The following is a 144,179-nucleotide window of genomic DNA, read 5'->3' as shown; positions in this document are numbered from 1 at the left end:
ACGTGAGTGTGTGTGTACGTGAGTGTGTGTACGCGAGTGTGTGTACGCGAGTGTGTGTACGTGAGTGTGTGTACGTGAGTGTGTGTGTACGTGAGTGTGTGTGTACGTGAGTGTGTGTGTACGTGAGTGTGTGTGTACGTGAGTGTGTGTGTACGTGAGTGTGTGTGTACGTGAGTGTGTGTGTACGTGAGTGTGTGTGTACGTGAGTGTGTGTGTGTACGTGAGTGTGTGTGTGTACGTGAGTGTGTGTGTGTACGTGAGTGTGTGTGTGTACGTGAGTGTGTGTACGTGAGTGTGTGTGTACGTGAGTGTGTGTACGTGAGTGTGTGTACGTGAGTGTGTGTACGTGAGTGTGTGTACGTGAGTGTGTGTACGTGAGTGTGTGTACGTGAGTGTGTGTACGTGAGTGTGTGTACGTGAGTGTGTGTACGTGAGTGTGTGTACGTGAGTGTGTGTACGTGAGTGTGTGTACGTGAGTGTGTGTACGTGAGTGTGTGTACGTGAGTGTGTGTACGTGAGTGTGTGTGTACGTGAGTGTGTGTACGTGAGTGTGTGTACGTGAGTGTGTGTACGTGAGTGTGTGTACGTGAGTGTGTGTACGTGAGTGTGTGTACGTGAGTGTGTGTACGTGAGTGTGTGTACGTGAGTGTGTGTACGTGTGTGTGTGTGTACGTGTGTACGTGTGTGTGTGTGTACGTGTGTGTGTACGTGTGTGTGTGTACGTGTGTGTGTGTACGTGTGTGTGTGTACGTGTGTGTGTGTACGTGTGTGTGTGTACGTGTGTGTGTGTACGTGTGTGTGTACGTGTACGTGTGTATGTGTGTGTACGTGTGTACGTGTGTGTACATGTGTACGTGTGTGTACGTGTGTACGTGTGTGTGTACGTGTGAGTGTGTACGTGAGTGTGAGTGAGTGAGTGTGAGTGAGTGAGTGTGTACGTGAGTGTGAGTGAGTGTGTACGTGAGTGTGAGTGAGTGTGAGTGAGTGTGTGTGAGTGAGTGTGAGTGAGTGTGTACGTGAGTGTGAGTGTGTGTACGTGTGTGTACGTGTGTGTACGTACGTGTGTGTACGTGTGTGTGCGTGTGTGCGTGTGTGTGTGTACGTGTGTGTACGTGTGTGTACGTGTGTGTACGTGTGTGTACGTGTGTGTGTACGTGTGTGAGTGTGTACGTGTGTGTGTACGTGTGTGAGTGTGTACGTGTGTGAGTGTGTACGTGTGTGAGTGTGTACGTGTGTGAGTGTGTACGTGTGTGTGTACGTGTGTGAGCGTGTACGTGTGTGAGCGTGTACGTGAGTGTGTACGTGTGTGAGTGTGTACGTGTGTGAGTGTGTACGTGTGTGAGTGTGAACGTGTGTACGTGTGTGAGTGTGTACGTGTGTGAGTGTGTACGTGTGTGAGTGTGTACGTGTGTGAGTGTGTACGTGTGTGAGTGTGTACGTGTGTGAGTGTGTACGTGTGTACGTGTGTGTACGTGTGTACGTGAGTGTGTGAGTGTGTGTACGTGTGTGTACGTGCGTGTGTGCATGTGTGCGCGTGTACGTGTGTGTACGTGTGTGAGTGTGTACATGTGTGTACATGTGTGAGTGTGTGTGAGTGTGTGTGAGTGTGTACGTGTGTGAGTGTGTACGTGTGTGAGTGTGTACGTGTGTGAGTGTGTACGTGTGTGAGTGTGTACGTGTGTGAGTGTGTACGTGTGTGAGTGTGTACGTGTGTGAGTGTGTACGTGTGTGAGTGTGTACGTGTGTGAGTGTGTACGTGTGTGAGTGTGTACGTGTGTGAGTGTACGTGTGTACGTGTGTGTACGTGTGTACGTGTGTGTACGTGTGTACGTGAGTACGTGAGTGTGTGTACGTGTGTGAGTGTACGTGTGTGAGTGTACGTGTGTGAGTGTACGTGTGTGAGTGTACGTGTGTGAGTGTACGTGTGTGAGTGTACGTGTGTGAGTGTACGTGTGTGAGTGTGTACGTGTATGAGTGTACGTGTGTGAGTGTGTACGTGTGTGTGTACGTGTGTGTGTACGTGTGTACGTGTGTGAGTGTGAGTGTGTACGTGTGTGAGTGTGTACGTGTGTGAGTGTGTACGTGTGTGAGTGTGTACGTGTGTGAGTGTGTACGTGTGTGAGTGTGTACGTGTGTGAGTGTGTACGTGTGTGTGTACGTGTGTGAGTGTGTACGTGTGTGAGTGTGTACGTGTGTGAGTGTGTATGTGTGTGAGTGTGTACGTGTGAGTGTGTACGTGTGTGTGTGTACGTGTGTGTGTGTACGTGTGTGTGTGTACGTGTACGTGTGTGAGTGTGTACGTGTGTGAGTGTGTACGTGTGTGAGTGTGTACGTGTGTGAGTGTGTACGTGTGTGAGTGTGTACGTGTGTGAGTGTGTACGTGTGTGAGTGTGTACGTGTGTGAGTGTGTACGTGTGTGAGTGTGTACGTGTGTGAGTGTGTACGTGAGTGTGTGTGTACGTGTGTGTACGTGTGTGTGTACGTGTGTGTACGTGTGTGTGTACGTGTGTGTACGTGTGGGAGTGTGTGAGTGTGTACATGTGTGTACGTGTGTACGTGTGTGAGTGTGTACGTGTGTGAGTGTGTACGTGTGTGAGTGTGTACGTGTGCGAGTGTGTACGTGTGTGAGTGTGTACGTGTGTGAGTGTGTACGTGTGTGAGTGTGTACGTGTGTGTACGTGTGTGTACGTGTGCACGTGTGTGTGTACGTGTGTACATGTGTGTGTGTACATGTGTGTGTGTGTACGTGTGTACGTGTGTGTACGTGTGTGTGTACGTGTGTGTGTGTGTGTGTACGTGTGTGTGTACGTGTGTGTACGTGTGTGTGTGTACGTGTGTGTGTACGTGTGTGTGTACGTGTGTGTGTGTACGTGTGTGTGTGTGTACGTGTGTGTGTGTGTGTACGTGTGTGTGTGTGTACGTGTGTGTGTACGTGTGTGTATACGTGTGTGTACGTGTGTGTACGTGTGTGTACGTGTGTGTACGTGTGTGTACGTGTGTGTGTACGTGTGTGTGTGTGTGTGTGTGTGTACGTGTGTGTGTGTACGTGTGTGTGTGTACGTGTGTGTGTACATGTGTGTGTACGTGTGTGTGTACGTGTACGTGTGTGTGTGTACGTGTGTGTACATGTGTGTACGTACGTGTGTGTGTACGTACGTGTGTGTGTGTGTACGTACGTGTGTGTACGTGTGTACGTGCGTGTACGTGCGTGTGTGTACGTGCGCGTGTGTGTATGTGCGCGTGTATGTGCGCGTGTGAGTGTGTACGTGTGAGTGTGTGTATGTGCGCGCGTGTGTATGTGCGCGCGTGTGTATGTGCGCGCGTGTGTGTATGTGCGCGTGTGTGTATGTATGTGCGCGCGTGTGTGTATGCGCGCGTGTGTGTATGTGCGCGTGTGTGTATGTGCGCGTGTGTGTATGTGCGCGTGTGTGTATGTGTGCGTGTGTGTATGTGCACGTGTGTGTATGTGCGTGTGTGTGTGTGTACGTGTGAGTGTGCGTGTGTGCTCGTGTGCGTACGTGTGCGTACGTGTGTGTACGTGTGTGTACACGTGTGTGTACGTGTGTGTGTACGTGTGTGTATGTGTGTGTACGTGTGTGTACGTGTGTGTACGTGTGTGTTTGTACGTGTGTGTACACGTGTGTGTACACGTGTGTACGTGTGTGTGTACGTGTGTGTGTACGTGTGTGTGTACGTGTGTGTGTACGTGTGTGTACGTGTGTACATGTGTGTGTACATGTGTGTGTACGTGTGTGTACGTGTGTGTGTACGTGTGTGTGTACGTGTGTGTGTACGTGTGTGCGTGTACGTGTGTGTGTACGTGTGTGTGTACGTGTGTGTGTACGTGTGTGTGTGTGTACGTGTGTGTGTGCGCATGTGTGTGTGTGCGCATGTGTGTGTGTGCGCATGTGTGTGTGTGTACGTGTGTGTGCGCATGTGTGTGTGTGTGTACGTGTGTGTGCGCATGTGTGTGTGCGCATGTGTGTGGGTGCATGTGTGTGTGCGTGTGTGCGCACACACACCTATGTCAGCCCACATACATTTCCTCATAGTGATGTTTAAGGGAAGGCTGGGGGTTAAGTTATGGGGCAAAAGTGTGTGGGCATGGTGTCAGGCTCATTGTCTTCCTATCGTCCATAAACTCCAGCAGGAAAAAGTGTCTGTCAATTTGTGCTATTCTGGCATGACCAGAACCTTTCAGCCAGTCGTGGGGCATGGGTGAAACTGAGGGTGTATACCAAATGCTGATAAGTAGTTCAATGACATTATTGGAAATGGCGGTCACCTACCACAAAGAGCAGAATATTTGGAGGACGCTGTATAAAGAAGGACGTGGCTTGCATGAGAAGCTCAGATGTGCTCTGATCATATTGCTATGAACTGGATGCTATGGCTCTGTATGCGAAGGACGAGAGATAGAATTTCACATATGCCTACCTTCTTCCCGGCTGCTTGAACAGAATAAAACAGTGTGACCATTGCCATGACAGATAACGAATAGTTTCTTACCTGTCGGTGTAGTTTTGCAGCTTGAAGATCTTTCTGGATTCACTATGCTGTGCATATTCCGCAATCTGGTGGTTGGGTCCGGAATCGTAGTGTTTTTTCTCTTTTTTTTTTGTCGTAGCCCAGGTGGGCATCGACGTCCCACCATTTGGTGTACCTTCGGTGACATCGGCATGCTTCCGGCGGAAGCTACCACCCTTGGGCGCCATCTTCGGATTCTTTTTTCTGTCTCTTTTTCCTTTTGTCTTTGTAGTGAATCCATGGCTATGTTTGTTAACCGTTTTTCAACGATAGTATTTCCTCGTATCATGTAATTGTTCCAACTTGCTTTCTTTTCCATCTGTTTCCACCCTCTTTTCCAGCCTCATCTTTCTGGCGGAGGCGGGTGGGTTCGCTAGTGAATCCAGAAATATCTTCAAGCTGCAAAACTACACCGACAGGTAAGAAACTATTCGTTTTGCAGCGTGAATCTTTCTGGATTCACTATGCTGTGCATAGATTTTGTAGCGGTTTTCGTTACTTTTGTGGCGGTTGGGTGGAAGATGAGCGTTGGTTGTTGAAAATATGTTGAAGCACTTTTTGCCCTACTTGTGCTTCTTTGTTCATCTGTACATCCACGCAATAGTGCTTAGTGAAAGTGTGCACTGAAGCCCATGTTGCTGCCAGGCATATGTCCTGAATTGGTGTGTTGGCCAGAAAGGCAATTGTTGCTCCTTTCTTCCTGGTGGAGTGGGCCTGTGCCCCTCCTGTTAGCTCCTGGCCAGCTTGTTTGTGGCAGAATTGAATGGTCTGTGCGATCCATCTAGCTATGGTGTTTTTAGTTACTGGTTTGCCCATGTAACTGTTTGCGAAGGACACGAAGAACTGTTTAGTCTTCCTGTGCTCCTTCGTTCTTTCAATGTAGTGCATCACAGCCCTTCTTGCGTCTAGGGTGTGGAGCGACCTCTCAGCGCTTGTGGTGGGGTTTTGGAAGAAGCTAGGGATCTGAATACTCTGATTCATGTGGAACCTTGACACCACCTTTGGCATGAAGTGAGGGTCAGTTCTCATCACGACCCTGTCACTGTGTATCTGGATGTAGGGTTCCTGCAGTGTGAGAACCTGCAGCTCACTCACCCTTCGTAGCAAGGTGATTGCTACCAGAAAAGCCGTCTTCATTGTCAACATTTGCAGTGATGCTTTATGGATGGGTTCGAAAGGTGCTTTCATGAGCTCCGTCAGTACCACATTTAAGTTCCAGGCCGGTGGCGGCATTCTTTTAGGCAGCGCTATTCTTTTAGCTCCTTCCAGGAATCTTTTTACGACTTGGGATGTGAAGAATCTTCTCCCTGTTTCTCCTCTTGTGTATGCCACAATCGCTGCCAGGTGCACCCTCAGCGAGGATGAGCTTAGTTTAGCTTTAATTAGGTGCGTGAGGTACCTTAGCACCGTGGATTCCTTGGTCAGTTTCCTTTGGAGCTGTTTCTTGCAACACCATTGAGTGAAACTTTTCCATTTTTCCCCATAGCACTTGCGTGTGCTGGGCCTTCTTGCCTCTCGCAGCACCCGCAGGGTGCTCTCTGGTAGTTTTAGGTGTGCGAATTCTAAGTCCTCAGGAGCCAGGCTGAGAGGTTGAGGCTCTCTGGCTCTGGGTGTAGAACTTCTCCGTTTTCCATGGAGAGTAGGTCTCTTCTTTTTGAGAACTTGTGGGGTGACCCCTGCACAATCTCCATTTTTTGAGAGAACCAGGTCTGTCTGGGCCATTGTGGTGCCACAAGGATGAGCGTCATGTTGCTCTTCATGCATTTGTTGCATTTGTTGAGAACCCTGGGGATCAGTGGTATCGGGGGAAAAGCGTAGGCAAATGTTTTTGACCAGCTTATCCATAGGGCATTCCCCTGGGACAGTGCCTCTGGTTGCCTGGATGCAAAGTATTGGCATTTTGCATTCCGGTGTGTTGCAATTAGGTCTATTGTTGGGGTGCCCCATTTCCTGAATAGACTCTCTGTTTCCTGACTGTTGAGTTCCCACTCGTGGGACGCTGAAGTCTGCCTGCTGAGCCAATCCGCTTCTACATTGTCCTTCCCTGGCAGGTGTATGGCTAGCAAGTCTATTTTTAGTGGTATAGCCCATTTCCAGATCTCCTGTGCCAAGTTTGACAGAGGGAACGATTGAGTTCCCCCCCTGTTTGTTTATATAAAACATCGTTGTGGTGTTGTCTGTTTGTATTAGCACCTTCTGGTTGTACAGGTGTCTCTGAAAGGCCTTGAGGACTAGCAGCACAGTTTTCAGTTCCAGGTAGTTGATGTGCCTGACTGCATCTGTAGGGCTCCACAGACCCCTCACTCTGAGCCTGTTCATGTGTGCGCCCCACCCCTTCTGGGATGCGTCTGTGGTGATGGTCACTGTTGGGTCCGGTGGTGTTAGAGGTTTCCTTTCCGTTATTCTCTCCTTGGTCCACCACCTTATCTCTTCCTGCACCCTGTGCGTTACAACCACTAGATCCTCCCAACTTCCTGTAGCTTGTGACCATTGTTGTTGCAGCCACTCTTGGAGTGGTCTCATTTGCAGGCGTACATTGGGGACCAGGTGTATGCATGATGCCATCATCCCCAAGATCTTGCTCACAGTCCTCACTGTCAGAGCTCGCCCCTTCTGGTAGTGACGTTTCTCCCTCAACAGACTGAGCGTTCTCTTCTCGCTCGGTAGGACTCTGCATTGGACGGTGTCAATCTGGGCTCCCAGGAAGATCTTCACCTGCTCTGGTTCCATCGAGCATTTCCCCCAGTGTATGGAGAACCCCAGGTTTGTTAGCGTTCTTGTCACCTGTTCTGCATGCTCTTTGCATGTCCTGTAACAGCTTGCCTTTACCAGCCAGTCGTCGAGGTAGGGGTACACGTGTATCCCCATTCTTCTTAGATGTGCGGCCACTGCTGCGAGGCATTTGATGAACACCCTTGGTGCGGACTTTAGGCCGAACGCCAGGGTCGTGAATTGGTAGTGATCCTGGTTTACTGTGAACCTTAGCATGTGCTTGTGCTGCCTGTTCATGGGGATGCGCAGGTACGCATCTTTGAGGTCTATTGTAGACAGGAAGTCCCCTGCTTTTATTTATGGGATGACCTCTTGTAGGGACGTCATTTTGAATTTTTGAGTTTTGACGTATTTGTTCAGGAACCGTAGGTCCAGGATGGGTCTTAGACTTTCGTCCACTTTTGGCACTAGGAAGTAGTTTGAGTACACTCCCTCGTTCCGTTCTTTGAAAGGGACTCGTTCGATGGCCGCTTTGAGGAGCAGTTCTTGAGCTTCCTCTTGCAGTAGTTGCAGCTCTTTTCCCGAGTGCTGTCTTTTCTTTGGTTTTCTGTTTGGTGGCCTCTTTTCTAATTCTATGCAGTATCCGTACTGTATGATATTGAGTATCCACTTGTCTGTTGTTATTTTGCTCCACTCCTGGAGAAAAAAATCTTAATCTTCCTCCTACCGGTGTTACATGTTCCTTTGTGTGTTGTCCGTGTAGCCCTCTCCTCTTTGTTTTCCCGTGCTCCTCCCCCGGAGGGTTTGGGTGGTGGTGCACCTTCTCTCGTCTGCAGTCACTTAGAGGGTGGTTGTTCACCGCCTCTCCTTCTTTGGCCTCGTCCATGTGTACGTGAGTGTGTGTGTGTGTGTGTGTGTGAGTGTGTGTGTGTGTGTGTGAGTGTGTGTGTGTGTGTACGTGAGTGTGTGTGTGTGTACGTGAGTGTGTGTGTGTACGTGAGTGTGTGTGTGTGTACGTGAGTGTGTGTGTGTACGTGAGTGTGTGTGTGTGTGTACGTGAGTGTGTGTGTGTACGTGAGTGTGTGTGTGTACGTGAGTGTGTGTGTGTACGTGAGTGTGTGTGTGTACGTGAGTGTGTGTGTGTACGTGAGTGTGTGTGTGTGTACGTGAGTGTGTGTGTGTACGTGAGTGTGTGTGTGTACGTGAGTGTGTGTGTGTACGTGAGTGTGTGTGTGTACGTGAGTGTGTGTGTGTACGTGAGTGTGTGTGTGTGTACGTGAGTGTGTGTGTGAGTGTGTGAGTGTGTGTGAGTGTGTGTGAGTGTGTGTGAGTGTGAGTGTGAGTGTGTGTGAGTGTGTGTGAGTGTGTGTGAGTGTGTGTGTGTGAGTGTGAGTGTGTGAGTGTGAGTGTGTGTACGTGAGTGTGTGTACGTGAGTGTGTGTACGTGAGTGTGTGTACGTGAGTGTGTGTACGTGAGTGTGTGTACGTGAGTGTGTGTACGTGAGTGTGTGTACGTGAGTGTGTGTACGTGAGTGTGTGTACGTGAGTGTGTGTACGTGAGTGTGTGTACGTGAGTGTGTGTACGTGAGTGTGTGTACGTGAGTGTGTGTACGTGAGTGTGTGTACGTGAGTGTGTGTACGTGAGTGTGTGTACGTGAGTGTGTGTACGTGAGTGTGTGTACGTGAGTGTGTGTACGTGAGTGTGTGTACGTGAGTGTGTGTACGTGAGTGTGTGTACGTGAGTGTGTGTACGTGAGTGTGTGTACGTGAGTGTGTGTACGTGAGTGTGTGTACGTGAGTGTGTGTACGTGAGTGTGTGTACGTGAGTGTGTGTACGTGAGTGTGTGTACGTGAGTGTGTGTACGTGAGTGTGTGTACGTGAGTGTGTGTACGTGAGTGTGTGTACGTGAGTGTGTGTACGTGAGTGTGTGTACGTGAGTGTGTGTACGTGAGTGTGTGTACGTGAGTGTGTGTACGTGAGTGTGTGTACGTGAGTGTGTGTGTACGTGAGTGTGTGTGTACGTGAGTGTGTGTGTACGTGAGTGTGTGTGTACGTGAGTGTGTGTGTACGTGAGTGTGTGTGTACGTGAGTGTGTGTGTACGTGAGTGTGTGTGTACGTGAGTGTGTGTGTTCGTGAGTGTGTGTGTTCGTGAGTGTGTGTGTTCGTGAGTGTGTGTGTTCGTGAGTGTGTGTGTTCGTGAGTGTGTGTGTTCGTGAGTGTGTGTGTTCGTGAGTGTGTGTGTTCGTGAGTGTGTGTGTTCGTGAGTGTGTGTGTTCGTGAGTGTGTGTGTTCGTGAGTGTGTGTGTTCGTGAGTGTGTGTGTTCGTGAGTGTGTGTGTTCGTGAGTGTGTGTGTTCGTGAGTGTGTGTGTTCGTGAGTGTGTGTGTTCGTGAGTGTGTGTGTTCGTGAGTGTGTGTGTTCGTGAGTGTGTGTGTTCGTGAGTGTGTGTGTTCGTGAGTGTGTGTGTTCGTGAGTGTGTGTGTTCGTGAGTGTGTGTGTTCGTGAGTGTGTGTGTTCGTGAGTGTGTGTGTTCGTGAGTGTGTGTGTTCGTGAGTGTGTGTGTTCGTGAGTGTGTGTGTTCGTGAGTGTGTGTGTTCGTGAGTGTGTGTGTTCGTGAGTGTGTGTGTTCGTGAGTGTGTGTGTTCGTGAGTGTGTGTGTTCGTGAGTGTGTGTGTTCGTGAGTGTGTGTGTTCGTGAGTGTGTGTGTTCGTGAGTGTGTGTGTTCGTGAGTGTGTGTGTTCGTGAGTGTGTGTGTTCGTGAGTGTGTGTGTTCGTGAGTGTGTGTGTTCGTGAGTGTGTGTGTTCGTGAGTGTGTGTGTTCGTGAGTGTGTGTGTTCGTGAGTGTGTGTGTTCGTGAGTGTGTGTGTTCGTGAGTGTGTGTGTTCGTGAGTGTGTGTGTGTTCGTGAGTGTGTGTGTGTTCGTGAGTGTGTGTGTGTTCGTGAGTGTGTGTGTGTTCGTGAGTGTGTGTGTGTTCGTGAGTGTGTGTGTTCGTGAGTGTGTGTGTTCGTGAGTGTGTGTGTTCGTGAGTGTGTGTGTTCGTGAGTGTGTGTGTTCGTGAGTGTGTGTGTTCGTGAGTGTGTGTGTTCGTGAGTGTGTGTGTTCGTGAGTGTGTGTGTTCGTGAGTGTGTGTGTTCGTGAGTGTGTGTGTTCGTGAGTGTGTGTGTTCGTGAGTGTGTGTGTTCGTGAGTGTGTGTGTTCGTGAGTGTGTGTGTTCGTGAGTGTGTGTGTTCGTGAGTGTGTGTGTTCGTGAGTGTGTGTTCGTGAGTGTGTGTTCGTGAGTGTGTGTTCGTGAGTGTGTGTTCGTGAGTGTGTGTTCGTGAGTGTGTGTTCGTGAGTGTGTGTACGTGAGTGTGTGTACGTGAGTGTGTGTACGTGAGTGTGTGTACGTGAGTGTGTGTACGTGAGTGTGTGTACGTGAGTGTGTGTACGTGAGTGTGTGTACGTGAGTGTGTGTACGTGAGTGTGTGTACGTGAGTGTGTGTACGTGAGTGTGTGTACGTGAGTGTGTGTGTGTACGTGTACGTGTGTACGTGTGTGCATGTGTGCGTGTACGTGTGTACGTGTACACGTGTGTACGTGTACGTGTGTGTACGTGTGTGTACGTGTGTGTACGTGTGTACGTGTGTGAGTACGTGTGTGTACGTGTGCGTGTGTGTACGTGTGCGTGTGTGCATGTGTGTACGTGTGTACGTGTACGTGTGTGTACGTGTGTGTACGTGTGTGTACGTGTGTGTACGTGTGTGTACGTGTGTGTACGTGTGTGTACGTGTGTGTACGTGTGTGTACGTGTGTGTACGTGTGTGTACGTGTGTGTACGTGTGTGTACGTGTGTGTACGTGTGTGAGTGTGTGAGTGTGTGAGTGTGTGAGTGTGTACCTTGTGAGTGTGTGAGTGTGTGAGTGTGTGAGTGTGTGAGTGTGTGAGTGTGTGAGTGTGTGAGTGTGTGAGTGTGTGAGTGTGTGAGTGTGTGAGTGTGCGAGTGTGCGAGTGTGCGAGTGTGCGAGTGTGCGAGTGTGTGACTTGTGAGTGTGTGAGTGTGTACGTGTGTACGTGTGTACGTGTGTGAGTGTGTGAGTGTGTGAGTGTGTGAGTGTGTGAGTGTGTACCTTGTGAGTGTGTACGTGTGTGAGTGTGTACGTGTGTGAGTGTGTACGTGTGTGAGTGTGTACGTGTGTGAGTGTGTACGTGTGTGAGTGTGTACGTGTGTGAGTGTACGTGTGTGAGTGTACGTGTGTGAGTGTACGTGTGTGAGTGTACGTGTGTGAGTGTACGTGTGTGAGTGTACGTGTGTGAGTGTACGTGAGTGTGTACGTGTGTGAGTGTGTACGTGTGTGAGTGTGTACGTGTGTGAGTGTGTACGTGTGTGAGTGTGTACGTGTGTACGTGTGTGAGTGTGTGAGTGTGTACCTTGTGAGTGTGTGTGTGTGTGAGTGTGTGAGTGTGTGAGTGTGTACGTGTGTGAGTGTGTACGTGTGTGAGTGTGTACGTGTGTGAGTGTGTACGTGTGTGAGTGTGTACGTGTGTGAGTGTACGTGTGTGAGTGTACGTGTGTGAGTGTACGTGTGTGAGTGTACGTGAGTGTGTACGTGTGTGAGTGTGTACGTGTGTGAGTGTGTACGTGTGTGAGTGTGTACGTGTGTGAGTGTGTACGTGTGTGAGTGTGTACGTGTGTACGTGTGTGAGTGTGTACGTGTGTGAGTGTGTACGTGTGTGAGTGTGTACGTGTGTGAGTGTGTACGTGTGTGAGTGTGTACGTGTGTACGTGTGTGAGTGTGTACGTGTGTACGTGTGTGAGTGTGTACGTGTGTGAGTGTGTACGTGTGTGAGTGTGTACGTGTGTGAGTGTGTACGTGTGTGAGTGTGTACGTGTGTGAGTGTGTACGTGTGTGAGTGTGTACGTGTGTGAGTGTGTACGTGTGTGAGTGTGTACGTGTGTGAGTGTGTACGTGTGTGAGTGTGTACGTGTGTGAGTGTGTACGTGTGTGAGTGTGTACGTGTGTGAGTGTGTACGTGTGTGAGTGTGTACGTGTGTGAGTGTGTACGTGTGTGAGTGTGTACGTGTGTGAGTGTGTACGTGTGTGAGTGTGTACGTGTGTGAGTGTGTACGTGTGTGAGTGTGTACGTGTGTGAGTGTGTACGTGTGTGAGTGTGTACGTGTGTGAGTGTGTACGTGTGTGAGTGTGTACGTGTGTGAGTGTGTACGTGTGTGAGTGTGTACGTGTGTGAGTGTGTACGTGTGTGAGTGTGTACGTGTGTGAGTGTGTACGTGTGTGAGTGTGTACGTGTGTGAGTGTGTACGTGTGTGAGTGTGTGAGTGTGTGAGTGTGTGAGTGTGTGAGTGTGTGAGTGTGTGAGTGTGTGAGTGTGTGAGTGTGTGAGTGTGTGTGTGTGTGTGTGTGTGTGTGTGTGTGTGTGTGTGTGTGTGTGTGTGTACCTTGTGAGTGTGTACGTGTGTGAGTGTGTACGTGTGTGAGTGTGTACGTGTGTGAGTGTGTACGTGTGTGAGTGTGTACGTGTGTGAGTGTGTACGTGTGTGAGTGTACGTGAGTGTGTACGTGTGTGAGTGTGTACGTGTGTGAGTGTGTACGTGTGAGTGTGTACGTGTGTGAGTGTGTACGTGTGTGAGTGTGTACGTGTGTACGTGTGTGAGTGTGTACGTGTGTACGTGTGTGAGTGTGTACGTGTGTGAGTGTGTGAGTGTGTACGTGTGTGAGTGTACGTGTGTGAGTGTGTACGTGTGTGAGTGTGTACGTGTGTGAGTGTGTACGTGTGTGAGTGTGTACGTGTGTGAGTGTGTACGTGTGTGAGTGTGTACGTGTGTGAGTGTGTACGTGTGTGAGTGTGTACGTGTGTGAGTGTGTACGTGTGAATGTACGTGTGAATGTACGTGTGAATGTACGTGTGAGTGTGTACGTGTGAGTGTGTACGTGTGAGTGTGTACGTGTGTACGTGTGTGTACGTGTGTGTACGTGTGTGTACGTGTGTGTACGTGTGTGTACGTGTGTGTACGTGTGTGTACGTGTGTGTACGTGTGTGTGTACGTGTGTGTGTACGTGTGTGTGTGTACGTGTGTGTGTGTACGTGTGTGTGTGTACGTGTGTGTGTACGTGTGTGTGTACGTGTGTGTGTACGTGTGTGTGTACGTGTGTGTGTACGTGTGTGTGTACGCGTGTGTGTGTACGTGTGTGTGTACGTGTGTACGTGTGTGTACGTGTGTACATGTGTACGTGTGTGTACGTGTGTGTACGTGTGTGTACGTGTGTACGTGTGTACGTGTGTGTGAGTGTGTACGTGAGTGAGTGTGTACATGTGTGTACATGTGTGTACGTGCGTGTGTGCGTGTGTGTACGTGCGTGTGTGCGTGTGTGTACGTGTGTGAGTGTGTACGTGTGTGAGTGTGTGTGAGTGTGTACGTGTGTGAGTGTGTACGTGTGTGAGTGTGTACGTGTGTGAGTGTGTACGTGTGTGAGTGTGTACGTGTGTGAGTGTGTACGTGTGTACGTGTGTACGTGTGTACGTGTGTACGTGTGTGAGTGTGTACGTGTGTGAGTGTGTACGTGTGTGAGTACGTGTGTGTGTACGTGTGTGTGTGTACGTGTGTGTGTACGTGTGTGTGTACGTGTGTGTGTACGTGTGTGTGTACGTGTGTGTGTACGTGTGTGTGTACGTGTGTGTGTACGTGTGTGTGTGTGTGTACGTGTGTGTGTACGTGTGTGTGTACGTGTGTGTGTGTACGTGTGTGTGTGTACGTGTGTGTGTGTACGTGTGTGTGTACGTGTGTGTGTACGTGTGTGTGTACGTGTGTGTGTGTACGTGTGTGTGTACGTGTGTGTGTACGTGTGTGTGTACGTGAGTGTGTACGTGTACGTGTGTACGTGTACGTGTGTGAGTGTGTACGTGTGTGAGTGTGTACGTGTGTGAGTGTGTACGTGTGTGAGTGTGTACGTGTGTGAGTGTGTACGTGTGTGAGTGTGTACGTGTGTGAGTGTGTACGTGTGTGAGTGTGTACGTGTGTGAGTGTGTACGTGTGTGAGTGTGTACGTGTGTGAGTGTGTGAGTGTGTACGTGTGTGAGTACGTGTGTGTGTACGTGTGTGTGTACGTGTGTGTGTACGTGTGTGTGTACGTGTGTGTGTACGTGTGTGTACGTGTGTGTGTACGTGTGTGTGTACGTGTGTGTGTACGTGTGTGTGTACGTGTGTGTGTACGTGTGTGTGTACGTGTGTGTACGTGTGTGTGTACGTGTGTGTGTACGTGTGTGTGTACGTGTGTGTGTACGTGTGTGTGTACGTGTGTGTGTACGTGTGTGTGTGTGTACGTGTGTGTGTACGTGTGTGTGTACATGTGTGTGTGTACGTGTGTGTGTGTACGTGTGTGTGTGTACGTGTGTGTGTGTACGTGTGTGTGTACGTGTGTGTGTACGTGTGTGTGTACGTGTGTGTGTACGTGTGTGTGTACGTGTGTGTGTACGTGTGTGTGTACGTGTGTGTGTGTACGTGTGTGTGTACGTGTGTGTGTACGTGTGTGTGTACGTGTGTGTGTACGTGTGTGTTTGTGTGTACGTGTGTGTGTGTGTACGTGTGTGTGTGTGTACGTGTGTGTGTGTGTACGTGTGTGTGTGTACGTGTGTGTGTGTGCGTGTACGTGTGTGTGTGTACGTGTGTGTGTGTACGTGTGTGTGTGTGCGTGTACGTGTGTGTGTGTACGTGTGTGCGTGTACGTGTGTGTGTGTACGTGTGTGTGTGTACGTGTGTGTGTGTACGTGTGTGTGTGTACGTGTGTGTACGTGTGTGTACGTGTGTGTACGTGTGTGTACGTGTGTGTACGTGTGTGTACGTGTGTGTACGTGTGTGTACGTGTGTGAGTGTGTACGTGAGTGTGTGTACGTGAGTGTGTGTGTACGTGAGTGTGTGTGTACGTGAGTGTGTGTACGTGAGTGTGTGTGTACGTGAGTGTGTGTGTACGTGAGTGTGTGTGTACGTGAGTGTGTGTGTACGTGAGTGTGTGTGTACGTGAGTGTGTGTGTACGTGAGTGTGTGTGTACGTGAGTGTGTGTGTACGTGAGTGTGTGTGTACGTGAGTGTGTGTGTACGTGAGTGTGTGTGTACGTGAGTGTGTGTGTACGTGAGTGTGTGTGTGTACGTGAGTGTGTGTGTGTACGTGAGTGTGTGTGTGTACGTGAGTGTGTGTGTGTACGTGAGTGTGTGTGTGTACGTGAGTGTGTGTGTGTACGTGAGTGTGTGTGTGTACGTGAGTGTGTGTGTGTACGTGAGTGTGTGTACGTGAGTGTGTGTACGTGAGTGTGTGTACGTGAGTGTGTGTACGTGAGTGTGTGTACGTGAGTGTGTGTACGTGAGTGTGTGTGTACGTGAGTGTGTGTGTACGTGAGTGTGTGTGTGTACGTGAGTGTGTGTGTGTGAGTGTGTGTGTGTACGTGAGTGTGTGTGTGTACGTGAGTGTGTGTGTGTACGTGAGTGTGTGTGTGTACGTGAGTGTGTGTGTACGTGAGTGTGTGTACGTGAGTGTGTGTGTACGTGAGTGTGTGTGTACGTGAGTGTGTGTGTACGTGAGTGTGTGTGTACGTGAGTGTGTGTGTACGTGAGTGTGTGTGTACGTGAGTGTGTGTGTACGTGAGTGTGTGTGTACGTGAGTGTGTGTGTACGTGAGTGTGTGTGTACGTGAGTGTGTGTGTACGTGAGTGTGTGTGTACGTGAGTGTGTGTACGTGAGTGTGTGTACGTGAGTGTGTGTGTACGTGAGTGTGTGTGTACGTGAGTGTGTGTGTACGTGAGTGTGTGTGTACGTGAGTGTGTGTGTACGTGAGTGTGTGTGTACGTGAGTGTGTGTGTACGTGAGTGTGTGTGTACGTGAGTGTGTGTACGTGAGTGTGTGTACGTGAGTGTGTGTACGTGAGTGTGTGTACGTGAGTGTGTGTACGTGAGTGTGTGTACGTGAGTGTGTGTACGTGAGTGTGTGTACGTGAGTGTGTGTACGTGAGTGTGTGTACGTGAGTGTGTGTACGTGAGTGTGTGTACGTGAGTGTGTACGTGAGTGTGTACGTGAGTGTGGGTGTACGTGAGTGTGGGTGTACGTGAGTGTGGGTGTACGTGAGTGTGGGTGTACGTGAGTGTGGGTGTACGTGAGTGTGGGTGTACGTGAGTGTGTGTGTACGTGAGTGTGTGTGTACGTGAGTGTGTGTACGTGAGTGTGTGTACGTGAGTGTGTGTACGTGAGTGTGTGTACGTGAGTGTGTGTACGTGAGTGTGTGTACGTGAGTGTGTGTACGTGAGTGTGTACGTGAGTGTGTGTGTACGTGAGAGTGTGTGTGTACGTGAGTGTGTGTGTGTACGTGAGTGTGTGTACGTGAGTGTGTGTACGTGAGTGTGTGTGTACGTGAGTGTGTGTACGTGAGTGTGTGTACGTGAGTGTGTACGTGTGAGTGTGTACGTGTGTGAGTGTGTACGTGTGTGAGTGTGTACGTGTGTGAGTGTGTACGTGTGAGTGTGTACGTGTGTGAGTGTGTACGTGTGTGAGTGTGTACGTGTGTGAGTGTGTACGTGTGTGAGTGTGTACGTGTGTGCGTGTGTGCGTGCGTACGTGTGTGCGTACGTGTGTGCGTACGTGTGTGCGTACGTGTGTGCGTACGTGTGTGCGTACGTGTGTGCGTACGTGTGTGCGTACGTGTGTGTGTACGTGTGTGTGTACGTGTGTGTGTACGTGTGTGTGTACGTGTGTGTGTACGTGTGTGTGTACGTGTGTGTGTACGTGTGTGTGTACGTGTGTGTGTGTACGTGTGTGTGTACGTGTGTGTGTACGTGTGTGTGTACGTGTGTGTACGTGTGTGTACGTGTGTGTACGTGTGTGTACGTGTGTGTGTACGTGTGTGCGTGTACGTGCGTGCGTGTACGTGCGTGCGTGTACGTGCGTGCGTGTACGTGCGTGCGTACGTGTGCGTGTGTGTACGTGCGCGTGTGTGTACGTGCGCGTGTGTGTACGTGCGCGTGTGTGTACGTGCGCGTGTGTGTATGTGCGCGTGTATTTGCGCGTGTGTGTACACGTGTGAGTGTGTGTGTATGTGCGCGTGTGTGTATGTGCGCGTGTGTGTATGTGCGCGTGTGTATGTGCGCGTGTGTGTGTGTATGTGCGCGCGTGTGTGTATGTGCGCGCGTGTGTGTGTATGTGCGCGCGTGTGTGTATGTGCGCGCGTGTGTATGTGCGCGCGTGTGTATGCGCGTGTGTGTGTATGTGCGCGTGTGTGTATGTGCGCGTGTGTGTATGTGCGTGTGTGTATGTGCGAGTGTGTGTGTATGTGCGAGTGTGTGTATGTGCGAGTGTGTGTACGTGTGTGTGTATGTGCGTGTGTGTGTATGTGCGTGTGTGTGTATGTGCGCGTGTGTATGTGCGCGTGTGTATGTGCGCGTGTGTATGTGCGCGTGTGTATGTGCGCGTGTGTATGTGCGCGTGTGTATGTGCGCGTGTGTGTATGTGCGCGTGTGTGTATGTGCGCGTCTGTGTATGTGCGCGTGTGTGTATGTGCGCGTCTGTGTATGTGCGCGTGTGTGTATGTGCGCGTGTGTGTGCGTGCGTGCTCGTGTGCGTACGTGTGTGCGTACGTGTGTGTGTACGTGTGTGTGTACGTGTGTGTGTACGTGTGTGTGTGCGTGTGTGTGTGCGTGTGTGTGTACGCGTGTGTGTACGCGTGTGTGTACGCGTGTGTGTACGCGTGTGTGTACGCGTGTGTGTGTGTACGTGCGTGTGTGTGTGCGTGCGTGTGTGTGTGCGTGTGTGTACGCGTGTGTGTACGCGTGTGTGTGCGTGTGTGTGTGTGTGTGCGTGTGTGTGCGGGTACGTGTGTGTACGTGTGTGTACGTGTGTGTTTGTACGTGTGTGTTTGTACGTGTGTGTTTGTATGTACGTGTGTGTACACGTGTGTGTGTACGTGTGTGTGTACACGTGTGTACGTGTGTGTACACGTGTGTGTACGTGTGTGTGTACGTGTGTGTGTACGTGTGTGTGTGTACGTGTGTGTGTGTGTACGTGTGTGTGTACGTGTGTGTGTATGTGTGTGTACGTGTGTGTGTATGTGTGTGTACGTGTGTGTGTGTACGTGTGTGTGTGTGTGTACGTGTGTGTGTACGTGTGTGTGTACGTGTGTGTGTACGTGTGTGTACGTGTGTGTGTACGTGTGTGTGTACGTGTGTGTGTGTGTGTACGTGTGTGTGTGTACGTGTGTGTGTACGTGTGTGTGTACGTGTGTGTGTACCTGTGTGTACCTGTGTGTACCTGTGTGTACCTGTGTGTACCTGTGTGTACGTGTGCGCATGTGTGTGTGCGCATGTGTGTGTGCGCATGTGTGTGTGCGCATGTGTGTGGGCGCATGTGTGTGGGCGCATGTGTGTGGGCGCATGTGTGTGGGCGCATGTGTGTGTGCGCATGTGTGTGCGCACACACACCTATGTCAGCCCACATACATTTCCTCATAGTGATGTTTAAGGGAAGGCTGGGGGTTAAGTTATGGGGCAAAAGTGTGTGGGCATGGTGTCAGGCTCATTGTCTTCCTATCGTCCATAAACTCCAGCAGGAAAAAGTGTCTGTCAATTTGTGCTATTCTGGCATGACCAGAACCTTTCAGCCAGTCGTGGGGCATGGGTGAAACTGAGGGTGTATACCAAATGCTGATAAGTAGTTCAATGACATTATTGGAAATGGCGGTCACCTACCACAAAGAGCAGAATATTTGGAGGACGCTGTATAAAGAAGGACGTGGCTTGCATGAGAAGCTCAGATGTGCTCTGATCATATTGCTATGAACTGGATGCTATGGCTCTGTATGCGAAGGACGAGAGATAGAATTTCACATATGCCTACCTTCTTCCCGGCTGCTTGAACAGAATAAAACAGTGTGACCATTGCCATGACAGATAACGAATAGTTTCTTACCTGTCGGTGTAGTTTTGCAGCTTGAAGATCTTTCTGGATTCACTATGCTGTGCATATTCCGCAATCTGGTGGTTGGGTCCGGAATCGTAGTCTTTTTTCTCTTTTTTTTTTGTCGTAGCCCAGGTGGGCATCGACGTCCCACCATTTGGTGTACCTTCGGTGACATCGGCATGCTTCCGGCGGAAGCTACCACCCTTGGGCGCCATCTTCGGATTCTTTTTTCTGTCTCTTTTTCCTTTTGTCTTTGTAGTGAATCCATGGCTATGTTTGTTAACCGTTTTTCAACGATAGTATTTCCTCGTATCATGTAATTGTTCCAACTTGCTTTCTTTTCCATCTGTTTCCACCCTCTTTTCCAGCCTCATCTTTCTGGCGGAGGCGGGTGGGTTCGCTAGTGAATCCAGAAAGATCTTCAAGCTGCAAAACTACACCGACAGGTAAGAAACTATTCGTTTTGCAGCGTGAATCTTTCTGGATTCACTATGCTGTGCATAGATTTTGTAGCGGTTTTCGTTACTTTTGTGGCGGTTGGGTGGAAGATGAGCGTTGGTTGGTGAAAATATGTTGAAGCACTTTTTGCCCTACTTGTGCTTCTTTGTTCATCTGTACATCCACGCAATAGTGCTTAGTGAAAGTGTGCACTGAAGCCCATGTTGCTGCCAGGCATATGTCCTGAATTGGTGTGTTGGCCAGAAAGGCAATTGTTGCTCCTTTCTTCCTGGTGGAGTGGGCCTGTGCCCCTCCTGTTAGCTCCTGGCCAGCTTGTTTGTGGCAGAATTGAATGGTCTGTGCGATCCATCTAGCTATGGTGTTTTTAGTTACTGGTTTGCCCATGTAACTGTTTGCGAAGGACACGAAGAACTGTTTAGTCTTCCTGTGCTCCTTCGTTCTTTCAATGTAGTGCATCACAGCCCTTCTTGCGTCTAGGGTGTGGAGCGACCTCTCAGCGCTTGTGGTGGGGTTTTGGAAGAAGCTAGGGATCTGAATACTCTGATTCATGTGGAACCTTGACACCACCTTTGGCATGAAGTGAGGGTCAGTTCTCATCACGACCCTGTCACTGTGTATCTGGATGTAGGGTTCCTGCAGTGTGAGAACCTGCAGCTCACTCACCCTTCGTAGCGAGGTGATTGCTACCAGAAAAGCCGTCTTCATTATCAACATTTGCAGTGATGCTTTATGGATGGGTTCGAAAGGTGCTTTCATGAGCTCCGTCAGTACCACATTTAAGTTCCAGGCCGGTGGCGGCATTCTTTTAGGCAGCGCTATTCTTTTAGCTCCTTCCAGGAATCTTTTTACGACTTGGGATGTGAAGAATCTTCTCCCTGTTTCTCCTCTTGTGTATGCCACAATCGCTGCCAGGTGCACCCTCAGCGAGGATGAGCTTAGTTTAGCTTTAATTAGGTGCGTGAGGTACCTTAGCACCGTGGATTCCTTGGTCAGTTTCCTTTGGAGCTGTTTCTTGCAACACCATTGAGTGAAACTTTTCCATTTTTCCCCATAGCACTTGCGTGTGCTGGGCCTTCTTGCCTCTCGCAGCACCCGCAGGGTGCTCTCTGGTAGTTTTAGGTGTGCGAATTTTAAGTCCTCAGGAGCCAGGCTGAGAGGTTGAGGCTCTCTGGCTCTGGGTGTAGAACTTCTCCGTTTTCCATGGAGAGTAGGTCTCTTCTTTTTGAGAACTTGTGGGGTGACCCCTGCACCATCTCCATTTTTTGAGAGAACCAGGTCTGTCTGGGCCATTGTGGTGCCACAAGGATGAGCGTCATGTTGCTCTTCATGCATTTGTTGAGAACCCTGGGGATCAGTGGTATCGGGGGAAAAGCGTAGGCAAATGTTTTTGACCAGCTTATCCATAGGGCATTCCCCTGGGACAGTGCCTCTGGTTGCCTGGATGCAAAGTATTGGCATTTTGCATTCCGGTGTGTTGCAAATAGGTCTATTGTTGGGGTGCCCCATTTCCTGAATAGACTCTCTGTTTCCTGACTGTTGAGTTCCCACTCGTGGGACGCTGAAGTCTGCCTGCTGAGCCAATCCGCTTCTACATTGTCCTTCCCTGGCAGGTGTATGGCTAGCAAGTCTATTTTTAGTGGTATAGCCCATTTCCAGATCTCCTGTGCCAAGTTTGACAGAGGGAACGATTGAGTTCCCCCCCCTGTTTGTTTATATAAAACATCGTTGTGGTGTTGTCTGTTTGTATTAGCACCTTCTGGTTGTACAGGTGTCTCTGAAAGGCCTTGAGGGCTAGCAGCACAGTTTTCAGTTCCAGGTAGTTGATGTGCCTGACTGCATCTGTAGGGCTCCACAGACCCCTCACTCTGAGCCTGTTCATGTGTGCGCCCCACCCCTTCTGGGATGCGTCTGTGGTGATGGTCACTGTTGGGTCCGGTGGTGTTAGAGGTTTCCCTTCCGTTATTCTCTCCTTGGTCCACCACCTTATCTCTTCCTGCACCCTGTGCGTTACAACCACTAGATCCTCCCAACTTCCTGTAGCTTGTGACCATTGTTGTTGCAGCCACTCTTGGAGTGGTCTCATTTGCAGGCGTACATTGGGGACCAGGTGTATGCATGATGCCATCATCCCCAAGATCTTGCTCACAGTCCTCACTGTCAGAGCTCGCCCCTTCTGGTAGTGACGTTTCTCCCTCAACAGACAGCGTTCTCTTCTCGCTCGGTAGGACTCTGCATTGGACGGTGTCAATCTGGGCTCCCAGGAAGATCTTCACCTGCTCTGGTTCCATCGAGCATTTCCCCCAGTGTATGGAGAACCCCAGGTTTGTTAGCGTTCTTGTCACCTGTTCTGCATGCTCTTTGCATGTCCTGTAACAGCTTGCCTTTACCAGCCAGTCGTCGAGGTAGGGGTACACGTGTATCCCCATTCTTCTTAGATGTGCGGCCACTGCTGCGAGGCATTTGATGAACACCCTTGGTGCGGACTTTAGGCCGAACGCCAGGGTCGTGAATTGGTAGTGATCCTGGTTTACTGTGAACCTTAGCATGTGCTTGTGCTGCCTGTTCATGGGGATGTGCAGGTACGCATCTTTGAGGTCTATTGTAGACAGGAAGTCCCCTGCTTTTATTTATGGGATGACCTCTTGTAGGGACGTCATTTTGAATTTTGACGTATTTTGTTCAGGAACCGTAGGTCCAGGATGGGTCTTAGACTTTCGTCCACTTTTGGCACTAGGAAGTAGTTTGAGTACACTCCCTCGTTCCGTTTTTTGAAAGGGACTCGTTCGATGGCCGCTTTGAGGAGCAGTTCTTGAGCTTCCTCTTGCAGTAGTTGCAGCTCTTTTCCCGAGTGCTGTCTTTTCTTTGGTTTTCTGTTTGGTGGCCTCTTTTCTAATCCTATGCAGTATCCGTACTGTAGGATATTGAGTATCCACTTGTCTGTTGTTATTTTGCTCCACTCCTGGAGAAAAAAATCTTAATCTTCCTCCTATCGGTGTTACATGTTCCTTTGTGTGTTGTCCGTGTAGCCCTCTCCTCTTTGTTTTCCCGTGCTCCTCCCCCAGAGGGTTTGGGTGGTGGTGCACCTTCTCTCGTCTGCAGTAACTTAGAGGGTGGTTGTTCACCGCCTCTCCTTCGTTGGCCGCGTCCATTTCCTCTTGACCGAAAGGACTGGCCCCTGCTTTGGTAGTTCCAGCCTTGCCTCTGCTGGCCCTGGTGGCCCTGGTTGTCACTCTGTTGTCACTCTGTTGCCCCTGGTGGAAACTTTGGTGAGAATCTCCTCGCTGATTTCCACCTCTGCCGTTCGGCCTCTGTGTAGGAGTGCCCCTTCTCATCCCTCTGAACTGCAGGGCCCCCATGGACCTTGCCGTCTCATTGTCTTTCTTCAGTTGGGTGAGCTTATCATCAACTGGGGCCCCGAACAGTGTTTCACCGTTGAAGGGTGTGTTCAGGATGTTGTTCTGAACCTCAGCCTTGAATCCTGAGATCCTGAGCCAGGCTTGCCTTCTTTCTGTGATGCCTATAGCCATCAGTCTGCTGGATGTTTCTGCCCCATCCAAGGCTGTCTTCAGGCACGAATTGGAGATGCTCTTCCCCTCTTCCACAAGGTGTGATGCCCTCTCACGGTATTGTTCCGGAAGGTGCTTGAGCAACTGTCCCATCTCCTCCCAGTGCGGATATTGATGCCTATTCAGGAGGGCGTTGGAATTCGCCATCCGCCAGTGCGTTGCGGCGTTCCTCTCAATCTTCCTGCCAGTTAGATCCATCCTCCTGCTTTCCTTGTCAGGTGGGGGTCCAGACGTTGTTGGGACGTTTGCCCTTTTCCTGGCTGTTGCAGCTATTATAGAATCTGCTGTGAGGGATCCCTTGATGTAAGCTGGGTCTTGGGAGGAGAATTTGTATTTCTTCTCCGTCCTTGGCGTTACTGATCTGCACGTAGCCGGGTCCTTGAAGGCTTCCTTCCCCTGGCCTGTGATACTCTTGAGCATGGGCAGGAACTGGCTTCTTGTCTGTATGGGGAGCAATGTCTCGAGCAGGAAGTCTGCTTCTGGCTTCTCCTCTTCCATCTTAACCCCATAGGCTGCTGCCGCCTTTCTTACCACCTCATTGTATGCCCCAATGTCATCCGGTGGTGAAGGCCTCGAGGGGTATGTTTCCACCGCCTCCTCCGGGTTTTCGGCCTCGATGTCCTGCCATTCCTGGTCTTGGGCCGTCGAGGAACCCGAGCCGTAGCTTGACTGCTGTTCCCCGTAATCCCCTTCTGTGTAGTAGAGGTCTTCCTCCTCTTCGTGCTCCGAAGGTTCTGGGGTTTTCGGCGGCTCTTCGACGTCTAACTCCTCGGGCTCCTGTACCTCAGCGAAGGTCGTTGCCGGCTTCGAGGGGATCTTGTAGCTTCTCATTTTTTCATCGAAATCCTTCCTTCTCTGAAGGATGTTCTCCATTTCAGCCTCGAGCCTCTTTCTCTTTCTCTGCATCTCTGCGGCCTGTTCGTCGTCAAGCGTTTCGGCCGCCCTTTTCGGCGGCGCCGTCGACGTCAAAGCTTTCTTTGGCTCCTTTTCTTTCGACGTCGAAGTTGAAGTCGAGGTCGAAGTCGAAGGCCCTCTTTCGGGTGCTTGCTTCGATGACCTTTGCTTTTCGCTGGTCTTCTGCCGCCGGGAGTCCTTCTCGGAGGATCCGCTGGGCTCTTTTTTGGAGGATGCAGCTTCGGTCGTCGATTTGTTCGACGCCGGTGCTCCTTTCGAGGCTTTGGGCTCAGACTCGGGAGTCTACCTCTGGTTTTCGAGGCCCTGTGGGAGTTTTCGGGGTCGTAGACTCTCCTACCTTTTCAGGCGTTTTCTTATCGGTCTCAGCGACCGTGAAGTCATCTGGGCCTTCGGCGATGTTGTCCTCGTCGTCTGTGGAGAGGCCAAGTTCATAAAGCGTCGGGGCTTGGCCCTTGCCCTGCATCGTGTGATGAGCCGTCCGTCTTTCTCGAACTCGGAGTGTCTTCGGCTTGAAGACGGAGCAGGCGTTGCAGTCTCTGCTCTCGTGGTCGATAGGTAGGCAGAGGTTGCAGACTGGGTGCTGGTCCTTCTGTGCGAACTTGTGGTGGCAGTTCTTGCAGAATTTAAAGGGCGTCTTGTACATCTCTGCGCTCAGGGGGCCCCCTGTGTGTGCATTCCTCGAAGTACGACAAAGATTGAGATTTTCTCCTTTCTTTGTCGTCTCCTCTCTAAAGGTCCTCTTCTCCCGATCTTCTCAGGTCTTCTCGGTTGAGGATTTGCAGTATTTTCTCCTTTCCTTCTCCAAAACTTCTGGAGCTTCACGCGACGATCCAGACCCAACGGCGGAAAAAAGAATCTGACGATGGCGCCCAAGGGTGGTAGCTTCCGCCGGAAGCACGCTGACGTCACCGAAGTTACACCAAATGGTGGGACGTCGACGCCCACCTGGGCTACAACAAACAAGAGAAAAAAGACTACGATTCCGAACCCAACCACCAGATTGCGGAATATGCACAGCATAGTGAATCCAGAAAGATTCACGCTGCAAAACTTTGGGCTGGTAGGGCAACCTGAGAAACTACCGACGATATTACTGGTGACAGCATTGGTCCGGCTAGATGCTAATGACAGTAGTGAACAGGATTGCAACAGGTACTCTAAATAAACATCAAAACGTGGTCTAATGAAGGTACAGATAAAGCAATAAGCATGAATGAGCCCATCTGGGTACCTGAAGGATGAATCTAGTAAGCAGAATTACCAGTATTCAAAGCACAGCCTTGGTCCACCTGCGTAGTAGAGACAGCTTACAAGACAAATTGTTATTTAGTAATATAGTAATTCAACAGTATAGCACCAACAGATTCAAAGTGCATAAACTAAAATTAATTGAGGATCAAACTGGGGTGGGGGTAGGAGTCCACCCACATACCAATGTAAAGCACTAAGCAGAACTTCAGATTATCAGCCAAGGTCCAGCCAGATACCAGCGTGGTGGCCCATAGTACAGATGAACAGTTAATATGCATCTGTGATCAACGCAAGCGGAATTTAGGCAATACCCCACAGCGTGTAGGAGTATCCCTAAGAAACAGGCCATGCCAGAGGTGGCATGATTAACAATCAAAATTACAAAGAATACAAGAGATGTGGGTATGAAAAGAAAACTGGGAGCTCTGTGGTAATGGGAAAAGGAGACGCCCCACCTTAGGTGGGAAACATAGGGTTGGTTCTAAGAAATTTCATGTCCTGGTGTACCAGTGTAAACGGCTCTTGGATAGTTAGAGGCTTGCAGCTCACTAACTCCAAGACCAGTAATAGATACTAGAAACTCCAGCTCACATTAAAGAAATTTAATGAGGCTAGTCAAGACTACATTCAGGTTCCACCCAGTAGCCGAAGGGACTCCTGGGAAATTACTCTTTTGAGACCCTCCGTGAAAGCCTTAATACCTGTAATTAGAAAAAGACTGCTGTTCCCTATTGTGCAGTAGGCTGCAATGACAGCAAAAAGCAAACAAATAGAGGTACAAGCGAGGCCTGCTTTTTGTAAATGGAAATTTTGGTAGGCAAACATTTCCTGTACTAACGGTTTTAAGGGATCATGTCTCATACAAATAGGGGGAACTAACCTTTTCCATTTTGAGGCATCTCTATGAGATTAGGGTAACCTTGGTGGCCTGGCCAAGATGGTGCTTTCTACCACAATGAGCGTCTGAGCTTTCACCATTACAGAAGCTGTGGGAGAATGAAAAACATAGGCAAATATCCCTTACCAATTCGTCCATAGTGCATTGCGCATGGACTGCATGTGGAAACCTGGAGGTGAAATGTTGGTCGTCAGAATTTGGGGGGAGGGGTAAACAAGTCTGTGTAGAGTGCCCTAATGTTGGAAGAACCTCTGCAGGACTTGGCGATGTATTTCCCACACTCATACCCATGTGTGTCCAGATTGTGTCTGCAAAGTTGTCAGTTACTATAAGGTGCTGTGCCAAGCTTTGAATGTTGTGGAGGATTGCCTAATGCCATATCTGGGCCAACAGATAGCAGAGGAGCAGGCGTCCCCCACAGCTTTTGAAAGTAGTACATGGTGGTCATGTTTTAAGTCCTGATAAGGACCACCTGGTGAGCGATTACTTTCAAGAAGGCTATTAGAGCCAAGGGAATCACTAATAGCTCTAGGTAGTTGATGTGGCAACCCAGGAGATGAGATGGCCACATCCCCTGGACAGTCACGATTGTTGAGAAGCGTACTCAACCGTGCGAAAGGTGTCCAAGGGATTGTCCTATGCGGTACTGGCTCTGTAAAGGCTTGCCCCACAACAAATTATTGCTGTTCCACCCCTGCAGAGAGCATAGGCCTTTGCCTAAAATAACACTAGATCTTCCCAGTGATCATCTGCTTGAGACCAATAATCCACAAGATACTGTTGTAGGGGGCCCATATGGAGCTTTGCATATAGGAAATTGGTGATTCAGGATGCAATCATCCCTAGGAGTCGCATGCTTGTTCCCACGGAGAGTAGACGATTGGGCTGAAAAAGACAACTGCTGGAAAGCTGCAAGACACTGCTGAAAGGCACTAGTCTTTGCCATTATGGTATCCAAGATTAGCCCTAGGAACGGTTGTGCCTGAGAGACTATAGGTGGGATAAGAGTGCAGTTGCGCGTGAGAGATTGCCTTCACTCCCCGACTGGGCTGGTGCTTTCGAAAGAAGCTCCTAAATGTAGGGGCTTGAAGGGCTTTCATTGGTTTGTTGGTCTCCTTAACTTTCTTAATCTTCTCAAACATCTCATCAACCCAAGGCGAGAAAAGGTGCACTCCGTGCCAAGGAAGGTCGAAGAGATGCTGTTGAATCTGTCTTGAACCTGTAGATACAGAGCCAAGCATTCTTTTTAAGCAACACATTGGGTTGATGCCCCTGGATGCAGTGTCTGCAGCATCCAAGGTGCAATGGATGTTGGGACTTAGATATGACTTTGCTCACATCTACGATCTCTTCCCCACGCATCCTATACTGGCCTGGGAGATCGTTAAGCATCTCTTGTATCTCCTCCCATTGTGCCCTGTAGTAGCACTGAGGGCTTGATAATTAGCTACTCCTTTTCCCAGCAGCATTGATCTTTTTGCTCTCCGAGTCTAGAGGAGCCTCTCCAATGTGAGAGCGAAGTTAGATGCCCTATCCAGGAGCCAGACTCGGCACCCATGGTTCTTGCCAATGCTGACCAGAGTCTGAAGCTGACAGAAGTCCATGACCTGCCTTGTCTCTGCACCCTGTATGAAGCCCAAATCCCTCTGGAGCAGTGCTCTACCTCTACGTTGGGTCTTATTCGGTAGCCCTGGCTCTGACACATGGGCTGCAGTGGCTTATGGTATACCGATGGCTCCAAGTAGTGTCTTGGTGCAAGGGCAGGTCTACAGCACCATGCAGATATCCTCCATTATTAGGTAATCTAAGTCATTGAAAGATACCATCTCAGATGTGTGATGTTTTGCAAAGGGGAGAGACTCAATGGTGCCTCTAGCTGCTCTGATGCAGAGGGGATTGGTGAAAAAACATGTTCTAAACAAGATGTCATCAGACACCACTGAGGGCATGTTCGGAACTGATGGTGGAAGGAAAAAATAAAAAAAATTACGCTAGCTAGTATGGAGACTGTGCCCATGCACACTGCCCAACAAGAGGAGGAATCACACCATATCCCATGACTCGAGACGTTTGAACAAAAACTACTCGGGTGGCGAAGTATGCCAAAGATATCTACAGCAACACATTTGTCATCGGCCACCCCATCACTAAGAGGCATCAAGAGATGCTTTAATGCTGATGTTTGCTACTATCTTATCTTGTTCAATAGTGGTTGCCTCCTCGTGTTTTTCGGGCATGTACTGTAAAATGACTTGATCTTTCCATTTGGTACCATAAACAGTCAGCTTCCTTCTCACTGCATCATTTTACTCTAACAGTATTACTGTGGTTACACAAGGTTTCAGCGACCTCTAAACCACTGTGAAAATGCCTGATCGCATTAAGCACAGGTCCGATGAATATAAAGGTTTGTGATGCAAGTTAGTTTTTGTTATCCCAACAGTGACGTGTGTAACAATATTGCAAATACTCATTTATAGTACCACATGCAGAAAGTGGCCAGCCCTTTGCAGAGAAGCAATAGTCCTAACGATTATCTAGCTACATGAAATGTAGGCAGCATCTTTTTGCATCAGACTTTTGTAGTAGATAAATTCATCTGGTGTTTAAGGTCTTACTAGTTAAGAATCTTAGGGGCATATGTATGAAGTCCATTCCCGTTCGCAAACAGGCCAATTCTCAGAATCGGCCCGTTTGCGAACGGGAAAAAGCCTTTGCGATTCCTTATTTTGCTAAAGCATTTAAGGAATCGCAATTTGCGATTCCTTAAATGCTATGTAAAAAGCACCCAAGTTGTGCAATTTCTCCTTAAGGAATCCCAAATTACCACCAACTTTAAGCTGGTAATAATTTGCGATTTCTTTGAAAAATTCACTTTTTTGCATTTTTCAAAGTGCCATGCGGCGCACATACATGCCCTTGGGGCATGTATGTGTGCCACATGTGCACACATGCACATTTCAGGGGTGCAACAGGGTGTCCTTTTGACACTCTAGCACCCTTGAAATTTCATTCACAATTTGCAATTCTCGAATTGAGAATCGCAAATCAAGAATGTCTTCCCATTCATTCCTATGGGCCTCTAGGCCCATAGGAATGAATGAGGAGGTATTCCTTAATTGTGAATCGCAATTTGCAATTAAGGAATATGTAGGATTCACAAAACGATTTGCAAATCCTACATACATAGCGTTTTGCGATTCTCAAATAGCGATTCTCTAAAAATCGCTATTTGAGAATTGCAAATTTATCCTTCAAAACATATGCCCCATAGTCCTCTGTCTGATAATCCTAATACTTTGGCATAATATTCCACTATATCATATTCATTTTCCTTTGCATATACAGGCCTGTCTCCTGATGGTATCCGAAGTGCATTGTGGTTTTAAACATACTGGGAGTAACTATCCGATTGAGCTGGCTGTTTTAATGGCACCAACAGTACATCTGCAGAACTAGACTGCTCTCTAGGCGCTTTTGACAGTTTTTTTCTGGGAATGCACAATGCTTCTGACTGATTTTTGTGTTCTGTACATACGGTCCTTCAAACTCGGCAGGGAAAAGGTCAGTCTTTCTGCGAGCACCAATGAAAGGTCAAATTATTTTTGGAGTCAGCGATTACTCGGCTTTGAAAACCGGGTTAAAAAAGAAACAACTGAAAAAGTAGTCAATTCGGTGTATACATTTTTATTTAAAGAATATTGATAAAGTGACATGAAATGAGGGTTATGAAGGTAACTCCTGCATAACCAGCTATTTTAAATGTAAAGAGAAAAAAACCTAAACAAAAGCAAAATCTGCCAGAGCTATTACCTTTTTTATTTTTTACAATTTAGTTCCCAGGACATTTTACTTCAGAACCCACGCCTCGCCTCCCCCCCTCGCATACAACCCACACCACCCCTATTTCTTTCATCGATTTAGTAAGTTCAAGGCCTTCACATACATCCGATACTCATATCAGACTGTGGTGGGGCAAAGGAAACGCGCCTTGTCCTACCTTCCCTCGGAGACACAGCAGCACATTTGCAGCAGACAGGCAGAATGTCTCACGTCAAACCAGTTCCAATTGGATAGTCTTGCATACTCGGCTCCTCCAATCTTGTGGCTCGTTTAAGATAATTGCATACAACTATCGTTCAACCCACCTTGACAGCTCTCCTACAGCAGGCCTCTTGTTAATAGACAAATTGCTACACAGATGCAGAACCGCTGAGTTATGCATGCCTGAATACAAAAGGACGTCCTGCTCAGTTCGAAACAGCCACAAGATAGTTAATAGTACAACAGTAATTCAGTTCAGAGTTTAACTGGCTAGAGCAGATAACAAATGTTCCTGTGCTACTGAGCAAATATGTTCTGTAAGAAGTCTACTTTGGTATGCGCCATTGTTTCTACAGCACGCAATGAAGGAAACTTGTCAATATATACATTTGTATCATTTTGTACTCCTCCCACCCCACAACTCTGATGTCACCGAGTGGTCCAGTGCATTTTTCACAGCATTTTACACTTCTTCATTTGAAGGTAAGAAGCATTGGAACTTAACGGATTTAGTGCATGGTCCTCCCATTTTGGCATTTTAAAGTTTCATCTCGTTGTAGCAGGGTGATCGACTAAGAGCAGCCCCTGCGAGCAGAAAACACGTGAACGAAGACCACAGAGAAGGGAAAGGAGGTGGGCGGACCGCTGTTCTCACAGCTACTCCAGTCAACTATTCGGACCTCTTACAGACAAACCATACGTGCCCAAACTACGGCACAGTCAAAAAAAAAAAAAAAAAAAGTAAAGGCAAAATCTAAAAAACAAAAAAAGCAACTGATAAAGGTTTGAACTCTGCATAAATAGTATATTTCTCTGTTTTTAAAGACCAGCTTGTTTAATAAATGTTCTGCATCAAGACATATTACGAAGGAAGTGAGACAAAAAAAAGTGGTTTGAAATTCCATCAGCAGGGAAAGAACATGGTCTCACTCATAGGTATCACTTCCAGCAAAAAGATAGAGGGGAATGGGCGGGAGAAGCATACATCTTGCTGCAGTCTCAATACAATTAGAACTGCCCCCTCCAGTGTCTCCTTAAAACCTCCTCAGGTGATGATCCGAAACAAAGATTTATTAACAATTAATTTGAAGAAGAAAAAAAACTATGCCACAGTAGGCCTGCTCAGCAGAGCCACAGAAGCTTTGCTCAGATTCTGATGTTCATCTTTGAAATGAGTATTGCTTGGCTGCGCTGATACAATCTGGTATTATGCGATTTATTAATCAATGCTCCTGCAGAAAAAGGAAAGTGCTTGGACCTTAGTTACACTTTAGATACATAAACATTTTCTTATAGGTATGATTGTGGCACTCCAGACAGAAATTGTCAAGTAAATATTAAAAACAAAAAACTTCCAATCAGTAAATAGAAGCACTAAAAGTGAAGGAACTTTTCAATTGCACGTTTTTCATACATATCAGATTTGGAATGTTCTAAATATTTCGGAATAATGTTTCAAAGAAAGAATTACTTCAATTGTAAGCTAAGACCTTTTAAAGTCTGTGCATGTGTGTGAAATATAGATACATACACATATCTAACACACATGCATTCAGTATGTACAGCTTTAAACTTGGTCCACCGATAATTTTGTAAGAATAAACAATTCATTGCTTTCCCTTCGCTAATTTTAAAATATTAGATACAGAATTACAGTTATAAAACGATACCCTGTATTTTGTCTTAACATTATTTACAAGCAAGTGTTCCTTCCAAACACTTCTTTCCCTGATCCCTGCATTTCTACTTCGATCATTTCCAACACCTGAAAAAATATAGGATAGTCTGTTCTTTATAGATGTCTATTCAAGTACACTTTCTCCCTCACAGGCTGGTGGGAGTGGGGGTTGCTGGAGGAGGCAGAGGAGCCCTCACCTCTGAAGGATCACATTTATTTCAATGTTTGCGTCTGGCATCTAAAATTGCTTACAGAATAAATACCGCTGCACTGTATAACAGGAAGTCCGTCATTTATACAAAGTGCTTGCTAGAGGAATTTGCATCGAAACCAACTAAGGAACTAGTATGGAAGCAGCCTAATGCCACGTTTACAAGAGATTTTTTCCCTTTTGTTCTGTGCATTTTTCTCCTGCCATTATGTATTTACAGGTCCATGAAAACAATTTCAGTCAATGATAGGTGGCCTTTGAACTCCGAAACCCAGTCCTATGGATCTTTGCTTACATTACATCCAGTGATGCAACAAAGAGGGAAGGAAAGCAACATTATATATTAGAGTGTTTGTCCCTTTTAACATACGTGGAGACTACCTATTATAAGCTCTAAAAGAGGGAAGACAAAAACTGGTCAAACTCAAAACCAGGTTTTAATTAAAGAAAACGAAAAAACGGATTTCAACTTTGTTCTAATTTGAAATTTAAACTCGTGCCTCGCCAAAAATAGGTCTGTGGGCACAGTGTTCACTCTGAATGCACAGCTGACAAGAATTGACACTCTTTCCTGGTTAACTGGCGACGTAGTGCTTTGTGGAAGGTTGACCATAGACCCTATAGAAATCCTGCCGGCCATGCTGTTGCGAAGCATCAATCCAATCTCTCACTGCAAGTCCTGGAAGCGACTGAGGTACAGAGCCTGCTGGTGGAAGCGGGTGAGAGTACTCCTGTGATGAAACGGTCCATGGGAAGTGGCCCGACCTGGGGAAGGGCTGGTGCCCACTGTGATTGGACACAGAGGAACAGTAACAGTTGTCTACAGAGCAAACAAGAATTTTGCGACCACCATACTGCGAAAGCACCGACTGCTGAGACGATGTACTATTGGGATAGTGAGATGGATTGAAAACTGAACTGGAGTGAACGGACTGCGGGCCACTGGGAAGTCCAACAATGTGCTGTGTGGAGCTACAAGGCACCATGGGCTGTGCAGACTGGCCTTCTCCAGCAGATGCCGACTGGCTCATGTACTGGCTCCCAACTGTGCCAGAAGCGGGCTCTAGGAAGCTGCCTTCTGGGAAGGCGGTGGAGTGCTTGCGCTTCTCGGCTCCAGAGCTGCTTACACTGCATGGATACATAGGAATACTCTGAAGGAATGGCACCGGTGTGCTGAAAGGACCTAGAAAACAAAATAAACAATGATGCAATTAATCAGCAATACAACAAAAGGTATAAGGACAGCTGGTCCTACATGCGCCCTCAGCTGAGCATATACTTGTTACCCAATAAAATTAAGCACTCGCCACCAAGAATAAACCTCTTTCTGGATGATGACCTGCATAGTAAATTTCAGGAATATGATCTTATGCAACGTTACAGGCTTTATAGTGCACATGGCCAATGGGGTGTTATGGTGTGTATACTGCAGTGTAGCTGCTGTTAGTGGGAGGATGGGGGCTGTGCCTAGAGAAGTGCTTCCCAAGCTTTTCAGATCCACAACCCACATTTTAGAAGGACAAACTTTTGCAACCCATCTGCCTTTAATAGACATGAGACAAAGCGATTTCTGAATGCATCTAAAGCATCTCGTGGTAGTGTATTGTCATTTACAGACCACACATTTTCCACTGAAATGGGCACTAAATTTGCACAGACACAGTTATATCACTAAAACTATATTAAAAAAATTAAAGTGTGTGGAAATATGTTTTCTGTGAATATCATATGCGCATCATTAAGTAAAGTGTCTTGAATTGTCTATCCTATTAAAATCGGTTTCCAATTTTAAGAAATACAAAACAAGGAGCTTCAGTTTTGCTTTCCTAACTGCTGAATGCATACAGATCATTTGCATGTATTTACATTTTGTTAATACATACTCCAGCAAGGTTGTTACATAATTTACTTTAAAAAATCCTTTCACTTTGCAGTCCCGAGTCAGAAAAGTAAATGAATATGCTACTTACCAGTATGCATCTGTTCTTGGCATGTAGGGCTGCTAACATTCATATCTTTTGCATTAGATCGCCGCCTAGTGTTGGGTCCGGATGATCGCACATTGTTGTCCTGGAAGAGTCTTCGAAGTATCCTGAGATAGGTGGCTCCTCCCCTGGACTACAGTGCGCATGGGCATCGGCTCCATCCCCAGATTGGTTTTAGCCATTGTGGCAGAGATGGAGTGAAATAGTGTAAAGGATGTCCATGCTAATGATTGAATGCAACAATATGTCTGCAGCTGCGACAGGCACCGGGGAGGAGGGTGGGCGATATGAATGTTAGCAGCCCTACATGCCAAGAACAGATGCATACTGGTAAGTAGCATATTCAGTTCGAGGCATGTGGGCTGCTAAATTCATATCTTTTGCATAGAATATATAGCAGTCCCTCCATTAGCGGCGGTTGCCCGTGCCAGCTGCAGAAACTTGAAAGTGTTTTGAGAACAGCCTGTCCTACAGCCGCTTGCTGTTTGGAATGCACATCAACACAGTAGTGTTTTGTAAAGGTATGTGGTGTAACCCACGTGGCTGCTCTGCAAATGTCTTCTAAAGGAATGTTCCCCAGGAAAGCCATAGATGCCCCCAATTTGCGTGTGGAGTGCGCCCTTGGGGGTATCGTTAAGGTACGTTTAGCCTTTTGATAACAGATTTGGATGCACTTAACAATCCACCTGGCTATTCCTGCCTTGGAAATCGGGTTGCCCTTGTGCTGTGGCGAGAAGGCAACAAATAGCTGTTTTGTTTTCCTAAAGTGTTGTGTCCTGTCAATATAGTACATCAACGCCCTCCTGACATCCAAAGTATGAAGCATTCTTTCCGCCACCGTTTGTGGGTTTTGGAAGAATGCAGGCAAGTCAATAGTTTGGTTGAGATGAAACTGTGACACCACCTTCGGAAGGAATTTGGGGTTAGTACGCAGTACCACCCTATTTGGATGAATCTGAATGAATGGCTCTTGGGTTGTGAGCGCTTGCAGCTCACTAACACGCCTCAGTGACGTAATAGCTATTAGGAAAGCTACTTTCCACGTTAGGAACTGGAGTTCACATGAGTGTAATGGCTCAAAAGGTGGTCCCATCAGCCTGGTGAGGACCACATTGAGGTTCCACACCGGAGCTGGTGGTGTTCTTGGGGGAATGACTCGTTTTAGGCCTTCAAGAAAAGCTTTAATGGCAGGCACTCTGAAGACTGAGAGATGCTGCCTGTTCTGAAGATAAGCCGCTATGGCGGATAGATGTATCCGAATGGACGTGTACGCTAGATTGCACTTGTAAAGATGCAACAGATAGCAAATGATGTTAGGGATAGATGCATCTAGCGGGTTGATGTTATTGGCTGTACAGTAAATGACAAAACGCTTCCACTTGGCAGCATAGCACGCCCTGGTAGTCGGCTTCCTTGCCTCCTTGATGATTTCCATGCATTCTGGAGGTAGGCGAAGGTATCCAAACTCTAGGACTTCAGGAGCCAGATCGCCAGGTTGAGCTGTTGCGGATCTGGATGCTGAATGTCTCCATGGGTCTGCGTCAAAAGTCTGGGCGTGAGGCGCAGCCTTTGATGCGGCACCACCGAGAGTTCGAGAAACGTGGTGTACCATGCTTGGCGCGCCCACGTTGGAGCAACCAGGATGAGAGTCATCGAGTGCTGCCTTAGTTTTCTTGCCACCAGCGGGATCAGAGGGGCTGGCGGAAAAGCGTACGCAAATCTGCCTGACCAGTTCATCCATATCGCATTCCCCTGCGACTGCGGGTGAGGGAACCTGGCGGCAAAGTGTTGGCATTTTGCGTTTTCGTTTGTGGCAAACAGGTCTATCTCCGGCTGACCCCACTGCTGGAAGTACGGTCGGAGAACAGAGGGGTGTAACTCCCACTCGTGCATTTGATGGCTGTATCTGCTGAGCAGATCCGCCATCTGATTGTCCTTGCCGGGAAGGTGTTCTGCCATGAGGAAAATGTTCCTCTGAATGGCCCACTTCCACATGCTCTGAGCCCGATGAGACAGCTGTGGCGAGTGTGTGCCCCCCTGCTTTTGAATGTAGTACATCGCGGTCATGTTGTCCGTCCGGACTAACACTACCTTGTTGCACAGATGTACATTGAAGGACTTGAGCGCCATGAAGATTGCCATCAGTTCCAGATAGTTGATGTGCATCTTCTGTTGCTGCGTCATCCATACTCACTGCACCGTGTAAGTGAGCAGATGAGCTCCCCATCCCTGGAGAGATGCGTCCGTTGTCAGGATAATCTGTGGCACTGGGTCCTGGAACAGTCGGCCCTTGCAAAGGTTGTGTGGAGTCCACCAATGCAGAGAGTCGTATGCCCGACTGGTAACCAACACTAGGTCTGTCAATTGTCCCTGAGCCTGTGTCCACTGATTTGCTAAGCACTCCTGGAGCGGACGCATATGTAAACGTGCGTGAGGGACTATGAAGATGCAGGAGGCCATCATGCCAATTAACTGCATGAACACTCTCGCTGGAAGCGAGTGTTGTGGTTTGAACTTTTGGATTAGAGACCGCATGCTGTCTATCCTGACTTGGTTTGGCTGAGCCATGGCCGCCAGGGTATTGATCGTCGAACCTAGAAACTGCCGGACATGTGCCGGCCGAAGATGCGACTTTGGGTAGTTCAACGAGAAGCCCAGATTGTGAAGGAGGTGAATGGTAGTTGACATGTCCGCGGCGCACTGTTGTTCCGACTTGGCTTGAACGAGCCAGTCGTCCAGGTAGGGGTAGACATGGATGTTCTGCCTCCTGAGGTGCGCCGCTACCGTCGCCAGACACTTGGTAAACACTCTTGGGGCTGTGGTCACCCCGAAGGGTAGGACCTTGAACTGGTAATGCTTGCCTTGTATAGTGAACCTGAGGTATTTTCTGTGGGACGGGTGTAGTGGAATGTGGAAATATGCATCCTTGAGGTCTAAGGTTGCTAAGAAGTCCCCTTGGTTTAACAAGGGAAGGATCTGTTGCAGTGTAAGCATATGGAAATGTTCTGACAGTATATACAGGTTGAGGGGATGCAGATCCAGAATGGGTCTGAGAGATCCGTCCTTCTTTGGAATAAGGAAGTACAGGGAATATACCCCCGTGCCTTCCTCTTCCACCGGCACGAGCTCGATTGCGCCTTTTTGCAGCATCACCACCACTTCCTGCTGCAATAAGTGCAAATGCTCTGCGGACATAGGCCGTTGCCTTGGTGGAATGTTGGGTGGAGTGGACTTTAACTCTAGACAATAACCGTACTGGACAAGTTGTCGCACCCACCTGTCTGTGGTGATGTTTGTCCAGACTGGCAGGAACTGCTGGAGCCTCCCCCCGACAGGTGTTAAATGGTCGGGGGGCAGTGACAGAGAGTCACTGTTTGTTTGGGGCACAGGAACGGGAATTGTTGTTTCCTCTGCCACGCCCTCTGGTGCTGTTTCCTCGATAACCCCCTTTGTTCTGCTTGGGGTACGAGGACTGTGCTCCACCTCTGGAGAACTGTGACTGTTGACCCATCTGTCCTCTGGTGACTCCACGTGCACCTGAGCGACGAAAAGTGTTGCCCCGGAACTGTTGTGATTGTAGGGCCCCCATAGATTTAGCAGTTTCGTTGTCTTTCTTAATCTTTGAGGGTGGTGTCAACATCAGGACCAAACAGTCTATCAGGATTGACGGGCTGATTGAGTATGGTTGTTTGAATGTCCGGTTTAAACCCCGATATGCGGAGCCACGCCTGCCGTCTCAGCATGACGCTAGTGTTAATAGCCCTAGCTGCTGTGTCTGCGGCATCAAGTGCACACTTTATGGCTGCGTTGGAGATAAGTTTTCCCTCCTCTATAAGCAGTCTGGTAGCCTCTTGAAACTGCGTAGGCAGGTGTTGTAAAACTTGCTCTAGGGTGTCGTAATGCGCCCTATCATAACGTGCCAATAGTGCCTGTGTATTGGCAATACGCCAGAAATTGGCAGCCTGCGCAGCTACCCTTTTGCCCCCTGCCTCCAGCACTTTTGACTCCTTGTCCGGGGGAGGAGCTTCACCCGTCGTTTGGGAGTTCGCCCGTTTGCGGGCATTTGCGACCACAAGGGAGTCAAGAGGCAACTGTCCCCGAATGTATGCAGGGTCTGCAGGGGCTGGTCTGTACTTCTTCTCGATGCGTGGATTGACCACCCTCGCCCTGGTGGGTTCTTTAAAGATGTCCGCAGCATGCTTAAGGACCCCCTTGAGCATAGGCAGTGTCTTTACTGTCCTTTCAGAGACTGAAAAAGTGTCATATAGAAAGTCTTCTTCTACTGGGTCAGCATGCATGTCCACATCATGATTAGCAGCTGCCCGTTCAATGAGTGCATGAAAACCTGCAGAATCTTCTGTTGGGGATGCACGTGCACTGAAAGGCTGTTGGTCCTGCCCCACATCCTGTGTGCCTTGGTCACCTATGTCGTCATAGGAATCTTGCTGTGCATCGGGTTCATTGACAGGGAAATTGTATTGGTCATCTTCACCATAACCCTCACCCTCAGAGTGGTCTGGAGAAGGTGTTGGGCTCCTTCTAGGGGGAGGCTGGATAGGTTCCATCAGGACTGAAGCGTCCTGAGCAAGCTTTTTCTTCTTCAGTGGGATAACATAGGAGTCCACTGGTTGCGAAGTGATCTTTCTTTTGTAAAGGGTCAATTTGCACGTGTCTGCGTCGATAAAACGCTCAGAATCTTCTCCTGAGTCGAGTAGTCGACCTGTCAGTGCTCCAGACGTTGACGATTCCGATGTCTTTGGCGCCGATTTTGGCGTAAAGGCCTTCGGAGCCTCCTTGGGCGGCAGAATGAAGAGAAGTTTACCAGCAGGCTTCGCCGGCAAGTCCATCGGCTTCTGGTGCGATGGCATCGGAGCCGACGGCGCAGATGCCTTCTCCCGAATTCTCTGTAGTGAAGCGGCGATGGGGGACGCGTCACTCACAGCGGCACTTGGCGCCGATGAGGAGGCCTTCACCTTGGCCTCGGATCCGACGTCTTGTTGGCCCGTCTGAGTCCTAGACGTTGACGCTGCAGCCGTAGACACAGAGTCCTTGGACCGATGTGTTGAGCTTCCAGCTTTCGATCCGTGTGATTTTGCCGGCTCCGTCTCCACCACACGCCCGACTGACGTCCCAGTCGGAACCGGAGTCTTGTCGCCGGCTTTGAAGGCGTCGCACCGGTCGACCCGTGCCGAACTCCCTTCTTAGAGGAAACCTCTTCTGTGGACGATGTCGACACTGTCTGATCGACAGTTTTCTTCGACTTCTGTGGACCGGAGGCCGACGGAGTCGATGAGGCAGCTGGTTTCGGTTTCTTCGGTGGAACGGCCGCCATCTTAGGGACGCTCGAATCCGTAAGTTTCGGTTTCGGTTCGGCCATTTTAGGTGTAGTCGATACCGTTGGTTTCACTTTCGGTTTCGCTACGGGCAGCACAGCAAGTATGTCCGTGGCCGGGCCTGAAGGCGGGGCCGTGGCTTGCGGTACGGGGTCTTGGGTAAGGCCGACTGGCGATCCCGTGACCCGAGCCTGATCCGCATAACCTTCGGGGCATAGCTCATCACCCGAGCTATCTTCCGCGGCCCCATAAACTTCTTCGACGTCCCCTACCTCGTCGACGTATTCAAGGCCTTGACCCACGACTCCATCGTCGTCTTCCGGATCTGCCTCGACGTCCGTCGCGGGCGGTGAAATTTGAAGATGATGGCTCCGGCAATCCTCTTGGTCGCCGAAGATGTTTTCTGGATCCGGGGCCGCTTGTCTGGCCTCAAGGCGCACCGCGCGCCGAAGCTTGAGAGTCTTCTTTGACCTGAATCTGGAGCAGGCCATGCAGTTGTCCTCGTTGTGGTCCGGCGAGAGGCACTTGTTACAGACCGGGTGCACATCGATATGTGGGTATTTCGACCCACAGACGGGACAGTATTTAAACGGGCTCCGCTCCATGCTGAAAAGTTGCGGTCGTGTTGCGATGAAAAGGCCTCGATGTCCGAAGAGTGATACGACTCCGTAGAATCCGACTCAAAGAGACGGAAGAACTCGAGACCGTGCGCAAACAATACCGACGCGATGAAAGTAAGGCCTTTTGGCCGTAAAAAGCTAGTTTTTCTCGGTTTCGACAGAGACGTCGAGACCGCATCCGAACCCAATGGCGGAAAAAAACAATCTGGGGATGGAGCCGATGCCCATGCGCACTGTAGTCCAGGGGAGGAGCCACCTATCTCAGGATACTTCGAAGACTCTTCCAGGACAACAATGTGCGATCATCCGGACCCAACACTAGGCGGCGATCTAATGCAAAAGATATGAATTTAGCAGCCCACATGCCTCGAACACCCAATCCCCATGTTAAAAGAATAAGCACCAATTTGACAGCAGACATAGCCTGACACTTGACTTCCGTTTTTAAAGACAGAATTTAAAGGCGTCTTTATTTATGGCCACTAAAAATCGTCTTGCGCGACGGTTTCCTTAATGGTAAATCTACTCCCAGCACCCATCAGCCCCCACTCCGACTGCTAGGGATTATACAAAGAGCATACTGAGGACATCAAAAGTGCAACGCAATTTAAAGTGCACAACATCACACTGGAAGGACGCACAATAGTATAGAGAAAAACAAAATAGCTAAGATCACGAGTTAAAAACTATATAATGAAAAGGTCACAGGTTCCAATTTGCAGAATTGCAAATAGGACGATCTGTTAAGAGCAGTCCAGGGTTGTGATGCTCCTTTGATGAAGAAATAATTCAATTTAAAGAGGTGACAATAACACTCAAAGGCCCATGAGAATTTCAAGTGATCCCTGCAGAGGATATTGAAAAATTGGACTATGTAGGATCACCTGCTGGAGACCAACATGCAAAAACACCACTCACTTTCCCAACAATCAGCCACTGTCCCCACCCTCACAAACATACCAACAGCATCAAACAATTTCTTTGAAATTCAAAATCCATAACCTCTGCGGGAAATGGCAAAAGCTTTGTTTTGGCACCCAAGCTTTTGAGTAACTATCTTTTGGGAAATGTCTTTGAGTACTGATCATACTCCCGCTTTCAAGGCCCTACACAACAGCAGACCAGCCTACATGAACTACTGGATGAACTTTCACCAGCCCACCCGACACCTCTGTCCTGCCTCCCTCTCGCTAACCCACACCCCCTGCATCCGGCGAAGCCAGAGTGGAGGCAGGACCGGACTGGAAACTGAAACCGGCCCTGGCAAACTGCTCGGCCGGCCCCCAGGAGGGGGGTGCAGCTGACCTGTTTGCTAGGGCCGGTTTCAGCCAATTTTGTTACAGGGGGCCTATATTGCCAACTCCCCCCCCTCCCCTCCCCTCCCCCCCCCACCCACCCACCCTGGCAGCCCACAGGGAAATGCCCGGGGCACGCTACTGCCAGTTCGGCCCCGAGAGGAGAACACTATTCCTACCTGGCAGCGAAGACATGGAGCGAATTACCCCTACAACTAAGGACTACCCACCCCCCCAACCACCCCCCAACCATCCCCCTCCCATCAGGAGTTCCATATGTTGCTGAAGGCCTGTTAATTCGGCTGATCACCAGGAACCTACCATGATACCCTTACGGATGACAACCGCGCTCTTCAAGTCGACTAATTGATTGGCATTACCTTTATGTTTCCACAGATAAAACTTATGAAGCCCTTTTGTTTCTCAAGACAGAAAAAAATAGCACTACATCTAGGCATAGATATGCTGCAAGATTAAATACATTATGAATGTGAATGTTTTGCGTAGGAAGCTTGTCTCTCCTATTTAGTAGGATCTTTGATCAGGGTTCCTGTTGCCAGATCTGAATGCACTCTATCTGAAATCAGCCTTCATGAGGTCCACATTCCACGGCACATATAACCTCATGTCTCGTCTATAAAGCTTTTTTGCCGACCCAGAACTAAAAAAAATCCATAGAAAACCCATAGTTTACTAAGTGGGTAAATAACACAGGAGGTTTCCTATTTGGAGTATGTGGCGTCGGAAACAACCACTGATCAGTCATGAAAGAACCAAAGAACCACTTCCACACTATTCATCGTTTCCTATTTGGAGTATGTGGCGTCGGAAACAACCACTGATCAGTCATGAAAGAACCAAAGAACCACTTCCACACTATTCATCTTCCCACATCTGGTAATCAGTGGATTCTACCTAAGAATCATGACAGGGGAAGGAAATGTGGGTCCGAAAGCAACTTACTGGAACCACACAGCATCACAATATTAAGGCAAAGTCACTTTAGATGCGACGTTCAGCTAATGACTGGAAAAGCAAAAGTTATTATCGGCCACATGCATCATTGTTGGTATTTGCGATTCGTAAATTGCGAAAATTAAGGAATCGCAATTTAGAAATCGCAAATACCTATGCATTAAAAATGCGCATATTTTTTTGCGATTTCTTATTTTTCTTTATTTGCGATTCCCAATTGTGCGAATCGCAAATAAGGAATTTCTTTACATTGATTCCTATGGGCCAAGAGGCCCATAGGAATCAATGGGAAGTCATTCTCATTTTGCAATTCGCAATTGAGGAATCGAAAAATGAGAATGCAATTTCTAGGGTGCAGGGGCGTCCCAAGTACCCCCCCCCCCTTTGCACCCCTGAAATGTAACATACAGTCCATTTTTCACACATACATGCCCAAGGGCATGTGTGAGTGTAAAATGAAAGTGTCAAAAATGCACTTTTGTGCATTTTTGAAACTTTTCTTAAATTACCATGAAGGTTGACTTCACGTTAATTTAACACTTTTAATCTGCAAATTCGCAAATTTTTTAAGATGCATTGTATTTAAGAAATCGCAAAATTGCGATTTCATAAATGCAATCGCAATTTAAGAAATCACAAAAAAATTGCGATTTCTTAAATTGCGAAAAAGCCAAAAAGGTTAATGCATCCCAAAACAAAGAATTGCATTCGCAAACGGCTGAATTTTGTGATTCGCACCGTTTGCGAATGCAATTTAGTTTGATGCATGTGGGCCTATGACCCCTCATGTACAGTTCTACACATGAACTCCAACACAACACAGGCTTCAGCGTGATGCACACGATGCAACTGGCAGAGGCGCCATTTTTACCTTCCAACATCTTCCTCAGCTGCTTCTCTTTCTTGGCAATCTCATTCAGGAACAGTTTGGAGTTCAGGTGTCCAATTTTGGCAGGAGGGAGAGTGCCTCCTGTGCAGTTCTGCGTTCTATTATGTCAAGAAAGATATACACAAACATACATTTTATTTCAGAAGTTACTAGTGTACACAATACACAACGTTAAAATTGAATAAAAGCACTTCAGAGCGAACCAAAAAAAGCTAAAGTAGACCCACTTGGAAAAACCCCTCAATTATCAGAGTGATCAAATATCAACTTCCTTACATGGAAATATTTAACAGCACGCATACGAGACAAAAAAATTAAAATAGTCCTTACCGGGCGCCTACTGGATAACTAAAATGTCTCTAACAATAGGCTTGCAAGAGCGGTTCCTGCGTTGGGACGTTACCACACTCCTCTTTTAGTCCCCTTTTATGACCGGCACATACGTAAATTAACTTTGCTTGCTTCATGTCTGTGCCCGCAGCAGCCAGCCTAACTTCTGTAGTCATATGGGTGGGGGTTTGATTTCTGATAGACACCTCTGCAGTATACTGGAGCCGGCAGCAAGCGAGCGCAGGGCACCAAGGTCCAATGTGCAGGTTGGCCAGCAACCTTTCCCTGGCCAGCCTGACATGCGCACTAGATGCCTCTCCATCTGCATATTAGGGAACAGGGGTTGATCAAAGCTGCAACCTCTTGTTTCCAAATGAGTGGGGCGATTGCCTGCTCACGCCAATCCTGGCGCTGCGTTCATGATGTGTAACAGCATGGGAGTGGTGTCTGGATTGGCTGCCAGACGAAGTTCCTAATACTAGCCTGCATTGCACTGCATAGGATAAGGGAACGCCCCCTGAAGATAAACCGCCAGCGATGGGTATTACAGCAAGGGCTGCACAAGCGTCTTCAGGCCTTTCTGTAATACCAAAGTGCCCTGGGGGTGCGCAAAGCAGGTGCTAACGCCCGTTGAGCCCCTGGGGCACTTTGTGCAATACAGCGTCATATTACGCAAAGTGTCCTGGGGGCACAACAGGCGTTTGGTATTACAGAAGGGACCACAGGTGCTTGTGCAGCCACTGCTGTAATACCGAAGGTGTGGGCGTACATAAAGCGCCAGTGCTATCTTCAGAGGGCGTTCCCTCAGTTTCATGGTGGGGTGCCATATGCAAATGAGGGAATTTCGTATTGCAGACACGGGCGCAGAGGCAAAGAAGCTCTCAGGAGGCGCACTGAGTGCACCAGCACACTCAGCACACTGAGAGCAGCCCTCTGGAGGGGGGGAATAGGGGCCCTATGGACCCCCGTAGACATCTCCTTGCAAGCGGGTGCCGTCACTGACTGCACCCACCCACAAGGGGATCTCTAATCCCCCTTCAAAGTGCAGGCGGGTTGCCGCATGCACTGTGAAAACACGGAGCTGCTTTAAAGCTTTTGGGGGCAGTACATCCATAATGCGGTGCATTTTCCTTCTTTGCACTGTGCGCACCGTTTTAAAGCGACATCCAGCGCAATGAAGGAAAATGCACAGAATGCACAATGCAGACCCATGATTCAATTCTGCGACTCTCTGGTGCACTGCATTAACTAATAGAGGTTTTATTCCTTGCTGTCATAGCAAGTCCAACAAATTACAATAACTTGCATTTCCTCAGAAGATTTCATTTGCACAGGTATCAGTAAATAAGGAATTGTGTGGTACTCCGCATTGATCTCTTAAAGACTGTTATGCAGTTCTGTAGTTATACTGAATTAGCAGCTACCTACATCAGTGTAAAATCTTTGAGGTCATAACGACACTTTCCTTATTAACCTTCTATCCTCTTCAAATTTGCTTGAAAATGCACAATTTACCCTCTTTTTTCTAACTTTTCTATGGGGAAGAACCCCAACATTATAACAGTTGAGCTTGCTCGCTACAAGTCACTCATTCGGAACCTACGCCCCTCCACTTTCAAACGTTTCCAGCCACCACTGTGGGCTTGTAAAATATTACCAAGACCTGGAGAGCCAAATCCATGTCATATAAACCTACAGCAATGGATAGTGGACCATACACAAAATGCAGCACCTGTACAATCACCCATACAGTATAAACAATAGACAAAAATGTGTGCTAACAAACCAAAAGGGCCCCCTGTCCAGAAGCACCTCCCCACTGAACGGGATACACCACAAAAAAACCACTGGATTGGTTCCGCACCACAATCTGTCAATACCAATCCGTATTTGTACATAATTATTACCAGTAAAATCAAGTCACTGCTAATGCAAAATCGTCTTGTCTAATTTTGTTATTCCATTTAATCAAAAAAAGGTTTTTTCATCAGCCAACGCGTTTCGTCCTCTTGACATAGGACTTCTTCAGGGCAAAATGGAAGACCAGCCACAGATCAATCAAAATCTGTTATTGTCCAATTGTAACTGGTGCTGTTAATTGCGCAGAGCTATTACTACCAAGTGGTTTATATTTGCAGTATTAACAAATAATCCAAAATAAAACGGAAGTTATGTAGATGTCCAATATCCATCCACATTCATAATGAAATGTCCTGGGGCAAATGGTTTGATAACCATAGCATTAGGATAGCGTAAAGCCAGTAGGTTCCATTGAGAACATATGGCAAAGGGTGGATAGTGTCCAATTTTACTTGTAATCGAATAAAACGCAGTCTCCTAAGCAACCATCGGATGAATGACAAGACTATTTTGCATTAGCAGTGACTAGGTTTTACTGTTAATAATTATGTACAGTTATGGATTTTGTTATTGTGGTGCGGAACCAATCCAGTGTTTTTTTTCCAAATCCATGCCATATTTACAGGACACCCAGACAAAATTAATTCACATAGTTCTTCTAAACAAAGCTCATTCACGGTCAATGGTTATCCAGGAAATCGGTCATGGAGCAATCCCTTCTGGAGCTACTTTGACATCGATGGCCTGAGACAGTCCAAATTCAGCGTGCTTTTTTCTGTGGATTACATCAATTTTATTGCTGGTCAAATTTTTCTATTTTTCCACAGCTTTTGAACATCTAGGATATTACTTGCAAATTATTTATCTGCATCCCTTTCCCAGAAGAGAAGAATTGTGGCAAAATATTAAAAAGGAAGGAGGAGTAACTATGGCTAAGGAAGTGTCACCAGTGGCAGCTTTTTCCATAAATTAGCAACAGTTACGCACACTGACAGACCTAGTTGGCAATTCTTCTAGCAGCTTAGCCGTGCTGCAGGCTGGGCTGTGCAGTGCAGTGAGCACCTGCAGCAGAGAATCAAGGATGCCACCGTAAGGGCCTTTGGTATATGAAGGCATCTATCAATTGAAAGTACATTCATGTGGTAAGCAAGACAATATGGGACTTCTGATAAATGCTCTGTTCCAATTAGTCTAATTGAGGAATTTTGAAATCCAATTCAGTTGTACTTTTATAGCGCATGGTTACCCAACCGTGCCTCCTGTCACTTGATGCAAAACAACCCCTCCACGAAACTGAGATGAACTATTTCCTCAAGCCAGATTTAAAAAAAGATGGGTTTTTAGCATTATCCTCAAACAGGCTTCTGACAGCTGACTAAGGGAATGTGGAAGAGCACTCCAGAGCCTGGAGGTGAAGAAAACAAAAAGGCGGCCTCCATTCCCTGCTCTTTTGATCTTAGGCACTACCAGAGGTCTCTGGTTGGTTAGAGCAAAGGGCCCATCCTGGAGCTTAGGGGGTAAGCAGGGATCTAATTATAGATGGGCCTTTTCCACAGATGGCCTGCTGTGCAACAGAGTGTCTTGAAGAGAATTTCTTTTGAAACAGGAAGCCAGTGCAGAGATGGTCTGGCTAACTGATGCTTTGGTCGATTGGTCGATTTGAAGAATTCCTACGGTGTCATTTAGATCACATATTTCGGACTCCCAAGATACAGGGAGTTGCCGTAATCAAGGAGTTTTTTTTTTTTTTAAGACTGCACCACTATCCTTCTAGTAGGGAAAGGTAGCATCTGCAAGAATTTCCTTCGAGATCTTAAAATGCCAAAGCGTGAACCTGCCAATTTTTTGACTTGTGTCTCCATCGTGAAATTCTGGATTTATTTGAAAACACTTCTATTAAAGTGGGGGCTTTGCATATTAATACTACATTTAGATAAGCGCTCCACTGCAAGCACTGCTACCCTGATTGAATAGCATAACTTGGTCGCAAAGAGCCACTCTAACACCTCTATGCTGGTGCCATCCTACTAGTTGCCCTAATGACAGCTGCACTGGGACAGTACGTTTTTACAGAGAAATCACCCACCATCAATTTATTCACCACTTTTATACCGTCTATCGGAATGCAGAAAGAATGAGTACGCTCTAAGGGATACAAACATGCAAAGGGGTCTGAGGCAAGGAGTGCGATGGTGCAAATATCCTATCACAGGTAGGCAGTCCCTCATGGTAGATGTGTGTATGTGTTGATGGGGGAGAGACGGGCATCGCAATACCCAAAATGGAGATCAGGAGAAAGATGTAGAAGGAGGATCAGAGATATTCAGGAATCCAGCAATTTTACTAATTTAAGCAGTTAATGATTTTTTCCACCACTGGTTTAGCACATTTTCACTACTTACATCCATGACCAAGCAATGCGCGTGTTGCCAGGTAATAGCATGTAATAGCAACCATTATTTTTGTTGCATGAGCCCTTACTTTTGAAGCAGTAAAGATAACTATGTAAACAATTAAAAAACAAAACACAATGTTTGAACTGAGGTTTTCATTCAGTGCCTTGGATCCACCTAACCTGAAGTAGAAACCTTCCAGTCTACGATTAAGCTGTGTTGTGCCAATGAAAAAAAAAATCCCTTCATATTCCTACCATATGGGGTGTCTGAATTTGAGTCAATGCTCAAACGCTTATCCAGATAAGGACATTTCCCATTTTGCTGGAGGTTCAGTCCATTCTTCCTAGGACAATTTTCAAAGTGACAATGCAATATTCACAACTTAGCAGAGGCAGCCAGACAGTGCAATAGCTCGATATCTCGAACATGTTCTTATCACACAATAGAACTATCCTCTAAATATGACTCATTATCCATCCAACTAGGCACAAGATAACTAACATATTGCACAGAGACTGTATTCGACAGCGCATGCAGTTAGAAAAAATAATTAGCTCTTACCTGTCCATCAAGATTTTCACAGACTTTGTATTCTAGGATGGAAAAGGAAAGGCAGTTAGTGGCAGTTGCTTGCTGAAATAAGGGCAACATGGTCTTGGATACCTTTGAGAACCAGTCACTCCAGGAGACAACTTGAACAAACTATTACTCGGGGCTCCTTTCAAAGCAAATTAAGACATGCTGGAGGAGCTGCTTGCTTGAAGGGTTATTTCATTCTAGTGCCCTCACATCAGACTTTAGAAGCTGACCCTGCATGCTCATCACTCTAAAAGAATATTCATAGTAGGAACCTATTTCACTGGCTTGCAGCAATCAATTTTGTAATCCTGGTCCACTATTTAGCATTGAAAGGTACTCAAAAGAATGTTCACATATGGAGTCGCCCATATCTCAACAATACTTGCTGGAAGACAATAACAGGTCAGACACCTACAGCACAACTGGACAATGGTAACTAAAGCTCAGCTTTGTGCAAACACTATATTAAATGGCTACAACAGAAGGTGTTCCAAGTGGGACAGTCTTTACTTTTAGGAAAAAAACGTCTGATAGGAAATTCGCCATTAGGAATAATGTTTTTTTTGGGGGGGGTTTTCAACACACAACTTTAGCTTCATTTTATCTTCAAAATCATGAATTTGAACCTGGTTTGAAAGAGAATATTGTCCGAAAGCAAAGATTTAAACACACAATCTGAAAAAACGATTTTCCAGTGGTCCTCATGTGTCAACTTGATTTTGTTCTCACTTCCCCCCCCAAAAAATATAGTATACCAATTACCACCTTCTTCTAACCTCTATGACCCCTCATTTCGCTACTTATGTGGCCAGTTCCTCTGCACTTTTCCTTTAATGCCCTGCAGTGGCCAAAACTAATCCTTATAACTTAATTTACGCTCTTTCAACTCAAATACTATTTTTTTAGATGTTTGTTATTTTTTCAAACTTATCTTACTTTGTCTTTTTTTTTAATCTGCTAAAGTGCAATTGAAGCTGTCGATTAATGTTACCAGCTAATCGAGGTAGCCACTATTTGCTATATACACATTTTAAATACAACTAATTGGCACTAAAGGTTAATAATGGAGACCTCGCCAACCTACATGAAGTACAACTCAAGTATGCTAATTGCTGTAAAAATGATTCCTTAAAAATAGTCAACAGAAATAAGAAAAAAAACGGATTATTAGCCTGTTACCAACAGGCCCAACCAGTCATTCCACTCCTTTTAGGTCTCACATGCTCTTCAATTTTACCTTTGTATCACTTTTGCTAAGAGGATGACAGGAGAGTCAAGCCTCCAGTCTCCTATCAAAACCTCACGTTTCAGGAGTTCTTTGTTTAAAAGTGCAGTCTGTAACAGTAGGTTAGTAACAGTATTTCATGGCCCATATGTCAGATCGTGCAAAATGCACTGCAGCACGTGTTTTAACTTGGTGTGGTGAATGCAGACCCGGTCTTTGCACCCTATCAAAATGAATATGCTGTCTCCGGAGCAGGCGTAATGTACTTACCTTGGTGGTACACATCAGTGAAAGGTGGAGTAGCTGTTTAAAGAAGCCTGGAGGCAGTGACTTGGCCTCCAATTTAAACTGGGGCATTAGGCTGCAGTACGTGATTACCCCCACCGCCTAATCCTCCTTCTGGTGGTTGCAGAGTGGAAGAATCCATAGCAAATGTTTTAGCCCCTCACAACCTGTGACCCATGGAGGAACAGTGAGGGCCTTTTTGTGCTGTCTAGGAGGGGGTTCCACAGTAACTCCTTTAGCCCCTCCCAAAGGGTGCCCTCTGCGGGCACATAGAGTGCCTCTTTGTTGTGCACAGTCAATGTGCCCCCTGAACCTGTGTCTATAATTGTGTGCTGAGACAGTGTTTCCTCATTTGTGAGGAGCTACATCAACATGCAAATAAGGTAACACCCCCCCAAACACTGAGATCATGCCAGCATTCCTGATATGCGTTACAATTGGGACCATGCGAGCATTTGCAGCTTCTCTGGTTACAGTAAAGTGATCAGGGCATACACAGTCTTAGACATTTGTTGTCCAACCATTAACCACCAGAATAATGTACCTTCATGAAGTTGATGTCCTCTGTCTTGTCGAACATGACCTGAACAGAGCTAAGCAACTTCTTAGCTTCCTGCATGCGCTCATTCAGGTGAAGAACCTGGGCAGCATTTTCATTGCAAAACTTTGCCTGAGCTTTGTCCAGGATGTCCATAGTCTTCCTAAGATCTTCATCCAAGATTTGATGCATCTTTTCATACTGCAAGCGAACCTCATCTTTCAGCTGGCTCACCTTCTCCTAGAGAAAAAAAGCACACAACATTTTCATTTGTATGTCTACAAATTCACAGACAACATTCTTTCATTAAATGCCCCACAATAGAAAAATAATTTCTTTGGTACCAGTGTTAAATTCTGGAGCGGGCGAAGTGCCACAGAAGGAAACGGGAGAGGGGGTTATAGACATGTTAATATGGTTGAACAGTAGAACATTCATTTAAGTTTTTTTTTTATGATCAGATGAGGTAAAATCTCTCATGGCTGCAAGGTAAACACTAAGATACCCAGCTCATGGGTTTAAGTCATTGATAAACTACAGTGCGTCTTTTCAGCAACAGAATCCACTGGCCAGGCATAATGGACTAGGGCCAATTAAGCATAATTGCAGCAATATTGACTGTATTGAGTGCAAGATAGATGTCAATCCAGAGGCAAGATTGTAATGCTCAATGTCGATCACCACATGAAATGAAGCCAATTTCACATGTAATGCACAGAGTTTCTATTACAGAAATGTTAATATAAATATTTCAACAAAAAAAAATGATTGCAGCAATATTGTCAAACAAGCTGGAGTCAAGTAATGGCTGTAAGAAAGTGGAGGACATGGTTTCAAAGGTGCAGGTTGTGGAGGCAGAGTTGATTTTGAACAGGATTTCAGAACCTTCATTTTCATAGTGGTATATTTAAATCTAAATAAAAACAGGCCTTGATAGGGAATGTAGAAATGTATCTGGAAGCAATACGATTTTAAGAGTGTAAATAAATATGGATATGCCAATAAAATGAAAAAAAAAAAAAATCAGGCATTCTGGCTATTGCATGACAATGCCTGCAAGTGCTGAGGATTTCAATCAAACCATGATATTGTGTTGAGAAAAACAGGTAACGCTGGCTGACGGTGCTGAAGGGCTTGGAAGAACCTAATGCAGTGATAGGTGTACATTTTAAAACCAATCATTCACGACAGCACTTAGAAATGTATTCTGATCGAGCACATTCATTTACTGAAAATATCTGTTGGGAGTTTCATCTGTGGTTTGATAGATAAAAGCCGTACACTCTACAAAGATAGCAGATGGGTGGAAATTAATATCCAATGCAAAGCAAAACCTCAGTATGTAAAGTGAAACTAACCTTGTGCTCCATTTTCCTTTTTCAGGAAGACATCTACACTAACTTCATAATTGCCGAAGTGATTCGGTCTTCAAACCAATCAGATTGTTTCCAGCCTAATCATTTTAACATTTTTAGGTCTCACCCAGGTAGCGCATGTGCGCCTTCTCTTTGAGACATGCTCTACCTACATTATGAGCTTCAAGCACCGTCCATGTTTTCATTGGTTCCGCTTACTGTCCTTTGTGAATGCCGGCGTTGGTTTGGTAAACACGCTTTGTAGCCCCTCCTTTTTGACTTTGGTATCTTCCCAGGAGGACTGCCCCTGTTACATGTACTATTATTGTTCAGGTTATTTTGGATACTTTGAGAGCACTATTTTTGTTGGCCTGCCACAGCTCGCGTTTTGTTTACGTGCGCTGGCTTGTTCCTTTTTAGGTTTTGCCTAGCCAATGCGTACGAAGTGCGCATGCGCTAGGAAAATCTTATGTTTTTCTCTGTGGGGTCGGGTATCCGCCCCCTCCTCCCATTGGCTAGCTCCATAAATGGAGGCTAGCCATTGGGAGAGGGCTCTGTCCGTCAATCCCGGACCAGATTCGGGGGCGTTCCCGAGAATTTTTCGCTTTTGGCTACGTCAGCCGAAAGCCAGTTCCCGGGAACGCCCCCGAATCTGGTCCGGCACCCGCCTTCCTGCTCGGGGCCGGGGAGTTTCGTGAAAAACAATGGCCGACAGGAAGCGAGGGCGGGAGCCTACCCCGCCTCGCAGGACGTCCTGAGTGAGAGGAGAGCCGGGCGGTGGAGAGTGCAGGCGGGGCTCCGGAGTTGCAGGAGAGCCCCACGCTGCTTGGAGAGACACACCGGCCGTGTGTCCCGCACCCGCCACCAAAGAGAGAGAGGAGCATCCGCCTGAGAGCCCGGTGAGTGTAAGTGCTAATGTTTTGCTTGCACTAGGGACACGGCCCGTGGTATGCCACTGGATCTTATGCGGGTGCAGATCCTAAAGTAAACCTGACTTTGCTCCCTCCCCAACCTATCATTTCAAGCCCTTTCATCCATTCATTATAGCGATCCTGGGAACTGCCCCTTCCTCAGCCCATCACAGAATAACTGGCTCTTTCCCAGGACATGTGGGAGCTGCCTGGCGGGTTGTTTAAAATGCACGCGCCGTATGTTCAAAAAGGCTACTGTACATTTAATGTGTAAGTGCAAGTACGAGATAACGGTCACTGCTGCGAGGTCAAAAACTGAATTGGCATAGTCTGTCGTATTTAATATGAAAGGTGGGTTCAAACAATAACTTTCAGTGTCAAAGGATTGCACTACTGTGCAGGACATCAAATTGTGTTGCTTTCAAGGAAGCCCGCTGCATGTCTTTTCCCATGCCTGATACATACGAGTCTGACACTACCCCCTCCCGCTGTCCGTTCCCGCCCCCCCTCCCGCTGCAGCATTTTGTTACCCACTTGTAAATTCTTGTTTGTTTTTCCAGTGGTTATTTGGGTTAGTCTTGTGCTCTTAAAGAAAGCACTTGATGCATCTACTTCTGTTCCTGTCTGGCAGATTACATTTGTAGACGTTAGGTGTGATCTTTAGTGGGGCTGGTTATGCGGAATCATGTACATGTTTGCAGTTATAATAGATGAGTTACAGGGCATTAGGTACTGTCGAATTGCAGGGATGAGATGTTTAAAGGAGAGATTGTGATTTTCATCCTCCATTAAGTTCCAGCCCAGATTCCACGAGCGACGAGTGAAAACAAATGCAGGCATCGGCTAAATACGTATGAGGCAACGATTTTTTTTCTTCAAATGAACAACTTCTATGTGTAATTGTCCTATTTCAGCTATATATTTTTTTCTCTGGGGGTAAATATGTATCCCTGTTGGGCAACCTTTTACTGTACACTGCTATAATTTTGTTGCCGTTCATATTACTTGTTAGATGTCTCAGTGGGAGAGGCCAAGGAGTGTATAATCATGACATCTCCAATCCATGCTTTATGTTTCTGAGTAAGTATGATGTACCCTGGTAGTTAGTGGAGGAAGATAAGAGAAGTGTTGCCAATTCTAATTTGGGTTGAAATAATTATAACACCAGTGCGTTTAGGTCTAATAGCGATGGTTTTAATGCACATAATCATTACTTTCAGTAAGGGCATACTACCATTTCGCACTGGTCTCTTTATTTCCGGACTGCAGTGCCCATTATTAGCAATGTTCAAAAAGGCTACTGTACATTTATTGTGAAAGTGCAAGTACGAGAGAACGGTCACTGCTGCGAGGTCAAAAACTGAATGGGCATAGTCTGTCGTATTTAATATGAAAGGTGGATTCAAACACTAACTTTCAGTGTCAAAGGATTGCACTACTGTGCAGGACATCACATTGTGTTGCTTTCAAGGAAGCCCGCTGCATGTCTTTTCCCATGCATGATACATACGAGTCTGACACTACTTAACCACCAGCTTAGAAGTAATGTCTAATCAGGGAATCTCGAGTTTACTGTATGGTACAGGCCTTTGTTTCTCCTGAAGGGCTGGGGAAGAGTCACTTACATTTCCGGGAAGTATGTGCTATATTTGTACAGTTCCATCCTACAGACCTTCCAATCAATGTTTTTTCTGCAAGAGCCCCTTATCTGGAAGGTCGTAGGCAGCGTCCTCTGTATTCCCACCCTCAGGCCATGCATCTGTGTTCTTTGGTTCATGGTTCAAGGTGTAGCGCTAACATGACCATCACAGATCTGTAACGGGGCTTTCAGCCTGCTAGGAAGGTCTGTCTAATAACACTGGTAAAAACTGTCTGACTACGGGTGTTGCCCTACACCTCAAACCAGAAGGCCACTTAAAGTCATGGCACGAAGCACGCAGATGTCTAGAAGTGCTGGGACCTCTGTAAATGAGTTACAAACGCGAGAATCTGAAATTGTGTCCTTCCTGGCCATTTCTTTAGCACAAGAGGCTGACCTTGGTTGTTCTGGGTGTGTGGGTGGCTCTGGGTGTGTGTGTGGCTCTGGGTGTGTGGGTGTGTGTGTGGCTCTGGGTGTGTGGCTCTGGGTGTGTGGGTGTGTGTGTGGCTCTGGGTGTGTGGGTGTGTGTGTGTGTGGCTCTGGGTGTGTGTGTGTGGCTCTGGGTGTGTGTGTGGCTCTGGGTGTGTGTGTGGCTCTGGGTGTGTGTGTGGCTCTGGGTGTGTGTGTGGCTCTGGGTGTGTGTGTGGCTCTGGGTGTGTGTGTGGCTCTGGGTGTGTGTGTGGCTCTGGGTGGGTGTGTGGCTCTGGGTGGGTGTGTGGCTCTGGGTGGGTGTGTGGCTCTGGGTGGGTGTGTGGGGGGGGCTATGTGTGGCTGTGTGTGTGGGGGGCTCTGTGTGGGTGTGTGTGTGGGGGGCTCTGTGTGGGTGTGTGTGTGGGGGGGCTCTGGGTGTGTGGGGGGGCTCTCTGTGGGTGTTTGTGTGTGTCATTTGCAAGAGATTAAGCTATTGGCATTGTAAATGACAATGCTATTTATTTATGTTTAAAAAAAACAAATAAAAATAATGTCAAGAGCAATGCCAATAGCTCTAACTTTAACAAAGGCTGTACTTCGATACCTACTCGGAAGAAACAATACACAAACTGCTCTGCACCTTGAAGCCCTCTAATCACCTCAAAGACCCTCTACCTGCAAATGCTGTAAAAGACTTCATCCCCTTGCTCCTCCCTCTCTGGACCAAAATCATCAACTGCTCCCTGCAACAAGGCCTCATTCCAGACTCCCTCAAGGTGGGGCAAGTCACGCCTATACTCGAGAAACGTACAGCTGATCCATCTGACCTAAACAATTACCGGCCCATCACCAATATCCCCACCCTGGCCAAACTGCTGGAGAAATGTGTCCAACTAACAAGACACATTGACCAATTTGACCTCCTCAACTCTCATCAATCAGGCTTCCGAGCGAAACATAGCACGGAAACAGCTATGACACACATAATTGATGACGCCCTCCAAATTCTTGATCGCAATGAGTCCTGCCTCCTCATCCTTCTTAACCTCTCGTCAGCATTTGACACGGTCAAACATGAGAACTTGCTGGAGCTGCTAAGCGCTAGAATGGGTCTATCGGGAACTGTTCTCAAATGGTTTTCGTCCTTCCTTCACAACCGGTCTCAGAAGTTCAAGATCGACAATGTGTTATCTTCACCTGTGCCTGCAGATCTAGGTGTTCCACAAGGATCCTCCCTCTCCCCCACATTGTTCAACCTCGTCATGGAACCGCTCGCCACCTTGCTCCAAGCTTCCAATGGCCAATTCCATATGTACGCCGACGACACACAACTGTACCTAAAGCTTCAATCTCCGGAAGATATCAAACATCTGAATTCCACGCTTATCAACACTCAATCTTGGCTAGCCGATAATCACCTCAAACTAAATGCTCTGAAAACTGAGTTCCTTCTCATCTCACCCCCGGCGAAAATTTCCACCACCCAAACATGGCTCAACAACCTAACAGCATTCAATGTCCAACCCACCATCGTGGACTCCGCGAAATCCCTAGGCATCACACTAGACGCCAAGCTCAACATGCAGCAACACGTCAGCAAAGCCACAAAAGCAGCTAATTTCCAAATCAACACACTGAGGAAAATTAAACCCTTCCTCCCTGCTGAAGACTTCCAAACTGCTGTACAAGCGTTAGTCATCCCTCGAATAGACTACGGAATTGTGGCCCTCAGCGGACTCCCGCTATCCACAACAGCACCCTTAAGAGCCTCCCTGAACGCTGCCGCAAGACTCATTACTGGCTCAAGAAAACATTCGCATATTTCCCCAGACTTAAAGTCCCTAAAATGGCTGCCTTTTGAAGCCAGAATACAACTAAAAATTGCAGTTATGACACACGCGGCCGTGCACCACAATGCACCCAACTACCTCGCTCAAAAGTTGTCTATATCAGGAGGTTCGAGATCCAATAGAAGCTCAAAGAATCTACTCCTGAAACCCCGTAGATTCCGGAAAGAGAAAACTTACAAGCGCTCCTTCTCAGGAATGGCACCCAGGATCTGGAATGCGCTCCCTCCTGAAACCAGGCGTATCTCCTCCACTACACTCTTCAAGAAAGAGGTGAAAACCATCCTTCTGGCCAAGATCTCCTGAACTTTATAGGTGCTGGATCAGAGACTCTGCATTGCCTTGTGTCAATGCTCACCTTGTCCTTTGGCACTATACCTCTACTTGATGGAGACACTACTACGCTACTTTCTTATTACCGACCAATATATGATACACGCTGGGTCACTGATTCACCCTCCCGATGCCCCCACTCAGTGCTCTCTCTATACTAAAACACTGGTATAAGCCTTCCACACACCCAAGGTGTACCTGAACACCTCTGTAGTGGGACCAATGACTTGTGCCGTCTTATATTGCTTGTTTACCGTACTGTATATTGATATGTTTTATGTATGTTATTATTTTCCTTTCATGTTAGTGACTACTACATTGCTCCCATTACCTCTGTTCATTCCTACTGCCCCTACCCCGTCATTGTGAAGCGCTCTGATATCTGTAAGGATCTTGTTCGCGCTATATAAAACTTTTAATAAATAAATAAATAAAAAAAGGCAAAACCATTGCATTGTAAATGCTTGTTTGTTTGTGCACTCTGTTTTGTTACAGAGTGCACAGGTTTTCCGGGCTGAGCGCGGCGCCCGCTTCACAGACGCCGTGCTTTATCTTTTACAAACGCTTGCTTTCCTCCCAGTTATTCACATGACAGCAGCAGTGAAAAATCACTCCTCCAGCCCAACTATGTGGCGTGCATTAAGGTGTGGTGACAAACACTTGCTTTTCAAGATTCCCTTTGAAATCACACAAAGGCATCGATAAATGGAAGCATTTTTTTTTTACTTAAAATTTTCAGATGGCACGTCTTAGCATTTTATTTTTGGAAGGCACTTGGAAAGACGGCACAGAATCGAACCCTTTTCCCGGGTTCCAAAGTCAGCAGATCTGAATGCTATGCCACATCCTCGCTCCGAAGCAATCAGCATTTTGGAGGGATTAATCTGTTTCCCTTCACAGTGTTACCCTCCCACCATGCAAACGCTCTTAACCCCATCTCCCTTTTGTTTCCCTGAGCACCCCACAAGAGTCTTCCCTTGATTACAAGGAAGTGTGCTGTTAAGAGGTGGGCACTGGCGATGTGGATAGCGCATTACTTTATTTCAAGGGCCCAAAGCGAGGAGAGCGCTAACTAAGTATTCCTTCATTATGCAACAAGGTCAGACTTGAAGCCTTAGCAGGAGTCACCATATTGACTTTCCCAGGAGCACGGTGGGACGTGGGGTGCGGCAGCAGCAGGGTGTTTTGAATGTGTTTACTGAATACTGATACCGAGTTCATGTTGTCAGGTGAGACTTACTTGTGAGGCAGCAGAGGGTTGAGACGGCACTATTGGGTTGGCATAATATTACGTATACGGAGTCACTCAGGAGTTTGTGTAGTGTACAATAGCATGCTTCCTTTTTGAAACACCAACTTTTCTGAATGAAGGCACATACTCAAGATTAATAACTCAAGACTTTTTTTTAAATGCGTCTCTCCCATGGCAGCAGCCACTCTGGATATCGAACACCCTGTCCCTTTAGCTATGTCTGGCCAAGACGTCATGAGAGGAAGACGCGCCTCGCGGGGGTAGTCTCCCGACCGCCTGATTACGAGTCGGGCAGTTGGACAGCCAGGGCCTACCACAGCCGCCAGGGAACCGCTGTTCCCTGGTGGTGCGGCAGCAGCGTAGAGGCATCAATATGCTTGGCGGGACAAGCGTATTAAGAGTTTCCTCTACGTCAGGGTTTACAAGGAGGTTCTTACTCCATGTAAACCCTAGCAGAGAGTAAACAAAGGAGACTATACAGGGCCCCCTGGTCCCTCTGCACCCTGTGAATGCACACAGGGGGGCACATGACATGAACCTTTAAGTCTATGCTGTGCAGGAACTGTTTTTAGAGTTCCCATTGGGATGCTTGTTTTTTATGGCACCACAGTGGGAACGCCAAAAAACTGCCTGACATACATATGTTACACTCTTATTCTGGCAGGCGTCCCCACCATGGGTTTAGCAGTGCAGCAGCGAGGCAGATGCAGCGTCGCGCCACCAAAACCGTAATCAGGCCCTTAGTGTGGCCAGATTTCTTGCTCTGCAGCTTCTAAACGTCTTCAACACGACTTGCAGCGCATTTTGACAGGTGAGCGACGCACAGCCTCAGTGGCTGCCTCGCTGGGGATATGGCTCCTTTAGTAAGACTTAAGCGCCAGGACGTGCTTTGTGAGTTACGCGCTGTAAAAATGCAAGATATTCATTTAGTGGTGAGGGTTTCTTTGTTGGGTGCAGCTTTGGCCTTCAGTCGCACACAAGAAATATAGGGATATTGTGCAGTCAGACGGTTTAGGGTTATGTTTTGTTTGTTGCAGCTCGTAGGGCTTTACAAACAAAACTCGTTCCCCCCTCAATGCGACAAGAGAAAAATTAAACTAGCTTCTGACGATTTTCACTGAAGCACTTTGCTTAGGTCACAGAACCTTAATATTACCGGTTTACTAAAGTGCAGACTTGAAAACTCGCAGCTGGTAACGCTGCTCAGTAGGTTAATGCACATACTGCAAAGGCTTCTGTGTATAATGTTGGTATGCAGTTTAGAGGAAGATGAACCATTAAATGTGAAATACCAACTATCAAGCATCTAGAGAAATTTCAGGAGGCATTGTTCGCATAATGTGCATTACGAAAAAAAAATGAATTTTCACCTTTTCATCGATGTAGTTTATCTCGACGTTACATCTTTATTCTGCCAAAGAGTAGGTTTACCATAAGACCTTAACTCACCGTGTTTTCACCTGGTATCATCTATACCTTCAGGTAACAAATCAGTGCATTCTGAAAAAAAATCTAGAAAAGGAAAAGTCTAGGACTGGAAAGTGGTTTCATTGTAAAGTCCTCCGCTCACTCTTATTTCAGGCAAGTAGTTTTACTAGGTGTGTAACTGATTGGTTTGTTAGTTGTGGGGTTGAAGATTTTCCTGTGTGTGTGTTTGTTTGTTTTAGGGATGTGTATTGCATTAATCGTTTCCCCATGGTGTGAAATTGGTTTCCTACAATCACCACCAGCCCAACACCACCATCTTCGCATCAGCACACCACCATCTTCGCATCAGCACACCACCAGCGCCTCATCAGTGTACCACTTTTCCTATTAAAAGTATAGACCTGCAAGGTCCAAAAGGCAGTTGGTAAAGAATCAGAACTAGCGGAAAGTGTCACAATGCCACAACACAAATTCATGCCGCATAAATCCACTACACACAACACATTTTAACATCTCAAAATGCATCACAAGTACATGCACTTCCGCTACGCATCCTTCTACGCCATGCTACATACTTCCAAACCAATAAAATAAACTCCACATAATTCACCTCCGCTCCATGCAACTAAATTCCACTTCACTTAATACCACTTTGCTACATAATTACACTCTACTCCAAACAATAAGATTACACTCCACACAACACAAACTCCAGGAAATTCCACTACACAATTCCACTCCAACTTACATTTCACCCCACATATTTCCACTAAATTCTTAAACCGATAATTACACCCCACAAATACATCAAAAGTCACCCAAATGTAACTGATCTATATATATATATGGAGCAGAAGCATCGGTTTCTTCTATTCAGTATACATTAACTTGTGTATAAGAGAAAAAAAAAAAAATACAACCTCCCGACGCCCTGAAACTGGCTAATTTGCCCTCTACCATGCAAACCGTACCTCGCACTCAAGTGCAATAATCCGGACGCCACAATAAATTGACAGATATGAAATGACATTTCTGGTTACATAATATAACCGTGAATAATATTACTGCGTAGAAACCATGATGTCCGAGCTAATAAAAAAAAGAAAATACCCGGAATCGAACGGAAGGGAAGCACATACATTCCCTCATCCAGGTACAGCAAGGCAAACACCCACACTAACCGGATGTTTTGTGTCACTAATGCCTGTCCCATTTACATCGTAGCGCTCTCCAATTGTTTATTCTTTAGGCTGCTGTGCGACCATGCACAGAGACAGTAGTGGGGGATGAAAGCATACATGATTTTACTGGGCAGCTTTACACTTCAATAACCACAACACAAATTCCACGTACGTTTTTATCTTATTCCCCATTTGTGTGCTTTTGTTTAGCAGCCTTAGTGTCAAATCACAAGAACCATTTGGGATTGTACACTACCTTTTCTCAAGCACTGCTTCAAGTTACTTGTAAACAAACCTTTCGTCTTTACTTATGAAATTAAAAGCGCAGCCTAAATATCAGTATACTTTATATGGAGCACAAAGGACAATTACAGTGTTAATTGTTCATGAAAATCATAGAAAAAGTTAGAGTAACTCAAGTAAGTATAGTCTGTATATTTTCTCTTCAGCCATTTATTTGGGCAAATCATCAACTTATGACCACCGAGACTGCACTTAATGCAATGGAAAGCGATTTTCCATGACCATGTACATGGCTCACCTTACTCTGCACACACTGGTCTCTCAATATCCTGTGCACGCGTGGACCGGAAACCTGATTCGCAGCTCAATTTCAAAGATTTAGCGAAAAGCATGTACGGGAGAGAGTTTACACCTTTTCCTTGTTTTACAACATCTGATTCTGATCTAGTGCCCCAAGGTTCCAACAGAGTACTGTTGGTGGAGGACAGGTTGATAGCCAGACCTCCCTCTTCCTGCATTTAATGAATCGTGTATCCTACCAGCACCCAAGCATGCGATAGGTTAACTTGACTGAAATTAAGGACTATCAGTGGACTTCTGTTTTTTCAGTTTCAGATTCCAGCATCCGTGGACACAGTTCTCCTGCAGTTAAGCATGAAATTAACGCAGCCTCGTCCACATTGAGGGAAATTAATGTAAAGTCCCTCAAGCAAACTTCACTTCTTTGTTCAACAGATGTGTAAGAAATTTTAAAGAGTTTGTTAGAGAACTGGATGGCCAGGCCTTGTCATAATATGGTATTATATATGAACTTCAGTGAACATATAAGCATTATAAACAACTAGATACTTAGTTCCCCAGGCTAGAAAGAGGTGAGAGAACAAACACGGAGTGTATGGAGCTAAGGGGAGCGTGTCAGTCAGTCAGGGAACAAGGTGTTCCCTTGTTGGAACTAGGGGACCTCACACACCCAGACGGGAGCCTAGGTGTCATGCTTCATCATCGGTCTCCTGCTCCTCGTCAGACTGGCGCTGCAATGTCTGACGGGCGCCGTAGGCGCTCTTTGATGGAGATCTTTTGTTCCAGCCAGTTTTTGCGTGAGGGTGAGGGGTCTGGTGTAAGTGTAGTCGTGAATGAAAAGGTGAGGTTTAAAAGAAGGTAAGTCAGTCCACAATGAACTTTATTTGGGGTGGCTGACTCCCTAGTTTAAAAGGGTGGGAGGGGAGAAAGGGACTGTTTAGGCTACAGTGAACTTACTCAACCCTCTAAAAAGGTCGACATGTTTCATGCCAATGTGGCAATTCTTCAGGACCTCAAGTGGGTACTACACAGTGAAAAATGAAAAATAAATAAAGTATCTAAATACAACCTCAATGGGTCAATCAGGAAGCAAGCCAGCAGGTCTTGCTCTGGAGGGGAACCCTAGGAACAACCCTAAAGGGCCCCGCAGTCTGTTCACGTGGGGCAGTTCAAGTGGTAAAGTACCTGAGACGAAGAGCTGCCAGGGCGGAAAACCTACCCACACCACGAAGCGCTCCTGCCGGTAGCGCGGAACAGCTGGTCCATAACATATAAGCATTACCAACATTGCTGGCCCAGGGTTACATCACTGCTCCTCCATTATAAAGCCCTGAAAACCTACTCTGTAGACAAGGTACTTTACCAGTTTACCGTGGGCGTGGTCTGGCCGGCCCCCGGCCATCCTCACGCCCACTGTGACGTCCACAAGCCCACTGTGACGTCTGACGGCCGGGGTCCTCCGACGCACCGAAAGGGTTAAAGGAGAAAGCAAATTAAGTCCCAACAACACCTGTGTAGATATTAATCATACTGGAGCCGGCCATTGAGCTGAATTCCAAAGTGAAATCGAACTTCTATGGACGTTGGGAAATCTTTTCAGAAATATCCCAGGTTTCTCAGTCAGTTGGTCCTACTCCTCCAAAGCAATTTTTTTTTTTAAACAGATTTTATTGATGATTGTTGATAATATGCAGGCCTCTGCAAACCAGAGGGAACCGCAGGACCTTAGCACCATTTCAGATAATGCACAATCACATTATATAAGAAAGCAATTATCAATCAAAACATTGCAGAAATAAACATTTACCCCCTTGAACCCCTACGCCTACCCCAGCCCCAGGTCTCCCCCCCCCCCCCTCCAGGCCCTCCCGGCCACCCCGTCCCGAACCCCCCCCCCCCACGCATGGTCTTCAACTGCTTCCCTGGCCCGGACACCAATTCTGACAACCATAGGTGCATCTGTCGGTGGTCGCTTAGGACATCTCCACCCATTCCTCAGGATCTACTGGAGGCTCTAGCCAGAGGCCTCTATATTCCGCCCAGCGCTTCCAAATTTTATAGTGCTTCCGTGGGCAGCCTCTGGCCACAAATATCGGCTCTTCCAAACCCATACAAAAATCAAGCTCCCTCTTCCAAGCCACCAACGCCGGAGCCCTCGTGTCCTTCAATACTTTCGCGACATCTCTCTTGACCAGCGTTAGGCCCAACAAGAGCAGGTGCCTCTTATACAAGTTTCCACCAATCCCCTCCATAACATGCAAGAGTCCCAAACGTGGTGTACGAGGGAGGTCCCACCCCAGCACCTACGCCAGGCAGTCCTACACTCCACTCCAGAATCTTGCAAGCACTCGGCATTCCCACACTGTGTGAATAAATGTCCCTGCTTCTTGGCCACACCTCAAGCACTCCGGGGACGCTATAAGCCCCGCTCTCCAGAGCCGGTGTCTGGTGAAATATGCTCTATGTAAATACTTGAATTGAATCAAGCGGAGACGTACTGAAATAGCCGCTCCTCGTGGCCCCTCCAGTGCCTCTCTCCAGTCGTCCTCATCAAGAGCCCCCACATCTGTCTCCCAGACCTCCTGCAGTTTCCGTAGGGATGTGGAGCAGTGAGTCACAAGAGTTTGGTAAATATTGGATATCTTTTTAGGCCCCAGCTCCCCCATAAATACTTTGGCCTCGATGGGGCTGAACTCGGGAAGTGAGTCCAGACCTTCTAAACACGGGGAAATGGCATGGCGGAATTGTAGGTAGCGGAAGAATTAAGTGCGGGGCATATCGTACTCCTGACTGAGATCTTGAAAAGACTTGATTTGTGCCAGACACTACATCCCCCACCTTTGAAATTCCTATAGCATCCCACCCCCCAAAACCTTGGAGTGCTGCCAAACCCGGGAATCTGCCATTATGCCAAAGAAGGGTTTCTGCCGTCAACTTGTTCCACCATCCCATGCGCCGTAGCGCCTGCCTCCAAATGTGAAATACTAGCTGTGTACCTGGTGGCAGCAGCTTCCGTAGTCGCGCGTTATACAAGAGGGTGTGTAGTGCAGTACACCCCATAAGGTTGCGTTCCACCGCATATGCCGGATCCCTCCTGTCTCCGTACCACCAATCATTCAGGACTAGCAGGTGCGATGCTTGATAATAGGACTGGAGGTCCGACGTCGCCAGTCCACCACAATAAGTGGACAGGAAACATGTTTGCACCGCGACCCGTATGGCACCCCCACCCATAGGAATTGTCCCAGTGCTGCATTGACCTGCCGGAACCACTGTGGAGGGATTATTTTGTAATTGATAGAGCAACCTTGGGAGGGCCACCATTTTGAAAATCGCCGACCTCCCAAAGATAGTCTGCGGCATACTGGACCATAGCTTGATATCTGTCTTGGCCCGTTCCCACACCGGCAGCACGTTCCGTTCCCACGCTATCCCCGGGACCTCCGTCACGAATACGCCTAAATATTTTATGCCCCCCGTCGCTCTTTGGAGCTCGGACGCCCATGTCCCTGACGGGTCACGACCCCCCAGAACCCATATCGTAGACTTGCGATGATTGATATGAAGGCCAGACACCTCACCAAAAATCTGCATAATTTCCATTATGCGGGGGCCTGACCTCCCGATTTCCGTAAGAAAGAAAAGGACATCATCCGCGTAGAGCGCTATCCTTTCGGACGGGCCATTGTCCCACTCGAACCCTCGCAGCTGCGCATCTATCCTCACCCACAGAGCCAAGGGCTCCATGGCCAGCGCGAATAGGTAGGGAGAAAGGGGACATCCCTGTCGGGTGCCCCTTTGAATGCGAAAGTTAGACGAGGCAGTGCCTGCCACCCTGACCGAGGCCGTCAAGTCCAAATACAATAGCTGCACATATGACAAAAATCGAGGTCCCAGATTCAATCGCGTCAGGAGGGCAAATAAATATATCCAACTAAGGGAGTCAAATGCCCTATCCATATCTGCCAGGAGGAGCGCCGCCGGTACATCGGCTTTCCGCACTGCAGCCACCGCTACATGCGCCCAGCGGATGTTGTGTCTGGTTGCTCTCTGGGGCATGAAGCCCGCCTGGTCCGGATGGACCAACTTCGAGATATATGGCAATAGCCAATTGGCCAATGCCTTAGCCAGGACTTTCGCTTCCACATTTAACAGGGAAATCGGGCGATAGGAGGCATATTGCTCAGGGGGCCGGCCCGGCTTATGAAAGACTACTAATTCAGCGTGCCGCCAGTCCAGGGGAAGGCTACCTCTCTCCCTAGCTTCTTCCACTACAGCCCTATAGTGGGCCCCAAGTTGAAGGTGGTATCTCTTAAAGAACTCACTGGGGAATCCATTCGGCCCCGGCGCCTTACCTGCGTTGAGTTCACCCAAGGCTATGCCCAGCTCTTCCTCTGTAAGAGGGAGCTCCAGGCGGTCCCTTACCTCCTCGGACACTGTAGATATCGGCCAGAAACCTGTCAATTTTCCCCCTCTGGGAGGACTTCATGTGGGGCATAGAGATCAGCGTAATAGGAGGCGAACCCCTCTGCCAACTCCAGGGGATCTGCGACCGGGGCCCCGGTTGCATCAATAATCCCGGGTAGAGGGTGTACCAGATAAGCGCCCTGGCAGAGTCTGTGCAACATCTTCCCTGATTTATCGCCCCACTGATAGACCCGGCTACGCGTAGCCAACCATAGCTATCTCGCTTCTTCCATCTGCATGGATGCGTATGCCTGCTGCGCCTGCAGGAGCTGGCCGATCACCCCTCCCCCCCCCTCATCTTCGCTTCCTTGGGACTCTAGCGCCCGAATTTTAGCCTCCGCCCGAACCATATCTTCCCTCCGCTTTTTCCCAAACTGTGCTCACCTCATCCATTGACCCTACATTATCTACTAGGAAGTTGCAGATGGCCTCGCCCATGTGCTTCCGATATCCCGGTTGCTGAAAGTGCCAAGCGGAGAGACTCCATCGGAATGGCCTCCTGTCCCTATGTAGGCCTACGTTCACCGTGACAGGGGAGTGATCTGACAGGCCTCGCGGCAGAATCTCAGCCGCCTCCACACAGTTTAATCTTGTCAAGGATTCCCCGGACATTCCAGCTGATGATTCTAAGGGAGCCCTTCGTCCCCGGTGTTCTACCCTGGGTCTCTACCATCATGGGACCTGGAAGCTGAATTTCCAATCAACGACCCCGACTCGCACCACATATGCACCGAACCAGACCATCAGGAGACCATGCGCTCCCCCCTCCCAGCCCAACCCCCCCTCCTACCCCCGCTCCCCAACACCCGCCCACCCCCATACCTCAGCAACGTTAAAGTACCTGTCGCGGTATAGGATGTCGCCGACCCCCAACGGGAGGCCGAAGACTCACAATCCCAATGGATCCCCATCAACTACCCGCCCAAACACCCCACCACCCCCCTCCCCAAGAGACTAACTCCTCTTAACTCAGGGAACGAGTCCGCCCTTAATTTCGTCCCCCCCGCCCACCAGCGCCCCACTTAAGCACAATGAACATAGCTCTACGGGCTCCGACCGACAGCCCCGGCGGCTGTGGATGGACTCGGGAGCCTGTACTCTAGCCCCACAAGAGTCACCCATGAAGACATGCGTCCTTGTTCAGACTCTGGGGGGGGGGGGGGGGGGGGGGGTCAGTGTCGGTGCCCCAGTGGATGAAGAATCAGAGTCGCGGCCCGGCGGTGTATGCGCTCTCACTTTGACTGTCTCATCCGTCCAATTGAACAGTTACTCAGGAGTGTTAAAGAACAATGTACGGGATTGAAAAACTACTCGAAGGCGGGCCGGGTACAGCAGTGCATATGGAAGTTTAAATTCACGCAAGCGTGCCTTGGCTGCTGTAAAGGATTGTCGCTGCTGCTGCACCTGCTTAGTATAGTCCGGAAAGATCAGGATCTTCTGATTGTCACAAATGGGGGACTCCGCTGCTCGTGTCTGTTGCAGGATGGCATCCTGATCGTGATAATTGAGCAGTTTGGCTATTACCGGCCGGGGGGCGTGCTCCTACTGGTGGCTTCGGCAATAGGGCCCTGGGTGCCCGCTCGATGACAAACCATTTGGATAGGGAATCCGGCGGGAGCCATCTCTCCAGCCACTGGGTCAAGAATCGCTCCATGTTGCCCTTCTCACAACCCTCCGGAAACCCCACAAATCGGAGGTTGTTTCGGCGGGCCCGTCCTTCCGCGTCCTCAACCCGCAGAGCTAGTCCTTTCTGGATCCCCTCCATGCTGGCCACCTTCCGCTTCAGGATCGCCACATCGTCCTCCACCCCCGATATCCTGGTCTCGGCCTCTGTGATGCGGGACACTGCGTTACGCAAGTCCTGGCGCAAGATCGTTACATCTGCCCCCACTGCTCCGATCTTTGCATCCAGCATATCCCGCGATTGGGTATTCGCAGCCATCAATGCTGCATTGTCTGGCCCCGGAGCCTGCTGGCCCCCGGAGGCGCCAGCGCCCCCGCTCGGCCCCGCGTATTTGTCCATGGGCCCCTGTTTCAACGACCCTCCACCTGTCCCCCCTCTGGTCATGTTGATCCGTGGCAGTCTATACTCGCTCCAAGGCCTGCCGCTCCCGGACGTCCGTTCCGGTGCAGCCGAGGGAGCGGTGTGGATGGGGTGTCGCCACTGCCCCCTGATGATCGCGGTCGTGCCCGTGGGTCCCCAAGTGTTACACGTGCGGTGCAGTCTAGGGAACCTCCTGCCGCTGCCGCAAATATCTGGGCCTCGGTACTCCGCCGCTCCTACCGGCCCCGGCCTCAAGACTGGCCCCACAGCCCTCACCCTTCAGTGCACTTTTCACGTCTGCCGTCTAGGTTTCTGCCCCCCCTGCCGGAGTGCCTTTCAGGGTGGCGCCTGCTGTGTGTGTCCCTCCTGCCTCCAGATGTGTCCCTCGTCGCTATGCGCCGGTCCTCAGGGGCCAGCTGTCTCATCTCACCCCGGGGGCCCGCAAAGCCACAGACTAGAGTACACGTGTTCCTCGCCCTCCCGGGACAGCGGCCAGTGACCAAGTTCAGGGCCCAGGAGGGGCCTGGCACGCATTGACGGGGCCCGCCGGATGCCTGTCTTTCCGCTGGATGTCGCCCCCGCTGCCACCACCTTCCAGGAGGGCCGGGACACCCCTCCGCTGTCTCGTTTGGTCGGCGGACGGTAGGGCTCACCAGATCCCGGGGGGGGGGGGGGGGGGGGGGGGCTGGGGGCTCCTCCCAGCACCACCGCGGCCCGAATTGGCCGCCGAAGCAGTTGCCACTTGCCCCCTAGATTCTGCAGCTCCCCGGGGCCCCCGTCATACACCCCGGCCCAAGGGGGGGGGGGAGGGAGATAAGCCGCCTTACTTGTGGCCCCAGAGGGCCCGCTGTCGCCGGAAGGATGTTTCCCACACCCCAGCGTCTAGGTCTGCTCCCGGGGGGATGGTCGCCAAAATCGATGCCCCGGCTTCGCGGGGGATAACAGGCCGCACCTCCTGGTCGTCCGCCAATGTCTGCTCCACAGTACCCGGGTCAGCCTTCCTTGAACCTGCAACAGGGGCGGGAGCCGCTCTCAGGGGCCCGGATCGCTAGGGCACCCTCCGGTCACCAGCTCTACTGCGCCACTCCGCCCGCTTCGAGCCACAGCAATCGACGGGGTGCTCCAAACTCGAGCTCCCCGGCTGCACCTTCAGATGTAGGCCTCACCGCTCCGATGTCCGCACTACGGCTCCTCTTGCCCTCAGGCGGCCCGGACGCAGCTCAGAGCCTGCCGCTGCTGTCTTCGCCCTTTCCACACCTCAGGGGCTCAGCGTGGCGAGGGGGAACCAAGATAAATGATCGGATTCACTATCGGCGGGACGGAGCTCTCTCAGGCTGCGTCCGCCATGATGGCTCTCTTGGCCACGCCCCCCTCCAAAGCAAATTTGAGATCATTTTTACACCAATTTAGTCTGTCAGCAATGTGTTTACAGATTACAAAATGGGAAATACAGTTGGCATTAACAGGCGAGCACGCTTGGGACTGGTCATTCCAGCCCCATGCCTGCGATTTAATCGTCTTTATCCTTTATTATTGTGTGGCCATCCCCCCTTACACAACTATTTTCTACTAACCAATTAACCTAATCGCCTCCATCTTCTTTTGTTTTCACTTTCGAGTGACAATAGATCTAGATCTATTTTACACAGTGGTGGTCGCAACTGTGTAGTTATAGTTAGTCAGAGTTTCTGTAGGTAGAAGGCTTTAGTTTAGCTAATAACTTTGGTGCCATTTGACAAATCTTCACAAAACTTTCTGGAAAAAACATAGATCAGATCATTCACCTCAGCTCCTTCCTAGAAAGTTTTGGGATGAGCCATCAAACAGGGAACAAGAAAAAACAGGGGGTCCCAAAACATTGTTAACCGATGTTAACCCCATCCGTTGAACGTCGCGGCCCCGCGCAATAGAACATTCCGCACTAGCGCGGAACGTTCAGCGCAGGCAAGGCGTTAATTCTCACAGGAAATTTTGGGAAGAGATACAGAAAAAACACCCGATCGAAATTACACCAAATCTGACAGTCAGAACTTTACTAAGAAAACATGTATTTCATTATATGATGTAAATCTGTGCAGCTGTTTGAGACATGCGAGTTTTAAGAGGTGCATGCGGAGTCATGGAGGATTAAAATTATATTGATATCTGGAAGGTTTGCCCCACAGTACCCTAAAGTTAAAAAATAAGGGATTTCAAATGGCCAAGAGATTTTTCTCCCGCTGGCCTTTTTCTTACTGTGGGACCAGTACCAGCTCCGCAATAACCTGGAATCTGACTGACTGCATCTTGAAAAAAATATTATGCATGCCATCACAGAATACAGAGACTTAGTCCACGTACCCTAAAGTTATCAAAATAAATAAACTCCACCCCATAGCAGTCCAGTCAAAGAGAAGGAAAAGGAAGCACCCGAAGGTCCCAAAAATAATTCCGTCCAGCAGGACCCAGAGTGTTCCTTCTGTGTGGTACCTGCAGGACTCCCGGTCAAGTAGCAACCCCATGATACAGGAAAACCGTGCAAGCTTCTGTAAGGTATTTATGACATTACCAGGAATGACGGACAGCTTTTACCATGCATGTTAACTATATTTAAGATAAGTAGAACCCAAATACACACGTTTAATGTAATATTTAATTTATGTACGATTTTAATTTAATATTTAATTTTACTTTGAACCTTTTACCACTACCCACCCCATAAACCTAAAATGACCCATACCTCCCTTCACCACTACCCACCCGTAAACCCTAAAATGACCCGTACCTCCCTTCACCACTACCCACCCGTAAAGCTACCCTTACCTTCCTTTACAATAACCCACCCGTAAACCCTAAAATTACCCCATCACACACACAGTTATTTACCTGTAGGAGCGGGTTTGCAGCTTGAGTAATTTTCTAGATTCAGATGCTGTGCATTATTTCAGCCACTAGTGGTTGAGTGTGGAATCCTTCTCTTGCATTGTAGTCTCTTTTCGCTTTCCTTGTTTTTTGTTATTGGCCGTCAACGGTCCTCTCTATTTGGTGCTTCGTCCAGCCTCTCCTGCTGTCAGACGCCCTCCCTGGACGTCTCTCCACGTGTTCACCATAGTCAGATTCCCCGGTACTGCTAAACCCCCGATGTCTAATGTCCCACTGGCTCGCTCTTGGCTGGGTCTACTTTATGTCCCCTGCTTACTTGTCTCGTCTCATTTCCTGGGAAGGTAGGTGGGTCACATGTGAAGCCAGAAAATGGTTCAAGCTGCAATACTACTACTACTAATAATAATAATTGACAATTTGGTATTACAACGCAAATCTTTTCTGGATCACATGCTGTGCATTGATTTTGTGGCGTTTTCTTCGTTGTGGTGGCTGCGTCAGAGATGAGGTTGAGCTTGTAAACAAATTCTTCAGTACTCTGTCCCACTTGTCGTTTGGGAAAAGGTGGGGACCTCTACATAACAATATACTTGCTAGCTGTAGGGAAACAATGTAAAGGGGAAAAACTAAGCTAATTGCAAGCATCAATATTTAAAGAACACATATAGCAGGACATGGTACATATAATCAACAGACTTAGTGCTTAAGAATTATCAAAAAATATATATTTTATTTTTATTATTTTACTGATATTTTGTCATCTTTTCAAACAGTATCAAACATATACTTCTATATGGCTAAAATTCACAATGCATTAGAACATATTATGACATACGAGACAATCCAGTGGATAGGAAAATTATACATAACAATATGATCTGGACCCTGTTTCGAATACAAGAGTAAATGCTGTATTGTATGTAAACTGTATTGTTGTGTATGATTCTCCTATCCACTGGATTATGTCTATGTCATATGTTCTAATGCATTGTGAATTTTTTTGAGTGAGGAGATTAAGTGATTTGCCCAAAATCACAGGAGGTTTTGGCGTCGTTACCGAGACTCGAACCCAGATCCCCAGGTCCGAGGTCGAGCGCCCTAGCCGTTAGGCCAACTCCTCTCCCCTGTTGCATTGCTTCCCGGGGCTTCCAAATCCCTCCTGATATCAAGCTTCCCCATGTGAGCTCCCAATTCCATGTGTGTGGCGTTTGTAGTGATGGTCACTGTTGGAGCTGGTGGTAATAATGTATTCTTCTAGTTCCACCACCTAATTTCTGCCTGTACACTTTGCGTGACAATCACTAGATCTTCCCATCCCCTCATTGCATGTGACTATTGGCTTTGGACCCACTCCTTGGTCAGTCTCATGTGTAGCCCTACATGTGGCATTAATAGTATGCAGGAATCAATCATTCCTAGCAACTTCTCAACAGTCCTCACTGTAAGAGATTGATCTGTCCAGCAACAGTGAACTTCTTGCGATATTGCCAGAACTTTTTTCACATGGAAACACCTTCGTTTTAGCTGTGTTCATTTTAGCTCCCAAGAAGAGCATCTTCTGGTCTGGCGTGGGTGAAGATTTCTCCTTTTTTATGGTGAACCCCAGACTTTGGTGTTATGTGGTCTCTGCACTTATGTTCAGAACTCTGCCTTACCAGCCAGTCGTGTAAGCAGTGGCTCATGTACTCCCTTCTTCCAGATGAGCAACTACGGCTGCTAAGCACTTTGTGAACACTCTGGGAGTAGATTTTATCCCAAATGGTAGAACCCTGAATTGATCATGATCCTGGACTATTATGAAGCACTGAAAGTATTAAAAGTCGATCCCATCAGTATGTTTTTACCAATAATCTTCCACTGCTTAAACAAAATATTTCAGATTACTGTAATGTCTTTATTGTTAGTGGTTTGTGAGCTTTAACACTCATGCCAGAAAGGGGCTTAGCTATGCAACTCCTTTGTTTGTGCTGACTGATGACTCACCCGTGGTTTTCCTTAGGCAGCAGGTGTCAGTTCTGGAATATGCTCAAATTTCCTGCTGAACCAGATGACTCATCTGTTTGTGCTGACTTCATTGTTCTTTTCCTTTGACAGCAGGTGTAAGTTCTGGGACATGCCGGAGGGTAACTCCTTCTGAGACTGCAACTCTATTTAAAGAGGTTGTGTCTTTTCAGATGCACTTGCTATTCCGGTTTGGTTTTGAAGGAGCTGCCACATCGAGGAGTCAAACACCCACGAGGTACTCCATTCCAGAGATCGGTCCCGGTCTTCCTACAGATAAAAGCTGCATGTGTTTCCTGACACCAAACACCAACTGCCTGCTTTCAGTCCCCACTCACCTTCTTCAGACGTTCGTATAAGGTACCGCCTTCTGTGGCTCGAGCAGAAATTAATCTGGAGAATTGGGAACACGGCACTCCAGTACGGTGGAGCTTTGGCGAGGGGGATGTTTAAGTCTGCACTAGTGGTTGGTGATGAGAGATCAACCAACCATAGCATGAGAGTGACATTGGGAACGAGCTCCTGGTTTCCTGCTCAGTAGAGATTTTTCTTTGGATAAATAGGTTTGTTTTGGGAACTCGCAATGAACCTTGAAAATAACTGTTACAGCTTTTTATGGAGGAATATCAAGAACTTTGTTATTTAACATAAGGAACTGTAATTCTGGACTTTGCTATCTTAGGAGAAACCTGCGTTTTCTTGTGTGAAAAAGAATTATTCACAAAATTAGAACTAAGAATTGTTGACTAACCTTTTTCTTTCTAGGCAACCTTCTCTGCAGTACCCACGCTAGCTTCCCTTCCCCCGTATAGCCACTTCAATACTCTTTGTGAATTGTAAAACTCAGTCAGTGCTGCAAGAAGGAGGGAATCTCGACAGCATTGCTCCCAAGGAACCAGGCCTGACATGCAGAAACTTTGTGTGCCTGTGGGTCATTGGGATGTGCAGACGGGCGTTACTTCAGTCTATGGTTGCCGAGTAGTTCACTAACTGGAGTCGAGGGACGACTTCTTGTAGAGTTGTCATTTTGAACTTTTATATTTTTCTAAACTTGTAAAGAAACTGAGGACAGGTATGGGCCATAATGATTTGTCTTGTTTTAGTAGCAGGAAGCATGTTGAGTAAATGCCCCGGTTGATCTCTTTTAAGGGCACTTTCTCTATTACCTTTTCTTGTAGCAATTGTTTTACTTTCCGACAAAGATAGGTTTTCTCTCCTGTCGTATGGGTTGTGTGCTTTGGGCCCCAACTTGGTGTTTTTTTTTGCAGTTCTATGCAATAGCAGTGTTGGATGATGGGGAGTATCCAATTGTCAGATGTGACCTCACTCCACTCCTGGATGAAGACTCTTATTCCGCCCCCCCCCCACCAAACAGGTGATGCATGCCTGACTCTTTTGTGAATCTCTTTGCTGTTGCTGCCCCTCTTGGTGACTGTCATTTACCACTTGCTCGGCCGCGAAAGGGCAGTCTTTGTGGCACCTGGAATTGCTACTGCTGTTCTGGTGCTTGTGCCAGACGTATGTTGGAAGGGCTTTATGTGTTGCACCTGATTGGAGGACGGGACGAATTTTTCAAACTGAAGGGCCCCCTCGACTTTGCGGTGTTATCCTTTTTTAGTTGCTTTAGTGTCATACTGCGCTCACACACTGGTGTTCTCCGTTGAAAGGGGTGTTGATAATATTGGCCTGAACCTCATTCTTTAACCCAGAGATTTATAGCTAGGCATACCTTGTTACCGATGTTCCCGCCACCAGTTGTCTTGCTGCTGTGTCAGTGGAGTCCGGTGCTGATTTTTATCGTGTTCCCCCTCCTTTGCGAGGGCACCTAGCAGGACATTTGGGTTTGCAATGCACCACTGTGTTGCAGCTCCTCCCTCAAACTTTCGCCCCACTATTTCCATCTTTTTACTTTCTTTATCCAGGGGTGGCCTGGAGCTAATTGGAACATTGATTCTTTTCCTGGCTGTGGTTACAATGATAGAGTCCACCACTGCAATGCCCGGAATGTATGCAGGGTCTTTTGCATAATGTCTGCATTTCCTCAACACGTGGCTTCACTGACCTGCAGGTTGCTCTAGCAGAAACCATGTCTGTGATTCCTCTTTATCCACCTGGACTCCATACAGCTCTGCCACACTTTTCACAATTTGGTTACCCATGGCGATGTAATCCACCTTCCTCGGGCGAATATGGATAATGGTATTACCATCGTTCTTCAATGCCTTTGGACCTCTCAATGTCTTGACACAGGCTCAGAGACTCTGGGTCTTCCTCTTCATAGGAAAGTTAATGTTCCTTCTCTTTTTGCGGCGAATTTTTTCGAGGTTTAAGTTCCCCCCAAGCCTTTTCTCCTCCTGTTTACTTTCCGTCAAAGGATTCACCTATAATTTGAAATCCCTGGAGGGAGGCACTGAAGCCCGGATAGAAGCCATTTCGGCCTTGAGCCATCTTTTCTTGATCTTTATTTCGAGGGTGCATTCTTCGGTGTCTGGTGTGGTCACTGAACTTTTCTTTGGCGTCGAAGTTTTGTCTGCAATTGACTTGGGCTGCCGTCGTCTTGGCTTTCTCTCTACCTTGATGGTCTTTCGAAGCTGGTCTCTTCTCAGAGGTTTCACCGCCTAAGGTATCCTTCGTATGGGATTTCCAATGTTGTGGCAGCCAATACAGGACCCAGGGACATTATCCTTTCGTCCCGAAATTGCAATACAAAAAATAAAAGACGGCAGGTTGTGTGCTCCTAACCCCGGGTGGGTCCCAAGGAACTTCCCCGATTGGCTGGCTAAAAGAAGTAGAACATGTTGTGGCAGCCATTACAGGTTTCAGGGTAATTGTCTCTACTGAAATGCATTATAGGGAAAGCTTGTTGTGGGTCATAAGGAACACATATGAAGGGTGATAAAAGATTTTAGCCACAATATAAATCATGCTGGGATTTAATGAACTATGCTTGAGAGGAAACTGTTTTCTCTAAGAGGTTATGGAATGTGCTCTAGATTCTAAAATAGTAGCTTATTTTCTATACATTCACACTATCTTTTGCAGTCATGTGAGAATAAAGTCTGGTATTTGAGTAAAACATGTATTTCGATCAGCAGCAACAGTTGGAGTTCATTCCTATTGCAGCTTTCCACAGTGTTCTAAGGAACAACTAGAGTGCTAACTTTCTGTATTTACCAACAGTGTGGCACACTTTAAGCCACCATTATTGAATCAAATCAGTAAAACTTAAAGCATTTCATCTAGAAGTGAACAAAATAAGGGCGTTATTTTTAAATAAAGCCTAGTGCTCTCGAAAGCTAAAACGAGGACACATTCTAGGGGTCTTCAAATATCTTCCTCATCCAATTCAGTAAAGACAGTGATATGCAGAGTGAAACATGTATTTCCAATACCAGAAGCAGTCTGTCAGTTAACTCCAGGACTCAAGACTCATGACTCGAGTAATCTCCCCGCCCACTCTGTATGGGGATTCAGAATTGATCAGGGTCAGCTATTTACTGGCGAGCTGATAAAAAATAGGTAACTTCTTCTCAAAATGAATGGGCACTAAAGATGCCTTTAAATCTTGTTTTGTTATCTTGTCACATGTGCTTTGCCAGAGACAGTATGCAAATGTCAACTTATGTCTTCTTACAAAATGCAACCTACTTTATATCATGGAAGTTGGTATTTACTTTTTTGTCTCAGACTGCAAAATTTGAGAATTTTATAAAGTGAACTGTCTGACAATCGTGCTGTACAAAGAGTGAAATGAAAGGCTGTAGGATGTCAATTTTTTTTCTAACAACATTTTAAAATGTTTAATTTGGCATTTTACTTTATTTACATACAGTATTAATCTGTTTTGATTTTATTCACCAAGCAGTCGCCCTGAGTAGGCTTCGCGGACCCCTGAGGTCAACAAACCACATGTTAAGAACCTCTGCACTATATAGTTTTATCAATAAAACTGCATGTTAGTAGGACAGTTTGAGGCTATTTAAATGGAAAATGTGCTATTAGTAAATGACAGCTCGCGATCACATAATGCTTTAGAAAATACTTAGTACTAGTGAGTATTTTTCGCGCAGGAGTTTTTTGTACAGCAAAAATGCTGAACTCGAATATTTGAAGGTGCTCTCCTATGTGAATGTAGAAAAAAAGGCAGCACTGCAATGCAAAAAAAAATGTGCCTAGGATCACACAATTTGAGACCAGTTTACGGGTAAAGTGCATTACATTTAAGTCTAGTAGATTATTAAGGTCACTAGACCTGCAGGTCTGGTAAAATGTTTATAATTTTGAGGCCTGACGTCCTTAGTAACTAACTATAGTGTCACCAGAAAATTCTAATTAACTAGAGCGCTAACATTTTGTACTCAAGACAAACAAAAGTGGCGATGTCCTCAATGCCATCTTGAAACAGGAGCTCTTGGGTAATTTTACAGTAAGGCGAAGAAAGTGTTGCAAAAGGAGGCGGAGGAGCTGTGAGTAAAGGGTTAGGACTGGGAGGCAGAATTACTCCAATCACTGGCTAGTGCATCTTTCATAGAAGTGGGAAGACTACACCTGAAGAATGCAGCACTGCTTGAAGAAATCAGTTTACTCCTGATGAAAGAGGACTTGCAAAGGGGCGCAAGGACCGTAAATCCTGCTGGCACTCAGTGACTGGAACTACTCTTCAATGATCAAGTGGTTTGCCTCCTATTTACTTCAGGAAGAATACTAGACCTTGTAGGAGACCTGGGTGGAGAGAGACCCGGTACCCAGAAGCCGGCCCTAAGGAGAATAGGGGAAGCAGGACTAACCAGAAGAAGTTTTCCCAGCAGTTGGAGACTAGGTCCGAAGGTGAAACCTTTGACCGGGGCAACTTGCTTGGTGTACCCGACCTCCGCTCCATCGAGGTCAGCCTGAAATTGCACCTAGATCCCAGTCCACCAGAAACTGTTGTCTTTCCATCATGCTAGACTTTTTCTATGTGCTTTTGGCCTTCAAATCTTTAAAAAGTATTATCTTCAGTTCCCTTAACCTATCCGAATGATCTTTGGGTCTTGTTTCTCATGAAATGTTTGTGTGTTCTAAATTGATGTGTGAATTTTGTGTTCATTACTTTAAAAATTGTTGGTGCTGCCCGAACTTAGCACACACACAACTCGGGGGTACGCTTGCTGCTTGTGCCTCAGTTACCAGTGGTTGAGGGGAGATTAATTCAGAACTGTATTTTGACCTAGCCAGAGTAGATTTATTGAGGTGGCACAAAAGTCCCCCTCTCAAATTAACGACCACCTTATTTCTGACAATGCGCTGCAGCATTTATGTGGCATTTGAAAGTGGCTGGGACTTACGAGTCTAGAACACAAAGGCGATAGTTTAGTACAGCAGTTAAAACCATGCCCGCAAGAAAATAAAGATTTGGTTGACTACTGCCAAATGGAAACTACTAAAAGGCAGGAATTTATCACGGTAAATAAATACTATTTTTATTTAAAAAAAAGGGATTTTTAAACTAATGTTAAAACACTGGAGAAAGTAATCTCGTCCTTAATGTGGGTGAAGCAATGAAAACACAAATCCTACAATCTAATCCAATGAAGTTATGGTAACAGAATTAAAGTATAGAGGGATACAAAATATAGGATGGTGGGGCAAGGTTTGCTGAATATCAGGCTAAAGGCCAGGAAGACTCAAAATATAAGAAAAGTCTTGTTGTTTAGAACAGGGGTCTCCAACCAGTAGCTTGGGAGCTACTGGTAGCTCACCAGCACCTTCAAAGTAGCTCTCAGAGGTGAAGCCAAACCAAGCCAATCTCAGAGATTCTGTGTATATTAAAAAAGGCAGCACTGCTTATTTTACTACCCTTAAGAGTTACAAACAGCCAAACCAATGGCAGGGTCTGTTGATACCACTCAAACACACACTCTGGTGGCCTATCAATCAATAAGGGATAAATAGAGTGCACTACTCACCTATGAGGGTCTCCAGGTGCTGGGGGAGTGTGTGGGGGGGGGATTTGTGCAGCTTTGGTCATTCGAAAAGCCATGTCTTATGGCTCTTCCATAATTTCAGTGTGTGTTTTCATCTGATGCTGAGGGGGAGTTAATTCCAGGTCTTGGCCATGATGTAGGAGAAGGGTGTGCCTCCTGTCTGGTTCAGAGGATGTAGACGATTTTAGCCAAGGTCTGGTCAACGGAGTGGAGGTTTCTTTTGGGGGTATAGAAGGTGATTAAGGTATTCAGGTCTGGTGTTGTGGAGGGCTTTATAGGTGTGTGTGTGTGTGTGTGAGCAGCTGGAAGGTCACTCTTTTTTCGACGGGGAGCAAGTGGAGTACTCGTTTATGCTGGGTAATGTGGTCTTGTCGAGGGATGCTGAGGAGGAGTATGGCTGCGGCGTTCTGGACAGTCTGAAGTTTGTGGAGTAGAGATTTGTTGATTGCGGCATGGAGGGAGTTCCCGTAGAGCAGCTTGCTGGTGATGAGTGCATGGGTGACGGTCTTCCTTGATTCGGGGGGTGGGTCCATTTGAAGGTCTTGCGGAGTATGTGGAGAATATTGAGGCATGTGGAAGCTGCAGCGTTGGCCTATGGGTCTGCCACATGATTCATGTTTATCCACTTTAAATCTGAGTTGGGGAGACTTACTGCTATGGTAATACCGTTTGTGGCACTGCATGTGACGATTTGAATTTTAGTTGATTACAAGCATTTAAGATTGATAAATGTTTTCCTAGCATTCTGTTGATAACTTCACCTGGAATGTTTTGGTGGTTACTACTGATAATTGTGCTTAAGGTGGTCATAGTGTAATGTTAATACATATCATCAGCATTTGATAGTGATAAAATATGGTAGTAGCTCAGCAGGACTTTCCTTGAGCAGAATTAGCTCTCACTACAGAAAAGGTTGGAGACCCCTGGTTTAGAACAACTGTAATGAATTGATTTGTATAGACTCCTGAATGTTCCAAGCAGAAGTCACACAGATGGCTCTAGAACAAGTGGACAGGTGTAGGGTCTTGATCATTCTGCAGTCCTGAGCATGCCACTGGCCACCAGTATGAGGAAATCCTGGTATTTAGCTAGGATAGCAAAATAAAGTGATTAACCTTAGATTTAATGGGGGTCAACTTTTTTAGCTGCAAAATAGAGCATCCTAAAGCAGTGCAAGATGAGAACCCTCTTGTAAACCCACTTACTGTGACCTTCTTGCCACCTCATTAGATTCCTTACTCTTCAGTATCCACTTAAGCATGGTACTTGTAATATAAGTAACACAGACACCTAAACTAAAGAAGGATGTTTTGCCACACTACTTTCAAGTACTCAGAAGAAAAATCTATTTCAGTGGGTGCAGTAATGTTCAACCCAAGCTGTTGGTGGAAATGTTTCAGCAATAGCAATATTGATCTCAAAACTAACCAGGCAAGAAGTTCAGAAATAAAGAAAATTTAACTTTATAACCAATCTCCAATGTCATAATGCATCTATAACAAATGATTAATGAGAAGGCAGGTGTGTCAACCACCTCTTAAAATAGAAGAGCTGAGACAACAAAAAGGAAAATGTTACTTACCATGGAAGCATCTGTTTGTAGCATTTAGTGTCGTAGATTCACACGCTCTGCATACTCCTATCTAGTGTTGGGCTTGAACATTTGCAAGCTGTTTTTCTCCAGAAAAGCCTTTTGAGTTACAAAGTATATAGTAACTACTCATTTAGTTGCCAAAGCACATGGACACAGGCTGTTGGTCCGACCTATGGAAAGGCTTAACCCGGTCAAGGAAATAAATGAAAACATGTAGAACATCTGCAGTGTGTAGTGACCTCTCTGCTACAAAGTCTGGTTGGGAAAGAAGACTGGAAGTTTTGGTCTGTTTAAGGTGGAATGGCCTATCATATTAGGCAGGAACTTGGGGTTGGTTCTGAGAAGTACCCTGTCCTTATGCGTTTGAATGAAGGGTTCCTGTAATGTGAGTGCTTGCTAATCGCCAATGCATCTGTCACTAGAAAGGCACTTTTCAGGAGAGGTACTTGAGAGGTCAGCAGTGGTGGGGCTCAAAAAAGGCCCTCAAGAGTCTGATGCAGACTAAATTGAAGTTCCAGACTGGAGAAGGGAAATTACCATTTTGAGATCCTCCATAAAGGCCTTAACCAGTATTAGGCGTAAGAGGGAGGGTTGTTCTCTATTCTGCATATAATCTGCTACAGCTGGTAAGCGAAGGCGTATGGAAGTGTAAGCTGGGCCGGACTTCTGGAGATGGAATAAAAGCATAGGACATTCTGGATAGCACGTTTTAAGGGGTCTAGGTGCCTAGGAAAACAGTAGCAAACAATTTTCTTCCACTAGGCTGCGTAACAGGCTTGTGTAGTTGGTCTACGGGCATCGTGCAAAATAACCATACTTTGAGAGATATAGGTTACTGAACTAAAGGACCTCCGCTGCCAGATGCCTAGACTGAGTTGCTCGGGTCTGGATGCCATATCTTGGCTTGGCTCCTGGTGAGAAGGTCTGGCCTATTAGGGAGCTTCTCATGGAGACTGATGGACATTGAGGCGTGCCGAGCACCAGGGCTGGCTGGCCCGGAGTGGGGGGATACGAAGATGAGTCAGACATTCGCCACTACAAAAGGATGTAGGAGGAGAGGCAGAAAAGCGTTAGCAAATTTTATCCCCGACTAATTCATAGAGCACTGCCAAGGGGTGTGAGTATCTGGTGGTGAACCGTTGGCCCTTTGGGGGGAGGGGGGGCAAAGAGGTCTATTTAAGAGGTGCCCCAGTGATGGAAGTAACTTGTAGGTGGATATCACTCATGGACTTGGTGTGCCCTGCTGAGCAAGTTGGCATGGTCACTGTCCACTCCCAGAAGGCACTTCACCATCAGGGGACTACGGTGGTGAAGTGTGCAGTACCAAATGTTCTGAGCAAGCAAAGAGAGGGACAGAGAATGTGTGCCGCTTAGTTTCGTAGATCATACATGGTGGTCATGCTGTCCATCCTGACTAGTATGACTTCGCCCCTATTGAGAGGAATGCAGGCTTTGAGGGTAAGTTGGATTGCTACCAACTCAAGGTAGTGGATGCGATACCCCGGTTGATGTAGGTCCCACACTTATTGTACTGTAGTGAGATTGAGATTTGCTCCCTAGCCATCTTGAAAGGGTCCAAGGTAATTGTGACTTGAGAGAAAGGGTCTAGAAAAGGCCTGCCCTGCAACAGATTGTTACTTTTATACCACTGGGGTGAGCGGTGTATGCTGGTCTTTACCAACACTGGATGGTCGAATAAACTGCCCGCTTGTGACCAGTGTGCGGAAAGGGACAGTTGCTATCATGCCAAGGTGGTGCATAACAGTTCTGAGTGCAAGGTAATGGCATGGCCGAAGGAAAGGCAGTAGCTATTGTAAAGCAGACACTCTTTGGCAGCTGAGATTGGATGTGCCAGAGTTCAGTGTTGACCTCAGGAGGGGTTTTATCTGCAGGGGTAACAAATGGGACTTGCTGGCGTGGAAAGTGAACCACGATTTGAGGAGGGAAACAATGTCCTGGATGTATGCTAGGTACCATGGCTTGCTTCAGATCTTGATGAGACAATCATCCAAGTAGGGAAAGAAGAGGATGCCTCCCCTCCTTAAATGTACGGGGACCACTGCCAGGCATTTGGTGAAGACCCTTGGAGCTGTGGTGAAGCCGAATAGGAACACTTTGAATAAGGAGGGCCACTTATCACACAACTCAGGTAGTGTTGGTGGTCTTGATGGATTGGAACGTTGAAGTAGGTGTCCTTGAGATTTAATGCCATCGCCCTGCTGCAGCAGAGGGAAGCCATCCTGTATGGTTAACATACGCAAGTGTTTCGCACAGGATGCATCGGTTTAATGGCCTGAGGGTGCCATCCTTTGGAATTAGGAAGTAGAGTAACCCCCTTTGCTTCGTTGATGGGAGGGCACTGGTTCTATAGCCTGTTTTTGAAGTAATGTTTGGACCTCTTCTTCCAGGGGGGTGGAGATGCTCTCTTCTCAGGCTGTGATTGCGGGGTGAAATGTTGGGAGAGGGTGCAAGATATTCTAGGAAGGCACCGTGGCAAACCACTGCTAAGCCCCACACCAACAGGTGTTCTATGATCGGGGCAGTGGAGGAAATAAATATTTGGTGGCAGAGGACCCCTTGCCAGAGCCACCTTTTCTCCTGCCTTTGGTGTTATTGCCTCCGGTTTTATTGCCCCTGTAGGCACCCCTGCTGTAGCCCCGTGGTGCGTACTGCTGGTAGGCCAGCTGCTGCGGTCTGTGATAGGAAGCGGTAGGCTCAGGAGAGGTGGCTTTGGAACTGGCCACATAGTTGTGCCTCCAAAAGGAGCCTCTAGGGGTGGACGTTTGGAGCCTACCCACAACCTTGGCAGTGTTGGTATTTAATTTTATTTAGCATTTAATCAACTTGGGGCTAAAAAGATGCTCCCCATCAAAGGGCAGGTTGAGCACATGCTGCTGAACTTCGGGCTTAAAACTCAAAATGCAGAGCCAGGCGAGGTGCCAGATCAAGACACTGGTATCGACACTATGAGCAGCGTTCTAAGCAGCATTCAGGGTGCACCCGATGGTGGCATTTGAAATGGTTCTGCTCTCTGCCACCAACTCTTCCCTTCCTCTCCTTAAACTAGTCAGGCAGGACTTTTAGAAGACCACTCATCGCATATCAGTGTGCTCTGTCATATTGGGAATGTAGGCCAATGGATTTGGTGATTCTTCAACGGGTGGAAGCTCTGACCACCCTTTTCCTTGTGGCATCGAGTTTTTTTGACTCTTTATCAGGCGGTGGAAACGTGAGAGATAGCGTGCTTGGGCACAGAATGGACCACCAGAGAATCTGGAACAGCCTGAGCTCTGATGCATAGGAGTCATTGGGGAAGGTGTGACAACACTGGCCTGGATTCATTCTTTGAATGCATCTGCAGCAGGCTTCAGCATCTCCTTGAGCATGGCCAGAAATGGCACTGTCAGCACAAATTTAAATAAGGTTTCCACAAGGAAATGGTTGTCCTCTTAGAGAATTAGCATATCTAGGTTGTAGAAAGCTGCAGTCTTCTGGATTACTTCATATGCGATTGTATTATCTGGAGGTAACAACCTAGCTGGTTAATGAGCCAAGTCTGGATACCCGGCAAACCTACATCATAGTCATCCTCCAGGTTATCAATGTGCACCGGGTCAAATGGGGTCATCTGGGTGAGGGAGTTGGCCCTGTACATGAGTAGTGAGTGGAATCCTGCGGTTAATAGGTCAGTGATGAAGTATGGGTTGGTGACGGAGTAGCAGGTGGAGGACAACAATGAATTGGGCTAGTGCCCTGTCCTTGCTTTTCTTTGGTTTGGGCACCAGGGGAGGGTTCCAGGGCAAGTTACTCGTTAATAGGTAGGTTTTTGCTTACAAGACAAAGTATCTTCCGGCAGTCTCATGGAGATCTTGCTGGTGTAAGGCTGAATAAAGACGTTTCGTCTTGCATTCAATCACTCCTGAAGCCGCTGGGGCATAGGTTTTTCAGAATCAGTGATGTACACCAAGAAAGTCTTCGATCCGTTTGCTTGGATGGAGATGCTGGTCTCTGATCTAATGCAAATAAGACTGGGGTGAATGTTTGGTTTCCTCTTCATTCCGTCCATCATCGGTGTCTTTTGGTCTCTGATTGAATGTCGTCTTCCAGGGCTGCAAGATTTTTGGTAGATGCCATCTGGTACAGAGAGCAATAGGGCCCCAGAGGGCTGTGTTTTTGTCAAATGGATTGATGTCGACCCATTCAAGGGCAGTGTTCTGTCTCGACTCTAGGACTTCTGAGAAGTCTGGTATGGTGTGCTCTTTAGCCATATTTGAGCCTGCAAAGAGGAATTCTTTGAAGTCCCGAAGGCATAGAGTCGCCTTCGGGGTCAGATTCTGAGAATATGGCCTCTTAACTAGGTGAGAGTTGGTGGAGCAGAAGGCCTAAGGTCCCAGCCCGTTCGCCTTCCTGGACACTGGGGGAGGGCTCGTCCTCGAAGAGGTCAGGGCTGTCTATGGAACCTGCATCGGTATCTTGTGGTGTGCCCACCATCCCTCCTGACGAAATAGAAGAGTCATCCTCGAACAGGTCACGCAGGCTTCACATCGTGTTTTTGGAAGACCAACAAAGGTTGCACACCTAGTGGTGGTTTGTCACAGGGAACTTTATGACACACTGAGAACATTTCTAAAACTGTGTTTGTCCCATCACCTTTGTACATTACCTACCGAAAAAGATGTTAAGCATCGAGAAGGGTTACAAGGGCTTGCAGAGTCGAAACGGGTCAGTCTCCTGAAGATAATTGATGAAAACGAAGCCAAAAGTTGCTTTCCATATATCAGTCAATATACTTGCTGGTCCCAAATGTAAACGAGGAAACATGTGGAACATGGAGCTCCTGCCCTGCATGCTCAGGCCCAATAGTGGAAAAAATTGTCTAACATGGAGTCGGTACCCATACACATTGCCAGGTAAGGGAGGAGTCACTATATACCTTGTGACTTGAAAGAGGTCTGCCATGAAAACCAACTTGCAAGTGTCCGAGTATTCAGAGCATATGTATCTACAGCAACACGCTACAAACATATGACACAAACACACACAGACACACACACTCAAGGAAACCAAGCAGTAGTAAGGCATGAGATGGATCCAGACATTATCGTACCTATCCTGACAGGCACTCAAGGAAGGATAACAACATGCAACTGGGTGGAACTTAGCCCGCTGACACAAATGCTGTTTTTTTCTTAAATTTGTCTAACTTTGCAATAACTGGAAATTGTTATCCCGTATGATTTCACCACAGTTTGGCCGCACAAAGTCTCCAATTTGTCAGTTTTCACTCAACTGCAGATCAAAAATACTAAGACGCTATAGTCACCCTCCGGACTTCAATGACATTGGTTTCCATGAAATCTGATTTAAAGTCTTTGAAGCAGGAATGGAGAACTGCTTAACTGCCATCGACTATTCAAGGAACCAATGGAGTAAGTTTATTACAGAACACCAAAACGATGTCTTATCAATGGTATTCTGTCTTCATCGAATAGGTTTAATTATTTTTTTTAAACGTTGTTCGTGAGTGGGCCACACATGCAACATGTAGCTTGAAAGCCGCAGCAGAAAAACTGGTTCCAGTAAAAAAATTCCATATTACAGAGAATGCACTAGCATTACATACTTGCATTCTCCCAGTTACAGAGTTATTACTGCTCAAAAACAATTGTGTGCTCGCCTTTGCACTGACCACCGCAGAACAATAAACATATTTTAGAAAATGCTCATTAAATCCAGAATATAATGAAAACATGTATCAACATTTTAAAAATCATTTATGTTAAATCAGTACAATGTCTAAACTCAAAAGCTGTCAAGTATTACTGCACAGGAGTCATGGCCCGTGCTGTACAGTAATACATGAAAAAACATTTTCTTTTAGCCAAGGATACATAAGAAACGAAGGGACACGATTCATATACCAGTGCTGCAGAGAGCCAAACATTAAATAATGTTATCTTGGCAGTCGAGGGGGATATAAGCAGCAGTGGAAAGGGTTAGGAGCAACGCCACCACTCTTCTTCTCCATCCCAGAATCCCTTGCAAACCAGAGGAAAGTCTATGGGCTGGACCCATATGGCAGATGAAGATCAACTAGCATGAACCAGCCTACTGCATTTCGGGAATGTGGATCTACTTCATACTAAGCAAGCATTTTGCAGTCTGAGAAAGCATATCTGGACATGTTTAGGTATACGTCACAGGGAAGGAACTAGGGGGTTTTCTAACTCTGTGTCACTGAAAACTGTAGAGCGCCAACAGTTCAGCCACCCTAAACAGTGTATGAAAAGAAAAGGAGGCCCAGTCTCCAGTAGACATGCCTTGCCTACCTCAACCATACGTTTGTCGGACTCCAGTTTGTACAACTGATCTTCTATGTCCTGCTCACGCTCTTCTAGTCGATCCTGCTGCTTAATTAGCATTTTCTGTAATAAAACAGAAGCAAAAACAAATTGAAGAGAACATTCAATAGAAACATATCAGTCATCACCAGAATCCCCAACCCTCCACAGGATCAATTATGTCACTCTTTCGGTTTATAAGCTCAACTCGTTGATACCCAGCTCAGGGTATTAGATCAAAGCATCAGACTGGCCTAAGAGAAGATTGTTGCATCAGGGAGACAAGGACACAGGATCTACCAAAGAGTGTGCACAAGGAATGAGGTCTATAATTTATACAGTAACCCTAAATATTCCTTGCTGCAATAGCCATCAAAATGCAGTGATGAACAAAGCTGGGTCATTTTTTTAAGTCACTATGTGCCTGACCAACACAAAGGCTTGACATCAAGAAAAAAAGAAATAGGAACGCCAACTGAAGTATGCAAGCAGCCATATCAAGTAAGATGAAATGTGTGCACCGGCCATAAACAGTAGCAACTTTATTATAAGCATTACTAAACCTAAATAAGACGAGACTTGCAACTAGGCAAAACAAAGACAATAATACAGAGGCACATACACAGAGTAGGTTGGTAACACAAGTATACAGGACAACACTTACATGACCTATGAAGAGCAATTTTCAAGGAAAGTGATAGCTGATGGATCTAAGTGGGTGGGTTTTGTAACATTCATATCCCTGTTCTACCTGGCATCACCCACTTACCAAATGAAAAAGGGGTGCCATACATATTCATGGCCTGACAATAGCCCCCTCGCCAGCATATTTTAAATAAATAGTTACGTTTCTAGATATTCTCTCTTTTATCAGGAATAGCCCACGTTCATTGGTGTGTCTTAACAAATGTGCCCTTAAATGCGGCGGTTTTTAAGTTAAATTTCAGGTGAGGCAACAAGATAACACAGAGGATTTAAAGCTCTGAGAAAGCATCATGTGTTCGCTTCCTTCTCAAACCAGATCACAGGCTTTCCCAGAAAGCAGTGTGTGACAAAGCTAGATGGGCAATGCGGTGGTTGCTGATTTTGACATGCATGCTTGTGTGCTCAACTTGGAAAATCCTAACATTTCTTAATCCGTGGTCTGCAGACCCCTGGGAGTCCTCAGCGTTTATTTAGGAGGTCAATGGATACATATGACCTCTAACCATTATTTTCTGTCTATAATCATAAGCTAAATAACTGTATAAAGACTGTTCCTCCCAACAGGATAATAGTTTCATCAAAAAATACTACTTCCTTGACGTCTACCGTTATGCCTCCCGGATGTATTTTGTATACATTTAGGAATACAATGAATAAATATAGGTTTTGAAAAATTGTAAGCATTTCAAAAAGTTCAGTCGGAAGCGGATTCCTAGTTCAAGACAGAGCAGTTGTGATGTGCACACTATACGCATTAAAACTTGCTCCGACCTAAACAAGCAATCTGTTTCAGACACACAAAAAATTTGAATTGCTAATGATTTTCTAGAAAATTTGTACACATCTGCACATTTAGAAAGCCAGTGCTCTAAGTGCTCAGTAACCTTTGCATGTATACACAGGTAGACTACCAAAAAGACCCTTACATGCTCCAGGGAATCCCATAAAGTGCTAAACATGTGCATTCATGTACAGACTCCTAACATCTACACTTTTTGTATTGGGAAATTGGCATACCTGCACTTTACAGCAGAGCTGGCGTACTTCTTCTGGCAGAGTATCACTTACCAGGAGGTAAGATACACTCTGGCACCTGGTCTTCTACCATTTGATACCAAGTTCCAATAGGGTGTCCAGCTTTGTCCATGCCAAGTTCAACTACTGACCTGTGACTGATCAGAGGCCAGCGTCAAAACAGTTACTGCTTCTGTCCCAGAGTAAATAAACAAAAAAGTGATGGGTGGAATGCTTTAACTAATAACGCCCACTGGTAATTACACTGGCCACATACCAGTCTATTGTTTTTTTTGCCCACAATCCAGCCTCAGATTAGACCCAACAATTTGCAAATCATCCATAGTCCTGCGCCAATACGGACAGTCCAGCACAAACTGCCAAGCCAGGTCCTCTTGGAAACGGATCACAAGCAACCCACGACTGGTTACACCCTAGTTGGGGCTCTTCAGTCGGGTGCATCCTGGTTCCAGTAACACAGTAAGACTGAGACTTACGTCTGGGCATGCTCATTACACGAAGGACATCAGACTGAAGTAAACAAAACTACTTTTGTCGAACCATTTCTGCTGAAGTCTCCGCTTTCACGTGATTTGATTTGTGAATTCTACCAGTGTATAGTTGCGATCATATTCATGCATGCAGTTGAAAAGCTAATATAGTCTATACGTGTTTGTGTGTTTTTTGAGCATTTTTTTGGTACAAATTGAAAATATAGCTTGGGCCCCCGACTTCCATTTGTGATAAAGGGGGTCTGCAAAAGTTAAGAACCACTGACCTAACACATTCAATGCTATTGGGAGCTATGGTGGTAATCTTTTCTTTGACCTTTAACTGTCGAGTCATAAGCCATAGCATTTTTGTGGGACTAACTAGCTTAAGTGACACTTACAGATTAATTTGCAGCGGAGCATTAGGAGCAAGGTTATGCCTTTAGGTTCAGCAGCAGTTATGCACTATGTTCTACTGATGCAGCGTGTGTGGGTTTGAATTCGATGGCACTGGCTGAATCTGTCAAACGTGTTGACTACTGCCAGGAATCAACATCTGCTTGGATTGGTTTTGTCATCTGCAACAGTCTATAGGTGTCCTACTGGCTTCATTACGAGGCGTCTCAGCCTGGACAACTGTGCTGTTTCAGATAAGGACGAGCTCATAGATTGATGGATTGCTTTAGTCATAGGATCTGCACCCACTTTAGCTTTATGAGTCTACCGGTGACACATGTAGGTTTGCAAAAGGCAGTGAGCGGGGTTTTGAGTAGGCTAGACGTCAACTTAACACTTCTGGCCATATCGTGGTCTGTGTGGGTCGATACTCTGAATCAAGGTGTGCAAATGAGTGAGCTTAGTCGCCTCTGGATTTTCGTACGTGTGCATAATCACTGTCTGTTCACAACAGAACACTAGCAATATTGAGGCGAATTTGTTGCATATTTATGCTCCTACTACTTTTGTGTCGCACTGACAAATATTTTCGAGTTTAACTGGATCAGAACTAAAATCTACTGCCATGCTAATATAGCAGGATTACTTGTTACATCACGAGTATTTCAGTGCAGCTCGCTGCACGTTCTAAAAGCTTTACATCTATATTTAACATGCTCCAAATTTTCAGTAGTAACGGCTTCAACTTGACCTTCAAACTAGAGCACCCAGGACAGGAGAGTTAATGCGTGCTAGAGCCAAGTATGTGCACAGATGCAGCATGCTAGGTAGACGTGCATGCAACTACCTAAGACACTTTCAATAAAGGGGTTAAGTGTCATACCGTACCAGATTCATGCTCTCATTACAAGAACGATATGGTAAAAAAAAAAAATTGTTTTCGTGACCAGTTTGATAACTTGGCCAGTGTCCTGTTTCTGCTCCCATAATTTAGCTCCAAATTCATGGCGCAGAAGGATTTTCAGCTGGTGCTCTAGTCGGTCATAAATCAAATCTTCCACCCACCCCGGCTTCCACCCCCGCCGCATCGAGGTCTGCCTTGAAGATTGACAGCCTGGTGGTCATGGGCTGTGTGCTATGGACTTCTACTGAGGGAGTGAAATCGGGCCATCTAGCAATTTAAGGATTATTAGTAGAAAATATTTCTTGCTCCAATAAAACCATCCCAAGGTTAAATATTCACATCCAAGTAAATAGCCATCAAAACTTAATTAAAAAATGAGAGTTCATGCAAACAGTCATTCAGCATTTATTGGGTGGCTGACATGCTTCGTGTTCTAGCATGGTCGCTTAGTTAGTACCCGCAGGTCTGCCAACACCAATTGCAGCTAGCCGAGGCCACTGATGTCCACATACAAGTGACAAATAATCAAGCGGCTGCAGGTGGGTGGGCCATCAGCAGACAGAAAGAGGAGTTATAGAAAGAGGACACTTTGAAGCATTAAAAGCAGACTCAAGGGTCGAATTGGGCAGGATCAGAGGAGAACGACACGGGTATGCTTTTGATTTATGAAAAACCGTTCCCCTACTTTTTTGTAAAAAAACAACCGTCCCAGGAAAATTAATTCAGACAGTTTAACTGCGTCAGCTTGTGTGTCATTCAGTAAGTCTCCTGTGCTGTGAAACTGAAGACAGGCAGACAGCTAAACAAACCTTCCTGCCAGGGTGCATGGTTGCCTGAAAGAAATCAAATGTGCACAACGAGTTAATTCTGCAAATGCAAAGGGTAATATGCAAATATAAAGGATGCTTGGGAGCCGGTATTGCCTTTAATTGATCAAATCGCTCGAAGCTGTGTGATGACCAAGATGTAATATTTTTGAGTGGTAGTGAAAAGAGTTAACAGCCAAGCTGTGAAGTGCATGCCTTTAATTGTAATTTTATAGTGCTTACTAAAAAAAATTATAATTGCATTACGTATATACAGTCTGGGTATTACAAAAAAAAAAAATCAATATTTTGGTGGCACCATTTTATCTTAAACCTTTTTGTGAATTTCGTAGCAGTCTCTTATTCTTACATATTCACAGTGCTTTAGATCACAGCCTGTGAATTTGTAGCACTAAAAATACGCAAGTCACTATTCCACACTGCACCAACCATAATTTAATTCTGTGACTCTCTGGCTAAATAAACACAGACCTTTGTAGTGCATTAACTAATAGACGTTTCATAATATACTATAGTGCATTTCTCATTGAGTAACAACCCGACCCAAAAGAACTTATGTAATATTCAGTTTTGTAGCCACTACCCTTGCCCCCACCCCCATTGCATGCAGTATTACAGTTCCATACTGTTTAACGCAGTTCGACAGGTGGGAAGATCCCAGTAGGTAATGTGAGCAAATAATGTCAGGTAAGAAGCAAAAATTGTCTCCACGGAAAGCTTGTGGAATCGAGGTAAGAGGACGAACACATGGTGCAGTATATATGGATGTAGAGAATAGTGACCCATAAACAAAAGAATAGGCCCAGATTCATCAAACGATAATCAGCTCGCAAAGGGGCAGATTCTCAGAAATCGCTAAATTGCGAGTAATTGCATTTAAGGAATCTCAAATTGAGATTCCTTAAATGCAATGCATGAAAGTTTTTAAAATAGCGAAATCGCTAATAGGGCACGCAAATTACCATGAAGTACAACTTCATGGTAATTTGCAAAAACGTTGAAAAATACACTAAAGTGCATTTTTCAAAGTTTCATGTTGCGCACACACATGCCCTAAGGGCATGTATGTGCGCAACATATGTGCACATATCAATTTCAGGGGTGCAACAGTGTGTCCTTTGGACACTCCTGCACCCTTGAAATCGCAATCTCAATTTGCGAATCACTAATTGCGATTCGCAAATTGAGATAGTCTTCCCATTCTGGGGGATACTGCTTTAGCGACCCATAGGAGGAGCCAAGACTAAAGGCTGGAAAATCTATTCCAGATTACAGACAGGATTCACAAACTGAAAGCCAAGAGGAGAGGAGCTGGCCTAATGGCAAAGGCGCTCGACCTCGGACCTGGGGATCTGGGTTCGAGTCTCGGTAACGACGCCAAAACCTCGTGTGATTCTGGGCAAATCACTTAATCTCCCCGTGCCAAAAAAAAAAAAAAAAAAGGTGTCCTCATGTAAAAAACGTAACTTGTGCTATGTAAAGCGCTCTGATACCTGATTCGGGTCTAGTTCGCGCTATATAAAACTCCACAAAAAAATAAAAAAAATAAATAAATTTGGAGAGAAAATTTAAGTGAAGCTTAGCACCTGTTAAACAGATTGCAGCTGGGATTCCCATCATACGGCGATCACACATCTAAGCAGAAAGCACCTGCCCTCAACACCACTCCCACCCTTGCCTGGAACCGGCCGCAGACATGCAGTTTTGAGACATAAGAACAGAGCAAGGGCCGAGCTTCCACATTGGTTTTATTTAAAGTGGGTATAAATAGTCCAAAATGGGAACTTTTTTTCTTTTTAAATATGCATGCTAAGGTCACTTATTTTTAGAATTGAAAACATGACACTGCCTTTTGAATATAATATTTAGGGGGTGACAGGATGGATGGAACATTGTGTAAAGTGCAGGTGATGGTCCAAGCATAAATTTATTTGGACATCCGTGGAACAAACTTTCTATCGCAATTAAATGCAGCCATTTCACAATTGATCAAAAGTGTTTAGATGGTTTTTAAGAGTGTGAATAAGCCTTCTAAACTAGCACAGTGATTATATTCGCAAACTGGCCATCTAGCCATTTGCTGACTGGGAAGGAATTTTACACATTGGGATTTTAGACACCTGAAAATCTTTGAATGAATACTGGTCAGAGAGCCTGGGTTGGCAAAGTGAGAACACTATGCTCGATGAGGAATTGATATTTGTGCCCCACTTTGCATAGAGGAAGACGTAAGAATGAGGAGCACAGCAGACAGAGCCGTAATAGGCGCTTTTTGCAAGAATTTTTATTTAGTTGGAGAAGCAGAAAGAATCTATGACCAAAGAGGCGAATGGGCCCAAGTCTTAATGGCATCTTATCCTAAAGGTTAGAGCACTGAGCGAAGTGGTAGCATAATTAAAAAGAACTTGCAGCCAAAGAGCGATGCAATGAACACAAACGAACGTGCAGTGGAAGATTAGAGGACAGTTCAAAGATGTAGTCCCATTATATGTGCAGGAGGAAAAATTCCTAAAGCAGCGGAAGAGTAGTGACGGGGCCTTATGCACGGGTATCCTTTTGACAACACCACCCTGTGTCAATAAAATGCACCCTATACCAGTCTGCCTGCTGTTTAAAGATTAAGGACTTGGTCTCTTGTAGAAGACCTTATAATGAAGCTAAACTCAACCAGTGAGACATGAATGGAAGTTTGGGACCTAAGTTCCACCCGAGCATTGTGGGGGATCTAGTGCTGAAAAAGAGCTACTATAATTCTATGGGTTATGGTTTCAGGCTCATGGAGAAAAAAAAAAAGGTAAAGAGCAAGCAGACAAAAAAAAAATAGTGCAAGAAAACTAAAAAGCTCACATATAGGCGGCTATACAGTGACATTACATGTGCTCACTCTTGGCTGAGAAATAGGAAACCGGCATGTAAGTGGGGGGAGGGGAGTGGAGTGGGGGGAGGGGAGTGGAGTGTTAGGGGGGAGTGGAGTGTTAGGATCAAGGTATGAACAGTTCTAGTCTCAACACAACTCCAGACTAGACGAGGTACACAAACAATGAATGCATGGATTCCAAAGAGCAGTAATCTTCTGTGCAATGTGGTGCCTTTCATCAGAAGAAACTACTGCATAAAATACACCTCAAACAGCCGAGCAGGAAACCGTGTTTATTTATAAGTGGATTCCTTCAAACACTGTTCTTGTGTGGGGGAGAAGAAACATGTTTAGCACATCGACAACTTTTATAATGCCACTCATTCACAAAAGGTAAATGTCACCTGTCATTTTTGTAAATTAACAAACGACATCCCTGCTTCACTTTACAAACTAGGTTTTCTGCAAAGAATCTTACTGAAGGATTCATTATATTAGCATTCCTGAGCTCTCCACAGGCCAGTTACACGACCTAAGCAGTGATTTAGCAACTGCTTAGTTCTGTGTATTATGCACATTCGTTTTTAAATATGGCAAGTCCAATTCCCTTGATCGCATGGCGATATGGACTAAGATTTCACAATTTGGAAAAAAACGAATATATACACACAAATTAGCAGTTTTGCAAAAAAAGGCCTGCGCTTTTTTTTTTTTTAAACAGAAGTGCGTGTGAAATTCGAAGAATTCGACCCTGTGCCTTTTACGGGCATAGCGTTGACCACTGAGCCAAAGGGGGACGGGGGGGGGGGGGAATTGGGGGGAGAGGGGGATCGGAAAGCAGGTGCGGCGTTTGTTGAGAGTAAGGAAGAAAAGATATAAGGGAAGACAAAAAAACTCCACAAAAAAACACTGCTGATGCTCGGACCAGGACACAAAAGAGCAGGTAAGTTTTGTCTCTGCACGGCAAGATGCAGTTTCTCTTCGCTGCTGCTCCCCACCCCTCAGCTCTCCCACCATCCACGGGCTGGTGTGACTGCTGTGGGTTTGCAGGACAGGTGGGGACATAATGCGGCGGGCGTTGGGGGCAACATGTTTTTCTTCCAACCCAAAAAGTGTGTGTGGGGGATAATTCGCACCCGCTGCTTGTAGGCATGGGGGGGGGTCTTCCTGGGGAAGTATATTAAAGAAAAGCAAAATAATTTGATGCTTAAAGGCCCCTAAATTTCACAGTTTTAGGTGCTGCAAAATGCGTTAATTTATGACACAATATCCTGGGAGGTCTGTAGTTCAGGCACTCAGCAAGGGCCTGGAAAACTTGGTCTGATAGTGGCAGGAGGATACAACTAGCAACTAGTTTGAAGAGGAATTAAGAACCCCCACACAGACTTCCTTCGAAATCCTGCAGATTTTTGTGCAAATCGCTCATCAGTTACCATTACGACGATGATAGGCTGGGCTCACGCTGAGCCCTTCATGGTAGAGCAGATACAACCACTACTGGTCATTTTGGCATAATTAGCAAGCTAAATTACACGTCAGGTATTACACTAAACAATGGGAAAATATTTGTAAAACAGTGAACAATGAGTTTACAGGTTTCGTTCTGTACGAGCATGTGACCAAGCTAAAATGCTAAACGTGTAATCAAGGTACTTTCAGCACTTGTTGGCAATTGTAAAGTCTAGATTACATTTTTATTTTTTTTAACTACCAGATGATTCGAGTTAAATATTAACGAAGGTACACCAGCCCGCAGGGTCAACTACAGAGTCCATCACCAGGGCTAAATGCTGGTATAACTTTTCTACACATTGAGAGGTTCAAGAAAGTATTTTATAGTTTTCTTTATTAGCATAAAAAAAATAGAAACAGGGAGTGCCCACCACACCGCATATAACCATTCAATTTTCATATAAACACGTGACAGCTGTTCGGTGTCTAGTACCTTACAGAGATGGAGACAAGAGATTCAACGCAGATACTGACCGAAAGTTTCGGTCCACTCCTCTGCCAGACTACTCCATGGGGTAAATTTGGCAACAAGCCAACTAATGCTCTAAGAGGGAATCCCCCTCACACATGTAAAGCACCTTAGCGAGTGCTATACATTTTTCAAAATTACACAATCACTTAAAATTAAGTAATTTGCACCTACACACTTTGGTCCTGAGGAAAGCCAGTTTTAATCATAAAGGCCTGGCTGAAACATGTAGACCACACCTGGATGTAGGAGACACTAATTAACACTCCTATAACATCCAACAGCCTTTTTTAATGCTAACAGAGACCCAGTTATTAAAACATAATTTACCCTCGATTACTGTGACCCCTGTATAGCTTTTACATTTTCACGTCACTACACTGCACACTCAAGCATACCTGCTCTGCTGTATTCAAAACAACAGTTGGACAGAATGCAGAACAATGTCATACATTCACCCCAGTACAGAGATCTGGGCCTAAATCCATCGTTTGTTTGCACCCCACACCACCCCAGTTCAGTCATGGCCATATGCAAATCAGCCTTGACCCTGTGCCTCATGGGAACAGTCCAGCCTGAACTTGTTCGGGCTGGACTGTTCCCATGAGGCACAGGGTCAAGGCTGATTTGCATATGGCCATGTCTGTACTGGGGTGGTGTGGGGTGCAAACAAACAATGGATTTAGGCCCAGATCTCTGTACTGGGGTGAATGTATGACATTGTTCTGCATTCTGTCCATCAACTGTTGTTTTTGCATTTGTCACCCCGAGTGGGATGGGTATGCTCAGACGTGAGTCCCATGCTCTCCACACCACTGGAGTCAAGCTATCCTGGCTGAAGACGGCTGATAGCCAGAAACCGGTCCTAGGATGCTTGATTCCGGTCCAGGAAAGACATTGCTTGGCAGTTCGGGCTGGACTGTTCCCATGAGGCACAGGGTCAAGGCTGATTTGCATATGGCCATGTCTGAACTGGGGTGGTATGGAGTGCAAAAAACGATGGATTTAGGCCCAGATCTCTGTACTGGGGTGAATGTACGACATTGTTCTGCATTCTGTCCATCAACTGTTTTTGCTGCTGTATTCAGGCATCAAAGCACACCCGGGACACACTCAGCGTCACTGGGTGGGCCCGATGATAAGGCATGCCACCAACCAGGTTGGTGGGTGAGGGCTTCATGAACAAACAAAAGGGTTTGTACCCTGTCTTACAGTCTTGAGTCTATGTAAATTCACAAATAGGCTAGTCCTTTTTGATCTCACACGGTGTCTAGTACTGTCATATGTATCTGAATATGAAACGGAAAAACTGCACCATAAAGCAGGTGATTTTTTTTATTTTTTTTTAAAGAGCGATGTCTCCACCTGAATTTTGATATTTCTATAAAGCTTCTTTCATATTTCAATTGTTGTAGCTTATAAGAAGGTTCAGGCAAGGTGATCCTCATTACAATACTCAAAAGATCGTAGTCTTAATCGCCCTTCAGAGTAGTAGCCTATGACAAATCTGATACATCAAGGAGCACAGATCCTGAATCCACGGCCAAAACCAAAGCAAACAATCTTCAGACTCTTTTTGCCGGTACCTCCAAATTGTCAGAAATACTGCCCGCCTCCCAAATGGCACTTTGGTCTGTTACCTTTTAGGCTCCTCTACGCCCAGCATGCCTCAGAGTACCTGTTCCATCCTGTCCTTCTCCTGGGCATCACATTCACCTGCATCAAAGTTTCTACAGCCAACCCTCACCTGCTCCTGCTTGGAACGGATTGTCACCCCTAATTTCTTTACTGAAAGATCCAAACACACCATGTCCTGCTGTGTAAAAATAATAGTTAAGCGATGCAGCTTGTGCTTCAGTCCAACACAACAGGGATACCACACTACCCGTAATAAAATGAACCCAAATGTCAACTGCCAAAGACTCAAATTAGAGGAGGGCACAATCATACGGTACATTCATAACCTGAATTAAGAATATCTTAATTACAGAGATGGCTGAAGAGGGTTTTTCAATATTTTATTGTTTATTTTATTTTTATTAGCAGTTTTTCCATTCTAAAAGCAAGGACCAACAGCAAAAGTCTTTGTGTATGTACAAAAGAGTGCACAATGTAGGGATTCTATAGTGTTCACAACCTTTGAACCAAAAGTTTAAAATCGGAAGAATATTTCAGCTAACCCAACTAAATATTCTAACATTAACACCTTTTGCAGTGGTTGCATAGCTTGAGGTCATCAAGACTTGTTCAGTACAATTACCTTTCAAAATTTAAATCTTCGCAACAAGTTGTTTGAATACGTTGACACGGGAAGGAAGTGTTGTCAGAAGGTGGACAGGACAAAAGGTAAACATATGAGCAAAGCCTGAAGGTGGGGGGATAACTAGGTGGTGCCAAGAAGCAATGGGCCCTGTCAGAATATGCCCAGTACTATACATCTGCAATGAATCATAACGTTTTAGGTGAACTTGATACAAAGACAACACTCGCCAGAAAATGTTGCATCCAGTCAAGTGGGCAAAAGAGAAGGAAAGGGACAGAAAGGGACCAATGTTGCCCTAGTTAATAAAACTGCATGACATAAATGCTACAACATTTTATAGCATGAATAACCGGTAAATATTATATTTCAGAAAAACTCAAAAGACACTAAAATTCTTGAAAATATTCAAAGAAACTTTGAATACTGACAAGCGAATGGGACATGTGAAATCCCCAACATACAGCCAAACAATATTAGCAATTCAATGTGGGGAGCTTAAATCTCTGTTATTCAGGCCATTAGTCTGTAACATACCTTTGACTCCAACGTTTTATTTCCATAAGAGATAGTGCTGGGAATGTAGGTCTATGTCCATTCTCAGTCAAGTGTAAGTTAGAGTTGTTCTACTTTAGATGCAGTCATTTCGCACATGTATTTGGTCATCAGCAACCTCTAGGTACCACTTGGAACAAAGAGTAGGCAATACATGTTTTGAGATGGAGGGCCACGTGGTTTGTAGCTTTACTGTAATGGATTATATACTTATGTATAGCTGCCTTGGTTGGTGATCAAGGATTCCGGCCTAGGCAGGGATAACATATCTTAGTTTACTTTTACACTCTTGCGATCAGACTGCTGGTAAAGTATGTGGAAAGGAGTCACCTGTACAGCCTACAACGAGCTGGGCACTAACAAGAGTCCAATTCTCACAGCAAGGTGTTCCTGCAATCTCAATATATCTAGCTCCACCTGCAGCAAACAATAGGGTTTCACAAAATGCTCATACTTTTAATGTAATATACTTCAGTTTGGACAAAACTTTTCAAACTCATTGGCACATATTTCACCGATTCATTCAAACGAGTCTGAAAAGAGGAGTATTAAGTTCGACCCGAGAGGGCGGGTGTTAGACACTCATTTTGCTATGACGACAACAGTAAGAACATAGATATTTTCCAAATCTATCAATTAACAGATGTGATTTATTTCATCCACATCAGTCCCAAAATGCATGGTCTCGAGAGGGAATCTGTGGAATGCTTGCACTCCCCAGTCATTGGCATCAACTGATATACAATGAAAAAGCCAGGAAACCAGCCGCAGTAGACAACATTCGGAGTTGAAAATATGCCATACTGTTGGCTGAATCACAGAGGCAGCCTAGATCTGGATGAAGGCAAGGGCTGTTAAATAAGAGAGCACATAGCACAGGGATCACTCGAGTCACTATAAAAGATCCTTACTCTACCATCTAACTCACTTCTATTCCAGCTCGATTATTTTGCTAGGTAAGTGGGAGGGAGGGCAAAGTTTAGAAAAGGAAATGGAAACTTAATATCAGCAAATTCAAATCTCAAAACTGCAACTGAAGTGCAGTTTCAAGACAGAGGAACGCAGTTTGCCCTCTGTAGTCAGGAGCTCCAAAAGCAGCTTAATGACCCATCGTAGAGAATACAGCCACAATAGTACATTGTAAGTTCTCCAGGCAGAGGGGCCAGCATCGGCATTGGACCTAGAGACCCAAGCACCTTACTTGTACGCCAAGCTCCGTGCAGAGGCTCAAAAGGAAGCAGGTTTTTTTGTAGAGCTCATTAACAGGTATGACCAGAGCTGAAAACAGGGTGTTCAGTCTAGGGAGAAATCTCTGGCTGGGTACTGCTTACCAATCCCTCCAATGCAGCCTTGAATTATTCAGAGTGGAGGTAGACGCATACATAAGACTGTCGAGAAGTCCTTAACCTCAAGATATCTGAATCTGGTGCAGCAAATGAAACGGTTCAATTTCTTCCATCTTGTGAGGACTTTCCTGCTTGACACGTACCGTAGCCAGTTTGCCACCTCTGCAGTCGCCAGTCTTCATTCTCGCTATCCTCCCTACACAGGCTTTCCCCTTCTTCCACCCACTTAAATGGCAAGAAAACAGTCTCCCCTCTCACATAATTGGCAGAAGGTGTGGAGTGTTGCCCAAGGTCTCAAAATGATTGAGGTTATAGTTTTATGTAGGGCTAGTCAGCTCCACCAGGATACTACAACACTTTATAATAGTAAAGAAAACAGGAAAAAAAAAAAAGCATAATTAACTGAAGGTCCTGGCCCTGGCCACCCCTTAGACTCTTGACACCCACAGAGTAAATATGCTCTCTTCTATCACCGCCAAGCCAGTTCCATTGGACAGACCTCGAGTAGCTCTGGCAATTTATAAGGCACTATTAGAATATATATATATATATATATATATATATATATATATATATATATATATATATATATATATATATATATATATATATATATATCTTTCTAATTATATTATTTTTAAACGGTCACCGAATCGTTTCACAACTCTAACCCAGCTCCAATTCTTGCTACGGGGGCCATCAGTTCTCTGAAAATGGCAAAATGCCAAAAACGTTAAAAAAAAATTTCAATTATGAAGTTAAACATTTGGATCAAACGTAACCTGTGCATGATAAGGGTGGTATTATGTGGGGAGTCGAACTCCCTCATGGGAGCTGGCAGTCAATTATGCAAGGATAGCAAGGGAGTAAACCTGAGGGCTAAACAATCCAAAATAAGTCCTAATTAGTTGGGAGTATGGTTATCAATACAATATCCAAAGAAATTCTCCAGTTAACTAAAGAAGATTGTTCTCCACGACCTCGAAGCTGAACAATGCAAAATTATCTATAGGCTCCCACTCACATCTGGAAGTTGCTTTGGAAAACGAGACCCTTAAAATACTTCTTGAATTTTTTTTAAAATAGAGGTTCGTCCAAACAGCTGAAGGAACAGTGTTTCAAAATCTGGAAGCGCACGTGAGAATGGTTGATTCACTGACTAAGGGTCTCCAGCGAGTGGTTGAGGTTTTGCAGGTTGAGCATGCCAGGCGTGTTGGCAGAGTGCAAAGCATAAATATAAGTGTGGGTATGCACAGTATTACTGAGGCAACAGGCTGTGTGTATGCATTGATTGGATGATGGTGTGTAAAATATGGATACAGATTCTGTCAGGGAGGGCGTTGAGCAATTGTGGCAGAAGGTGGGCTGGGTAGTATAGATAAAAATAAAAATACACCCCCCCCTCCCCAAAAACAAATAATCAGACGCCTGAATATTCATGCGAACTCAAAAATACCTGCACAAGCCCAAACAAATTAAAACTATGAATATAAAATTGGGGTGTTGACTAAAACAATAGAGAACTTTTTGATCATTTTTTCCTTCAACATCCAATCATTCTCCTACATTCTGCGACCAGAGGCGGTTAGGTTAGCAGTACTAATGCGCATTTGCTTGATCATTTCTATAGCCTTCATATTCTACTCTATTTTAATTTTGGGTAATAGTTATGTAAAAGTTATTTCTGGAGCACACATTTACTAAAAATGGTCTAATGACACTTATAAAAATGGAGCAAAATCATTGCATTTACTCAGACGACAAGTATTGCACTGCTTTTTCGATAATCTCTTGATTCCAAACAGACAAGAAACAGAGTTGTAAAGCATTTCAGTTACAGCCGAGGATGGGAAGGATCAGCCACCATAGAGCACTTCCTTGATTTTAGAGCCATAGTTATGAGCAGATCAAACATGCCACATGCGAGTGGTTTGAGCAGACAGAGTGGGCCTCTACAATGAAATGCTCACTACATATATTGAACCACCGCACTACTGGAATATATTTCACCATGCAGAAGGCTTGGGAAGCAAAACCCCTGCTCAAAACTGTACCTAAAAAAAGAAAATCGGGAATGCACATTCTAAAATCTCGATAACAGACAAGCATTTAGGTAGAGTAGGATCAATTTCAGTTGCATATTTCACCATTCTTAGCGTGTGAGACAACGTGCAGGCCACGTTAGAGAATCTAGTTATGGAAACAGCAGTCATACAGTCCACTGGTAAGAAGAGATTGGATTATTCATGATAGTTCAGGCTGCTAAGTTAGCGGCTGACTAAACTGATATCCAAAATAGAACCAAGGCGATACAATGCAGAGGTTTTACGCCAAATGGAGACATTCCGAGTATTGATTTGGGGCCAATAATAACAATTCCCCGTACAATCTCCAGGCATATCTACTCCTTGATGTACCATTATCTGCTTCACCAAAAGGTAGCAGAAAAACTTCAGACTGCTTTGATGATAGAACTTTATCTCAAAGTGCCAAAGACATACATATCCATAGCGGAGTGCTGGTGAAAGCATTCGGCTGTATGAAAGTCTCCCACACCGATTGATATAATTAACAAGTTAATCTGAGGCGTAGATTAACTGCAAGAGGAGTTCCTCAGAACCCTCAGTGACCAATAACTTAACTTTCAAACAACTATTCATAAAGTTGAGTAAAGAGGTTTGTTAGCACAACTGTTTTTTTGAGTGGGACAAAGAAGCCTGCCCACCAGAAATTAACTAGGACGAATATAGCCATAGTTCCCCGCAGCAATCAGATTAGTAGTTAATGCAGAAATGAACTGGTGTGAAATACAAGACGCACATGACCCACATGCCAAAATGTTGTTATACAGGTATATAGAACTTGTATATTTATTAAATCGGTATCCCTTTGTAGATTATTCCTGCGGTCATCATAAACACCATATTCCAGTAAGTGTTCTCATGAAAGTTTATAAAGGAGACACAGGTGTGTGAAAATAGACCTGTACCTAGTTGAAATGGTTTAGGGTTTAGAAATAACCATGGTAGTCTCCACAAAACGCATTCCTGCAGGTGTGCACGCTCAGGAACCATAGACCAATCGTTTGTACCAGATGACTTTCAGGACAATGTAATCTTTGTAAGAATTGTGACCTTTCCATGATTCCTAAAGTCTCCAACAACAGGACGGCTGTTTCAACCTTCTGAAGGCGTTTCATATAAGGTAATTACAATCTGTGAAAAACAACATGCCAGATAGTTAAGATTAAAATTCATTACTCAAATACTTCCCTAGCTGAACCCCTGTTCCAAATGAACTGTGTTAGATGAACCAGAATCAGGTTTCAGTGGGTTCTCCGATGCCCATTCACTTAATTTCTATGTGCTCTCTTGGGTTACAATACCATTGAAGTCACATGCATAAAAGGCACCAGCATAAAGTGAGTAAAGAACATAGCACGGATTAGAGGCTATCAATTGTGATGGCACAGAACTCCAACTAAAGATACGTGTGTCATAATAAAGAGGGAAAAATAAATGGCAAATTAGAGCAAAGAGGCTTAAAGCAACACTGCGTTTTAGCTGTTGCTATTCTCATCATACACCAACAATATGTTTGTAGTCTCTCAGAATGTATCACCAGAAGTATTTTTGGTGGGAGGGGCCTATTGCAGGGCCAGGACAATAGCAAATGCACTGAGCATCCAACTGCAAGCAGTGTCGCATATTACTGCAAGGAAAATATCATTTTAGGATCAGTTCGGAAATGCAGGATTTTGGGAAATGCCTTTTAAAGAAAGAACGAAAAATACATGAAGTTGTTTGCAAGAAGTAAATTTACAGAATATAAAAAGGCTACCATACATCAATATTATGCCCTCAAAGTCTGAGGTGAACAATGACATAAGTAATCATCAACAAGGCTGAACCAACAGCCAATGGGACTGAAAAAGTGTGTAAAAAAGTTGATTACGTGATTAGTAAATAGGATAACGCAGTCCGAGGTGGGTGTAAGACTTTAACGGGGAGCATACTTTTTTGTCCTGGGCGGTGTGACAAAACCTCTTTCTGGGTTCAAGAGAAAGGTTTCGAGAAAAGGACCCTCCTCGCCGGTTGCACTATATAACAGCATTGGATTGGGAAAAAGCATAAGATTCACTGGACAGCATAAAAAGGGCTAGGATGAGACATGAGGCCAAGGTGACACATCAAACACCAATTGCCTAGAGTTGATGTAGAGGTCACAATGAGAGAGAAAAAAAGTGTTTCATTGAAACCATTAGGGCGAGAAGATGAAATTGGGCTTGGGAAAGAACAGCAGTCTCCTTTAATAAACGGCATATTTTTTGGTCTCACCTATCAGAGAGCAAAAGCAGTCTGTAGGCAATAAAACCGATTGTTATCTTAGACTGTGAGCCCGCCTTATGCCTATCATTCATTTGCTTGCTTTTAATTTGTTGCCTTGTGCAAGCTCGTCTTCCTCCTTATGAGTTTTGTTACTTCCCTATTGCATGGGCACACTACGTGTCCTTGCGGTGTTTATTTTTTAATTATTATTTTTTTCTTTTTAAGCATTCCATGAGACAGCATGTTTTACAGCGCACACCCTCATGGATTTTGTTTGCCCCCTATGTGACTCCCATGTTGTTCAAAACTCCCATGTGCTTCTGCCCCCCTCCTCTCCGAAATGTGCTCGCCCAAGTGCTACTCCCATCCGTGTTGCTTTCTTGCCCCTATGCGCCTTCCAACAGCTCCACATTGCTCTCGCCTTGTGCTTCGTCACACAGAACGCTCCAAATTGCTTTGTCAGTGTTGCTTCCCTTAACCTCACCCTCTGTGTTGCATCACCCTGCTTTTCTTCCGCATCCATGTTGCTTCTCCCCAGCCACCAAATGATAAAAAAATTAAAAAATTGCTTGCACTATGGCTTTTCTTTACCGATCCACTCCGGATAGTTAAAGAAAAAAAAGGTCCTAGGGTGTAGGCGTGTGCATGCGTTAAGTGTGCACCTACAAAATGACGTGGCTAGTTACTATCCTAAGCTTTCCCCTCCCCCTCTTCTTTAGCCATGCTGTACTTCATCAGGTAAGCTGCACACCATGACAGCAAATAGATTACGAAGGCACGAGCTATTGACTTTGCCAATGCTTGTTTACTTGGGGAAGACATGATAACTAATGAACAAATAGAAAGTCACACCTTTTGAACTATCCCCTACACCAACCAGCCCCATTGCATATAAAAAAATGTTTAAATCTTAGCATAACAAAGTGCCCTTTAAAACATATGCTATTGAACCTATGGTCGCCTATGACCTGTGACAATACCCAAAAACCCTGAAAGCAAACCAACCAATAAGTCTTAGAAATTAAAAAGCAGAGCTATGAGAAGACCAGTTCACCCTGCACTGGTCGTTCAGCCCAAGCAGTTAGTTCACGCAACAAATGTGGAAACACCGACTTTTTAGAAGTAGGCATGCTCACTATGTGGCGCCATTGCAAGGTAGACTGCTGTTCGCGTGGGCCCAGTCTCACAGAGTACGAGACTAGTAATGCTGTGCTGACACAAAAATCTACTGGCAAGTTAAGCCTATCTCAACCTTACCTTGCTCTCAATCTGCTCTTATCTACTCTCGTCTTTCCCAACGATCTCTCACGGTTCACTGACAATCCCAAGTTTTATCCTTTACTCCCAGGCGCACACCGTGTCCATTTCTCTCCCTGTGGCCTCTTCTCATCTAACACGGTCCTCTCCTCCTTTGCCCTATTGTCTGATCTTCCAGATTAGCCATCGGGACTCACATCCAACACTACCTTCTCCAGAGGACTTTCCCACTGCATCCTTGGTCTATCAGCTTAGGTTTATGCTTTTTATCTGCTGCTTCCACCCCTCTGAACAATAAAGCCTCAGCACATTCACTCAAATGCCTTGCTCAGCTTGCAAATGTTTGCATTTTATCATTTATTTAATGTACTGCGCCCTGCAAGAACTGCATTAAAAGAAAGATGCACTACCATCTCGCATCAAGCACAAGGTCAATGCTTCAAATAGGGTGACAGGCCTCAGTGACAACATTTTTAAGGAATTCCTGCCCTCTCCACTCAGCAGATATAATTCAAGGAATAAGGACCAAGCACACCCGTGTACTAGAAGTAGCATTCCACTTCCCAAGCAATGTCAGCAGGCAGGGGGTACTGAGAAAGTGAGGGATATGAAACATGACAAACTCGCAAATGTTCATACCCCGAAGAACACAGGCTGATATTGAAGATGAAAAGTCATATATCCTCTCGTTTGGTAATCTCACCCACTGTCAGTTGGTGTAGATTTGCAGTCCATGAACTACATGCACATCTTTTCAAAGGGTCATACTGGAATTCAAGTGTTAGTCTTTTGAGGAAAATAATTATGGCCGTAAAAATTTTAAAAAAGAAGGGGGGGGAGGGAGAAAGAAAAACGGGAGGATTCTTGTACCTACGGATGTATACACAATTCTTTACTACTTCACCTTCAGATCGAACCCAACTATACAGAATGCCTGCTCTTCTACACGCTGTCATTTTAAAGATATCAGTAAGCACCATTGCCCCACAGACTGTAGACGCCATATTACTGGGCTATCAAAGTGATGCTACTCAGATTTACACAGATGTGCAAAGGGCCAAAATGGCCACTCTCACTTGTACAGAGGTTGAGAGCCGAAAGGCCATGCTACTGTGCTAATCTGACCTTGCCCAGTCAGATGGAACACAGATTCACGTGCAGGCAAATCAATTAGTCAGAACGATGGACAAAAAATACAAAGGCCTGCTTTAACACTGAACACTGTCCTGCATGGCAATCAAGACATGCAGGACCTCAATAGACAATATAAACAATGTACCAACTTCTCCGCAAAATGGTCGAAATTGCTCTTGAACATCTTTAAGTCTTAATTGTGAAAAATACACTGAGGATAAATAATGCATAACAAGTAGGTAGAAATTAAACTTTCCAAAACTTGGACCAACTTAGAAACGTTTTATTCCCTCACAGACTAATACAAAGGTGGGCCAAAGAGAAAAGGAAACTGGTTCTGAAACAGGCAATTAATGGACTTGGTGTTTCAGAAGAGGAGAGCTGAAGACAACTACTCTGGGACTTGGCAAACAGCCTTAAGGAAAGTCTGTGAATAAACTTTAAGAAGGTGACTGAGAATCTGCCTAGAGCTTTTTCCAGTTGAGCTGACCTGAGCAGTGACCTACTTGCATACTCCGTGATCTTACTCACCATGACAAACCAGTAACACTCATGTTCTTGCTCTCCGAAGCAAATAGAGAGACCTTGGAGGAGAAGGAACACCTGAATCCTAGTGCAATGTTCAGTTGTTCAGCAGAGGTTTGGAATAAAGCTGCTGAAGACGTTGCTATCCACCCATTAAATCATTTGAACTTTCATGGGCAAATAGTGGTGCTTCGGGAGAAGTTAACTTTTACAATATTTTGACAAAAGGGAGAGAATAAAAAAAAAAGGAAATTAAAATGATAGAATATATACAAGTTGCGACTACAAGTTCTAATTTAAAGTAAAAGCATAAACATGTATGTACTGGAGCTACTTTGAAATTGTAAAGGTTTTTGATTTAATGGATATTTTAAACCATATGCTTAACTATCCTGAACGTCAAAAATCCATAGAGTACTAATGCTGTCCAAACTTATACAAGAAAAAAAAAATGGAAACTTGCGTCTCACAAGCGGAAGCCACAAAATACTTGATACATGTCAAAGTAATTTGATGAATATTCATAAGGAACGAAAATAAACACAAGGCAAACTACTTTGGAAAACCTGTCTTGTCCACACCCAAAAACCTTGAACGTCGTGTGTGAGCCAAAAAGTTAAACTGAGCTATGGCTTCTTCAAAAGAGGGTTTACCGCCTCTGCTGCAACTCCTGCCCAAACTAGTCTGCAGATGAAAGGAGACAGCCTTTTCACTTTTTTTTTTTTTTTTTTTTTTTTTTAAACAAACGCTTTATTCTTGACAGCCAGGTGTACGGCTGCTCAGAGGCTGCAGAGCAATAAGACTGGATGACCACATGGTAGATTGGCATGTACACAAACAACATACTATGGCCGGGAGCACATGGAAATATAGAACCAGAGTTCAAAGGCCAGTTTCGAACTATCATCAATTATATGGCTGATAGCCTAATTACACAGTCTCAAAGTCTTGAAGACAGGAGAAAAGAAAATAATGATTTCTTAGCCTTCTAGTCACAGAAGCAGGTCATCTCCAAGGACTAAGGAATTCCATATTTATTTGGATATTGGGCCAGACGTATCAAGGGAAAAGTAGGCACTGTGATCTCACTCCCTCTTGGTCGGAGGGGAAAATTTGTTCCCATTAAATCAGTCTTCTCAAATCTTTGTTAGTCTCATGATCTGGCTTTCTGTTCAGAAGCTGGTGCTTGAAGATCTTGGTCTTGCTTAGGAAATGGTTAGCAAATTTACCCAACAAGCCTGCAGTGTACGGGGAAATCCCAATCTAGAACTATTTGCACCTTTCAGAACTTCAAGCCATCGGTGGAGCTGGAACAGATCAGAAATATTGCTACACCTGGGGAAGTGAAGGTGCAATCAGGAATGCTTCTCTTGGGTGATCGATAAACCATGCAATCCGTATCTGTGCGGCAAACAGTGCAGTTCAGCAAATCATGTAAATTGTGTACCTAGGCATGTCAGATTTCATGTCATAAATCACACTTTTCTCGGCCAGCTTTGGTATTTACCACCACATAAGACAAACATGAAAAGTTTAAAATCCGGGATCATTCAGAAACTGAACGACTATGCAGAAACAATCTACACAGGTCACAGAGGAATGTGGGTGGAAAAAGATGGAAGAGAGAAGTGCATGCTGGAAGCTCAAGCTGCCAGGAGCAAGACAAGAGTCCTCAGTGAAGGTAGCAAAACTGAGACATAAGAACCTTCCAGAATGAACAATAGCATGATCCAGACGGAGTATGAAATATGATCTCAATACAGACACTTTTAAACCAAAAAGGCAAGAAACTCCACTAAAAAAAATTATCCTCTGCAGAATAAAAAGAATGCAGTGTTTTGGCAGTACCTCTGGCACGGGAATTCAAAGGCATAGTATACTGACCTTCGTCATTTTGGATAATGCCGAGCATGCTCGATCCCTAAATGGGCTTTGCTCTACTAGTATAATAAATATCCCTACTAACACCCAGTCACAGCTCCATCATTCAGACCGAGAGCTCATTTAAAATTTTACTACAGGTTCTGTCTAACTCCTAGAGTTTTATGCCCAGAAATGACAACCAAGGCCACGACCGAACAGGTGGAAAGTGCATTACACAGAGGTAGAAGGACCAAGTTGCAACTGAAGAGGGCAGGAGAAATGGATTGTTGCAGTTGGAGGACTTTAAGAAGATTCCAGTTTTAGTGGATGCAGAAAGAAACAGACCCAGGAGCAGTCTAATGCTTGGTAAGAACCTTAATTTCTGTTGTGGTAATAATCAGTTAGCACATGGATGCTGGATAACATACTTAAAGAAAGCAGTAACCACGGTTAGAGATTTGCACTTTGAGAAGGTACAGATAGATAAAATGTACTATTTTACTTGTTCATGTTTCACAGGCGACTCTTCTAGCATAAGGATCTAGGTAAAGTAGACCGAGTACCTGTTATGGAAGGCAATATACACAAAAAGAAAACGCCCATGGGTAATTTATGCGGCCATCATTCTTCTGTATGTTTCCTTTCAGTTTGTAACACACAACAGAATAAACAAAATCATAATCCACACTGGAATAACCACAATGCTTTGCCCATCATATCGTATTTACTGTTCCATTTTATCCAATTTTGCTCACTTCAAATTAATTTATTTCATTTGAACACTTTTTAAACCAACGTCTATTTCAGTGGCTTGCCTGGAAAATACATGAAACCCAGCATATCATTTGCCATGTACAAAAATCACTCTCCAATTACGGCTGGCATAAAGCTAGGACAGTGGGCAGAAGGTACCCATTCATAAATAACACTGCAGCTGCCAACTAAAATGCATAACTAAGTTTATCATCTTTTCAGCTTTCACTCAGTGTCATTTGCCAACGAACAAGGAAGCTGGAAGAAAAGTATTTCGGCAATATATCAATAAAACACAAGACCTGAGAGTACACACTCCAAGGGGTCCAATTAAGAGCACTTTACCGAGCCAGAATGTGCTTCCTTCAACGTGCCTTCAAAAAGGGAAAGCTTGTTGGGAGAACAGGACCTGCCACTCCTGGGCTACAGCGTTAAAATTACCAATATAAAAGTGTGTGGGAAGTAAAAAAAAAAAAAAAGTGATCGACCTTAACCTCAGGCAAAAGCATAAATAAATTGCCATTCTGGTCCAAAGACTAGGTGCGTCAGCAGAGGGTTATTCATTTTAAATCAATCGACAGAGTAAGACTTGGGAAGGGATGGTGGATGAATGCATTGGAATGCTGACAGAATGAATGAAGTACAGGGTCTCAGCACAGGAGTATATACACAACTCGACTGACTAAGGCTTGGGACTGATGTGCTGGAGGAAGAGCACAAACAGCAGAAGAGACGAGTAAGTGATCAATACAGAAAACAGCAATGCCCAGAAGGACCCAATGATTCCGCACCGACCACGATTTGATTCATATTAGTTTTGGGGGTGGACTATAAGTGCACCACAGCCCACAAATGCCTGGCTTACAGCACCTGGAATAGTAATGACAACTCAAGACTAAGCATTGTAAACTTGTACTTAACGGTCTATTTCAGATCACTGAATGTGCATATATTGCCAGTTTACAATCAAGCTTTTCAGGGGTTCATCAGAGTGGACCAGTGCTGAAAAGTCCATCAACAGTCCTCTACGGATAGTCCACAAGGCTTGCAACATGCTATCTGCAAGGGATGAGTGTTAATGAGACCTATAACCGAGTTTTTGGTGCAAAGGATTGTATAGATTTGAGAATCCTAAAAACATATGGACGTACCACTAAGGACAGAGGAGGGATCAGTAATTCTGAAGGGAGTGCATAAGCAGAGCTACTTTTTCTAATACCTTCAGAAGGATCATACAATTAAGTGACTGTAAAATTAAATTTCATAGGGGAGGGCATTTATACTTTATTTTTAACAGTAACAAAGTTGCAATATGTCCAAGCCTTCATGGAAGGCCGAGCTGGGTCTGATCGTTGTACCTTCAATGTTACAAACGCCACAGCTTGCCCAGCAGTTACATACAAGTCTGGGTTTTAAGTAGCCCATAGTGGAATTAGTTATCCACCGAAGCTCGACCACCGGAGGATTCTTGACACTTTACATTCCGTACATGTTGCAGAATGCTTTCCTGCCTTCAAAGAGTTTATTCTCTGTGCTCTCGGATGGAGCGCCTTGAACCAAAAAAGCAGCAGAAGAGAAATAATAAAAGCATATCCTCGCAGGCTTCTCTTTTCTGGGTGTTTGCAAAAAATGTAAAAGCGACATGGCAATAAAAAAAAAAAACATGCTACACCGATAAAAAAGAAAAACAGACATTTGCAATGCAATAGGTCTCGCAGTTACGCGAGTTTAAGCTATTGGCATTGTTAATGAAAAATATAAAGGCATTGTCATTTGCAATGTAAATAGCACAAACTCGCGTACATGTGAGACATATTGCATTGCAAATGCTTGTTTAGGTAAAAAAACTTTCACCAAAACAGAACCAAGCCTCGACCCTCACGCAGAAGAAAACAGCAAATTAATTAACCCCTTCCATGCTGATGACGGCCATCGTGGGCGTGTGCTGATGACGGCTGGGGGCCGTCATGAACCCGCCCACTGTTTAAAAGTGCCGCACAGGCGCAGAATCGTGGCCGCGCCCAAGGGGTTAAGGACAGGGACACAAAGCCAATGACAAATAGGTGCAGATAGTAGACGAGGCTTCCACAGCATACCCTACTACAGCATGCCTCGCAGAGCGAGTAGTGCATGCGCGCTGCCGCTAGGCTCGACCTACAAAGGCACGTAGCGTTAAACGGTAGCTCCACTTGACAGAGAATTTGGGTCACTACACATTTTAAAAGTAAAACAGTTGCATATTTTTAACGACATTGGCCCAGGTGTTTAAAAGTAAAGCCTAACTTTCCACAGAGAAGTGGTGATGGACTGAGTCACCTCACTTTCGAGACAAACACGTCACATTGCTGAAACATTTTTTTTTGTATTAAGTGAAAAATTATTTTCTTATTATGTAACCCGTATGTAAACCCCAGGTGCGCGCCACAATGCGGAACAAGATCTGGTGGATATTTTCGTTCACCATTGGTGGGCCCAAGACTATGCCATTTTAATTAAATCCACAAGTAGCCTTGAGAAGCGTTGTATTACTTATGGCGCATGGCAATGGTGCTATACATAGTAAACAAGCAAACATCTGCCTGCATGATTATTTTAGCTAATCGGTGTCCATTTGAATTAGCGAAGCACACGAATCTGTTTCACCTGTATTTGCCTGCGCCCTTATTTCCATAGGTCATGGCTCTCGGGGCTTTCTTAGTAACACTTCCGAAGTGAAACCCGGCCACCTTTGACATCCCACTTAAGGCGCTGCCAGGGCCCACGTTGTTTCTCCGTTTTTGTGTGGCTCTTGGCTCTGAACGTGTGGCAGCTTAACATGGAAGCAGAGTCTCGGCCGTGAAGGATTTCCCTGTACACATACCAGGGGCCAAAATAAACCGCGCACCTGGGCCTGGCACCTCCAGCACGTGACGCACATTGGCGGCGTGCAGCAGGCGCGGCTCCAGCTCAGGAGGGAGGCAGCCCCGCCGCGCCCTGTCCAATCAGACTCGAGCTCTTCTCTGGGAACCCTCGGCTGCAGCTCTCGCTCGCTGCTGCTGCTGCTTTCATTCCTCGCCCATCCCCCACCTCCCAGTGGTGCCTGAAGGCACACGTCGGTCGCAGGGACGCCTCGCAGTTGATGTAGGCTTCCCTTCTGCAGAGGTCTGCCAAGTCTGATATTAATCTTGCGGCATCTGTTCGCTCAGCAGCAGCTTCCAGCGCGCTTTGCGTCTCTCCCATTACAGACAGACGCATGCACACATCACAGGCTGCCATGCACCACACGAGACCTTCCCTGGCCTACTTCACTAACGAATCTCTTTACACGGATACGGTCCCCTCTCCTCCCCCAAACTATAATTTCACATATGTTGCCCCCTCTAACCGGTGGAAATTCCAACCGGCCCGAGGAAAACTGCTTTAACCGGATCCAGCTGCACCAAATTGGGTTGCAGGAGGATGTGCAAACTAAAAACAACCAAGACACTGTAAACACTAGAGAACCCGCAGCCATCATTAAGAACTTGAACATGCTCCAAGATGCAAATTAATTTCCTCCAATTTTTGGAAGTCCAAAATTTCATTTCAGCAGTAGACTATAGTAAAATTCTCAGCCAGACCTCCGGATTTCCGTGTGAAGTGAAAACAAGAGCCATATATTCTTCAGTTAGGAATACGAGGAGTTCGCATGGCTGGTTATCAATGCTAACACGTAACGCAGGTAACGGTGAACATCTAGTTTCCCTCGTGTGGCCATGACAGGTTGGCGATTTGCAGCGGACTCCACGTAAAACCTTGCTAGTAACGTCATTGTCAGTCTCACCACACATTCTAACCCGCTAAAATGCTCACTGCAATGGGTCAGGTTCCCTTATACGAACACACTGCATTTCTAGTAAACATGTTAGGTATATAAAGTTTATTATTCTTGAAAACAATAACACAAAGAATACGGCATTAGACGTTTTGTTAGACAACAATCAACGAATACCAGTGTAATCTAAAAGCAGCACAATTATGTTTTAGACAGTCACTGCTGTGCACAGTTGACCCCGTTTGCCGCTTCTGAAAAGTTAAGACTTTCCGGCTCCTGCTCATTCCAATACCTGCATCTTCAAACACAGACCGTGGTGGAGCTTTCAAGTCTAGTAGGTGTAGGTGTCCCGAGGGTATGCAGTGCCTCCTGCATGCAGACTACAGCCATCTTACTATTCCAACCAGGTGCAAAGGCGTCCATTTTCCTTGCATGCCTTTGGGCCCATGAAACCCTTACAAAATCCCCGGAACACAGCTTCCCTGTCACAGGGATACGAGTCTCTCTCTGCCTTTGGCATCGAAGAACTGCAGCACACCATCAAAGAAGTAGCCTTTATCAAAAGCTAACACATTGCACTGAAAAACGAAAAGATAAGAAAAGCAAAAAAAGTGCCATTCGCTTGGATCTAGTGGCATCTAGCTTATGTATGTATTTGCCACATAAGCTTTACAAAACGGCTTCTAAGAATTTGTACAAGACTGCTAAAAAGGCTCGGAAAACTGCGTCACGTGAAAGGCAGCAGTTAGAGTACATGGAGCTTTACCTTGCTGAGCAACGGATGGGCTGACCCCGTTGGTCTAAAATGACTGAGGACTATGAAAGTAATACGTTTCTATATGAAATATTTGTGTGGAGCGGAAGTAAAGGGACCTTGTTCACAAGGACACTAGGGCCATTTAAGATGTACACACAAGGTTCCCATTTAGAGTTCAGCCAAGATACCGCCTACCAACCACTTCCCAAAAGATCTTTACCAACAGATTTACATCACTGGGTCTCGAAACCACATCCAACATCCACCAACCAATCCTTCCTGGTAACATGGATGGCTTCTCAAATTAATCCTGGTCTCACAGGACTGACTGCTGCTGAAGTGCAGTTACTTAACTGAAACAGAACAGCCCCATCAAACTTAGCCTAGATAGCCATATAAACATGATTTTTAAACTGTTTAAAGGCAATCTATATCGTTCTACAAAATGGACCGCCACAAGCTCAATACAGTGTTCCTCATATGTACAAGCTGGCCTACCAAAAACAACTAAGACACTACAAAGATGAAGTGCCCATTGACACCAACTGGCCAGCTAGAACCCCATGTGACAGATACTCAACCAAACCCTGAAGAAGCTACCTTGCAAGCAGGTCTGGCACTACAGTCTTTCTATGCCGGTGGGCTTTTTCAACAGGAAAGTGGCTTAAAATCAGTCTGGATGATCCTTTAGAATATCACAAACAGGTGACAGTGGGATAGGAATCTTCATCAACTAGTCTTAAGCAGATAACTCGTTCATCACCTCTCACAACTTGAAGGTCTGTAATACAAAGAGCCTGCAGGCTCTTCACGGACACAACCTACTCAAAGACCACCTTTCTCCTATTGGCTGAATGTGCTGGACACTAACCGATCATTTCTAAAACACAATGCCTGTGCATCACCACAGCAAGCACCTTGGCATAGAAATGGAAGATAACAGCGATTCACAACCAGAGTGGGCATGCAAACAATGTTTGTAACAGCAATGCTGCATAATCAATGAGTCAGTGTGCAGCGAAGATACTGAATTCCACTCCTTAAGCAACCCGAGGCCAGTGAGGGGAAAGCCAGGTTGCTGAGACAGAAGAACATTAAGGGGAACACGATTCCTACAGTGGCATTTTTACCAAATGTAGCCTGGAAAGAACATTTTGGGAGGAACAGAAATTTGAAAACGACCATAATGCAGACTTGAACTATCCAACGTCCATGGTGGCAGAAAAGTGCTTAGGGTTATTTACAAAAAATCCTGTAAAATGTTTCCAGATAAAACAACAATGGTAACAGACCATCATAATTTGGGGCACATACAAAAAGAAAAAAAAAAAAAGACAAAAAAAGAAAGACAAAACACGTGTAACGGATTGAGAAGTCACCCAATTCAGACTGCTAAAATGTCTTGGTTAAATCCCTCTTCAAAGCAGCCCCCAAGGGAGTCCGAAGCACAGCAAGGCATGAGATGATGCCCTAAGCAAACAAAATATATACCACAGCCGTACTGAATGAGTAAAGTGAAGTGCAAAAAACAATCAAAAGTGATCCTTCTGGTGTTCATGAACAGGTTTAGGGCATCCCAGTAGAACAGCGTACAGCAAACAACCACGGAAGGTGTAGCAGACTGCCAAGTTACGGAAGCTCCGGCACTTTTAAATGGTTTTCAGCTGGCTCCCAAAACTGCTGGGGTAGAGTACTTTTATGTTCCGATTTGCTGCACAGAATTGCAAAGGAAAAGATTATAATCTGTATGGATTCCATAGTTCTTGAACATGCTGGAGAGCGCCTTCAAAGCGCCAGCTGTCCAAAGCCTGTGCCAAATGCATCTGCTTTCGATTCCAAAATGTAAAACAGACCCTCAAATCCTTTACGATCATCCTCTAACCAGGGAAGAACGAGCAGGTGAAACACCCTCGACATGCCACCCCCACCCTCCAAGAAGCTGATCACGCGAAATTTCATGAAAGAATCAGACAAGTTATACTTGCCAAAGAGATCACAAAAAACACACATGGGCAGTCACACAACTAAGGCTTCCTAAAAAGAATGTATTTGGCACTGCAACTTCAGAACAGGGAAGGGGAGGTGGTTATAGCTGGCCCAGGTAAATATATGACTTGAGACCGTGGTGAGGAAGACTCCAGAGTTTACACAAAAATATAGTCACTCCCATTAAGGCCTTCGCTTCATTCTAAACTGGGAAGACTAACCCAGGCTCTGAAGTTTATGTTTCGAGAATGTATATTTTGAACACGGCCAAATGTAAGTGTGGGATGGCATCCAGTCATCCTCTATACAGCACGGTGCAGTTTGTGGGCCCAGTGAGCCCTAGGAAAGGAGAAGGTGCCCTCTACGGATAAAAACTAGTAGACCAGCACAACTGTCTTCCACCACAACAGGCACCAGGTGCATGGATAGATAGCATTAAAGACAGAGCAGCGCTCGACAAAAGCACTAGGGAACTGGACTAGGAGCGGTGTAACGCAGCTATGTCAGTCAAATGGAAGTTCACAGCTTCTCCACAGTGCCTCATAAGGACAATGTAGCCTCCAAACTTTATACAAATTTGAGCACAGCTTGTACACTCTGCAAGATCACTGCAGGGAAATGTTAGCACTGTTGTGTGACAGAGTCCTATCAACACTGCCCAATGAGCAGTAACCTTGGGTGTCCTTGAAGTCAATACTGCCGTGCCCTACAAAACCGAAAAATACATCTATACTAATATAATAAAGAGAGCCCAAACCTTTGAGGCGGGTAATCTCAGGAACCACAGCACCAATCACAACACCCAATACAGCATTGGAAAGGAAAGTTGCAGCAGATGGACATAGGCTATACAAGTGGCCACCATATACATTACAAAGGTAAAACAACCTTAGGGATAAAGTAGTCCCGGGTGGGCATTGTGCGGTCAGCGATGGGCACGGCAAACAAACCTTCACAGGACTCCCTTATGGGCGTTGAGAGGGGCGTGGACAAACAGCAAACACCAATAGGCGCGGCATTCACGTGGCGCACCATTCCCCGTCATTACTTGTAAAAGCGAAAACGGCATTGTAAACAAAAACCTTCGCATTACTCCGTTGTGGGCCTGGCCGTTGTCAGAGGTGCGTGGCAAAACCTGAATGGGCGCCGCATTCACGGGGCGCGCCTCCTGGACGTTGTCAGGGGGTGTGGCCAAACACCAATGGGCAAGGCTTCACGGGCCGCGGCATTGCTACGGTGCTCACGCGGGGGCTCAAGCCACGCAGCCTAACAGCGGGGATCACAAAGCTTTGCATACTGCTCCGGTGCTCAGGCGGGGGCTCAAGCACCAACTTCAATAAACAGGTACATAACGACGTGTAAGCTCAATGATAAATAACGCTCCGAAATAATCTTACATTTTGTGATACTTACCTAATGCTGCCAACCTCACGGTTTATTACTTTTTTTCCAATTACTACAATGAAAAGGCTTTCAGGGGCACAGTTGCTCCATTTTTATTATACATCACGTATGTCACAGGGAGCGGATTTTAAGTGATGTGCCACACATTCTATTTCTGCCCCTGACAACGTCGGGACGGGCTGCTAGTAGTTTCATAAAAAAGAAGGTGCGTCGGAAATGTAACTGCAGATTTAAAAGTATAGCAAACATAGTTGTTCTGAATGTCACAATGCTAGGTCTTCCACTGCACCAATTAGACTGGAATCCTTCTCTAGATTTGCTTAGCTGGTAGGCCCTTAGCGGCAGAGATGGTGTTTAGAAAAAGGACAAGTTACAACCTAGGGTTAGTTTGCAGTTTTGGGGGAGAGAAGTGAGAAAGAGGTGAGTCCTAGCTAAAGCAGACCTCCAAGGCTTGTATTTCCATACTACCTCAGAAGACGCCATGCATTTGTTCAACAAGTCAGGTTTCCAGATGAAGGTTCCTCCTGGTCGTGGTTTACCTCTGACCTCCATTTGATTTTTGAGATGTAAAGAGTGTTGTCTCTGTATGCTTACAGCAAGCACCTTTGGTAAATACTTTGATGCCATACAATTCCCAACCTTCAGACGGCCTTCTCGCTGGCATATGTTTTGCCCTCTTTGAGCCTCGTCATTAAAAGAAAGAAGTCATGTCTAAAATGGCAGCATCTCAGCTTGCACCTCTGCTCTTCGGACCTGTGACCACCATAGGTTGATGCTGGTATTCCAATTCTAAAGCACTTAGAAATCTGCTGGCTGTAGAAATGTAAATCTGCACCAACTGGATAGAAGGTATTTCTACACGATCTGCTTCCTGAACTCAAAACAGGTGAACAGGAATCATCCTTCAGCAGAGCCATTTCCGGTCAGTTTTCCCAAAGAAATGGTCACCAGGTTATATTTATACATAGCCATAGCTTCTTTAAAACAGATTGTGATCAGAGTTGGACCTTTGTGGAGCAGATCCTTTTTTCAGTGCTTTTTAATTCTTAAGAAGGCCATGCACATATATTTTGTCTTTTATTCTCTTCTGGAGACTACTGACTGAGGATCTAACTGGATTATTCAATGCTCACTTGTTATTCCATTTAAGTCATTGTCTTGAGATGCATGACTCCAGGTCTTTTCAGGGAGTGTGGCGTCTTTGCAGATCTTTTGACAATGATCCAACTCAGAACTACCACATTGGTACAGGACTTCGACTCTTATAATGAGGTCAGCACGCACATAGGTTTTGCCAGCCATTCACTTATTCATAAACAAGTTAAATGTAAGTTACAGATGCAAACAATCAGACTTGTCTAACCAGATCACTGGTCCATTTTCAGTTTTGGCTGGATGGACAACAGCCAATTTCAGCACTAATGGACATATAGGTGCACACGATATACAAGTAGAGGGAAAGCAATTGTGGAGGGCGCAAACACAACTGATTTTTTAAACGTAGATGTGTGTGATGGCAGAAGTAGGTTGCGCATACAAGCAAAAACAAAGGGCAGATGGGATGAACACAACAATGACAAATTTGAGACCAATACCATATAATGCACGGGGCTAAGTGTTGGTCACGGTCACTGGGCATAGTTGGTTAGGGTTTTGGGGTCAGACACGGTTTTAAGTATTGCTTGGACAGCCGTTTTAGTGGGATAGGCAGCAGTAGAGCCATTTGACAATATGGTTTTCTACTGCATCTCAGTCAAAAGACCACAAGCAATACAGGCCTTGGCTTGGAAACAGACATTGGATTTGTGCAATAAGTTTAATACCAGAGTCAGGAATATGATTTTCATTTACAGTAATAGAGTTTCGGCACAAAAGTACAGTGGAGGAGTTTTAGGAGTAGAACACTTGCTATATGCTTCCCTACAGCATAATGCCTCTCTCTCGATAACTGTTACCACCTCCAACACTTATTTGCCAGGAAGGGGAATTTGGGAAGAACTTTAACACTGGGAACCACTGAGTTACTTAAAAGATGCCAGTTTTCCTTCAACATACCAGATTTAAGATGTGTATATACACATGTGTAAATCGGAAGGACACAGCAATCAATAGTGGGGCGGCTCAAGGGACATTTACAATCAACAAAACTTCACTGTAGGGTATCCTGTCTGGGCAATATTGGCTAAAGTTGAATTTAATTGTACATTATTGAATACAAAGAAGAAAGGTGCACAGTACTTGGCGGTGAAAGACATTTTAGACACTGTAGTGCAAGATAATCTTAGGATCTATTTTTTTAACTGTATTTACTGAGTCTCCAAAGTTAACAAAATAACTCCCCTCAATACATTGAAAAAAAAAATTGAAATCTGTACCATATTTGCAACACTTTTTTTTCTCGCAATTAGCCACAGCAATGGCATACCCCAATAGATTTCATATTTGTAGCTGTAGTTAGAATAAAAAAAGTTTTCAGACTTCCATGGATCATATTAGTGTTTTATCTCCAGGTCTGGCGTTAGTCAACACGTTTTGATTTTACTACAATTAGCTGTGTAATATATATATATATATATATATATATATATATATATATATATATATATATATATATATATATATATATATATATATATATATATATATATATATATATATATATATATATATATATATATATATATACTTAGAGGTTCTGACCGGTCCTATTCATCCATTGGTCTGTTATTGTGTCATTCACCATTTTCTTCAGCAAACTGCATTAAAGTCACAGTGGCAAATAGTTGCCACGTTGACAGCACTCGCTTGTTAAACTCTAATCAACTAGATTGCCCAGATCTTCCTACAACCTCCAAGCGTCAACGTGAAGCCAAGCAACAGTCAAAATGCTGCTACAATCAGACACTCTTAGAAAGATGTACTTGTTTATAAAAAAGTTAATAATACTTTTGAAATCAAAAAAGAGAATACTAATAAAAAACACTGTTGGCAAACAAAGGTGTCATATCAACATACACACCTGGCCAGTCGATAACAACTGCTCACATTAGCAAATGAAATAAAACAATAAATCAGCAAAGTCCAATAGTATATGCAACCCAACACTTTAAGCAGTGGAGTCACACACACCTTATCATTTACTAAGAACTAGAACCCTCAATTAACAATATACCCGATCCTTTTATTACAACATAATTTCGCCTAAATGACAGGGACACCAAAAGGCTAACATGTGCTACAGAAATGATCAACACAGCAAAACCTTGAGTAGAATAGTATGATAATGTATAGACAAGAAGCCCGTTTATTAGAATGATTAAAAAAGTGGCTTCCTGTTAGGATGTGAATTTCCCTACACACAGCATAAGGACATGTACCCCTGTCCTAAGCACCCAACTGCATGTTAATCTCGTAACCTACCTTTGGCCCAGCCAGCATCCTCACCTAGCATGAGCCTGGGCCTGTCTGTAGCAAGGCCAAGATCCAGAGCCAGGTCTGTGACATAGGAGGGTGCACCAAGCGTGCTCTCTGTGGCAACATAGGACCATTGTCAAGGTCCTAGCTTGATGATGCACATGGATGGTGGCAGCATAGAGTGTTGAAGACTTCTATTTCTGGGCAGAGCCTTTTTTATGCCCGACTTAGAGTAATGCAGACTACCGGCTCATTCATACAGAGTTCCACTGGGATGTGAGAACCTCCGCCATGCGTTGATATATCACAATGTGTCGAGTATTTCTGTGCATAATGGTTTTAGGTGGCACACCTGTCTTTGCAATGTGTAGTAAGAGTAGGATTGCTGTGACCCGTGGGATCCATGCAGGAAGGTCCTTGGTTTGAAAATGGTACAAGACAAGTGAATATAGGTCCCGCAGACAGCAGAAGTAGGTTGCCTGCATTCCTGTGACTGGAGAGTGGACTCTTACACTGAAGGAAGAATAGAGACCGGACTACCTTTAGAAGTTCCCTGAGGTCCTTTTGTAAAGGGGTTGCTCATCAGTCCTTCCCGAGCAACGCGGTTTTGTTTGTGATGTGGGTCGGTCAGCAGATTCGGTTAAAAGTTGAAGACATTTCTAGACGGGGACTGCCCTTTTATCGGTCTCCAATTACTACTTCAGGAGAGTGTAGCTAGGTGCAGAGAGCGAACACTTCTTTGTAACATGTTTTGAATACTCCTGCAGCATCAAGCATCATCGCTACAAAGTGTGAGAGCAATCATACTGCATAAAGGCTTTGTCTCTACTAGCAGAAAATGGCATCTGAAAGGGGAAGACTTAAATCTGTTCCAGAACCTCATACAGTGGATCCACACGCCCCATATGGAAAAGGAGTATGAAAGTAGGACCCCAAACCACCTCACATTGTTCCAGCGCAGTGTTGTTCGTGACCAAAGAAGGGGGTGCACCTCAGAGTATTCAAGCAGCTGATGTAAACCAAGCCTAGTTTAACGTATGACAGCCAGATTCCCAGAAGTTATGGGACATCACCAGAAGCATACCTGCTCAGAGAAGGTGATAACACTCTTAAGAATCAGTCTTGCGTGCAGAAGTCTGTTTGGTGCAGACCAAATCTGAGAGAGTCCCCTGACCTCCGTCTGGCTCATTTACTAAAGTACGTCAATCAACAACCATTTTCAACATTAGTGAACAATCCAGAATCTCTATGACCAGAGGGGCATGCTGCCCCCAATTAGCAATGTGACCAGATACCATACTAGTTATAGTCTGGGGCGCCATCAGCTACTAAGAGGTCTCACCTGCCCAAGAGAAGAGTACCACGGATTCCGGCCTGTCGTTAACCGAGAGGAGGGCTGCCTCTGTGATGCTGGTTCTGCTGCTGGAGGATATTACTATGTGACCGAGAAGTGCTCGGGCTGAAAGCTGATCCCAGCCTGCTGCTAGCAATTGTGGTGTGACCTGAGAGGCAGGCCGCCTCTTGGCTCTGCTCCTGAAGGACTCTGAGGTGTTAACGCACGGGGTGCAGACGACCACAAAGCGAACTGTACTTTATTCAGACCTGTAAAACAGGATCATGCAGGAAGGTCTAAAAGACTATCTTGCCATAGAAGTGCATATATTAACTTGCTAGTCGACCATTATAACTCTTAGCAATATATGAGACTAACAACCTATGGGCATACACATTCGGCCACTGATCTTCTAGCCATAGAAGGGTACTACATCTGAGCCAATTCTTGGCTGATGTTCGCCTTGAGTAGAAGTTCTATAAATAGATGGGAGCTGCTACAATAGCAGGAGATCACTGCAGTAACGCGGTGATTACAACACATGATCAGATTCCCAGGTGGGTGCAAGTACCACACTTTGGGTATAGCCCACAGCTAGAAGAACCCTGTACCTGAATCCCATTAATGTGTGTAGTATTACATTTATGTATTAAAGTACTTCTCTTCTTGCAAGAAAGAAAAAAAGATCTGGAATGGTCAGCACTTAAGTGTCTAATGGTGGATAGTTGAGCTCCGAGTTCTTTCCCTTCAGACAACAAAAGAATAGCGAGGCAACAATAACAGTATTTGCACAGTTCTTCAAAACTCTAAAACAAATGAAAGTCCTTCAGTGATATGAAAAATCACTTTTAATACATCCTTTAGGGCATTCTTGATACAAGATGATCGGACAGACAGCCAACACGTTTCGCCCAGGCTGGGCTTCCTCAGGGCAAATACTCAGGCTCACCGGTGTAGCTGTGTTTTTCTGTACTTTATCAACAATAAAGCAGACTAAAAAGCTTGCAGCAATATATTTCAATCTAAGAAAATTTAAACTAACAAACTGGTCATTAACTGGTATCTTTACTGACAGATCGGAAAGTAGCATTGGAAAACGAGTTCAAACTCAACATGCTGATCCAATTAACGTTACAAAAGGGGGTGGTGATGGACAGAGCATCTGAACCAATCAAACACTCACACCCAGTCAAAAGATCTGGGTTTAATCATCACCGTTCTTTAGCCCACTCTGCCACTCCAGTTCAGACATGGCTATATGCAAATCAGTCTGACCCTGTGCCTCATGGGAACAGTCCAGCCCGAACTGCCAAGCCATGTCTTCCCTGGACCGGAAACAAGCTTCCGAGGACCGGTTTCTGGCATTACAGCCTTCTTCAGCTCGGCTTGCTTGAATCCAGTGGCAAAGTGAGCAAGGGACTCACGTCTGAGCATACCCTGCCACACTTGTGGCGGCCAAAGCGGTACAAAAGGGGGGGTACAAAAGGGGGTGGTGATGGACTGAGCATCTGAACCAATCAAACACTCACACCCAGTCAAAAGATCTGGGTTTAATCCATCACCGTTCTTTAGCCCACTCTGCCACCCCAGTTCAGACATGGCTATATGCAAATCAGTCTGACCCTGTGCCTCATGGGAACAGTCCAGCCCGAACTGCCAAGCCATGTCTTCCCTGGACCGGAAACAAGCTTCCGAGGACCGGTTTCTGGCATTACAGCGTTCTTCAGCTCGGCTTGCTTGAATCCAGTGTCAAAGTGAGCAAGGGACTCACGTCTGAGCATACCCTGCCACACTTGTGGCGGCCAAAGAGGTACAAAAGGGGGGTGGCAGAGTGGGCTAAAGAACGGTGATGGATCAAACCCAGATCTTTTGACTGGGTGTGAGTGTTTGATTGGTTCAGATGCTCCGTCCATCACCACCCCCTTTTGTACCGATCCAATTAACGTGGCAAAATAGGGAAGTAGTTAAAGTAACTACTCAAGAACACATCTACATTTTATATGCATGAAATCGAGGGGCATACATAAGCTTGCATAGAACAAGCAGCAAACCATGTATGCAACACCAAAAAGATAATTGACAGAAAGTTGAACTTTGTCAAACATTAACCCCCAATCACAGATCTGGGTTTAATCCATCGATATTTTGCTCACTACGCCATTCCAGTTTGGACCCAGCCATATGCATGTCAGCCTTGACCCTGTGCCCCATGGTAACAGTCCAGCCCGAACTGTAAGGCCAGGTCCTGCTTAACCAGAAAACAAGAATCCTGGGACCAGGTTCGGGGACTGGCCCCATATCAGCCAGGCTAGCTTGAAACCAGTGGCGTATCGAGCACGGGACCCACTAGACTATTCCCATGAGGCACAGGGTCAAGACTGATTTGTATATAGCAGGGTCTGTGACCTAAGGTGACGAAGTGAGCTTAAGAAAGAGGATGGATTCAACCCAGATCTGAGACTGGGGGAGGGGTCTGAAAGGTTTCAGCGCTCTGTCTATCATCTTGTGTTTTGCAGCAAACCGCGTATTCCTTAACCATTTCCGGCATACATAACCTGTGCAAACATTCAGCTAATACTACTGTGGGAGAACTCAAAAGGTGGGGCAAAGAAGATTAATCAGATATTCCTCAACAAATCACTATTTCAAATTAAGGTGACCATATAAAGAAAACTAGTTCAAAGCACAGGGGGAACAATGAGACCCTGATATTTTTTTACGACTAAATATCCAGTTTTTCAATAGCAAGACTCAACTGAGAAAGTGGCCAAGCAAATGTAATTTTTTGATCCCTGGACCTCCCTTCCAAAGACCAACAAAAACCTATGCATGCCTTCCTTCCTAAAGCTGCCAACCTGCCTACAGTCATAAAACCCATACAATGGGATATTGGCAGGCAAGTCAGTCCACGCGAACCATCACCATTGTAAAGGTACAATCTCAAAGTTTAAAGGAAGACGCATATATTCTGTAAAACTGTTCAGTGAATTGGCATGTCGTTGTAGGTCTGCAAAGTGGCAAAGATTTGCGTTTCACATTGCTACTCAGATGTGCTAGACAATAAAATCTTGTCCGTTGCAAAGTCACATCTTTTTGAGACACCACAACCTTTAAGAAAATCAGAAGAGGTGTAGTTATTTTTTCTTTGGGATAAATGTTTGCAAATCGAGTCTAGAGAAATCTTTTCAAAAGATACACAATACTCCTGATCACAGGTAGGTGCCTAGGCTTCAAAACATCACATTTCCACATGGAACCCTTCATTCTGACTTGCTTTATTGAAAAGATCTGCTTCATTCCAGGTCCTCTACGATATTGCATCTTCAACCTTGAACAGCAGATTAACGACTTGTTCCCCGTGCTACGCTGACTCAAGCCACAAATTGGAAGGTGAAGACAGCTACACTACTAACCGTGGAGGGTGGAAGCTTCCCACCTAGTTGAATTTCAAAGCAATACAAAAAAGTTGACGTGCTCTAGCTTCCATTATTCAAAAAACATGACTTTTCCTCTCCATTACCTTAAAGCTCCATTATTTTTTTCATCTTTAATATGTTGCTTTCTTCCTTGGATTCCAATGAAACTATTTAATAATTCACGAATAATGAGAAAGAAGCTTAGAATACTTTAACCACAATGAAATGACTCGAACATGACAAAGAATAGATGATGTGTTTTTGAGGGACATATCTTCAGCCTTTAACAAACCATTTGGGACACACTCTACTTATAACAATGTTTTATAATTTTAACTCCTGCTTTTGATCCCTTCCAAACATGTTGAGTTTATCTTATGCCTAAGTATATGTTCATGAGCCAAAGTAATGGGCATACAGGAAGGTAAACAATGTTGGTGTGTCTTTGCTCAACTGCATCCAAACCTTTGGCATCAGTGAAGATAAAATTAAACACCTTGATCAATCATTGAAATTAAGGTAAATGCAGTTGGGGGAAAAAAAAACACAGAAGAAACCCCATAGAGCAGGGAAACAAACAAATATTTTATAAAAACCTTTGATATCTTCAAAACAAAGGTCCATATCAAACCGTGACTTAATTATTTAAAGAAGAAGGGTAATTACTCTAAGAAAACCCCTCAGATTAGCATTATTTTTTTCTTTTTTTAATTTAAACATAATGGCAAACCATGGAGCCAGGCAACAATGTTCCAGAAAAACATGCATAAAAAGATAAACACATATTTGGTTTCTTGTGGCAGTTGTTCAGTGCAACTTCTCGTTAAGAACTGTTTTTCCATTTTCGAGTTACTGGTACTAATTTGAACAGCAACTTGATTATAGCAAAACATTTAACTCAACAATTCGGTGAAGTGCATTCTCGATCTTCATTTTACAAAGAAATGAATGCAAGACTGTACTGATAGCTTCCTAGTCCTGAACAGATGTTAGGTACAGTCTTGCTTTTAAGTCTATAACAAACATGCATTGGCAAAGCCAGCAGGCCTTGCCTGTGAGAGACACCAGATTTTCTAAAATGAGTAAACCACCACCAAATGATCTATATTGTACATAAAAATCGGTTATAATTGTTTATGTGCTCCATAAAGTAACCCTCAAAATCTTGCAACCACTACATTTTAGCGAGGACCATGTCCATAAGTCCTTTAATGGCTGCCGTAACAGTGTTCATGATGTGGCCAGACAATTAGGATTGATAAGTCCACTTTAAATTGGCCAAGCAGAGCATTTCTGGACACCAACAGTTCAGATATAGCGATTTTAATTTCTCCTTGATCAGCCAAAGCATCTCTTTAAATTCAAATTTCTTGCAAACAGTTACTAATTTACTCCGAATCAGAAAAGGCACGCTCTTGGAGTACAGCTTTACTGTGTACCAAAAGTTGTCATTCCCTTCAGCCGTTTTTTTTTTTTGCATCTCGGTTAGAGGTTTCCTATGGTAAATCAATGTTTTGGTCCCCTCTATTTCTTGCCCCCACACACAAAAACACTTGATGGATCACCTTGAAATATTTCAGTAGAGGTGCATGAACTTTTTTTTCACAAAGTGTCATGCACATTCATCAGTCTGCACCCAAGTTATTAGCGAGAAAAAAATGCTTTTCCTAAAGTGTAGTATGTTGAACTGCTTGAAGTTCAAAAACCCTTTAGGACGCTGCAACAATGACTTGATGTCATCAGTGATGAAATATGTGCGTGGCAAAGACAACGTATTGTTACCTCAGTAAAAAAAAAAAAATGAACTTGTGAATTACAGTAATTTTGTGTTCTCAACAACTAAGTATAACGTCACTTCAACCTATGTTTTTGCAATGCATTTCTGTATTTTTTTTTATAATCTAAGATCTTACTACCATACCTAACACTGATGTCACTTTAACCTTTAGTTTATTCAGTATATTATACAAGTACCATATATCAGTAAGGGTCCAATAAAAAGCACTCCCATAAATGTACACATTTGATCAAGAGCACTCCATGCTTCAACGCCCCCCCTCCCCGATTTGCCTGTGAACCCTGGCACAAAGATGACCCACGCTTGAACACACTCTCGAGGTCTGTTAGTCTAGCTGGCCCAGTTCTCCGGCTTAATCGTAAACTCTTCTGTTCAGGCTTCTAGATGGTTTGTGGGGATTGAAATTTTAGTTGGGTTGCCCAGAGCAATAATGCAGACCATTTTCTCACCGAATTCTCACGCAGAGTAGCAAGCAGTAAAGCTTCCAAAGATTAGATCAGATAAATGGGCCAAAATGTGAAAGAGAAAAGATGCTGAATCTATTGATTTTCGACAGAGAGTACTTAACAACAGTGTTAAAAGGAAAGCGAGAGAAGGGAAATTGGGGAAAAAAGGGAACCACATGCAGGATACTCAAGCCAATGATCTCTTTGGCTATAAGGCCAGGACAAGGTGCTAATTATCTGAAGTGGCAATTCAAAGAGGACCCAATGGCACAGACATGTTGATATACTTACAATTTGATGGGCGATATTACTCCAAGTGTACTACCTTTGGAAGACAGCTGTATTCTAGAGCAGTATAAAAGTAAGTTTTGACCTGAATGCCTGATCCCAAATGTTCTCAACAAAGGTCCAACAGAAAGACCTGCACTAGTTCAAAGCCAGTGTTACAAGTGCACTGAAACCTGTGCAAAGGACAATACCAAGAACGCCTGAGTTCAGAAGAGAAATAACTCTTTCAAACACTCCCTATCAAGGCACTGCCAGACTCCACGCTCAGACTGATGCTGGGCATCCTTAATGCCCATATTGTTCCAGCACTTTCATGCTCATTGTGACCCAGAAAGGTGGGGGGTTTTTGCAAGCCATGAGGTGTACGAACGGCAACAGTGGCAATCCAGAATTCAGCATGGCATGCAAATGGCCCTTTCTAGATGGTGGTCTGTCCATTAGAGGATGTCAGAGTCTCTTCCTGTTACGCCAATTCCTGTTTGAAGCATATTAAAAAAAAAAAGGAGGCCTTATGAGAGGAAGATGTGTTGCAATATATTCTGTTCCTTATTTTTTCGTTGTGATCTTGATCTCTAGCAAGTATAGTTGGATAGGTTTTATTTTGGGATCTTCTCCTGGTAAAGCCCATGGCGCTCTTCTCCTTCTGGATATCTGGGGTTGTGCCTGGCTAATTTCTCCAGTGCTACCTCCAACTCCAATCAAGAACAGGATTGCCAAAGGAGTTTCTCTTTCGGGGAGGGGGGTCACTGCTTGATTGAGACCATCTAAAAAAGGAGACAATTGGCAGTTCTCACTTTTCTTTGCAGGGCAGCACCATGGACACAGAAGTCTCCACCCTTTCGCAATCTGAAAGGGTATCCAGGCGTTTTCGTTCAATACGAATCAATGTGCTTTAGTTCCAAGTAGCACAAAACAAGCAACCTCTTAAAATCTTACTCTGATAAAAGATAAACATTTACCAGCAAAAAAAATCAGATGATTGCACCACTACCATCTTTCTCAATAGCTGGGGTGGTTCTATGACATCACCATAAAGGAGGGTAACCACACAGACCCTAAAAGCCAGAAGTTAACCATATACTCTGTGGTGGAGTGGAATGAAGATAGCAAACGGTTTCCAGCTATTGATGTAGCAGATAGTACAGCTTTCCGTCTCTCCTCAACACCTTACTTTAATGAACCCAATGACAAGATGTGTCCTTATGTCCCTGAAAATCGTAATGCTAAATCTTGATTTCTCAGATGACAAACTACACAAAATTCAAACTAATCCGCCTATTTACTGTACAATGTACCTGTGAACTATATGATTTTCCATTTCAACAATGCTTGGCTCAACTGAATAAGTCCAATTGTGACATGAGCGATGTTAAGAAGATGCAAGCAAACGTGCGCAAAAGTAACACTGGTCGTCCTACTACTTAATGTGCATAACTTGGTGAGATTATGGTAGGTCCTCAGAACTAGTAATGGCACTTAAGAGACAAGGAAAAAGACAACCAAAAGCATTTCTCACTTGCCTTCAAAACATTACCACCACATTAATGCAACACGCATTGGAAAGTCCTAAAAGCACTGATACTATCAATGAAGGCCCCCTGTTGTCTGAAATATTAGATCGTATTGGGATGGAAACAAAAATAATACTCATTCGTATTCCCTGTTACCTACATGTTTGCACGTATAAAGACCTGCGTAAAGACCTGAATGTTTGAAAAACTTTAGGGGTTTTGTTTTGACATTCAAGTTATGTATAACACACTCCCAAATTTAAATGTGTACTGTAGGAGGCTGTTAAAAATAACCCCTCTGCTGCACTTCTCCTTATCAATAAATTTCCATTAACCAGCTAACGCACTAGTCTAACATACACCCTAAAACCGAGCAACCAATATGGTTTGTTTTTGGAGGTCATGCAAAAGGCAGGACTTGCACATAACGAAGCAATCAACAAGTTCACCAACTAATTTCAAACTGTTCTCTTCCTAGTAGCAGGCCCAGAATTCAATAACTGATACATTAAAAAAAGACTTGTAACAACCTAGGATGTACTAAAAAAGTCATCTGAATATCAATGTTCTAGGACATCTTGCTTTGTAAAAAATTTTGTATGTGGAATGTACCAGTAGGACACAAAGAAATGTAAATTCACACCCATACTCCGAAAAGAACACAACTAAGATCCACTAGGAAGCTGCAGTATTGACACTGGAGCCAGTCAGGACCAAAATTAAAAACTCCTTAGGAGAGCCATTACTTCTCTTAATGTTCTGAAGTCAAGAGGCTCTCAGGTGGACTGGTAAGCATATCAGTCTTCGAAATCTACATCTATATATAACTGGGACAAACATAGCACCTACTGTTCAGACAGATTCATTTGGAATGCAAGCTCCACTTATAGGTAGGATGGTGTTAAATAGTCCAGATAAATTCCTAGAGTGCAGTGAGCCAAGAAAACAAATAAAAAAAGAAATATGAATCTTGCAAATATGAAATGCCCTAGGCAATTTTCCTAGCACATATAAAATAAGTAAAAAATATTAAGCAATGTCCATATATACCATTGGTCTTGGTCCCTTCCAATGCATTGAAATCATTCAACACCTATATCACAGTGGCACACGTTTCACCACATAGCCACTTGGATATGCTATCCCTCATTAACCATTAGCCCAGCATTCAATCCCATTCTCAGATAACCTCCGGCAAAACACATTCCCTAATGTCATTAACTACTTAGCCATGCATCTCAACCAACATACACTTCCCCAGGATAGGTTGGCCACAGGCGGTTGCTCCTTAGCTATGCTAGTCTCTGGTTACAGCTTGCCTTTAACCTCTGCCAATGGTGCATGGGCAATGCTATCCCCCCCCCCCTACACACACATACATACACGACCACATTCTTAATTTTACCACCATCCTCCCAAATTCACCCAACATTCAATCCCTGATGCTATGTGGCAATCTCACTACCATTTTGCTTTTTATCGGCCTTTTTAAAAATATCAGGCCAGCATCTTAATTCTTTCTATAGTCAGTATTCCGTCTTTATCAATGTCCGAGACAGCCAATGAATTACAATGCTCAGTGAGATCATAGAGAAATGGAACACAAATTACTTTTACAGTCAATTCTGGATATCAAAACCATCCGCTGTAGGTGTCCATGTCTACAAAACGGACAGTGCCCAAACTGGTGTGAACATTAACCTTTACAGGAACATGCAAGCACACACAAATAATATAAATCAAGTCCAGTTTGGCTCAGACGTTGATATGACTACCATGGTGAAAGAAAAGTATTCAAGATTTGGCCTCAAAACATAAAGCAATGGAAACAATAGGTCCAAACATTCAGGCCTAGTCAGACATGAGTCCTTAGTTAGGGGCACAGGTCTTCAAACTGGGGGCATTATTTGATCCCAGCAGGGGTGGCGAGGCTCTGACCAGGAGAAGCATCATGCTCATAAAAGTGCATCGCTTCAAATGGAAAGACATTTTTATCAGTAAGCCCCGCTGTAATGGGCAGTCACTAACACGGTTTGCCATTTATATACTGGCTGGGTGTAGGTGTCAAGATGAAAGGGGCTCCAAATATCCCTTAAACCTCCCCCACCCACCACTACTGGTATAACCAAAACAAAACACAAGTGAGGGCTGTAAAAACAGTACGTCATATGATACGTTCAATGTATCCAGATTAATCCCAAAGACAATTGTTCAACACACTGTCTTCACTTTAAAGAATATTCTTTACTAAGCTATTAATACAAATATTCATACTTTAAATAACCGGTCTTGACCACATTTTTGTTGCAACATTGACTGATGTATATTATGCGATGGTCTCATCCTTTTGGGTACACTTCCTGTTTGTTTACATTTGAATTAATCCCACAGAACATTGTACATTAAGTTACCACTAACTATCCTTACCCCAATCCTATTGGAGTCTAAGGAATTGGTCCAGGTTTGCAAGTACCTGTGCGCTCACTACAGCTGTAAAAAATATCTTACTAGTCTGTAACTATAAAAGAAGATGCATGCATAAGCGTAGTTAAGTCAAGCTTTCCCTAAAAATAGAAACATGATGCCAGCACAGCCAGGTCATGCTCCACTTATAAGGAATATAAAGAAACCCCAATACATTGTGGCCTTGCTTGCTACCAGTGAGCAAGTGATCCAGGTCAGGACATCACAGCTACCACTTGGGATTCTAGAATTTACCACATCAAAACAAAACAGGACAGAACAATACATCACTTACCCTAATTTCATTTCGTCTGATCTCCACATCGCACACCGAGTGTCCCTGGTGCGCCCCACTGTAGTAGCAGCAGAACTGACAAACCGCCACCTGCTCTGCCTCACAATGGTAGAGTCGGTAGGCATTATGCTGAGGGCAACTCCAGGCCCGAACATCATCTGCCTCCACCAGCAGGTGGCCCCTGGCTGTGGAGGGCTGCTGGAGATGCGTCTGTACATGGGACTGGCAGCAGGGCGCCTCACAGCGCAAGCAGATCTTCTGGGCGGGTAGGGGTGGCCCCCGGCGGCAGAACACACAGTGCAAGACCGAGGGAGTCTTCTCCACATTCAGCGAGTTGAACTTCTCCACAATGTTAGCAAGCTTTAAATTCTTCTCCAAGGTGGGTTTCTGGTTGTAGGCCTGGTTGCACTCAGGGCAGCGAACAAGCGCAGTCTCTTTGGCCCAGGCCTCGCCAATGCAGCCCCTGCAGAAATTGTGCTTGCAAGGTAGCTGTACTGGTTCCACAAACACATGCAGGCAGATGGGGCAAATCAGCTCCTCCTCAAAACAGTTTTTCCAGTTCTCTGCCAACTCCATCGCAAAGGGGTACAATCAAGGTCCTATCAAAGAACGGAAGACGCTTGGGAGATGGGCCTAATTTAACGTGCACCTTTTAAGCAATGAGATTTTATCTCGCTGCACGGATCTAACAACCGTGTGTGCTCAGGTTCTGCTAGTTCGTGACCATCACGCAGTTCAGTACATATACCGATATTTCTGATTTCAATTAGAAGACTGTTGCAAGGCAATGTTGCCTAAAAGATGGCTCCCTAGAAGTCTCAAGCATATCAGTGACAGAAGCGTTAAACCACCAAGCAGCGATCGATATCCACGAGAAGAAACACAATGTCCAAGTTCCATGCAAGCCGTCAAAGTGGATATGGTTAGTAGTATAAACTGCGTTTGTAACACTACAAAACACCATTAATGAACAGGATCACTGAGGGTGAACCCGGCAGTCGGAAAAAAAGGCCCAGGGAGGAAGAGGAAGGAGGCCTCACCAGAAAATAGTCTCAAAGCTGTAAAGGCTGCTCGGCACACTGTGCTGCTAGGGGGAAGCAGCTCCGTGGGAGAGACCAGCTAATCACGTGTATTAAATTCCAGCCCAGGGCGAGAAAAATAGAAAAAAATTAAACCAGTCCTTCCACCTAACTGAACTAGGCAGGGCAAATAGCAGAATCTCTTGTGTATCACTCACTAAAAGAATATAACTATTTATACAATGTATCCTCGAAAGAAGAAAATATTTCGTTTAAAAGCCTTGGATCTGCTTGGCTATGCACATTGTAGCCTTTAGGCGGAGGATGGAGAAACGCTGTGCTGGTCAGCAGGCATGCCTTGATCAGGGTGAGCAGGAATGTGTCCGCTGTTAATCATAACCCTTCCCCCCTCAGTGCCTCCTTTACTCTCCCTCCCCCTCGGACATGAAAGCTATTTCAGATCTAGCCCAGAGACCGAGGGTGGGAGTCGATCGGCGCAAACGACAGCCCCTATCCACACAAGAGTGCTTCAGAAAAGGAATATAAAACTGCTTCCAGGGACATCGGCTTTTCTGTTTTTTTAAACGGCGGTGGTCTCGGTGCGGCGCAGGGAAACTTAACGGCGATCTGGCAGCTGCTGCTGTGCCTTTTTCATGTGATCAAAAAAATCCAACACACTCATCACGGCCACCTTCAGCCATCTTGTTTTGTAATTCTTGCAATAATGAGCAAATGTGTCTTCCTGCTCGAAATCACGGAGCCGGGTATCCTCGTAGATTTTTTATTTTTTTTATTTCTATTAACCCGTTTGTTTGTATAGGGGGGGGGAACAAAGGCAACGTCTTCGTTAACAACAAAATGCAAAAGACAGCCTGAGGCCAGTCTTAAAAACACCGGCTCAGCCCTAAATTGATCCCTGTTTTTTATGGAGGGGCTCGGGTGTTCCGGTGGCGTCCCTGAGCCTGGGGGCGCTCTCCTCCTGAGGCCCGGGTGACGGAGGTGGGCTGTGGATACAATTCACAGATGGCGCAGGCTCGTGGAGGGTCTTCCCACCCTCGATACCACAGCAGGACTGGCGGCCGGACCCTCGGCTCCTCGCCCCAGTAGCTCCGCTACAGCTCGGCGGCGGCTGGATCAGTCGCTCCTCTCAGCCATCTTGTTTCTGCTGTAAACAGAGCCGCTCGCGGGACGCCCCCCGGCCCGTACCTCCGCGCCTCGGTTACGCGGTCCTAGCGGTGCCCGTGACTCGGTAGCTCCCTCCAGACCGATCCGGAAGACTCAGGGGCGGGCGGCGGCTGGCGCTGCTTCCTTCCGTCAGCGGTGGCCGAGGAGCGCTGCAGCCTGGCGAGGCTTCAGCTGGGGCTGCGGACGGGCTCTGGCCCGGCCCCGCCCCTCCGCCGCGCCCACCCCTCACGTGAGCCGCCCAGCGCCGCGCATCAAAGGCGCGCGCTCCTCCTCTCTTAAAAGGGCGCTGCCTCCGCGCGCACAGTCCGCTGAGTTCTAGAATGCACGCGGGAGGGGCCCACCGCCTCCTGCGCTCCCACCGCCTCCGTCACTCCCGCACACAGAGATCAAGGACAAAGGAGGGCCCTCCGAGGGGGCGGAGCCCGGGCACAGACAGGGAACCAGCACACAGGCCCGCTTTAAAAACAGACACAGGAAACAACACGCAGGCCTGCGCTTAAAGCAGACTGTCAGAGAGGCCTGTCCACCGGACTGCTCCCAAAGCAGGCGCATGCATCATGGGAACTACGCAACAGCAACCGCACAATCACAAATGTCTGCCCTGCTGTTTTAGGTGGTTTTGAGGCAATACTGAAGGCCCAACGGTTTCCTCCAAGTAATCTCAATGCTTTTGAGGAAGCCGTATGTTGAATCTATTAAAGAGGTCAAGCCCAGCTCTTCGAACAGGAGCATAAAAGGAATGGTTCAGGCGGTCACAAAAATCTTGCAATGGCCTACCTTTGGTGAAATTTACTAGCATTAGTCAAAGCAGATCTGACGAGCCGGAAAACAGAATAAGGGTGGTTGGAAGCCTGCTTGATTTCCTGGTCCCAGTAAACTTCCTATACTGGCTGAACATCTTTTTTTGTGCCTTCTTATAAGGACTCAACATTTATCTTTAAAAACTGGGTATTTAATTTTCTATCATGACTCCAGTCCCCTTGTAATTAGCAGAGAATCCCAGGACGTGTTGTGTGATTGTGGCCTGGACATACAGTAGGCCAACTTCTCATCCCTGAAAGATTTCATGGATCCAGTGAAGGGTTTGTCGGCTTAGCAACAAGAAATATTAAAGGCAAGGACAGGTTTGAGTAGGTTGGTAACATGAGCTTGTACCACTTCTTCCAGGATCCTAGGGAGGGCTAGTTTCAAGAAGAAACAGTTGTTGTAGGAGGTAATTTTTGCTAGGTTAGGGAAAAGTGCTGAAAAAATTGATGAGAACTAATACAAGAACGAATGGCACAATAGACTATATCGGGATATTTCACTATTTTTAAATAAATATAGTGCTACTCGCCCAAAAAGCACCTCAACACCCCATCAGGGGTAACAATTAAATGCAAACCTTTTCTCTCTTCTACCCCTCCGCTATCCTTCTGAATCCAAATAACTGCCAAATAACTGACTAACCTATCCACCACTCAAATTACTTGCATATTTCACTATACTAATTCAACACGAATCCTTTATGTATTCCGGAGTAGCATGCTACTCACCAAAAAAGTGCTTCAACATCCCATCAGGGGTAACAAACGCTATATAAATGCAAACCTTTTTCCCTCTTCTATCCCTCCGCTATCCTTCTCAATCCAAATAACTTACTAACCTATCCACCACTCAATTGACTTTCATATTTCACAATACTAATTCAACACTAATCCTTTATGGGTTCCGGAGTAGCATGCTACTCGCCGAAAAAACGCTTTGACGCCTCGTCAGGGGTACTAAGCCCAATATAAATGCAATTACAATACAATACAATAATTGCCAGTAGCCCACTCAAAGCTGTGTTTTGAATGTGTTTTTTAAATGCATGCCTGGGGCTTTAGGTAGGAGCAGCCCCCTAAAAGTTTCAGGCCTAGACATGGACCTAATAGGGTGTCATGTTCTTAACTTTACAGGCAAAAACACTGATCCAGTTCTCACAAATGAACACAAAACCCTTTAGCTAATCTATTTTAGTGTGCAGTCCCCATTTACATTTTACAGGTCTTACTTCACCATGCATTCCTTAAAAGTATTGAATTTTCCGTGCGTTGTGCTTGTATACTTTTTAACACACTACATAGGATTCTTGTATAGTCCATACTGTAAACTGACTTGCCTACAGGTGCCTGGGGATTTCAAGTTGCGGGTGGGTGTTCAGATTGCGGGTGGGTGTTTGTGACACAGGACAGTTGAGAACTCTGGAGCTGAGGCAGGAGGTAGTGTGAGTTTCTCTCAGTTCCTGTCAATAGATAATAAAGGTGTTCACACTATATGCTTATCAAACACTTGGCTTTTATGCATAGCACATAGACAGTGAGGTTTACAAATGTGCCAATTGTAATTACCCTTTATGTGAAAATTGTGAACAAGTGTAGTAGTCACTGTCCATATGTAGGGAGATTCACTTCAATATGTGTAATTATGTACATGTTTATTTACAGTTTTAAGAGTTAGTTCTATATCTGGAAAATATCACCAAGAGCTAGGTGTTAATCTAAGCTCATTTCTTTTCTTAATGAGTTCTCTAACTGTGGGTGAATATGGACACACTCTTAACACTGTACAACACATATTCCATCTCTCAGTCAGCCTTCTCATACATTTTCCATTCACACAGCAAATACCTCAGACCAAGATACTACAAGGTAGTAGGCACAGGTGTTCAAAATATTGACGCGCTCACCTGCCAGCAGTCACTGCCATGAGGGGAATGGCTTCTCTACACTCCTTCTGCTCCTGCACCAGCCGTGAGGGGAATGGCTCACCGGCTCACCAGGTCCCTCCGTGCGGGGAACAGCATCAATCACAAGGGACCACAACTCCCAGCAGGCGCTGGCTGACGCTCGCGGGCTACGTCATCGTGGCACCAGGAGGTGCGGTAAGATGCGAGCAGGCCTCCCGCAGCGCTGGGCGCGCTCACCTGCTGGCAGTCGCTGCCGTGAGGGGAACAGCTTCTCTTCACTCCTTCTGTACTTGCTCCAGCCATGAGGGGAACGGCTCACCAGGTCCCGCCGTGAGGGGAACGGCATCAGCCACAAGGGACCACAACTCCCAGCAGACGCTGGCTGACGCTCGCGGGCTATGTCATCGCGACACCAGGAGGCGCGCTAAGTAGCAAGCAGGCCTCCCGCAGCGCGGGAGGCGCTCACATGCCAGCAGTCACTGCCGTGAGGGGAACAGCTTCTCTTCACTCCTGCCCTTGCACAAGCCGTGATGGGAATGGCTCACAGGCTCACCAGGTCCCGCCGTGAGGGGAACGGCATCAGCCACAAGGGACCACAACTCCCAGCAGCCGCTGGCTGATGCTCGGGGGCTACGTCATCGCGGCGCCCAGGAGGCGCTCTAAGTAGCGAGCAGGCCTCCCGTTGTCCGGGATGCGAGCAGGCGGGCCCGTCCGAATCAGAAAGAGACTGGGCTGGGCCTCCCCCCTAAGATTTCTCTCTGTTTAAGGGATTATTAATGTACATTATTGTAATACTTTGCAAATCTTACCAGTGTGGCTAGCTATTGCTACATATGAGTAAGCTAAAATTAAACAAAGGCTCAAATGTTGTAGGGACACTAGACGCCTTTCTTCAGAGGGTGGAATCATGCCTGATATCATGCCTGATAAATGAAATAAAACTGACAGAACGAAGGCTATCCCTAACACCTCAACCCTCTCAGAGCAGGCTCACTATCACACCGGCACTCACAGAACCTGCCGCTGCAATTAACAGCGAGCCATCCCCTTCACTTTGGCACAAGCCATAACAGATCAAATATTAGATATTGCGTCCCTTTCTCCCTCTGATCATGGATTAATCCCCGTTAGGTCTAAAGTCACCACTAGTGGGCAAAAGGCCATTCGCAGGTTAGACTATGCCACCGAATCCGCTCTGAAAAAAAGAAAAGGCAAACATACACTAAAACAGAGCAAACCTGGTCAGAGGGCAAATGGGAATAAGGTGAAATCTGCCACTGGCACGGGTGAACCCAATAAGGGCCCCCGAATACTGTTAAACAGAGTGAGACTGATAAACCTACTGATAACGTATTAGATGGGAACTTCTGGGGTAGACTTGAGACAATGATGTCAACCCTTCTGAAATCCATTATGTTAAAGGTAACTACTGTTGAATCCAGACTTGCAAAAATAGAAGAGCTGGTTGGTAGCACACATCCAGCAATATTGGCTGGTAGTACCAATTCAAATGAACGCAACTTGTCCAATAGGGTATCAGGCACGGGTGTCGGATCATCCACTAGTTCTAATGCCACCGATAAAACATGTAACAGGAGTAATAATTCCCATATGACCACACCTAACATAGAGAATCCATCTACACTCGCTGGCCAAGTCCCTAGTAAGGACAGACCCACTACGACAGTCCCCAGCAATCCCGTTGTCCCAGAAAGGGGACCACAGACTGCAGGGGTGAATGGCGGAACCAAAGTAATAAAGACGGGCATAAACTTAAAAGAACAGAAAGATAAGTTCCATAGCCCACCACATAACTTAAATCTGCCCCCAGAAGTGCCTCCGTATATGGTAGTTCTAGCAAATGTCCCCCCTTAACCAACAATGCCTTCAAACACTGGTTGACCATAAAGCATAAGTCAATTCATTTTCTAACTATGAGGACTGGTTTAAAAGAACCCCTTTTCTCAGATTTTAAAATGGTACGTAGAATTGGGTGAGTCGGTCCCTCAGCCAAATAACTGCATGGAGATTGTGTTGTACTAACTTTTAAATCACCTTTATTGGTGCACACAATCCTAGAGAGGGGCAATTGTGGACCTTCTAATCCTAACGACATACACATAGTACCATTGGGGTATTTTTATCGGCCATTGAACTCTCTAACACAACAGGGATTTTCGTCTGAGCGAGACAACCATTTAAGACCCAGGCAGCCTAGATATCCCGTCCAGGTTTATAATCGCTTCGAACCTCTGAATTCCCTGGAAGACATTGATTGACTGGACCCCGAGAAACGTGTATTGTATAATTATGAAATCAGTAGATCAGAACACAGCGATCATTCTGGGTTGATTTTAACGAGTAACGATGGTACTGTATGTGAACATTATGTCAGAAATGATAGTGGACTGAAGCGAGGGCTTTTTGAATTCGAATATGGAGACTCAGGGTGACCCCGATGGTATATAAATGTCTCTCTTTCAACCAGTGATTTAAATGTATATTTGGCCGATAACAATAGTGTTGAGGTACAAAGTTTTCTGGGCTCACAGAATGCGGCTCAGATTAATTTACAGGGCAGTTTAACTGATTCCTCTCCATTTATACATGAAAATGAGGACCTACCAGGAACAGTAACTTACCTCTACAACCGCCCTGTTGATGTCAAACGCCCCTTCTGCAATATTGGTTAATGGAACATTGCTGGGACTCGTTCTAAGTTAATCACTCAACTGTGGTGGAAATTTATCCTACAATTCGATGTCCTATTCTTTCAGGAGACATGGTCTAAGGAAGCGATTCACCTGAATGGGTATAGAACCTACCACACCCCAGCAGTTAATGTTCAGAGCGGCAGGGCTAAGGGAGGTCTATGCACGTATATATCAAGCATCATGAATATAAAGGACATCACAATGCTTGCCAATGATGATTACTACCACCTCGTCAGACTGGATCTCAATAAATCGTCTTTCTTAGTTTTGGCTAACTTTTATAATAATATTCCCCCTGGGAAAGTGGCACCGTTGTAAGAAATATGTCAAAAGTTTTGAGATCGGTGGGTAAAACCAAAAGCAAAGATGTAACATTTATATTTGCAGGGGATTTCAATTGTACGATATGTGAGAATGCTGGGGATAACCTGTGTGGAGCCTTAAGAGAAGAAGGAGTATGTTCATCACACTTTAGACATACTGCTCTGGGGGAACAGCTAAATGAACTTATGCTTAGTTTTGATCTGGGATTTGCTAACAAACTATGCCCAACACCAGCTCCAATGCCATGGACATTCAATGGTAGGGGCCTTTGCTCCACCATTGATTATATTTTAATATCAAATAATTATGCTCATAGTTTACATTCTTTTCGCGTTTCAAAGAACTCGCTTAACGACCACTTTCCCCTTTGTCTGGCTATTACGTTGCCCTCTAGTAAAATTTCTAGATCTATCACCAATAACGATCGGCTGCTAGAAAATATATCCATTGGTAGGACCAATGGCTATTCCCTTCGCTGGGCCATGGTAGATCAAGCCGCCCTGACGAAAACAGTGGTGGATAAATGTAAATCACATATAGAGATATGCCTGACCGAAACAGCGCCATAACATTTTAGCCTCCTTTATGTCAAAAAGCACTGTGATAAGGGAGTCTCTCATTAGGCGCAAAAAGAGTAACAGACCTCAGAACGGGTGGTTGACTCTAGGTGCACTCAAGCTTACTCGCAGCTAAAAAAAGAGTTTAAAAAAACCCAGAGAAACATGCTAGAAATAAGGTTAGCTAGAGGGGCATACAAACAAGCAATAAGGGACAGAAAAAACACATTGAAGAAGGAGGTATGGGAGGCATTACATGCGGTCTCAATAGCCAGAGATAGTGTGGCATTTTGGAAGGTAATCAGGGCACCATTTCCAACTAGCGAGAACGGCCCGTCAATTCAGATAGCCATAACGGAGGAACCGTGGATTGGGCATTTTTTTGCTCAAGTATATAAGGGCGAGGGAAACACTGAAACGGTGGACATCTAAGCCCATGGGGCTCAGGGTCTAAATTATCCCCCAAACCATAAAGAACAATTGTTCACTTTGGAGGAAGTGGAGGTGACCCTAAATGCAAGCCAAGGCGGCAAGGCTCTTGGGCCAGATGGGGTACCTGTAGACATGTTTAAATCAAAACATTTCTCTGTGGGGGCCTCTACTGGTACACATGCTTAATTCCAGTTGTAGCACCGATTTTTTACCTTCCTGAGTAGAGTCTACTATCGTGCCCATTTTTAAGAAGGGGGACAGACAAGATCGATGATGTTACAGACCAATCTCTCTGTTGGATGCTATAACAAAGGTAGTGGGGAGAATTGTTCTGGAACGCCTTCAGGACTGGGCAGATAAGAATTATTTCGTGTCTGACATACAATATGGCTTTCGGATTGGCGTGGGGACCATAGAGCAGGGAATAAACCTTTCTCTCCTGATGGGGAAGTACACTAGAGCTAAAAAAGGGAATCTCTTCTTAGCTTTTGTGGATCTCACAACCGCATTTGACTGTGTGACCACATTAAACTATGGTCAATATTAGAATGTATGGGGGTTGATGTAAATATTATTTATTTTCTTAAACGTTTTTATAGTGATGCCAAGGCCCGCGTACGCTGTGGTCTGAAGGGCAAACGTTCGGCTGCTTTTCCGATTAGGAGCGGTGTTAGGCAGTGCTGTGTCCTGGCCCCATTCCTTTTTAACTTGTATATAATCGGACTGGGAGAGGCTCTTCTTAAAGACAACCAAGACTTCCCCCTAGCAGCCTGTCGTTCCATTCCAGCTCTCTTGTACGCAGCCGACGCAGTGTCGATGTCTCGTACACAAGTAGGCCTACAGCGCGCTCTGTACAGTTTTTCCCTTTTTATGAAAGACCTAGGTTTAAGGGTAAACTCCTCCAAAACTTTTATTATGCGCTGTGGCATCGGCATACGAAACACAAAGATATGTATGTGGCAGGACAAAAGATCGGGGTCACAAAGAACTTTTCATATCTGGGCATTCTTTTCGCCCACAATGATTCTTGGGTACAAGCAAGCACAGCAAAAAAACTGGCACTTCTATGACCTACCTCTGCTCTTACTTCCCTTGCGAGAAAACTAGGCAAAAGCCCCCCAGAGGAGCTTATCAAAATCTACAAGGATTCCATGGCTAAAATATGTTCATGCTCGAGCCTAATTAAATCAGAGATAAAAGGTAATCCTAACTCAGCATGATATATGCATGCTGAGGTACTGCTCAGGACCGATAGGATATATCTTAGGAAGGAATTCGCTACTTTCTGGATTGGAAACGGATCGGCAAACCCCGGTCCCATACACTGCTGATGAGACACACGTAAAAATGAGTGTAACATTAATATTTATTTAAATCATTAAATGACTTAATTTATTATATCTGTCACTTTTAATAATTTTTATGACATAATAATAAATATAATATTTTTACTCTATGGGAGAATGTTGTTTGAATTTACTGTTCAGAAAAATACGTTTATTTTAATTTAATGTAGTCAAAATATTTATTTTTTATGAAAAAATGAAATTATTAATGCTATAACTTTTTATATCATTTTACATGTAAAATACAAATGTTTCATTGAATTACCATTATTATTCAACAAAATATTTTTTGTAATTAAAAGAGGTTTACTAACCATATACATATATTTTACAATATGGAGATCTCCGCCTGATTGCGGAGGTCTCCGAGAAGTGTGTGGAATGGCAAATACAGTCAAAAAGTCACTACTACTAATAACCATACCATTGTTTCTGACTTTTTTACTGAATCCACCCCCTAAGGAGTGGTGACATGTAAGGTACATATTTGAGTAACTTCACACTCCTAAATGGTGAAGCCACAAGTTGCTCAAAAATATATATATATGATATCAAAGAAAGAACACACTCTTGAATCTCTGCAATGCCATGCTGTTTATTAATACAAATCCACCAAGTACAGCATCAGATCCCAACATGTTTTGGCATGCACCTTGTTCGCAGAAAAGATGATGGGACAGCACACTTTGAATGTGGTAAATTTGTCTGACTGACTTTTGAATAGTAATGAACTTTTAACCCATGATCTATCCTTTTTTCCCACAGCACCTTTTAATTATATGGACAGTGTGACGAGGAGCTACCCAGCGGGACTGAAACATCGGACACAGTAAAGGTAGGCTTCCCTCCTTACAGTTCTCCCTATCCCCTCTTCTGTGTGCAGAACGTGGCTCCGTAGCAGCACTGTCTCTTTAAGGCCGCATCCTCAATGGACTCCTCCCCCGTTCACGTGGCCATGGTCGGCTGACTTCGTCAACTTCAAATCGGGAGAAGGAGGAAGTATTCGGGTGAAGCACCAGGAGTGAAGAAGCCGGAACCGAGAGAAGACGGACCGTCCGTGCACAACTTCTTTGTGACCCCTGGTCTGGGAGACCTGACGGCATTCCTTGACGAGGAGA

General features: G+C 45.6%; 1 protein-coding gene across 2 annotated transcripts; it reads right to left on the bottom strand.

The window, feature by feature from the left end:
• Positions 1-31,353: 31,353 nt before the first annotated feature.
• Positions 31,354-135,175, bottom strand: TRIM8 (tripartite motif containing 8). Of its 2 annotated transcripts, none has more exons than XM_078643661.1 (6): positions 132,775-135,175; positions 86,654-86,758; positions 50,509-50,742; positions 48,437-48,468; positions 43,272-43,387; positions 31,354-33,375 (listed from the first exon to the last, which is right to left on the bottom strand). In XM_078643661.1, exons 1-6 carry the CDS (start codon positions 133,348-133,350, stop codon positions 32,768-32,770), a joined length of 1,671 nt encoding a protein of 556 aa, XP_078499787.1. In that variant the 5' UTR covers positions 133,351-135,175; the 3' UTR covers positions 31,354-32,767. The 2 variants fall into 2 exon arrangements, with proteins under 2 accessions (XP_078499787.1, XP_078499788.1); XM_078643662.1 differs by having other exon boundaries at positions 86,663-86,758.
• Between the last annotated feature and the right edge of the window lie 9,004 nt (positions 135,176-144,179).

This window comes from Lissotriton helveticus, chromosome 5_1 (genome assembly GCF_964261635.1).
Source record: "Lissotriton helveticus chromosome 5_1, aLisHel1.1, whole genome shotgun sequence".
NCBI lineage: Eukaryota > Metazoa > Chordata > Amphibia > Caudata > Salamandridae > Lissotriton > Lissotriton helveticus.
This window is presented reverse-complemented; position numbering and strand designations above follow the sequence as displayed.

Coding starts and splice junctions, on each gene's coding strand:
- TRIM8 (XM_078643661.1), bottom strand. CDS start 133,350: ATGGAGTTGGCAGAGAACTGGAAAAACTGTTTTGAGGAGGAGCTGATT. Junction 86,759..132,774: donor TCAGACGAAATGAAATTAGG/GTAAGTGATGTA, acceptor GTTTTATTACAG/AAAATGCTAATTAAGCAGCA. Junction 33,376..43,271: donor GCTGAGGAAGATGTTGGAAG/GTAAAAATGGCG, acceptor TTTGTTTTCTAG/GTCCTTTCAGCACACCGGTG.